Source organism: Bufo bufo, chromosome 9, assembly GCF_905171765.1.
Source record: "Bufo bufo chromosome 9, aBufBuf1.1, whole genome shotgun sequence".
NCBI classification, from domain to species: domain Eukaryota; kingdom Metazoa; phylum Chordata; class Amphibia; order Anura; family Bufonidae; genus Bufo; species Bufo bufo.
In genome coordinates this window covers 218,970,509-219,114,687 of record NC_053397.1, presented here as the reverse complement: position 1 = coordinate 219,114,687, position 144,179 = coordinate 218,970,509, and the positions used below count along the sequence as shown (strand labels likewise).

General features: G+C 43.9%; 2 protein-coding genes across 10 annotated transcripts in view; one reads left to right on the top strand and one right to left on the bottom strand.

Moving 5' to 3' along the window:
• PATJ (PATJ crumbs cell polarity complex component) overlaps positions 1-37,139 on the top strand; it is a 193,764-nt gene extending 156,625 nt beyond the window's left edge. For all 5 annotated transcript variants that reach the window (XM_040408093.1, XM_040408092.1, XM_040408091.1 and 2 more), the window contains 16 exons: positions 1,847-1,919; positions 3,429-3,521; positions 12,042-12,107; positions 12,289-12,406; positions 13,369-13,505; positions 14,174-14,257; positions 15,880-16,073; positions 16,657-16,804; positions 17,839-17,925; positions 27,073-27,190; positions 28,575-28,612; positions 28,708-28,830; positions 29,010-29,114; positions 33,883-33,980; positions 35,166-35,289; positions 36,339-37,139. In XM_040408093.1, the coding sequence (XP_040264027.1) occupies positions 1,847-1,919; positions 3,429-3,521; positions 12,042-12,107; positions 12,289-12,406; positions 13,369-13,505; positions 14,174-14,257; positions 15,880-16,073; positions 16,657-16,804; positions 17,839-17,925; positions 27,073-27,190; positions 28,575-28,612; positions 28,708-28,830; positions 29,010-29,114; positions 33,883-33,980; positions 35,166-35,289; positions 36,339-36,485 (1,753 nt within the window). In that variant the 3' untranslated portion in view covers positions 36,486-37,139. The remainder of the gene's footprint in view (positions 1-1,846; positions 1,920-3,428; positions 3,522-12,041; positions 12,108-12,288; positions 12,407-13,368; positions 13,506-14,173; positions 14,258-15,879; positions 16,074-16,656; positions 16,805-17,838; positions 17,926-27,072; positions 27,191-28,574; positions 28,613-28,707; positions 28,831-29,009; positions 29,115-33,882; positions 33,981-35,165; positions 35,290-36,338) is intronic.
• Positions 37,140-46,040: 8,901 nt separating this feature from the next.
• On the bottom strand, positions 46,041-141,475 carry KANK4 (KN motif and ankyrin repeat domains 4). 5 transcript variants are annotated; one of them, XM_040408098.1, is made up of 13 exons: positions 141,373-141,475; positions 138,833-139,029; positions 138,121-138,252; positions 137,565-137,680; positions 88,092-88,163; positions 79,602-81,233; positions 74,730-74,841; positions 73,775-73,987; positions 66,258-66,345; positions 58,539-58,758; positions 53,922-54,064; positions 50,466-50,666; positions 46,041-46,561 (listed from the first exon to the last, which is right to left on the bottom strand). In XM_040408098.1, exons 5-13 carry the CDS (start codon positions 88,105-88,107, stop codon positions 46,433-46,435), a joined length of 2,754 nt encoding a protein of 917 aa, XP_040264032.1. In that variant the 5' UTR covers positions 88,108-88,163; positions 137,565-137,680; positions 138,121-138,252; positions 138,833-139,029; positions 141,373-141,475; the 3' UTR covers positions 46,041-46,432. The 5 variants fall into 5 exon arrangements, with proteins under 5 accessions (XP_040264032.1, XP_040264030.1, XP_040264031.1 ...); XM_040408096.1 differs by lacking the exon at positions 137,565-137,680; XM_040408097.1 differs by lacking the exon at positions 138,121-138,252.
• Between the last annotated feature and the right edge of the window lie 2,704 nt (positions 141,476-144,179).

The following is a 144,179-nucleotide window of genomic DNA, read 5'->3' as shown; positions in this document are numbered from 1 at the left end:
ATTAGAGACAAAATGCGGAGACGATGCAACGGTTACAGGTCAGGATGAGTTGGGAATGTGACTGTCGGTTTATTTTGATACATTGTATCCTTTTACTGCAATATGCTACAAATCTGATGTTCTTAAAATGCAAGGATTGTGAGCTCTGCGCCATCTGGTTATATCATATACCGTACATTAGTGTTTGCAATTATGTATAGACATTGTAATCGAACTGCAATTATATCAAATGCTCAGTAAGCCTTATCGTCGTGATTCTGTCTATTATTGCACCTACCAGTCTTGTACCCTTAGTCGACCAAGGTTTGGTATAGATCGCAGGAGGTGATTATGCAGCTTATTAATAATGTTATCTTCAGGTACAGCCATTCAGGGGAATTTAACCAATGATCAGGAATACACATTGTTATAAAAGCTTCTCAGGCGTATTCAGCCAAGTAACAAATTAGAACTATCGGTGCTAAATAATAATACGGTCCCCTATAGATAAAAATATGCTATAATACTGCACCTTAAAAACAACAATATAACATAATAATGCCCCCATGTACAAGAATATGGTTTCTATAGTACAGCCCCCTATTTAAAATAATATAACTAATAAACTGCCTCCTATATGCAAGAATATAACTACTATAATACTGCTCCTGTGTACAAGAATATAACTACTATAATACTGCCTTCTATGTACAAGAATATAACTACTATAATACTGCCTCTTATGTACAAGAATATAACTACTATAATACTGCTCCTATGTACAAGAATATAACTACTATAATACTCCTATGTACAAGAATATAACTACTATAATACTGCTCCATATGTACAGGAATATAACTACTATAATACTCCTCCTATGTACAAGAATATAACTACTATAATACTGCTCCTATGTACAAGAATATAACTACTATAATACTGCCTCCTATGTACAAGAATATAACTCCTATAATACTGCCTCCTATGTACAAGAATATAACTACTATAATACTGCCTCCTATGTACAAGAATATAACTACAATAATACTGCTCCTATGTACAAGAATATAACTACTATAATACTGCTCCTATGTACAAGAATAGAACTACTATAATGCTGCTCCTATGTACAAGAATATAACTACTATAATACTGCTCCTATGTACAAGAATATAACTACTATAATACTGTCTCCTATGTACAAGAATATAACTACTATAATACTGCTCCATATGTACAGGAATATAACTACTATAATACTGCTCCATATGTACAGGAATATAACTACTATAATACTGCCTCCTATGTACAAGAATATAACTACTATAATACTGCTCCTATGTACAAGAATATAACTACTATAATACTGCCTCCTATGTACAAGAATATAACTACTATAATACTGCCTCCTATGTACAAGAATATAACTCCTATAATACTGCTCCTATGTACAAGAATATAACTACTATAATACTGCCTCCTATGTACAAGAATATAACTACTATAATACTGTCTCTTATGTACAAGAATATAACTACTATAATACTGCTCCTATGTACAAGAATATAACTACTATAATACTGCCTCCTATGTACAAGAATATAACTACTATAATACTGCCTCCTATGTACAAGAATATAACTCCTATAATACTGCTCCTATGTACAAGAATATAACTACTATAATACTGCCTCCTATGTACAAGAATATAACTACTATAATACTGTCTCTTATGTACAAGAATATAACTACTATAATACCGCCACCTGTTGTTCGCTATGGGGATTTTTCTAAGTTGATCCCTTGTTTGTCCAGTTAGTGTTGTCACCGATGAGTCAGATTTTCTCTGTCCACATTTTACCAGGAGTAAAGATGCTGCAGAACAGATGGCCATCACCCCGCACCCCTCATCTGCCGACACCCACTTCTCTCCTCAGGTAAGTGTTTCTTGTAGATCTTTCTTAATTTGCCCAATGGCTTCCATCTCCGATGGATCGGCCACTAATGTCTTTAGTATTTGTCGTCTTGTTGCTCAGTGATGTCAACTATGAAAACCAGAAAGAAATCCATGTGTCTCTCTGATGCTGCACTGTTTGGACTATTGGATGATAAAACGTCCATATAGAATATGTATTTTACATTATCCAAATTATTTGTTTATTTTCTCCCACAATTCTCTGCTCAGCAGCACTTCATCTATGTGCATTCTGAGCCTCCTGTTTCGTGAACTGAATCCAAATCCAACAGTCAAAGCATTAGCGGCATGCATTTTTTTCTTCGAATAACCATGGCATCAGAATGTTACATTTGTATTGGATTCTGTTGAATACAGTTACTATTGTTCTGTTACCTTGTTACTCTGGACAACATGCTTTTTCTCACACTGTCAGCTACACATGTGACAAACATGTAAGGTATAAAACCTCTTGGAGCACTTAGTCGCTCAGTGCACTTCCCCGGTATTCATGCTGGTACATCTGTAGTTCAGGTTAAGGACAGGTCAGCAGATTCCAGGTATAAGTGCTGAGCCATCCACAAAGCGTTTTATTCTTAAGTAGTTAATCAGAAAGTGTAGATCCATTATTCTGGTAGTGAGGGAAAGTTCGTTTGGAGAAGGGGTGGAGGGGTTAATCAATGGTTTAGTGCTATTGTGCTCCCCCCTCCACCTGCCATGTATTATAGTTGGGTATCTTCTCTAGGGACAGACAACACAATTGCTATAGGGTGTTTGGTGAGAGGGGGCAGCACTGAGCTGTTTCCTCACTTAGTTACAGCCTATGACTGCAGCTGCCACTAGGGGGAGCTCACGGCATAGAGATTCTTCCACCTTTCATTCAGTAGTTCAGTATTGGCTCCCCCTAGTGGTGGCAGAAGACAGACAGCGTTATATAAGTCAACTATGCCTGGTATTTGGGGCTATATGGGTTAAAAAACAGCCCTTTTCCCTATATAGGTATTTGAAAAAATGCATCTTTAGGAGCTTTCACGGGTTTAACCTCCTGGGAGTTTTGCTGTGGAGCCCCTGTTAGAGAAGGGGCTCTGGACACTTGATTAATTTTTGTCCAGTAACGGGGTCTTCCGCTTTTCGTTTAAATTTCAGAAATGCCAAAATCTGCATTTTTTTATTTTTTATTTCCCCCCCGCCGTAGAATATAGTCTAAATGTAAGAGATCAAGGAAGATGTCTTATGTTTAGAAGCAGAGGTGGATCCACCAAAGTTATGTAGAGGCCGGTGCTTCTTCATACCTCTGGCGGATCCATCGCCAGCGCAGGTGCTTATTAAGACCAGCGTCTAAATCGCCAGTGTTAATAAATGTGTCCCATTGTTTCTCTTCTGTATCACTTTCCAGACACGTCCCTTTTTAAATATAAATCAAAATTTCTCTCATTTCTGATCATTTTGGGCGACAAGTCATGGTCTAACGGTTTGTCGCCATCTCTCGTAGGAGCAGCCTGACGTCACCGTTTCCAGCAGGACTGAAGATGGCAGCTTGAATGACTTTATGAAAAGCTTTACAGACCCTGAGATAAAACCGACTGTGAGTTTAATATATTCTAAGTCTGTAAAAATGAGGCCTAAATTTACAGCTAATCCTAATTATTATAGGAGAGGTACAAGATCCTGATACATTGTCTTCCAATTTAAAAGAATTAGGGTCTTCTCTATGTACCCCCCTTATAGTGGTCCCCAAGCACCCCACACCCTCCCCACTCTGCCCCCTCAGCAGGTTGCAGTATTTTCCACCCTACAGAAGATATGGCAGGTGTGGCTCTGCGGTGCCTCCGGTGGTAGGTCAGGGGCTGCCGTCACTGAGATGCCCATCCCTGAATATTAATTACATTTGGTTGGCATGAGTCCGCAGTTTGTGCCACCCCTCCACCCTCTCGGCCTCTATATAGCACCTTCATCTTTCATTTTGTGCAATCCAGAGCCCAATGTAGGAGCTGGGAATGATCATTTAATACCTGGTCTCATTCTCCTCCAAATGCATCCAAAAGCGTCTCGCATGTGATTAAACGACCTTCGTTCTTGAATATCATTTAGCCGTGAAACACACATGGCTGCGGGAACGGAAAGTGCGTCCCCATCAATGGAAATATCTGCAGAGCGCTGCCATAAATCATAAGACGTTACATATTCATCCGCAGAACAAAGCCCAAAAAAAAAAAGGAAAAAACGAAGCGCGTAATTAAGTGTAGAAGTGGATGAAAGGGTTTTCATCATTTTATTAATATGCAAAATTCAATAAATACTCTCATTTACATAAAAAATGCTGCCCCCTCTTAGTGAGAGAGTGTTTACGGCTAGACGGGCCTCATTGACGCATTTAGACATTTTGTCCAGTTGACTTTGAGAGGGGACATGGTTGAGGGTTGATAAATTGCCACCATCTTGGCCTTTCTGACCTACAGAGCTGTTAGATGTTGGGAGTAGTAGTTACATGGGGCAGGGGCGGACTGGCCATATATCCTACAGGAAATTTCCCGGTGGGCTGATGCCCAAGCCTTCCTTATGGCCGCTGTCAGGTTCATAGTGAGCTGATGCTCTCAGCATTTATTAGTACTTATGCCCCTGGCCAGCAGCAAGATGCCCTCCTGAACTCAACTGTATCTCCGTCCTCAGTATGATGGTAGGGCAGTGTTTTATGCTGCAGTCCTGTCAATTTGGGCTTACCTACAACATGGGGCCATTTTAAGGTTTTTTCCAGGGCCACACACGATGAACAGGTTCTGGACAGCCCAGACAGGTCACCAGTAGAGAAGATTGTTTCATCTGCTGACAAGTACGAGCAGCTCCCACGGTTTCGTTGTTCACCATCCAGACACAGGTGGCACCTTCATTATACTCCTTTCTCTGCCCGGACCATTACCAGGTACTTTGCAGAAGGAAATTTGGTGTCGCTGTGCCCATAACGTGTCCTGCCATTGACAGCCAGCCATGTCTCCTTCGTTTGGAGTGGTGACCTGAACAAGAAACCTGGAACTGGTATGGACTGGAACTATATTGTCTTTGGCGATGAATCCAGGTTCTATGGACGCTTTGTGGTGAGCGTTTGCTGTGGAGCGACACACTGCCCCCACTGCTGGTGTGATGATCTGGGAGCCATCGCATATGACAGTCGGTCACCCCTAGTAGTGATATGAGGGGCACTAACAGCTCAGAGATATGTGCAGGACATACTGCCGCCACATGTGTTCCTCTCATGGCAGGTTCAGCAGAATAATGCTCGCCCGCACACTGCAAGGGTTTCCCTGAAATGTCTCCCTAGATTTAAACACTTCCTTGATTTGCCCGGTCACCAGATGTATCATCAATCAAGCATTTATGGGACCAACCGGGTCGTCGGCTTCACCAACCTATGAGCGTGCAGGATCTACAGGCCCATCTGTAACATCTGTGCTGCAGGATACCAGGAACCTGTGTGGCTCCATACCTAGACGTATCTCATCTTGTATCCAGGCTAGAGGCTGTATCTCATCTTGTATCCAGGCTAGAGGCCGTATCTCCTCTTGTATCCAGGCTAGAGGCCGTATCTCATCTTGTATCCAGGCTAGAGGCCGTATCTCCTCTTGTATCCAGGCTAGAGGCCGTATCTCCTCTTGTATCCAGGCTAGAGGCCGTATCTCCTCTTGTATCCAGGCTAGAGGCCGTATCTCCTCTTGTATCCAGGCTAGAAGCCGTATCTCCTCTTGTATCCAGGCTAGAGGCCGTATCTCCTCTTGTATCCAGGCTAGAGGCCGTATCTCCTCTTGTATCCAGGCTAGAGGCCGTATCTCCTCTTGTATCCAGGCTAGAGGCCGTATCTCCTCTTGTGTCCAGTTATTGGCCGTATCTCCTCTTGTATCCAGGCTAGAGGCTGTATCTCCTCTTGTATCCAGGCTAGAGGCTGTATCTCCTCTTGTATCCAGGCTAGAGGCTGTATCTCCTCTTGTATTCAGGCTAGAGGCTGTATCTCCTCTTGTATTCAGGCTAGAGGCCGTATCTCCTCTTGTATCCAGGCTAGAGGCCGTATCTCATCTTGTATCCAGTTAGAGGTCGTATCTCCTCTTGTATCCAGGCTAGAGGCTGTATCTCCTCTTGTATCTAGGCTAGAGGCTGTATCTCCTCTTGTATCTAGGCTAGAGGCTGTTTCTTCTCTTGTATCCAGGCTAGAGGCTGTATCTCCTCTTGTATCCAGGCTAGAGGCTGTATCTCCTCTTGTATCCAGGCTAGAGGCTGTATCTCCTCTTGTATCCAGGCTAGAGGCTGTATCTCCTCTTGTATCCAGGCTAGAGGCTGTATCTCCTCTTGTATCCAGGCTAGAGGCTGTATCTCCTCTTGTATCCAGGCTAGAGGCTGTATCTCCTCTTGTATCCAGGCTAGAGGCTGTATCTCCTCTTGTATCCAGGCTAGAGGCTGTATCTCCTCTTGTATCCAGGCTAGAGGCTGTATCTCCTCTTGTATTCAGGCTAGAGGCTGTATCTCCTCTTGTATCCAGGCTAGAGGCTGTATCTCCTCTTGTATCCAGGCTAGAGGCCGTATCTCCTCTTGTATCCAGGCTAGAGGCCGTATCTCCTCTTGTATCCAGGCTAGAGGCCGTATCTCCTCTTGTATCCAGGCTAGAGGCTGTATCTCCTCTTGTATCCAGGCTAGAGGCTGTATCTCCTCTTGTATCCAGGCTAGAGGCCGTATCTCCTCTTGTATCCAGGCTAGAGGCTGTATCTCCTCTTGTATCCAGGCTAGAGGCTGTATCTCCTCTTGTATCCAGGCTAGAGGCTGTATCTCCTCTTGTATCCAGGCTAGAAGCAGTCTAACAGGGTCCTAGAGCCTCCTCTCCATTGTACACTTTCCCCAATAGTCTTCTCTCTCTAATATTGTATCATCATTACAGTCTCACACACAGAAAGCTTCACCCCAACTTCTCCTTGGTGCAGGATTTTTTGTCAATGAGTCTATAAATTAAGAGAATATACATATAATAAAAGGGCATTTCATCTAGCATCAATTGGGGTTAAAAGATTCCAGATTATCAAATATTATTATATTCAAGGAATGCACGATTCCCTCCTCCCCCTCCCCTCTCCAGTGCTAGTGCAGATGTGGCAACAAGTATCACAAAGGGATCGGAGCTTCCACTTACTAGAGATCAGGTAAGATAAATCCATCCCTTAGCCAATCCTCAGTCAAACAATTCAGATATCCATGTACAGATTTCTGCAAAATTGATTATTCAGGAAGTTTAAAAAACATCCTGTAGATTGAGAAATTTATGCTTTTTTAGTGTTTTTACTCTCCAGATTAAAAGGTTCTGTCCACCACGCCAAACGGCATTTTTCTATTTTTTTCCCACTGTTTCACCTAAACTGAAAATTCTTGCATATGACCTCGATAAAACAATCCCCTGTAACTCCTGACCTGTGTGTCTCCATGGTAACAGACAACAAACAAACCTTGTGTGTAGTCTGACCCTCCAGTAGTTGTTCCCATCTGATCTTTTTCTTGGTTATATTTGATAGGTGAGCAAGAAGAATATGCACAATGAGGAGAACAGGATTGGTTTGTAGTTTGGTACCATGGAGATCTGCATAAGAGCTGCAAAATAAAATTGTAGACTTTTAATCAAGGCTGTGGGCACAGTGGCTTAATGATTTCACTCTAAGGTGAAGATGTGAAACCCCCATTATGTCACATACAGCACTCAATAGGTTTTTGCTGGTTTTTGCTCATTCCAGAAAAGCGGCATATTAAAATAACAACCCCTGAGCCGAGTGTAAAACAAGAAACAATTACAGAATCCATTAAAGTCACTAATGAGCCCTGGAGGAAGCCGGCTCCCTATCTGGCAGTGTGCGAGGTGGCAGCGGCGCACTGCATCACAGGACGGTGACTATGGGCTCTGCTCTCAGACTTGTCACTGCTGCTGGAGACTCCTGATGGCTTCAGAGCTGATAATCATCTGCAGCAGTGATTAGACCACACTGTACAAAGGCATCAGAGAAGCCAAACAAACAGGCGGCAAACAACCGCAGATCCCAAGGTTATCCAGACCTGATCTGTTAAGTAATTACACAATTTTAGGAATGTTTTGTATTTTCCACCAAAAAGGTAGAATAGAAGAATTAAAAAGCAATTTCAGGCTAAAAACTCTCCAACCTGCATAAAATATAGGCAGTATTATAGTAGTTATATTCTTGTACATAGAAGGCAGTATTATAGTAGTTATATTCTTGTACATAGGAGCAGTATTATAGTAGATATATTCTTGTACATAGGAGCAGTATTATAGCAGTTATATTCTTATACTTAGGAGCAGTATTATAGTAGGTATATTCTTGTACATAGGAGCAGTATTATAGTAGTTATATTCTTGTACATAGGAGCAGTATTATAGTAGTTATATTCTTGTACATAGGAAGCAGTATTATAGTAGTTATATCCTTGTACATAGGAGCAGTATTATAGTAGTTATATTCTTGTACATAGGAGCAGTATTATAGTAGTTATATTCTTGTACATAGGAGCAGTATTATAGTAGTTATATTCTTGTACATAGGAGCAGTATTATAGTAGTTATATTCTTGTACATAGGAGCAGTATTATAGTAGTTATATTCTTGTACATAGGAGGCAGTATTATAGTAGTTATATTCTTGTACATAGGAGCAGTATTATAGTAGTTATATTCTTGTACATAGGAGAGGTATTATAGTAGTTATATTCTTGTACATTGGAGCGGTATTATAGTAGTTATATTCTTGTACATAGGGGGCAGTATTATAGTAGTTATTCCTGTACATAGGAGCAGTATTATAGTAGTTATATTCTTGTACATAGGAGGCAGTATTATAGTAGTTATATTCTTGTACATAGGAGCAGTATTATAGTAGTTATATTCTTGTACATAGGAGCAGTATTATAGTAGTTATATTCTTGTACATAGGAGCAGTATTATAGTAGTTATAATCTTGTACATAGGAGCAGTATTATAGTAGTTATATTCTTGTACATAGGAGCAGTATTATAGTAGTTATATTCTTGTACATAGGAGCAGTATTATAGTAGTTATATTCCTGTACATAGGAGCAGTATTATAGTAGATATATCCTTGTACATAGGAGCAGTATTATAGTAGTTATATTCTTGTACATAGGAGCGGTATTATAGTAGTTATATTCTTGTACATAGGGGGCAGTATAATAGTAGTTATATTCTTGTACATAGGGGGCAGTATTATAGTAGTGTTATTCCTGTACATAGGAGCAGTATTATAGTAGTTATATTCTTGTACATAGGAGCAGTATTATAGTAGTTATATTCTTGTACATAGGAGCAGTATTATAGTAGTTATATTCTTGTACATAGGAGGCAGTATTATAGTAGTTATATTCTTGTACATAGGAGGCAGTATTATAGTAGTTATATTCTTGTACATAGGAGCAGTATTATAGTAGTTATATTCCTGTACATGGGAGCAGTATTATAGTTACATAGGAGCAGTATTATAGTAGTTATATTCTTGTGCATAGGAGGCAGTATTATTGTAGTTATATTCCTGTACATAGGAGCAGTATTATAGTAGTTATATTCTTGTACATAGGAGGCAGTATTATAGTAGTTATATTCTAGTACATAGGAGCAGTATTATAGTAGTTATATTCCTGTACATAGGAGCAGTATTATAGTAGTTATATTCTTGTACATAGGAGCAGTATTATAGTAGCTATACTCTTGTACATAGGAGCAGTATTATAGTAGTTATATTCTTGTACATAGGAGGCAGTATTATAGTAGTTATATTCTTGTACATAGGAGCAGTATTATAGTAGTTATATTCCTGTACATGGGAGCAGTATTATAGTTACATAGGAGCAGTATTATAGTAGTTATATTCTTGTGCATAGGAGGCAGTATTATAGTAGTTATATTCTTGTACATAGGAGCGGTATTATAGTAGTTATATTCTTGTACATAGGAGCAGTATTATACTAGTGTTATTCCTGTACATAGGAGCAGTATTATAGTAGTTATATTCTTGTACATAGGAGGCAGTATTATAGTAGTTATATTCTTGTACATAGGAGCGGTATTATAGTAGTTATATTCTTGTACATAGGAGCAGTATTATACTAGTGTTATTCCTGTACATAGGAGCAGTATTATAGTAGTTATATTCTTGTACATAGGAGGCAGTATTATAGTAGTTATATTCCTGTACATAGGAGCAGTATTATAGTAGTTATATTCTTGTACATAGGAGCAGTATTATAGTAGCTATACTCTTGTACATAGGAGCAGTATTATAGTAGTTATATTCTTGTACATAGGAGGCAGTATTATAGTAGTTATATTCTTGTACATAGGAGCGGTATTATAGTAGTTATATTCTTGTACATAGGAGCAGTATTATACTAGTGTTATTCCTGTACATAGGAGCAGTATTATAGTAGTTATATTCTTGTACATAGGAGGCAGTATTATAGTAGTTATATTCCTGTACATAGGAGCAGTATTATAGTAGTTATATTCTTGTACATAGGAGCAGTATTATAGTAGTTATATTCTTGTACATATAGGGCAGTATTATAGTAGTTATATTCTTGTACATAGGAGCAGTATTATAGTAGTTATATTCTTGTACATAGGAGCAGTATTATAGTAGTTATATCCCTGTACATAGGAGCAGTATTATAGTAGTTATATTCCTGTACATAGGAGCAGTATTATAGTAGTTATATTCTTGTACATAGGAGCAGTATTATAGTAGCTATACTCTTGTACATAGGAGCAGTATTATAGTAGTTATATTCTTGTACATAGGAGGCAGTATTATAGTAGTTATATTCTTGTACATAGGAGCGGTATTATAGTAGTTATATTCTTGTACATAGGAGCAGTATTATACTAGTGTTATTCCTGTACATAGGAGCAGTATTATAGTAGTTATATTCTTGTACATAGGAGGCAGTATTATAGTAGTTATATTCTTGTACATAGGAGGCAGTATTATAGTAGTTATATTCTTGTACATAGGAGCAGTATTATAGTAGTTATATTCTTGTACATAGAGGGCAGTATTATAGTAGTTATATTCTTGTACATAGGAGCAGTATTATAGTAGTTATATTCTTGTACATAGGAGCAGTATTATAGTAGTTATATCCCTGTACATAGGAGCAGTATTATAGTAGTTATATTCTTATACTTAGGAGCAGTATTATAGTAGTTATATTCTTGTACATAGGGGCAGTATTATAGTAGTTATATTCTTGTATATAGGAGGCAGTATTATAGTAGTTATATTCTTGTACATAGGAGCAGTATTATAGTAGCTATACTCTTGTACATAGGAGCAGTATTATAGTAGTTATATTCTTATACATAGGAGGCAGTATTATAGTAGTTATATTCTTGTACATAGGAGGCAGCAGTATTATAGTAGTTATATTCTTGTACATAGGAGGCAGCAGTATTATAGTAGTTATATTCCTGTAGATAGGAGCAGTATTATAGTAGTTATATTCCTGTACATAGGAGCAGTATTATAGTAGTTATATTCCTGTACATAGGAGCAGTATTATAGTAGTTATATTCTTGTACATAGAAGCAGTATTATAGTAGCTATACTCTTGTACATAGGAGCAGTATTATAGTAGGTATATTCTTGTACATAGGAGCAGTATTATAGTAGTTATATCCTTGTACATAGGAGCAGTATTATAGTAGTTATATTCTTGTACATAGGAGCGGTATTATAGTAGTTATATTCTTGTATATCGGAGCAGTATTATAGTAGTTATATTCTTGTACATAGGAGCAGTATTATAGTAGTTATATTCTTGTACATAGGAGCAGTATTATAGTAGTTATATTCTTGTACATAGGAGGCAGTATTATAGTAGATATATTCTTGTACATAGGAGGCAGTATTATAGTAGTTATATTCTTGTACATAGGAGCAGTATTATAGTAGTTATATTCTTGTACATAGGAGCAGTATTATAGTAGTTATATTCTTGTACATAGGAGCAGTATTATACTAGTTCAGCGTCTGGTATAATATTGTCCTGTTTGTTTTACAGGAAAGTAAAATGAGATTCAGCGACAAAACACTGGAGTCGGAGGAGGAGCAGAATGTGCTGGACAAGGTAGAGATCATCTGTGTTCTTATGTCATAAGGGTAGCTCCTCTAAATTGCAATTTGTGGTTGGATGATATTACTATAAGATACAATGAAGAAAATGATTGCATAGTTGTGAATCTTTTACAGTTTGTTTTAGATATTGCGTCTCATCACATTATTTCTTTGCCTCTTCCTTCCGCCTGTAGCTGGTTAGCCAGCTGAAACAGTCCAAAAGCAGCACCAAGATCCCGTACAATCCCCAGGATATCTCCCTTGGACCAGCTATACCGTACACTGTACCAGAACCGGAGATTTCCAGCCACAGTAAGACACAAACCCCGATGCAGCAGATGTTTCTCCTCCATATCGACCAGCCGGATCACAGCTCTAGTTTGTCTAAAACTGTCTGGTTGCTATGAATATGCTGCCTAACAACCCTAGTATTTTAGTGAAGTTGTCAGGCAGCTGGTCCACAACAACCAGTATGTCTCAGATCTCTAACTTCCTCAGCTCATCTTTTCCTAATCCTTTAGCAGTTTCCTTCCCTCTTTTTTACTGCTGCATTGACTATAGTTTTGTAGAAATAGATTTAGATGGAGAACCCCTTAAAACTGGAGGTAAGATGGAGGATCATCATGTCTTGCTTGCTTGTGCATGCGCCATATTTTTGGGCAGGGTGCTGATGCACAAAACCTAAGAAATGATATTAAATTGAAATAGAAGGCACTTTTTTACAAAAGGTGTGGGGATTTTTGGGGGGTGGGGGGTGGGGTCTTGTGCTGCCGCCAGTTTCCTTGCAGACAGTTAATTCTTCACCTTATATCCTTCTAGTCCTGTATGCAAGGCCAGAGATACTACATGTGCAACGTCACAGGAGTCCTTTAGGTAAAGAGTCCCACTACTGCCTTAAAGGCAGCTTCCTACTCTCTGTCAAATTGCTCGTAAGCATCTGAGCATTCCCAAGGGGTCCCTCTTTGTCTAGCTCTTAAAGGGGTATTCTGGTTATAAGAAATGATTCCTTATCCACAGAGTAGAGAATAACTATTAAATTGGTGGGGGTCCGATCGGTGTGACCTCCGCCGATCATGAGAATGGGAACCCTATACCCTAAATTGAATGGCTCGGCTAGTTGTGCATTCTCCATGGGATCCATCTACTGCCCTTGTACATGGCCCCTGTGCTGTCTGTATCTGCCCCTGCATGTATATATGGAGGTTATATACTGAGGGTGTCTTATACTGAGACTCTCCAAGGCTTCTGAGACTTCTCTACTTTCTCTCCTGTAGGAAACGTTCCGTCTCCACTATTACATTTTGATCCTGCAACATGTCCGATCATCCCAGGACAAGAAATGACCATTGAAATCTCCAAAGGCCATTCAGGCCTCGGGCTCAGCATCGTGGGTGGAAAAGATACTCCGCTGGTAAATGTTCCGGTTTTGCGACGTTATCCATGAACCTGCTCTACGGTGATGCACAGCTTGCTGATTCTGGCTATTCCCCTTGGTTTTCTGACAGAGGGAATATTCCAGGGACAGTCACTTTCTAATACATGCCTATACATGTGTCTCCAGTCCCATCCAGAGCTGCATTCAGAATGTACCTGGTTTCTACAGGTTGCTTACCCCTTGTTGGTTCGTACGCGTGTAGAGAATGCTTTGTTGTGGCAGATGTAACATTTTACACTCCAGACACATCCAGAGCTGCATTCAGAATGTATCTTGCTTCTTCAGGCTATTTAGTGTCCTGTCTATCCCTTGCAGGTTCAGTGAATACACTTTCTTGAGGTCAATGTAACATCTTACATTTCAAACACATCCAGAGCTGCATTCACTCCAGTTTTCACGTAGTTTTCAGGGTGCATTATCTTCCCACTTCTATGTATTGTATATTATGTGCTTTGCTTTGTTGTGATGTGTTGTGGAAGTAATCATTTTTCCAGGATAGCGCTATGAAGCTTATAGATTTCATGTGGCAGCCACCAGAATTTTGAATGCAGCTCTATGGGTGACTGGAGTAAAAAAACATGCTGCTAATCACGATCAGTCCAAAATGAATAGATACTGATGCCAACTGTTTTTGTATTTTGCAGGAAGCTGTGGTGATACACGAGGTGTATGAAGATGGCGCTGCTGCCAGGGACGGGAGGCTCTGGGCAGGTGATCAGATTCTGGAGGTATGGGAACCATATCGGCGGTCTCCTGGTAAAGTGAGGGCCGTGCTGTATGAGGAATCACCTTCCCAATATACCAGATACATCCACGATGCAGTTCCAGGCCTGCATAATTAATTCCGTCTGTAGCCCATCGGTAGAACATAATAACGCTCCAAACAGCACTTCCCACTCATTAGGAAAAGGACTTGTGCTGCACTGGATGCTGTAGAGCTCTGACCATTTATTATGAGTGGACAGTCTTACTTTCCCTTACCTGTAGGTGGCGCTGTCGGGTAAAGGCTACTTACTAATCCATACAGTGCACAGAAGGTCAATGGCATAACTATAGAGGGTTCAGGGGTTATGGTTGCACCCCGGAGCCTGAAGGGAACCAAACCTTCAGTCTTACTCTATGAGGAACCCTCATTGTACCCTTTACGGCCTAATTGTCCAACCTTCCCAACTAGATCTTGCTGGATAGAGTGTAATACATAAGGTATATGCACCTTACTTATAACAGTCTACCCCCTATGTGACGCGCGTTCATTAGAAATCACAGAAATATCTATTTGCAGCAAAGAATCTAATAATACTAAGAGTCGGCTAACCATTGTATCCAGACAGAATGGATGTTAGTGGATCATTGCTGGAGGATATCATTACTCATGGATGGAAATGCTGTGAGTAGAGGCAGCAGATAGCAGAGGTCCTGGAGGCTGCACGGCCTGCCACGTTCTGCAGATCGAGCCTGGCTGTTCAGGCCAGCTCCGGTCTCTGGTTTCATCAGTCGCCTACATACTGCTCGGACATGAGCTTTGTTGCAGCGTTGCTGTTTGCAGTGTAATGGCGCGCGCTCGCTGCAGGATGAACTGTTAATGTGGCTGCAAAACTTTGTTTCCTACTAATGTCGACTTGTCAGGAGAAATGACACCGGTCCGGGGGCTTAGACCCCACAAGCACCTACCTGCGCGTGGTATCACAATCACTGTGTTCTCACTTTCCTGCCGGGCGATTGTTCATGAGTGAAATACATCTTTAAAAATGCCACCTTTGTCCACCCTCCCTCTACTGGAGTTGCGCCATTTTTTGAGACTTGTTCCGAAGTCACGTTTGACATATCTGGCGTACACCTCTTTGACATAACTAACCACACCCACTTTCCCACCAACTTTTCAAAAGCGACGAGAGTGGCGTCAAATCTCAAAAATTTGCAAATGATTGTCCAGAAATTTGGCTGTGCCAAAATTTTTCTTTTTTCTTTTTTTTAATACAGGGCTTGATACGTTCCTTCTTATTCTTGTATAATGCACTTTTCTAATCTACTTTGTTTCTATTCCTTGTCATTTTGAAGGTCTCTTCTTTCTATAATTGAATGCACATTCTTGTGTCACTGGTTGACCCACTGCTTCCCACACTTTGCTACAGTTGTATCCTCTCTGTACAATGCTCTGTTAGGAAAACAATCTGGGCTTCAAACTGATACTTTTCACCTGCACTGATACATTGTGTCAAAGCCAGAACCTTGGAGACGGTTTTGTTGCTGCTGTTTAATTGTCTAAACTGGTTACAACTGTAACAAACTCTCAGCTATAAGTAGAACTGGATCTTCACAGCATCTGCATGCAATCCGCTTGATGTTGCAGGTCAATGGCCTGGATCTGAGGAATGCCTCTCATGAGGACGCCATTACAGCTCTGCGACAGACCCCTCAGAAAGTGCAGCTGGTTGTGTACAGAGATGAGGCCCAGTACAGGGATGAGGAAAACCTGGATGTCTTCTATGTGGAGCTGCAGAAGAAGAGTGGGCGAGGTCTGGGGCTGAGCATTGTGGGTAAAAGGTAAGATGGAAAGAAGTTAATCAGGGTGTCCTGGACCAGTCTGGCCTGCATGCAAATATGACGTGACTGACCCAGACCTTTGCAATAGCAAATGAGAGATTTTTGACTGCTTGCAGGAACCACTAGGGGGAGCTTGCTGCATACAGATTTATTATTAAGCTCAATAGGAACTGCATAAATCCCTAAGCAGTGAGCTCCCTCTAGTGGTGGCTGGAGGCAGTTAGAAGTTTAAAAATGAACTCATTTGGTAATGGAACTAAAAGCCATAAGTTTATAAATGAATGTGATGCTCCCTTTGTCGCCGATTTACTTACTACATACAGTATGTTCTTGTATTGTCTGCAGCAGGATATCTATATTCCTACTGCATTAACACAGGATGCGATTTGTACAAACCTTTCTCATGCATGGCTGGTTTGTATCACAGACGACCCCCTCCGGTACATGCGAGAGACTGCGCCATAGTTCCTGACAGCTCATTTTGTAACCCAGATGATCATGTTCATTGTCACTGAGATGCTGGATGAGAGGAGCCGATGAGACAAACTGGAATAATATGAATGTCTAATGCTTTGTCTTCCAGGAATGGCAGTGGAGTCTTCATCTCCGACATTGTAAAAGGAGGAGCAGCCGACTATGACATGAGATTAATGCAAGGAGATCAGATATTGTCCGTCAACGGCGAGGATGTCCGCAACGCCTCCCAGGAAGTGGTGGCCACCATACTAAAGGTACAGGCTATGCGGGAACTGCATGGCATCTACATAGGGTTCATTAGGGGTCAGGTCTGCAAGCTTGAACCTCTAAAAGAGGAAGCTAGTCCTTCTCTCAGCTGAGATGTGGATACAGTTGTGTCCAGTCTAGGCAATGGTCTGTGAGCGAAACTCATCTCTGCACAAATCTCTACAATGTATCACTGACAACAAACTGAAAAGCAAAGTATTTTACAAATTTATAGAACTTGACATTTACACACTTATAGAAGGGGTATTCTCAACAGAGACATTTATGGCACCTAGGTCTGATGGGTGTAGATCCCATCTGTAGGACCCGCAGCTTTCTTGAGCATGGAGTTCCCCAAATTCTGTCCAGATGGTGGCTGGTCGTGACTTCCGGGCTGCGATTGAAAGCAGAGATGGCCAAGATTGTGGGGACAGCCGGGCTCGCTCTGCTACGCTGTTTACATAACTCCCATTAAGTTCTGTAGGAGTTACAGAAACAGAAGATCACGGTGAGCTTGGCTTTGTTCACAAAACTCGCCATCTCTGCTTTCACTCAGGTCATATGTAGCGGCCAACGGCCGTCTGGACAGTTTTGTGAGAAATCTATTCACGAGACAGCGGTGGGTCCCTGGGATGGGATCCACACCTATCAGATGTTTATGGCATATCTTGCGGATGTTGGGTTCACAGAGATGGAGAACCTGGTGCTCAGACATCTTTACTCTAGAGCTGCACTCACTGGAACTGTGACGAGGTGTGAATCTAGTGACGGAACGTATCTATATGTTATCTGCTGTAAGAATAATCTGTGGATTCTCTTAGGTAATAAGAACTTTCCTGCTGCACGGTTTCCTTTTTATTATACAGCATATTATTGCACGTTCTCTCACTTGCATCTATCATTGGTTCTGATGCCTATTTTAACTCTTCTCCTCCCGCAGCCATCCCTTGCAGCCTGTTTATTGTGCGCCTCTGTTATGTTCGTTTATGGCGGTTTTCCCTGTTGCTCTGACTTTAAAGACTTTTTTTTATTTTCTCTAAAGTGCGCACAAGGAATCGTTCATCTGGAGATCGGGAGGCTCCGAGTCGCGTCTTGGGTGTCGTCCAGGAAAGCTCATCAAGGCAGTCAGGTGCGGGACGTGTCTTCTCACTGATGTAGAAGGAGGATTTATTTACAGCTTCTGTTCTATTCCACCTTCTGAAGTTGTAACAGTTCTTACGTCTTGTCACATTCACTTTCTTATGCTTAATTTGCTGGATTTATATCTTGATAAAATCCACTTCCAGGACTGAATAGGTCTAAATCCTGTGCTGTGCATTCGCTCATAGCTGGAGCTGCTAATCTTTGTTACAGCTCAATACCCCCTGTATGGTCAGAGAGTTCTCTGGTAATATTCTGCCTCCTACAGCCACCACTAGGGGGAGCCCACTGCCTACAGATTTATACAGGTTTCATTGAACTCAATAAATGCATATTCAGTAAGCTCCTGGGCTCCCCCTAGTGGAGGTTGTAGACTGTATGACTGGGAAAAGGGAAGAGGAGGATTTGGGGTGCTAACCCCTGTAAAAATATGAAGAATGTGGAACTTAGACATGAAATGGTTACAGAATGGTTTTCTACAGAAACTTTCTGCAGCATTCTAATATCCATGTTTCAATCTGCTTGATGTTAAGGTATGAAAACTTTTTTTTAAATAACATTCAGAGGCAAGGAGGGAATAAAGTTCCTCCTTGTGGAGACCTCCAAGTTGTCTTAGACGCCAGGAAATGCAAAGTAGTTGTCCTCCAGGAAGAAGGAAGACTGTCTCTCTAGCACCATCTATTGGGCATAGAGAACCAGTACACAACTCTGCACTGACAAGGGGCAAAAGCCCTGAACCTGCGGTCTGCAGGTATAAGCAGTGGTATCCTTATCATGGAGGCAGAACACTAAAATGCTTTTGGGCCCGCGGTGAGAGTGTTCTCCTGCTTCCCAACATAAATCCATGATACTTTCCTTCAGCCGCCACTAGGAGGAGCTCAGTGCAAAGATTCAGTATTTTACAGCTTTCATTGAGCTGAATGGTACTGTAGTTGTATGAATTGTATGCACAGAGCTCCTCCTAGTGGCTGCAGGCAGCAATCAAGTCCTAAAAGGAAGCAGGAGATATATCGGTGTGTATCATGTCTGGTTTGAATACATTGTGAAATATGGCGTTCAGATGGAGCGTCCTATTTAAGAAGCACCTGTTATTCTTTTCAGGTTGCCTCCTTTGTCAGAAATCTCACCGGGGGGAGCCTTATAAATTTTTTGCTGTGACGCCCTATAATGTCTGTGCAGGCCCTGTGTATAAGGCTGTGTGCCTTGTGTATATGCACCCACGTCATGATTGAGTGCGTCTCATAGCACGTCTTCACTTAGCACGCTGCGCTATTGAATTACTCTGTCGGCTGCAGAAGATCCAGCTGCTTCTCTCATTGATCCTTGCGCAGACGTGCCACGAATGCCTGTAATTCCCAGAAAGAGATATCGACAGACTGTGATAATAATGTTAATTGGATGGTCTCTCAATAACGAGTGTCCTCAGAAATAGCTACTCCCAGCAAAGGTTTAATTGCAATCCGTTACGTAAATTCCTTCCAAGCCTCTCTGCTCATCCTGCTCGCTCTCCTCTCTGCTCATCCTGCTCGCTCTCCTCTCTGCTCATCCTGCTCGCTCTCCTCTCTGCTCATCCTGCTCGCTCTCTGCTCATCCTGCTCGCTCTCCTCTCTGCTCATCCTGCTCGCTCTCCTCTCTGCTCATCCTGCTCGCTCTCCTCTCTGCTCATCCTGCTCGCTCTCCTCTCTGCTCATCCTGCTCGCTCTCCTCTCTGCTCATCCTGCTCGCTCTCCTCTCTGCTCATCCTGCTCGCTCTCCTCTCTGCTCATCCTGCTCGCTCTCCTCTCTGCTCATCCTGCTCGCTCTCCTCTCTGCTCATCCTGCTCGCTCTCCTCTCTGCTCATCCTGCTCGCTCTCCTCTCTGCTCATCCTGCTCGCTCTCCTCTCTGCTCATCCTGCTCGCTCTCCTCTCTGCTCATCCTGCTCGCTCTCCTCTCTGCTCATCCTGCTCGCTCTCCTCTCTGCTCATCCTGCTCGCTCTCCTCTCTGCTCATCCTGCTCGCTCTCCTCTGTGTGCCGGGGCTCTGCTGATTATCTGCAGTGCTCCTATTCTCCATGGCTCTTGCTTCATGGGATGAAAATAGTGCAGAATTTTTCTGCATGGCTGCTGTTCAAAGAGCTATTATAAGTCTGTAGCATATAATAGTACTGTAACGTAATAAGAAAATCTGCTTCTATCACCTTCCCACCTATTGGGTGCGGATTGGGCATAGACCTTGAAGAGAATTTTCCCGGTGGGCCGATGAGCAGGGGGCAGCCTGAGCCCTCCTCACGGCCGGCCAGTTGACGTTCTTGGGGATGTATTTTGTGGTGGACTGTGGTATTTGGTTCTCTTGGGGCGGTATAATATGCCACAATATTGTATTGCTGGCCCTGCCTTCCATCAATTTGGACCCGACTACAAAAAAAGGGCCACTTTTAGTATTTTTTCCAGGACCACTTTAAGTTCCCAGTCCGCCCCTGTGGATATGGATGTATTTGTAATGTAGTGGCAGATAAAAGGGAGCTTATAACAGTCCAGTCCCATTATTCTGACCACTTCCTACTTTTGACGTCAGCAGCATGAAGCTCATGAAGGAAGTCACGTGTGGTGGGTATATAAAGTGTGCGATAGACTGTCTGCACACATATATTGTATCCCTCGGTGGATATACAGTTGTGTTCAAAATAATAGCAGTCAGACATCACTAACCTGATCAATAACTGTTTTTGGTAGAAATGATATTTCTACATGACAAATAATTTACTAGCAGGGGTAGTAGAGTAATAGAAATCCAACAGTCATGACATGCATGCTGCTGATTCTGTGTAATTGAATCACTTATTGAAAGGGGCATGTTCAAAATAATAGCAGTGTGGAGTTCAATGAGTGAGGTCATTCATTCTTTGAAAAACAGGTGGCAATTATTGCCCTTATTTAAGGAAGGAAGGCAGCAAATGTTGTACATGCTGGTTACAGTGCATTTCTCTCTGAAATTCTGAAGAAAATGGGTCATTACAGACATTGTTGAGAAGAACAGCGTACCTTGATTAAAAAGTTGATTGGAGAGGGGAAAACTTATAAAGAAGTGCAGAAAATGATCGGCTGCTCAGCTAAAATGATCGCAAATGCTTTAAAATGGCAACCAAAACCTGAAAGACATGGAAGAAAGCGAAACACTACCATTCAAATGGATAGAAGAATAGCCAAAATGGCGAGGACTCAGCCAACAATCAGCTCCAGGAAGATGAAAGAAGGTCTAAGGTTCCCTGTGAGGACTGTTACAATTAGAAGACGCCGATGTGAAGCCGAGCGATCTGCAAGAAGCCCCCGCAAAGTCCCACTGCTGGAAACAAGACACTGTTTCCCAAAGAGCACATTGACGGCCTAAAGAGACATTCTGTGGACTGATGAAAGTAAGATGGTTCTGTTTGGGTCTAGTGGCCGGAGACAGTTTGTCAGACGACCCCCAAACACTGAATTCAGCCCCAGGACACTATGAAGACAGTGAAGCATGGTGGGCAAGCATCATGATATGGGGATGTGTCTCATACTACGGTGTGGGGCCCATTTATCGCAGACCAGGGATCATGGATCAGTCTGTATCCATCAGAATACTTGAAGAGGTCATGCTGCCTTATGCTGAAGAGGAAATGCCCTGGAAATGGGTGTTCCAACAAGACAACGACCCCAAACACTCCAGTAAACGTGCAACATCTTGGTTCCAGACCAACAAGACTGACGTTATGGAGCGGCCGGCCCAATCCCCGGATCTTAATCCAATAGAAAACCTGTGGGGTGACATAAAAAATGCAGTTTCTGAGGTAAAACGGTGGAATGTGGTCCGATCATCCTGGGCTGGAATACCTGTTCACAGGGGCAGAAGGTGGTGACTCCGAGCAGCACAGACGTCCAGCAGGTCTCCGAAACAGCGGTTATACAACTAGATATTAGTGACGGGATTCAGAGGGAAGAAAATCTACAAACATTTCTCAGTTTATATAGGGAATGTTTGAGTTTGTAAAGAAGAATACAAACACTGCTATTTTTTTGAACAGCTAATATTCCAACAACACAAATTTTATATATTTTTATTCATGTTTTGATTTGGAATATAATGTGTAGTGTTCCAAATGCATCTGTGTGTATGGAAATAAACTATTAGAAGGATTTTGAGCTTTATTCACTTTTTTAAAATGCACTGCTATTATTTTGAACACAACTGTATAAGGGGTATGATAGGCTGTCTGCACACATATCCCTTGGTGGGTATATACGGTGTGATAGGCTGTCTGCACACATATCCCTCGGTGGGTATATACGGTGTAATAGGCTGTCTGCACACATATCCCTCGGTGGGTATATAAGGGGTATGATAGGCTGTCTGCACACATATCCCTCGGTGGGTATATAAGGTGTGTGATAGGCTTTCTGCACACATATCCCTCGGTGGGTATATAAGGGGTATGATAGGCTGTCTGCACACATATCCCTCGGTGGGTATATAAGGTGTGTGATTGGCTGTCTGCACACATATCCCTCGGTGGGTATATAAGGGGTATGATAGGCTGTCTGCACACATATCCCTCGGTGGGTATATAAGGGGTATGATAGGCTGTCTGCACACATATCCCTCGGTGGGTATATAAGGGGTGTGATAGGCTGTCTGCACACATATCCCTCGGTGGGTATATAAGGTGTGTGATAGGCTGTCTGCACACACATCCCTCGGTGGGTATAGAAGGTGTGTGATAGGCTGTCTGCACACACATCCCTTGGTGGGTATAGAAGGTGTGTGATAGGCTGTCTGCACACATATCCCTCGGTGGGTATAGAAGGTGTGTGATAGGCTGTTTGCACACATATCCCTTGGTGGGTATATAAGGGGTGTGATAGGCTGTCTGCACACATATCCCTCGGTGGGTATATACGGTGTAATAGGCTGTCTGCACACATATCCCTCGGTGGGTATATAAGGGGTATGATAGGCTGTCTGCACACATATCCCTCGGTGGGTATATAAGGTGTGTGATAGGCTTTCTGCACACATATCCCTCGGTGGGTATATAAGGGGTATGATAGGCTGTCTGCACACATATCCCTCGGTGGGTATATAAGGTGTGTGATTGGCTGTCTGCACACATATCCCTCGGTGGGTATATAAGGGGTATGATAGGCTGTCTGCACACATATCCATTGTTGGGTATATAAGGGGTATGATAGGCTGTCTGCACACATATCCCTCGGTGGGTATATAAGGGGTATGATAGGCTGTCTGCACACATATCCCTCGGTGGGTATATAAGGGGTATGATAGGCTGTCTGCACACATATCCCTCGGTGGGTATATAAGGGGTGTGATAGGCTGTCTGCACACATATCCCTCGGTGGGTATATAAGTTGTGTGATAGGCTGTCTGCACACACATCCCTCGGTGGGTATAGAAGGTGTGTGATAGGCTGTCTGCACACACATCCCTCGGTGGGTATAGAAGGTGTGTGATAGGCTGTCTGCACACATATCCCTTGGTGGGTATATAAGGTGTGTGATAGGCTGTTTGCACACATATCTCTCGGTGGGTATATAAGGGGTATGATAGGCTGTCTGCACACATATCCCTCGGTGGGTATATAAGGGGTGTGATAGGCTGTCTGCACACACATCCCTCGGTGGGTATATAAGGGGTGTGATAGGCTGTTTGCACACATATCTCTCGGTGGGTATATAAGGGGTATGATAGGCTGTCTGCACACATATCCCTCGGTGGGTATATAAGGGGTGTGATAGGCTGTCTGCACACACATCCCTCGGTGGGTATATAAGGTGTGTGATAGGCTGTCTGCACACATATCCCTCGTTGCTGTTATGGGTGATAGAGACGATTTATCAGGTTGCAGGAAGAGATAATCATTGGCTTTCGGGCCCCGGGTGGCAGTATTTCTGAATCTGCGCAGTGTGAACTCTTCTCGTGCTGCTGTGGTGAAATTGTATGGTGAGTGGACAAATGACACCATGGTGAATAAGCGATGTGAAAACTGCAGAGCACTACGTGCCACTGATGTGAGGGGTAAACGTTGGCTATGAAGGGGCATGAGGACCGATACGCTACAGAGGAGCAGCTCACCACCAAAGTAAACCAGGGGGCTACCAGACATGTGTCTAACACAACAGTTCAGAGAACCCTACTGCATATGGGGCCCCGAAGAAGACTGACGATCACTGCACTTCTGCTAATGAAGTTGTATCAGCAGGAGAAACGTCATTTTTCGAGGCAGTGTTGGAATTGGACTCCGCTGATTGGTAAAGGTTGTCTTCTCCAATGAGTCGCATTTTCAGCTTCTCGGAACGGATGGACGTTAATGTGTCAGAAGAGAAACATCAGAGAACTAACTCCCTATGGCCATTGCTGGAAGAACACAAGCTGGTGGTGGCAGTGTTATGGTCTGGGGAATGTTTTTCGGGCATTCTCTGGGCCACTTATCCAGCCGAATTAGGTATGACTTTGAATCCATCCTTGCAGATCATATACACCCATACATGCTGATGGTCTTCCCTGGGGAGGATGGGATCTTCCAGCAAGACAATGTGATGTGTCACACAGCTACAAATGTCCAACATTGGTTGGTAGAGCATGACCGAGGCTTCCCTGGCCCCTAATTTCACAGAATTGAGCATCTGTGGGACCACCTCAATTGTAATGTTTGTTCTATGGATCCTGCCCTATGTCTCTTTCAGCAGCTGTGGACGCACTGCAGTCAGCATGGCTTTATACCTGTGACATCCAACCAGGACCTTATGGAGTCACTCCGAGCTGCACATGGTGTTTACTCTAGATATTAGCAATGTGACTCGACTGTTTATACGCTGCTGTTAGGGTAAGGGCATATGGCGGGTTCTGGGGCAGTGAGAGATGTTTGATAGTTTTCAAACTGATTTAGTGAGCAAACAATTTTTCTGTAAATCTCCTGCGGCCATAAACAATCTGATGGCAATTCATTTGTCATACTGTGCATTGAACAAAATTGTTCTCCCGGACGAGCCCCCAATGTGCTATTAACAGTCTGATTTCTAATTGCAATGCAGCTTTTCAGATAAAACAGCTGTTTCTTTTGGCCACTTAAGAGTCGCTTTGAAAACCATGCCAAGCATGTCTCAGCGCATTCCTTGGCTGTGTCTCAGGACCCCCAAAGCTGCTCCTTGTGGCCTTACCTTCATCATTTGTTAGTCTGGCTATTTCTGCTGAAAGGAGGAGGGGGGTTCGTATAGTTATCACTTAAGGGGGCTTTCTGGGATTGAAATATTAATGATTTGTCCTCTCAATAGGTCATCAATAATTTATCTGTAGGAGTTGAGTGAGCACCGCAGCCTTTTTCTCAGCCTGTGATGTCACATCCATCAGTCATGGGGTCTTTATGCAGCTCAAGTCCCATTAGAGTCAATGAGCTGAAATACCAAGCATGGCCACTATCCACTGAATGGCGCTGTGCTTGAGTATGAAGAGGCCACAGTGCTTGGAAGAATCCTGTACAAACAACTGTTGGACCCCCATTGTTCCAATATTGGTGACCTATCAATACATTTTTAATTCCCGGGAAACCCCTTTCATTGGTTCCATTATATGTGACAAAAATTGGGGGCTCGTCCGGGATGGCAATTCATCTTTTTGGTCAATATGAGCAATCCATTCTGAAAAATAAAAAAATGTATCATTTATTAATCTGACTAAATTATAAAAATATACTATAAATAATAACAACTATTACCCCATCTAAAACAGTTCTACAGGCTATACCTTGGATGTGTGAGCCCCAGTGGATTTCTGAAGGATTTCTACAATGTTTCGACCGTACGTCAGTCTTTCCCATCGATCGAGATTCTGCTCAGGTTTCCCTTACCAACCTCCGGGTCTCTCCATCACACAGCGCTGCTCTCCTCCCTTTCACTTATCATTGATGCCACTTTCAAAGCACATTGCCAAGGTGACTCAAAAACACTGCACAGTTTCGGGGCCGCATTCTGCTAAGTGCCGACGTTCCACTGAGGTCTTTGCACATCGCTGCATATCAATATGGATCTTCACTCAAAGCTACCATAGATTTCCCTGTGAAGAACATAAAATGCTCGACGTCTGAGGTTTTTCCAGATCATCTCCTAATTCTAATGAACTTTCACAAAACCGACCGAATTTATTTATAAAGGTGTTTTGGACTGAATTATGTTGAAAAATATGAGTCGTGGGGAGCGCTGTGTGGACCCTCTATACAGATAATATCGCAATGTTATGGCCATTTTATCCCCATAGAAATCAATGGAACTTGAGGAATGTGGCTTTCTACAGCATTCCTGATCTCTTTGTGCAGATAGACCAGTGGGGGAGGACTCCTGCTGCAGCCAGTTGCCTTACAGACCTACAAATGGCTGATCCTCTACATGACACGTAGAAGAAAGCTGTTTGGTACATAATGACGCCACAATATCGTTTATCCTTTCCACAATTTAAAAACCATAACCTCTGGGTTTTTTTATGTCCACATAGCTGTATCTGGTCTTGATTGATTGATTTATTTATTTTCAGGACAAGTTGTAATTTTTACTTGCACCATTTTGGGATCCATATTAACCCTGCTGATTGGATAAATTGATTCTGTAGAATCTTTTTGCTCATCTCTTCATATAATATTTATCTAATATCTTATATAACTTCACTTGGGTCCTGGCTGCCATGGTAACCCGATGGTTGCATGCTGATGGGTTAACAGATGGGGCCACTCCACCTAACTACTTACAGCCTAAGGGGTTAAAATGCCAGGAGGAGAGATATATCTGATGCTGGCTGTAAAAGGTTTTTATCTACAAACACCCCCGCAAGCGATGAAACGGGCAAAGCTCCCGCGTCCTCCTCAGGTTCGGTGTTAATTGCATGAATGCTTTGGACATTATTTGTTTCTGTATTTTCTATGTTCCTTTAATGAATTCTGCAGAAATCGCCGCATGTTCACAATGATGAAAGCTCTGCCTCGACGCTCCGCGCGCTGCGCCCTTGAACGGGGGATTTGTACCTAATCATAGCCGTCTTCGTCCTGTAATTAAACTGTAATGGAATTATGAAAGCTTTGCAACGTACAAGAATTTAATTACTCTGCAAATCTTTTGTTCCAGGTCGGTAAGAGCGGCGCTCAGAGTGTGCAGCCTCCCGCTCTCGCCCCCGTCATATCCACCGCACAGAATTACAGCAGCTCCAAAAGATCCTCCGCTCCGTCCTCTCAGAGAAATTCCGGTAATCGTCTCTGTTCTCCGACGCTTATTCCCCGCAGGATATTGCTCCACAGCAGCAGTAGGAGACTTTCTGCCTGCTTGAGGGAACTTCTATCCCTCCTCCACTAAAGTCTTTTTACTGCACTGCCTGTGAATAGAGGTGTAGTTCAGGTTGGGGGTAGGTGGGTCATGTAGTTCAGGTTGGGGGTAGGTGGGTCATGTAGTTCAGGTTGGGGGTAGGTGGGTCATGTAGTTCAGGTTGGGGGTAGGTGGGTCATGTAGTTCAGGTTGGGGGTAGGCGGGTCATGTAGTTCAGGTTGGGGGTAGGCGGGTCATGTAGTTCAGGTTGGGGGTAGGCGGGTCATGTAGTTCAGGTTGGGGGTAGGTGGGTCATGTAGTTCAGGTTGGGGGTAGGCGGGTCATGTAGTTTAGGTTGGGGGTAGGCGGGTCATGTAGTTTAGGTTGGGGGTAGGTGGGTCATGTAGTTCAGGTTGGGGGTAGGCGGGTCATGTAGTTCAGGTTGGGGGTAGGCGGGTCATGTAGTTCAGGTTGGGGGTAGGTGGGTCATGTAGTTCAGGTGCTGGAGCCTTAGGGTCGCTAACAAGCTCCTCTGCCTTTGCTCAGGGTATTTAGTCACAGGGCTAAAGTAGAAAGTTGCAATCTAAATTCTGCTAATTGTTATTGGAAACAGTAAGCAAGCTTGTACACAAACACCTCCCTAACAGGTTGGCTGGGCTCCTACAATGCAGAGAAGAAAGCTAGTGTTTTCAATATCAGATGATGTATAACATCCTGCTATACAGATGACACTTCCCAGAATGCATCTCACCAGAGCAACTTTTGTGCAGACCATGAACAAGCAGGAAAGGCTGGGAGATTTCATCTTTGAAGCCTGCAGATTTGTAAATGCTGCTGTGAAATGTAATACAGACTATAACTGAGAATTATTATAAGCAGGATCTAACTCGGGATCAGTACAGGATAAGTAATGTAATGTATGTACACAGTGACTGCACCAGCAGAATAGTGAGTGCAGCTCTGGGATATAATACAGGATGTAACTCAGGATCAGTAAAGGATAAGTAATGTATGTACACAGTGACTGCACCAGCAGAATAGTGAGTGCAGCTCTGGAGTATAATACAGGATGTAACTCAGGATCAGTACAGGTAATATAATGTATGTACACAGTGACTGCACCAGCAGAATAGTGAGTGCAGCTCTGGAGTATAATACAGGATGTAACTCGGGATCAGTACAGGTAAAATAATGTATGTACACAGGGAAAGCACCAGCAGAATAATGAGTGCAGCTCTGGAGTATAATGCAGGATGTAACTCCGGATCAGTACAGGATAATTAATGTATGTATGCAGAATAGTGACATTTTGTTTTTTCTGATTTTAGGTGTAGAAATGGAGCCCAGGATGGTTGAAATAAGCCGGGTGAGTGCTGAGAATGTAACACAATAAGTGTTTAAGGGTCTCCATTATACCCAGAGAGGTAACATAATATCATGTTCTCATCTTCCAATGCTCAGGGCCCCAATGACGCTTTAGGCATCAGTATAGCGGGTGGAAAAGGGAGTCCGCTGGGAGACATTCCTGTATTTATTGCTATGATTCAAGCCAGCGGTGTAGCTGCACGAACGAACAAGCTGAAGGTAAGTTCCGTATTTATCTTGTGTCTCTGATATAATCGATTAGGGCATTGCTTCTGCCCCGAATCTGATTCTCACACCTTTGCACACAGGCGGCCGCCCTCCTGGCACAGGGCTCCTCAGTACCTCTAGTTAGCGGAGACATGTCCGTAACCTTTCCTTCTCATGTCTTGCTCCCTAAGGTCGGGGATCGGATCGTCAGTATTAATAAGCAGCCACTGGACGGGTTGTCCCACGCAGATGTGGTTCACATTCTGAAGAACGCGTACGGCAGCATCGCCCTGCAGGTATGTGGAGCAGCAGATAACTATTGTTCTGGTACAGTGTGCCATTGTGCACAGCGCTCGCTCTTCCCGGCTGAGCACCACGTGTCCCTTAATAACACACTGGAAGAGCGGAGATGAGTGAACGCTTTCAGCCGCCTGCTCTCATCTGGAAATTGCAGCGTGTGCCCGGGACACGACTGGATTGGCATTGAGTGTAATAAGCCTCTGGCTCACTGGTCCGTGATGAATTCCAGCTTCCGATCTCATCCGCAGCAACCACCGTGCTGCTGCAAAATGTATGAATGTATTCATGAGACCTGTAACTTAAAGGGGTACTCCCCATTTCCCCACCACCACAGCCTATGTCTGGCTTTAGCAGATTTTTCGCTCTACTACATTAGAACCCAGACCAGTGACTCCAACTTAGCTGCATTGTCTAATGGAGTCTATGGTAATCTGAAATCCACCTCCTGGCTCATCGGAGCCTCAAGCTGCTGATGTGTCCCTCCTCTATATGCAGAATACTCTTCATGTGCTGCTCCAGGAAACTGATAGAATCGCCTATAACCATCTGCATACATAGAGGCAGGCCACGAGACTCTTATGTGAGCCGACGTGAGTGGGGACCCAGCACTGAACTCCTCCTGTTTCTGACATAGAGCCACAGAGTGTTCCTTCATCCACCACTAGGGGGAGCTCAGTGTAAGGAGATTCAGTGGTAACTGTGTAAATGGCCATGCACTGAGCTCCCCCTAGTGGTGGCTGCAGGCAGTTTTATCCTGTATGGAGGAGATTTTTCAGATTCAGTTTTCTGCTGTAAGTAAACTGTGAACTATGGTGTTTAGAATGTGCGCCGTATTTATGAAGAACTTGTTTCACTTTTACTAACCTAGCAGAATGCAGTTTTTTTTTTTTTTTTTTTTTATTGAAAAAGATTAATCGTATTTATGGAAAATTTGTAAATTTGTCTTTTCTATCATTGGGATTGTGACCAAAGGTTGTACCTGGTATTGTAGCTCTTCTCCATTCATTTCACTGTAATTCCAGATGTAACCCATGGGCACAGGAGGTGGCGCTGTGTTTGGAAAAAGGCAGCAATGTTTTTCTAATCCTGTACAATCCCTTTAAGCTTTATTTTAAAATAAATAACTAAAATCCCCTTTAACCCTTTCCCGACCAGCGCCGTAATAGTACGGCGCTGGCCGGGTCCTTGAAGATGGCGCCCGCTCCTGAGCGGAGCAGGTGGCAAAACCGCGACCAGCAGTAATGCCGAGGGCAGACATTTAACCCCTCAGATGCCGTGGTCAATTCTGACCACGGCATCTGAGCGCGTGAAACACCGGAAGCGCGCGCTTCCAGTGATGCTCCGGCTCCCCCGTGCCGGAGCTTGTGTGCAGCAGCAGCCCCTGTCTTTGTGAATGACGGGAGGCTGCTGCATTGTATTTCCTATGGAGCCCTTGCCTGTAATAGGGCTCTATAGGAAACAAGCAATTTTCTCATAGACTCCAATGCTAGTGCATTGGAGTCTATGAGAATAGCAATCTAATGATCGCTTGTTATAGTTCCCTATGGGAACTATAAAAAAGTGGGGAAAAAATCTCGGAAAACCCCTTTAACCTCAGGCCTGGATCGGTTAACACTTGGTTCATGTCACATGTTGTTTGGGTGGATCTTCTTCATTCTTAGTCGCTGTAGCAGGTCCGTTGGTGCCAACAGGCGATCTCGGCAGTTACATCCGCTAATTTCACATCACGTCGTGTTCTGCCGCTGCAAGGTCATATCATTGGGTTCACTGGTGTAGAAAACCCTCCCGGTGTTTACCTCTGCAGCGGAGATTTCACTTTGCACAGATGCTGCTGGAAAAACAGAGATTAGCTGGCGTGTAATTTGCCGGAGCAGGTGCTGGAAGGAGATAAGAGGCGCCAGGCTAGTCTGCACCGTGCAGATGGTCCGTACCTGGAAGCTGCCACACTGGCTGCCCCCATAGGGACCCCTCTGATAACCTGGCCCCGCGCTCTGATAGAGTGCGCTGCCGGCGGGATTTAGGATGCAGAGATGCTCCGCTCTTTACAAGATGCAAGTCACAGATACGAAGTATCAGGGGGAGCAATGAACACGTTGTTTGTGATAAGGTGGCAAAATCTGCTGCTCTATCCATCAGGATCTTATAGATGAAGATACGAGGCAGAGCCATTGTTATCTGGTGCCTCAGGTGGACCGCGAGCACATCTCGGGGCTCATTCAGACGGCCGGATGCTGTCCGCAAAAATGCAGATCATTTTTTTTTGCAGACAGTTCAGCATGTCCGAAAAAAACAGATAGCATTCAGTATTTTTGCGGACCCATAGACTTCAATGGGGCCATGTCCTGATTTTCACTGACAAGTTTAGGACAGGTTTCATTTGTTTTGCGGAGCCGTGAAATGGAATAAAAGGGCCCCATAGAAGTGAATGGGTCAGGATCTAATCCGCAAAAAAACTGATCCGCATTTTTGCTGACGGGATACGGCCGTCTGAATGAGCCCTCAGTGTGACGCTTTTCACCTTATACTACTGTTTGTGTTTTATAGTGACTGTGGGACACAAATCCCTTCACTGAGAATGCAGCCTATCCATTCACTAGAGATCAGCGGTGACATCACTGAGAATGCAGCCTATCCATTCACTAGAGATCAGCGGTGACATTACTGAGAATACCGCCTATCCATTCACTAGAGATCAGCGGTGACCACTGAGAATGCAGCCTATCCATTCACTAGAGATCAGCGGTGACATCACTGAGAATGCAGCCTATCCATTCACTAGAGATCAGCGGTGACATCACTGAGAATGCAGCCTATCCACTCACTAGAGATCAGCGGTGACATTACTGAGAATACCGCCTATCCACTCACTAGAGATCAGCGGTGACATTACTGAGAATACCGCCTATCCACTCACTAGAGATCAGCGGTGACATCACTGAGAATGCCGCCTATCCATTCACTAGAGATCAGCGGTGACATCACTGAGAATGCAGCCTATCCATTCACTAGAGATCAGCGGTGACATCACTGAGAATGCAGCCTGTCCATTCACTAGAGATCAGCGGTGACATCACTGAGAATGCAGCCTATCCATTCACTAGAGATCAGTGGTGACATCACTGAGAATGCCGCCTATCCATTCACTAGATATCAGCGGTGACATCACTGAGAATGCAGCCTATCCATTCACTAGAGATCAGCGGTGACATCACTGAGAATGCAGCCTGTCCATTCACTAGAGATCAGCGGTGACATCACTGAGAATGCAGCCTGTCCATTCACTAGAGATCAGCGGTGACATCACTGAGAATGCAGCCTATCCATTCACTAGAGATCAGCGGTGACATCACTGAGAGTGCAGCCTTTCCATTCACTAGAGATCAGCGGTGACATCACTGAGAGTGCAGCCTATCCATTCACTAGAGATCAGCGGTGACATCACTGAGAATGAAGCCTATCCACTCACTAGAGATCAGCGGTGACATCACTGAGAATGAAGCCTATCCACTCACTAGAGATCAGCGGTGACATTACTGAGAATGCAGCCTATTCATTCACTAGAGATCAGCGGTGACATTACTGAGAATGCAGCCTATCCATTCACTAGAGATCAGTGGTGACATCACTGAGAATGCAGCCTATCCATTCACTAGAGATCAGGGGTGACATCACTGAGAATGCAGCCTATCCATTCACTAGAGATCAGCGGTGACATTACTGAGAATGCAGCCTATCCATTCACTAGAGATCAGCAGTGACATCACTGAGAATACCGCCTATCCCTCACTAGAGATCAGCGCTAACATCACTGAGAATGCCGCCTATCCATTCACTAGAGATCAGCGGTGACATTACTGAGAATGCAGCCTATCCATTCACTAGAGATCAGCAGTGACATTACTGAGAATGCAGCCTATCCATTCACTAGAGATCAGTGGTGACATTACTGAGAATGCCGCCTATCCATTCACTAGAGATCAGCGGTGACATCACTGAGAATGCAGCCTATCCATCACTAGAGATCAGCGGTGACATCACTGAGAATACAGCCTATCCATTCACTAGAGATCAGTGGTGACATCACTGAGAATGCAGCCTATCCATTCACTAGAGATCAGCGGTGACATCACTGAGAATGCCGCCTATCCATTCTTCTCATTTCTTTGAAATTGCTGATTTTTCTTTGAAGATATGTGATCTGCTAATCCCCTGTCTGCCGGCGGTCTCGGTACAGAGGGCTATCCTCCTTCCCTGTAGATGAGTGAAGGAATGAATGGTGTGTATAGTGGATGGGCCGCGCTTTGCCCCTAATTTCGTTGACCTCTTTACATTCCTGTTATATGAGAAGGGGTAACTGAGTGCAGCCAGAAGCTGAGATATGTTGTCCTGTCTGCGCCGTGCAATACAATGTAGGAATATCGCTGCATGAACAATGAGCCGATTACTAGAAGGATTTCCGTTGCGGTCTGTATCAGCGCAGGATGGACAGTGACATCATCGTGTTTCTCTGTTGACTTTAGAATAATGAAAAGCAAAATTATTTGAATTGGTGTCTCCAGGCTCGTAATACAGCGCCCCCTGCAGTCAGCCGCCCCATTACAGCTCCTGCTTGCTGAGCATTAAACAGACGACGAGCCCCGCGCCATCTCTCCGCTCGGAATTGCAGCCAGAATGGAGCCATTTATTATATTTATGTAGCTCAGCAGGGACGCTGAAGATGGGACTGCAGTGCTTTACCTTCTAACGCTGTCTTTTATGGCCTAGGTTGTTGCAGATACCAATATTAGTGCAATAGCCAGTCAGCTGGAGAGCATGTCACTGTGCCAGAACATCAGCTCTGAACACCAGCCCGAAGAGGGAGAGTGAGTATATACATCTCTCAGGAGGGACTGACAACTATCCTCTTAAATTCTGTTATGATACTTACTTGTCATCGATCTACAATGTAGCCAATATATTAACTAGAGATCAGCGGTGACATCACTGAGAATGCCGCCTATCCATCACTAGAGATCAGCGGTGACATCACTGAGAATGCAGCTTGTCCATTCACTAGAGATCAGCGGTGACATCACTGAGAATTCAGCCTATCCATTCACTAGAGATCAGCGGTGACATCACTGAGAATGCAGCCTATCCATTCACTAGAGATCAGCGGTGACGTCACCGCTGATCTATAGTGATGGATAGGCTGCATTCTCAGTGATGTCACCGCTGATCTATAGTGATGGATAGGCTGCATTCTCAGTGATGTCACCGCTGATCTATAGTGATGGATAGGCTGCATTCTCAGTGATATCACTGAGAATGCAGCCTATCCATTCACTAGAGAGCAGCGGTGACATCACTGAGAATGCAGCCTATCCATCACTAGAGATCAGCGGTGACATCACTGAGAATGCAGCCTATCCATTCACTAGAGAGCAGCGGTGACATCACTGAGAATGCAGCCTATCCATTCACTAGAGAGCAGCGGTGACATCACTGAGAATGCAGCCTATCCATTCACTAGAGAGCAGCGGTGACATCACTGAGAATGCAGCCTATCCATTCACTAGAGATCAGGGGTGACATCACTGAGAATGCCGCCTATCCATTCACTAGAGATCAGCGGTGACATCACTGAGAATGCAGCCTATCCATTCACTAGAGATCAGCGGTGACATTACTGAGAATGCAGCCTATCCATTCACTAGAGAGCAGCGGTGACATCACTGAGAATGCAGCCTATCCATTCACTAGAGATCAGCGGTGACATTACTGAGAATGCAGCCTATCCATTCAGTAGAGATCAGCGGTGACATCACTGAGAATGCAGCCTATCCATTCACTAGAGATCAGCGGTGACATCACTGAGAATGCAGCCTATCCATCACTAGAGATCAGCGGTGACATCACTGAGAATGCAGCCTATCCATCACTAGAGAGCAGCGGTGACATCACTGAGAATGCAGCCTATCCATTCACTAGAGATGGTGACCTCCTATAGCAGATTTACTTTACATGACTATGCTGTTTTAGTTTTTCACTCTCTTACGTATTTCCAGGTCCCCTGTCCCAATAATCATTCACCTGGAGAAGGGTCCTGATGGGCTGGGGTTCAGTATTGTTGGAGGGTACGGGAGCCCGCATGGAGACCTTCCGATCTATGTAAAGACGATATTCTCCAAGGTAAGTGACGGTCACGTTAGGTTTACTATTGTCCTCATGAGGACGGGTCTGCAGCCTCTGACCATCATAGATGATAACTGCAGATGATATCGCTGACCTCTTGACACGGGACTGCTGTCTCTGAAGCATTATGTAGCATGTAACCCTTTTATATGCTGGATTAAATATCCATCATATTAGTGCAGGTCTAGCAACCTACAAGACATTCTTAATTCTTAGCTTCCTCTTTACTCCGCACGTATATTATTTACTACCCCTAAAGAATATAAATTACCGTAGGTACTATGGGTTGTGCTGTTTCACACAATTTACGACTTCAAGGCAAAATAATTGGTCTGGAGCTTCATCACATTGACAGCGCTGCCACCTGGTGGCTGAGGCAGGGAAGAACACCGTTATCGCTCACCTCTGTAATGAACAGGAGGGGGTCATTTTTCCTCTTGTTTGGCCTCAGAAATAAAACACGAGTGTCGTTATATATGATCTTGCGGAGGCCGACAGCATCTGATTACTTCCTCCCGTTCATTTACAAATCCATTGTCTTGTACATTGTAACAAATACTGCTCTGTATAACATACTGCAAATCATGTGCACTGCAGACATGCAGCTTATTACAGGGTAACAGCTGCCTAAAGCCCAAGCAGTACAGTGTACTGTGGGCCCCATTGGTGTTAGGGCCCATTTAAGATTGATACCCTTATAGCTATGCCGCTGGCTATCTTCTCTACATGTTCATGTCTTTGTTTAAGTTCTGATGACGTAAAGAGAATTTTCATTTAAACTTATATCTGATAAAAATCTGATTACTAAAGCCAGCGGAGTTGAGGATGCCCGCCTGTTCCTCCACTTGTCTGTTGGCAGCCTCTTTGGGATGGGCACGCTGCCTACCACTGACAGCACGGCTCTAGTAACCAGAATTGCTTCTGCCATAGTAATGAGATTTCTGTCACATTAGGTGGCGGACCCTGTCAGGTCAGTGCAGTTTATGATTATATTGTCTATGTCTTTTATCTTGGATCCACTTTGAATTTTCGGTTTGTTACCCAAGGGTGCCGCCGCAGTGGACGGGAGACTAAAACGGGGAGACCAGATACTGGCAGTGAATAACGAGAGCCTGGAGGGCGTCACCCATGAAGAAGCCGTGGCCATCCTGAAACGCCAAAGGGGAAACGTCACGCTGACTGTATTATCATAATCGAGAACAAGCGTCCTGTCCGGTGGTAGTCAGAGGCCAAAGGCCCAGCATGCCCTCATTCAGCATTGGGTATAGGTTCAACCATGGTATGCTGGTATCTGTAGTCCCACCACTGATGGAGAGCTTTGGGCTATCTATGGCTCAGTATATGAATCGGTCATAATAATGACCCCGATCCGTCTTCCAGCCGACTAATAATGTAGAGTATGAGGCCATTGCCCTGTGTCACTGTGACCTCCCTTCCCCCCCCCCCCTGTCTGCACTGTCGGGGTATATATGCTGTGTCCTGTGCCCTATAGAGGTGGAGGCTTGTATCCGGACTAAATGGCTGTGAATGATGATATCGAAACACGCGAGCGCCGCGTGTGTTCAGATTGTCGCCCAGTATCACAATGTAATGATTGTAAGACATGGCGGCTTCCTTACACACAGAAAAACCTGTTTAAAATTCTGCAACTTATATATATATTGCATTTCAGTTCTGTTGCTCGGTGATTTAACAAAATGTTTGCAATTCCTTTAATTTCGGCAGTATCGCAATGAGACCGTGTTGATGTATAAACCCTAAGGCCCCTTGCAGACGAGCGTGTCCGGATGCGTTGCGTCTGCGATCAGGGAAAATGGTGCGAGTAGGCACGCAATTGCAGTCAGTTTTGACTGCGATTGCGTTCCGATGTTCAGTTTTTATCGCGCAGGTGCAATGCGTTTTGCACGCGTGTGATAAAAAACTGTGGTACCCAGACCCGAACCCGGGCTTCTTCACTGAAGTTTCGGTTCGGTGTTCTGTATATTTTATTATTTTCCCGTATAACATGGTTATAAGGGAAAATAATAGCATTCTTTAATACAGAATGCAAAGTAAACGGTCCATTGTGGGGTTAAATTTTTTTATTTATTTAACTCACCTCATCTTGTTGTTCGCGCAGCCGGCATCGTCTTCTTTCTTCTTCTTCTTTCAGGACCTGCAAAAGGACCTTCACGTGGTGAGCGCGATGACGTCACCGAAGGTCCTTTTGCAGCCAGGTCCTGCAAGAAGAAGAAGAAGAAAGAAGACGAGCCCGGCTGTGCGATCAACTGGATGATTTTTTAATTTTTAACCCCACAATGGACCTTTTACTTTGCATTCTGTATTAAAGAATGCTATTATTTTCCATTATAACCATGTTATAATGGAAAATAATAAAGTAAATGGGATCCCGGGTCACTCATCCCTCGTCTCCTTAGTAATCATGCGTGAAAATCGCATTGTAACCGCACTTGCTTGCGGATGCTTCAGATTTTCACGCATCCCCATTCATTTCTATGGGGCCTGCGTTGCGTGAAAAACGCAGAATATAGAACGTGCTGTGATTTTCATGCAACGCACAAGTGATGCGTGAAAAAACATCGCTCATGTGCACAGCCCTATTGATATTAATGGGTCCGGATTCAGTGCGGGGGCAATTGCAGCTCAATTTGGAGTCAATTGGGCAGAGCTCCAATTCCACCCACAGCCTGTGGACAGTGGTGGTGGTGAAGAAGGCGGCCATGCTTTTCTAGTCCTGGAGAACCCCTTTAATATAGTCATTGTGTGTAAGGACAGTCGTGTGTTCTTCATTTATGAGGTGCGATCCCAGCGACCGCAGTCATCGGGCACCTGGCACTTCACAACATACTGCTGAATACCGCCATATTACCCCTCGCGTCTGGCAGTACTGCACAATGTTTGCCCTCTCCCGTCCTATACAGCCTCCCCGTCATACAAGATATATGTATATAAGCTAAAGTTATATTCTATTTAAGACAAAAGAGCTAATTTTCCAGAAGTCTATGAATACATTGTGAGCTTCGCTGCTTTATTTGGGCAGAGAGAGATTATTATTAAGATTTCATTTTTGTATAATTTTGCTTCTGTCCTCTGGAAATGAAAATGAGTCAAAAGATCGTATTTATAATATCCATTAAATGAAGCTCCATCCTCGACGGGCGGCAAGTATAGTTTGACATCTTTATACTATATCCTCATTGTCCTTAGCGTTTTTTTTTTTGTTTGTTTTTTTACTTTAATTCCTGATTAAAAATGCTTGTTGGTATCTGGAAACCATCGACAAGCATGCTTCTTGCTGTTGCCAGATCCTGTTTTAAATATTTGAGTGGCTGCAGGGAGTATTAAGTGTTAACGACACTTTCACACCTAGTTTTACATAAAGGCCCATTATACTAGATCCGTCAACAGCAGCTTGTGGGCGATTTCCATTCAGCTGTTGAAAAGAAAAAAAAAAAAGAGAAAAACACGTTAAAGCAAGAGATTATCAAGGTATAGGACATATGTTGTCGATTACAAAGCCCATGTTGATAACGGTGGAGCTTCATTTTCCCGGGTATGCAGCGACTGTGGAGGAAGACATTTCTCTACGCACAGTGGACTTCCCGTCTGCTAACACCTAGGAAGGACCCCGCGATGTTATTATACTGCCTGTGCCAAACTCTGCACCAAGTAGCATTGGCGCAGTGGAGGATTTCCGGGTTCTTTTATGTTGATGGGTTTTATTTCTAGGATCATTCGTCTTCTCAGGTGATTTTCTGTTTGCTGTTGTTTATAGGGTTATTACATCCGGGCTGATTGTATCTACGCTCCTGTAAACTGATCACGTGAACAGAATATTTTATTAAGCGTATACGATTCTAATAAAATGGTTGCTTCCAGCCCGACCTGTGCGGCGTGGTGTGTCTTCTCCCCTTGTAGGGTCTGCTCACATGGGATCCCCAGTAACAGTGATGACAAAGCAGTGGAGACCCTATAGCAGTGATGGCTAACCTCCGGCACTCCAACTGTGGTGAAACTACAACTCCCAGCGTGCTCCATTCATGGAATTGGGAGAACAGCCAAGCAAGTGTGCATTTTGGGAGTTGTAGTTTTTACCACAGCTGGAGTGCCGGAGGTTAACCATCACAGCCCTATAGCATCAGATCTATAAGGTCGGACACTGCAGTTCCAATCACACTCTTCCCCAGCAGAGGGCGCACTTGTCGAGCCATTCTCACTCATTTGCCATCCTGCTGCTTTATGCAGATGATTTGTTTTCTCAAGGTCATTAAAATGACCCCTGCAATGAGCGCTGCACCCACTTATATAGTGACCGTTATATGTTGGAGGGAAGATGTAAAAATCAGACCTTGTCATGCAGATTTTTCATAGCCAGGCTCTATCCATAAATACTCTGACCTCGCCCCATAATAATCACTGTACCCCCCAAAAAGAAAAACAGTCTACATGCAAGTACAGATATCAGGGGCAGGCCAAGCAGCTGCCCATGAGTAGTGGGGCTCCAAATCCAGAATGCAGGATGCTGCCCTTCCCCCTGCTAGATATGATCAGGAGTGGGCAATTAATGCCAGGCAATCCTATCCTTGGGATGAGCGGCATATTATCCTCCTCATGTGCCCCCCCTTCCCCTACGATGAGTGCAGCAGAGCAAACGCAACCCTCCATCCATATCATGTGGTGGTGCTAACAGTAGAGCTGCGAGTGCTGGTTCACTTTCACCTGGCAAATTTATTGTAGTTACATTCAGAGCTGCTTGCAATATTCTGCCAACCACCTGTAAGCAGAGTATATTGTGGAAGTAATGTATATGTAGACTGTAGTATCTAAGGGATAGAGAGACATTAGATAGGAGATGGATATTAGATGACTACGACTCCAGTCATCCTCCTCCCTGAGAAGCTTCTACTTGTGTATAATGTACAGCAGTTTGTTTCCGGCTCCGGCGCAGTCGCTGCTGTTTGCTGCTCCAGTGCGCGGACGAGGAGCCGACTCTATTACAACATAACATCTTCACGCAGAAAAGCTTTTAGATTTACTATACATTTATTACTGTGCGCCTCACTGCGCCGGACGACTGCTCCAGTCACATTACAATCTACACACCCCAGAAAAAATACTGGGGGGCTTAAAACTTCTGCACCAAACTAGATGGTGTCTTTTACTGAGTCTTGATCTTATTGCATGAATCAGAATTTTTATTAATTATCTTAAAGATGTAGTGAGGCTATTCCCCCCCCCCCCCCCCCCCCCCTCAAAAAAAATAAAATAAAAATCCAGTCCTGACTATCAGTTAAGCAGCTCTATCCCCCCTCTCAAAGCGGGAAATCTCAGCAAAATCTTAATCAGCAGCGGACAATGACATCTACTGTATAGACCCTGAAGCAGAGGACACCGGGTGAGAACAAGTCACCACTAGACATAGTTGGTAACTCTTGTGATCAGAGGGTCTCGTCTTCGGTCGAGTCTTCTCAGTGTCTTTATGCTTCTTGTTGCTGCTGCTCCTCTCAGGTCCCCCCAGAGCTCATGGACCCTCACTGAGTGAGCATGCTCTGTGACAAATGTGCAGGGAGAGGGAGGTGGCGCGGTCACTGTCCTCTACCGTCAATGGTGTGCTCCTGAGCTTTATAATGGAGGCGCCACCTTTTATTGTTACCCTGCCCTGTGATGACCTAGACAATGGCTCGGTCTGCCCTCCCGGGGTACACAGCACAAGCTGAAAAGTCTCAGGAGATGTCGGTCAGCCATGAGGAGTACATAACTATCTTGTCATTTTGATGTATTTGGTGTAATTTGCATTATTTTTACCATCTTGTAAAGCAATGTTTTCAGATGTCCATGTACTCACCGTGCCCTTTAGCCAAGACACACATGAGCGTTCAATGTGAGAAACTCGCAGCGTGCGTCAGTGTGAGGTCCCCTGCACAGCCTTATGTCCGTGTAAGGCTACATTCACACGAACGTATTTTTTTTCTGTGTCCGTTGCGATTGTTTTGTGGATAGAAGGCAAAAAATGCGGACACCACACTTTGTGCTGTCCGTATCTGTATGTCCGTTCCGTAGCCCTGCAAAAAAACATGTCCTATTCTTGTCTGTTTTGCGGACAAGGATAGGCATTGTTACAATGAATCCACAAAAAAAAAAAAAACGGAAGCCATACGTTGTTTTTTTTTTTGCTGATCCACAATTTGTGGACCGCAAAACACATACGGTTGTGTGAATGTAATTCTGTAGATTCCAGGACTCTCAGGATCACGATCCTGTCAGAGGAGCGGAGGTCAGAACAGGAACTCTCATTGACGCACGCTGCAAGTTTCTCGCATTGAACTCGCTCGTGTGCGTCTGGCCTTAAATTTTGGTAAAAATTTGCAGCCAGAGAGAAGACAAAGGGCAAGTTATAGTTTATTGCTTGACTTGACATAAAAATATATAACAATAATTATCGGTAGAATAATATGCGGCAAGACGAAAGACCTTACAGAAAAATACAAGAACGAGGATACAAAAGATAAGTGCATTGATTACCTCGGCATTAAAGAGTTAAACTATGGAAGCTGCTTAATATAATCAGACGTCATCATCCCCCTACTGCAGGTTACAGGTACAGTGTATATACATTGCGGCTGTGCGGAGAGCGCTGAGCTGTTCTAACTCTACTCACTCCTATTGTTCTGTAATCTCTTAAAGAGACGGTAAGGACTATAGGGGCCTATGGGGGGAGCTCTGACCTGTCTGCCCCTGGAATATAATGGTATTTGGCACTTTAGCACATACATCTGGCATTTGTAGGTCCAGGCTGCACCGGGGCCATACTTTGGTCTACAAATATGACATTAAAGGGATTCTCTGCTGTGTACTGTCTCTTTTTATTAATAGGGTCCATAATGATCAGCCGATCACAGGGTGTCCTGCTGCTGAAAACACTCATGATGAGCTGTGTTCTGTAGGGGAACCTGCAGCACCCCTACAGGAGAAGTGAAGTATTACATACTTCCTATTCCATGGGCTGGCAGTGTAACGTCGGGTCCTCCAGAGTGAGAGCGCTGATGAGCATCCTGAATAGAGGAATCCAATCTACTACATTCTCTAAAAGTGGTGTATTAATGGGTTTTCTACACCAAACATCCCCTTTAATATAGATGAGTACATTCACATCTGACAGAACCTGAATTAGAAATATATATAAATATATTTCTATGATTGCTGATTTGCTATGTGCTCTTAAGGCCATGTACTCCTTTGGAGCATTCATTTTTTATTGCATTGTGCTCATTTTGAGCTAAAATCATTTTTTCAATTGGTCTTTATTAAAACATTTTGAACCACTGTTTTTGTGCAGCCTTGAGTTTATCTAGTAGCAGGATCTGAATTTACTCTGTTTGGTCAGGCAGCTCAGCTGAGGGCTCCTCATCTCTGACCTTATGAACACTCATCATAGTTCAGTTCTTGTCTTACTGATAAGAATGTGGCCTAGCTGTTTATGACCTTTTAGTAATAGATAAGGGTTATTAGATGACTGCACCAAGTGAAAAAGTACCATTCACACAGCTAGACAGTTAACCCTTTGTGACAGAAAAGCTCAATTTTTTTTTTAATAAAGGCCAATTGAAAAAAATATTTTCTGTCCAAAATGAATAAAATGCAATAAAAAAAATGCCCTTGAAGGTAGACATAGCCTTTAAAGGGTTTCTGTCACCCCGCAAAACTCATTTTTTTTTTTTGGATAGTTAGATTCCTCCTAGTGCGATATAGCAGAATATAATAGTCTTACTTACTTTCATGCGGCCGATTCTTTATAAAACGAACTTTTATAATATGTAAATGAGGGCTCTACCAGCAAGTAGGGCGTCTACTTGCTGGTAGCTGCTGCAGAAATCCGCCCCCTCGCCGTGTTGATTGACAGGGCCAGCCGGGATCTCCTCCTCCGGCCGGCCCTGTCAGTAATTCAAAAATCGCGCGCCTCGCGTCATTCGGCGCAGGCGCTCTGAGATGAGGAGGCTCGTATCCTCAGCACTCCCTCAGTGCGCCTGCGCCAATGACGTCTTCTCTTTCGGTGATGTCATCGGTGCAGGCGCACTGAGGGAGTGCTGAGGATACGAGCCTCCTCATCTCAGAGCGCCTGCGCCGAATGACGCGAGGCGCGCGATTTTTGAATTCCTGACAGGGCCGGCCGGAGGAGGAGATCCCGGCTGGCCCTGTCAATCAACACGGCGAGGGGGCGGATTTCTGCAGCAGCTACCAGCAAGTAGACGCCCTACTTGCTGGTAGAGCCCTCATTTACATATTATAAAAGTTCGTTTTAAAAAGAATCGGCGCAATGAAAGTAAGTAAGAGCATTATATTCTGCTATATCGCACTAGGAGGAATCTAACTATCCAAAAAAAAAAAAAAGAGTTTTGCAGGGTGACAGAAACCCTTTAAAGTATATCTCTACACAATTACCCTTATCCCATTTATATATAGAATTAATCTACATACCGGTATAATGTTGCTGTGTATATTATATAACGTATCCTGTACTGATCCTGAGTTACATCCTGTATTATACTCCAGAGCTGCACTCACTATTCTGCTGCTGCAGTCACTGTGTACATACTTTACATTACTGATTGGGAGTTACATCCTGTATTATACACAGTGACTGCACCAGCAGAATAGTGAGTGCAGCTCTGGAGTATAATACAGGATGTAACTCAGTACAGGATAAGTAATGTATGTACACAGTGACTTTTCATGTGGACTTATTCTATGTAATCTGTAAATTGATGGACATGCCCTTTAAGGAGGAGAGCTCACTCATCTGTAAATGCCACAATTGCTGAAATCTTAATCTTGCTTTTAACATTAAATTGAGTTCATTATAAGGATGCCGCTGCTCTCCATTTAGGAGTCTATTTCTGTCTTGGCTGAGAGGAGAACGTCTTGTAATCAGCTAAAATAAGACTGGCAGCATTTGTAACCGCGATGATCACCGGATGTGTTTGGCAGGATCAGCGCAATCTGTGCATTCGCCAGGGAATTGGAATAAAACATTGTAATCCCCGCTGCGGTGAATAGCGCTGTGGCCCACATGTAAGTGCCCTTAATTATATCCCTGGTAGATAAATACCTAAAAATTTTAATACTGTGTAAAATTGCTAATGAGCAATAAACTCAGGTGTGAATACACTCTAAAGATACTTAAAGGCGATGTCCATTATAAGATAAACAAGGCTTATATCTTCTAGAAAGAGCCTGTGTCGTGTTTTTAGAAATTTTAAATTGGGTTCCGATGAGTCTATAAGGGGCGTGACTATCCCTGACAGAGTCTATAAGGGGCGTGACTATCCCTGACAGAGTCTATAAGGGGCGTGACTGCACTGACCAGTCACATGTTCATGTGACCGGCCAATCCGCTATCAGGACAAGAGCGGTTCACAGTGTGTGTCCAGATAAGGTTTTGTGCTCTTTTTTTTTTTTAGTCTAGCTCCAGAATAAATCTGATATGGAACTACAAGTCCCAGCAGCAATAACAACCTTCTTGTATGTCTATCCCCTCAAACCTTCTCCATATGGCATTGAAGGGGTTTCCTATTACTTAAATACTGATGCACAGGACAGGTTATCCATGTCAGAACAGTGGGGGGTCTGACCCTTTGTACCCCAGCTGTTGGCAGGGGCCACGGCTGCTGCTTCTTCCTTGGTCTGTCATGTCACGCCTATTGGTCAAATGGCCTTCCTGCAGCTCTGTCCCATGCAATACCAAGCACAGCCACTGTACAATGGACGGCGCTGTTTGGTAGACTATAAAAGAGACCGCAGGGCTCATTAGAGCGCCAAGGCCCCTTCAAGAGGCTGATTGGCGGCGGTGCCGGGAGTCAGACCCCCAGCGATTTTAATTCCCGGAAAACTGCGCAAGTCATGGCATCTTAAGGAATTCTGTGCTTACATTTTTGTGCTTCTTATTCCTAAAGTTGTAAACACATTTTATGCATTTTAATTTTTTTGTGCTTCTGTTTCTTAAAGGGGTACGCACATTTTATGCATTTACTAAATATATCCAGATTCTTATGCCATAAATAAATGCATGATAAGTGCAGGTCTGTGTAGTGGAAGAATGCAGTATGCGACAGCCGGGATTTGGAGATTCTCCCTGTAGGTGAGGGTCCCAGCAGTGGCACTTATGGCATACCCACAGGACTTAAGGTAGGAATACCCCTTTAAAGAGGGGAAAAAAACAAACCCTGATTGACTCTGCTGTTTGGCCCCTGCAGCTCTGCCCGGTCAGGACCCTGTATCCTTCGCTAGTCTGATGTGCTATAATATAAAAATAGTATACAGTATATATTATGTACATGGCAGCCATTCCTGCTCTCAGTGACTGTGTCCCATAATTACAAACAGTGACATCATCCAGTGCTATGACATCATCATGTCTTCTCTTAAAGGTCCCCAAGTGAGAGCACCAACATAAAAAGGGGTCATTTTGCAGACAGTTTCTTATGCACATTACACCATATCCCCCTACTCAAAAAAACATGGCCAAAGGTATATTAAATTTGGCGCAAAAGATTGGTGCAAATACATCTAAAACCATTATGGAGGGGTAAGATGAAGACCCTTGTTATAGCGGTGGCAGATCTATCAGAGGAATCTCTCAGTAAAGCCTCATGCAGACGTCCGTGGAACACGGTCCGTGAGATAACAGGAGCGCACTGCGTCATTGGTCGCTATGACGCCGCGCGCTCCTGCAATGCCAGTCCGGTATCTCATGGATGCTTATTTGGCAAAAAATAACCAAAAAGGGTAACAAAACAATTGTTGCATTTGCTACGTTTTGCCTACAGGCTTTTTTTTTTTGCAAATTGGGCCCCAATGCAAAAGTTCATATGCCAAAAAGACAGCCTGTGAAAAAAAGTAGGCCAGAACTTACAAAAATTTGCCACCCCCCAAAAAGCAAAAAATGTGATTATTTTTTTTTTAAATAATAAATGTGCCCCTGCTATAAGGATACCATTATTCCTGTAGAAGTCAAGCCCGGCGTGCGAGACCCCTGGCAGCGGAAAGCAGGCCATATACACATATTTGGAATAGTTGAGTGTAGAGATGGATGATATCCGCTGTGACCGCTCAGAAGAATGAGTCTTTTGTCCTCCATACTTGTTTACAATGAGCCTCCTTCTCCCGTGTCAGTGGAGGGGCAGGGACGGCGGTGCTCTGTGTGGGCTTGTAGAAGTTCTGCAATCTCACTGTGGGCGGAATCCAGCACAATAGACAAAGCCGAGTTACCAGCCTGTTCCAAAAAGACAACAAAAAAAAAACAAAAAAACACAAGATCAAGGTTAGTTATAAAAGACCTGAAAGGTATGTCATGAAGAGGTTGTAAACGAGGCCTCGCCACAAAGTCTGAACGCCCAGGTGCAAAGATAGGTTGGCATGATCTGCGAGATGCAGCAGAGCTGAGATTGTAATTAAGTTCAGACTTGGTTCTTTGCTGCAGGTACATGATCAATAATGGTCCCACCAATCTGAAGAATGTGATTCCTGAGACTATGGAGTGACGAGTTCTAGTCACACACGTGCGCTGCTGCTCCGTGCAGCTCTATGGTACTGCCGAAGATCGCTGATTAAAGCTCTCACTAACTTATGGTCAAATCCACATAAAACAAATGAAGAAACTTTGCAAAAAGTCTTCATCAAGCAAAAAAAAAAACTGCCGCTTTGTGTCTACAGCTCCTATGCAGAACTATGTGTTGGCAAACTTTCCATGGTAACGGACTACAAACTCTTAGGCCTCATGCACACGACCGTTGTTTGGGTCCGCATCAGAGACGCCGTTTTGGCGGCTTCAATGCGGACCCATTCACTTCAATGGGGCCGCAAAAGATCCGGACAGCAGTCCCTGTGCTGTCCGCTCCGTTCCGCGGCCCCGCGAAAAAAATATATAACATGTCCTATTCTTGTCCGCGCTTTGCGGACAAGAATAGGCATTATATTGACGGCCGCTCATTCCGTTCTGCAAATTGCGGAAGGCACACAGGCAGCTTCTGTTTTTTGCGAATCCGCGGACCGCAAAAAACGGCACGGTCGTGTGCATGAGGCCTAATCCTGCAGTCATATTCCATTCCAATGTCCCCCACTTCTGGTGGGTGAAGCAGAGTAAGGCCTCATGCACACGACCGTGGTTTTGGTCCACATCCGATACACATTTTTTGCAAATCAGATGCGGACCCATTCATTTCAAGATGCAGACAGCGCACCGTGTGCTATCCGGACGTCTGTTCTGTGGTCCCGCGAAAAAAATTGAACGTGTCATATTCTTGTCCATTTTGCAGACAAGAATAGGCAGTTCTTACAGAGGGCAGGGCGTATCGTTCTGCAAAATGCTGAACGCACACGGCCGGTATCCGTATTTTGTGGATATGCAATTTGCGGACTGCAAAAACAGCTATTGCCGTGTGTATGAGGCCTTAGGCTAATGTGCGCTTCAGCTTCTGAGGGAGCTGTAATGGTGGCCATATTGGTTGACACCCAGCTTTTCCTCAAGGGTACTTTCACATTAGCGGCAGGGGAGTCAATGGGGACAGAGCAGCAGTCCGGGGGCGCACGTGAACTAGCGGCAGGACGGATACTACAGGCTGTTCACCCGCCGGAATCCTCTGCCGCTAGTGTGAAACTCGCCTAAGCAGATATAAGTAAAACATGGCTGAACAGAAATCTGTAAGAACGGCAATGTGAAACAAGAGATCAAAAATCGGATGGATAGACTATGGCTTGATCCTAGAAACATTTTGAAATAATTTATTTACCCCGAAAATTTGACGTTACAAATTAGAACAGAAGAAGGTTACATGCACACAAACGTATTTTTGTTTCCGTGTCCGTTCCGTTTATTTTGCGGACCCATTCATTCAAATGGATCTGCATAAAATGCGGACAGCACACCGTGTGCTCCGTTCCGTAGCCCCGCATAAAAAATGTAACCTGTCCTATTCTTGTCCATTTTGCGGACAAGGATAGGCATTGTTACAATGGATCCGCAAAAAAAACGGATGACATACAGACGTCATCTGTTTTTTTTTTTTTTTTTTTTTTGCGGATCCGCAATTTGCGGACCGCAAAACACATACGGTCGTGTGCATGTAGCCGAAGTTGTAGAAAGATGAGAGGATCCGTCCGGATGATGTTTACTTTGGCTGTGGAGTATCTGCAGCTTCTGCCAGGCTGATGCCAGCGGACACATGCCGGCCATACCAGGCTTATCTCAGATTTATATGCCAGGGAGGTGATGGAGGCATGTGTACAGATAGAGATCTGCGGGCGCAGCTCTACATCATGTGATAAGCCGCACAGTATACACATCCCAGAGCGGCCGTGCACGGTGGGAGTTGTGGTATGTGAAATAATCTGGAATTCCATCCTTTGCTCAGTTTTGGCCGACTCTTGTCAAATATGATAAAGTTCAGAGCTAAGGCTGAGACCGTGCGGATGGCGGGGGGGGACTGGCTGGCTGGCCCAGGATGGGTGGTCTTCTGTACATTACAGAGGCCTGAACTGAAGGGGGATCAGACACCTAAGTCATAACTATTAGGCCGCATTCATACAACCGTGTGACGGCCGTGTCCATTTTGCAGATCCATGGCACCAGCCGTATGCAGGCCCACTGACTTCAAGGGGTCCGCAATCCGGCCACACATGTCCTACTTTCAACTGGTGTGGGGGGGCAGACGTGGAAGAAAACAGAGGGCTTCAGGGTCCGTGCTGCAAAAGATAGGACATGTCCTATCTTTGGCTGCATCTTGCAGATCTATTTAAATCTATGGGTCTGCACTGTGATGGGGGGAGCAAACGTCTGGTGTCCGTGGTTTGCAGATCTGCGGTAGTGTAGTGTGAATGCAGCCTTTTCGCCATATAAACAGAAGACACAAGGCTCTGACAGATCTGTTACATGATGGACACCAATGGTCTGTTGGGGTCCATGTAGTTCAAAGCAGGTAAGTATCCCCTAAATAGCTAAGTACAGCAATCTTAGCTTAAGGCCTCATGCATACGGCCGTTCCGTGCATTAGGGACTGCAAATTGTGGTCCCCAATGCACGGGCAACATTCGTGTGGGGGGCAGGACGGATCGAGACCCATTCAACTTGAATGGGTCCGTGATCCGTCCACACCGTAAAAAAATAGAACATGTTCAAGTGAATGGGTCCGCGTTTGTGATGCAGGGAGCACATGGCCGGTGCCACAATACTTTGCATTGTATTTATTTAGAGCTTAAAATCATTTTTTTAAATAGGTCTTTATTAAAGATATGGAGCCGTTTTCTCTGTATATGGAGGAGATGCTCTCATAGCAGGATCTTGGTTTTCTCTCTCTTCCGTCAGGCAGCTCACCTGAAGGGCTCCTCGTTTCTGACATTATAAACACTCATTATAGCTCAGTTCTTATCTTACATTAGAGATAAAGGTTATTAGACGACGCGCAAAGTGAAAGTACCATTCACAGAGCTCGACAAACAGTTAACCCTTTGTGACGAAACGACTAAATATTTTTAATAAAGACCAATAGAAATAAAGATTTTTAGCCAAAAATGAGTAAAATGCAATTATAAAAAAACACCTCAGAAGGTGCACATAGCCTCTAAATCTCTGTGAATAATCTGCAGCAGTACAAACCAGCTGCAGACAGTACAGGTCACTCAATTACTACTGATAAGACTACTCCTACAACTAATATTACACAGACTACTACCACTACTACAAATAGTACAACTATTACTACAAATACTACTTATAAGGCCTCCTACACACGTGTGCGCCCCGTGGCCGCAATGCAGGAACACCGACGGTGGGGCAGCCGCAGCGGAACGCAGACCCATTCACTTTAATGGACATGTTCTATCTTTTTGTGGAACGGAAATACAGGACGAAACCCCACAGAAGCACTCCGTAGGGTTCCGTTCCGCACCATTCCGCATCTCTGGACCCATTGAAGTAAATGGGTCCGCATCCGTGATGCCGAATGCACACGGAACAGTGCCCGTGTAATGTGGTCCGCAATACGGCAAAGGGACACCTAGAGCCCCCCAATTTGACTGACCCTGGTGATGCTTGCCTCTACCTCTATGATTTCCACTGTGTGTGTAATTTGGGGCAGTGCCGTGCGCCTCCGCGGACAGGAGACCATGCGGCTCATTGTTACCTTATCCGTCAGCTCCACGTCACAGTCTGGATGAGATATGAGGAGCTTCACAATATCCAGGTTTCCCACTTGGCAGGCGATTATCAGAGCGGTTTCTCCATCCTCGGCAGCCAGGTTAACATCTGCCCCGCAGTCCAGCAGGACCTTTACCATGTCCGAGCGCCCGTGGCTGACCCCGAGCATCAGTGCCGTCTGTCCTCCCTGTAACATCCCCCCCAAAAAAAGGAAAAAAGAATTAAAAAACCCTCATATTTCCAAAAGCCTCTTCCGGTTTCATGCACACGTCGAGGACTATCAGGCTGTATAAGGAAACGTTCTGCTGCTTTGTTACTTTGTGTTTTCATTTCTCCCTGTTCTGTAGTGGACACATTGTTTACACCTAAAGGTGTCCTGTCATGGGTGCAGACCTCGTGTCAGTGTGTCAGAGCGCTCTCTTGTCACCAGCTCTGCACTTAGCTGGAAATGCTCAGGACGAGCCTCTTAATATCAACAAGAATGCTTCCATTTCTGGCAGCAAGCAGAGATCTTGAAATTGTATCTTTTGCAACCCCAATTGAAATGAATGGGTCCATCTTGAAATGCAATTTTAATACAAAGTATATTAGAACGTCACTATAGTAGAGACATTTAGTGGGGGGAGGGGAGAACTCTTCCATGGGTAAGACTTTTTCGGTGACATCATCGTGAATACATTGACATGAAGCGGTGGTGGACACAATGCTCCAGTGTCTGAACTTTCCATCCGATCTGTGTAGTTACTGTCACTATTCATATCACAGCTGGACGGACAGAAGGAAAGTTCTGGTCCAGATTCACACTTGTCTGATGATGTCACAGTCTTAGGCCGTGAACGCCAGCGCTCTGTATCCTGTATATATGATGGCTTTTGGTCGGACAAAAACACTACATGCAGGATTTTTTGCCTAGCCGAAAGCTGACCTCTGTGTCGGAAAGTGTCCGGATCCCACTATAGTGAATGCTGATCCTGCGGTGCACGGTGGTATCCGGCTACGCCAGATACAGTGACCTCCGGCAGCGCAGATGTGAACGCGGCCTTACTGACACGGTCTTGCAGCCTCTTTATGCGCAAATAAGGCTACTTTCACACTAGCGTTTTTCTTTTCCGGCGCTGAGTTCCGTCCTAGGGGCTCAATACCGGAAAAGAACTGATCAGTTTTATCCTAATGCATTCTGAATGGAGAGCAATCCGTTCAGGATGCATCAGGATGTCTTCAGTTCAGTCACTGAACGGCGTTTTGGACGTAGGAAATACCGCAGCATGCTGCGGTATTCTCTCCGTCCAAAATTCCGGATCAGTTGCCGGAATGCCGGATCCGGCATTCATTTACATTGAAATGTATTAGTGCCGGATCCGTCCTTCCGGTCTGCGCATGCGCAGACCGGTAAAAATGTAAAAAAAAAAATAGAAACGGATTTGTCCTTGCAATGCATTTGTGAGACGGATCCGCATCCGAGTCCGTCTACAAATGGTATCCGTTTGCATGCAGATTGCCCGATCCGGCAGGCAGTTCCGGCGACTCGGCCGCAAGTGTGAAAGTAACCTAAGGCTGCAACACACAGGAGAGCTGCTGGATGAGCTCGTCCCATCAGCTCCACCGCACGGGTTTTACAGGTGAAACACATTTATTGGAGATGTTTCACCTGTAATAACGTACAGCACGAGAGCGCAGCAATTCACAGTAAAAGTCAATGCATTTTTTTTTTTTACCGTAATTATGTTAATTTCAATAGGGAGGGAAATCCTCTGGCAGCTACAAAGGATGCGGCATATTAAAACTGCCACCGGGAAGGAGTCGGCAAACTATACATTGAGGATTGTGTTACCTCCTTTCAATAGGAGTCAAGTTTTCTGCACCGGAATACCCCTTTAATTAAGATGTCTGTGAAGGTTCTCATTTATCCAGGTCATGGTAAATCTGTAAGGAATAAATCAAGGCAACTGGACTTACTGTAGATTTCAATAAATCTACAGTAAGTCCAGTTGCCTTGATTTATTCCTTTAATTAGGAGTTGTCAGCGCTGGCAGAGGTACAGAGAGGTACAGAGGCAGCATGCTTGGGGGACACAGAGGAATCTCCTCTGCCATCGCCAGACGCCATTCCTGCTGCCTTTGTCACCTACAAGCCGGTGCCGCATGTAAAGTGTGGTGCCAATCACACGCATTCATGTGCCAAAGGATAGTACAGAGGCTGTCCTGCCAATAAATCAGCTAGGGGCGCCCAAGTCACCCTTTTATGCATGCCCGCTGCCACTCCATTCATTCTCTATGAGACTGATGGGGATAGACGAGTGCGGCTCTCGGCCTCCTTAAGGCTGCACAGATCTGAGCCGCCTGCGCTCCAGGTTCAGTCTGTTAGGAAATATTCACACACAGTAGATTTGTTGTCGACATTTCTGCCACTGTCCCATAAATTCCTCTAAAACTCTTGGCGAACAGAAGTCAGGCAGATGTTTACTGAGACTTACATGGAATCCGGCGTGGTTTTCGTAATCTGTTTCCATTTAAAGGGGTTGTCCAGGATTAGAAAAACATGGCGGCTTTCTACCGGAACCATCTGTCGCTGTGTGTGTGTGTGTGGTATTGCAGCCTAACCTCATTCACTTTACTGGAGCTGAGCTCCAATACCAGACTCGACCTGAGGGCAGGAATGGCGCTGTTTCTGGAAGCAGCCGTATTTATTCCAAACCCTGGACAATCCTTTGTTTTTTTAAATCCGATCATTTTTATTAAGATTTTTAAAAGACAGAAATAGAAAAGAAACCTGACTCCCGGTGGACTATCCCTTTAAAAGGATGTTCCTTTGGACTATATTGGGGCTGATTTGCCAAAAGAAAGGAACTCTTCATAGTACCCCTCAACGTACCTTTATGGGCCACTGGTAGGACCCCCAACCAGGGAAGACATCTGTTTACTGTATTTATGGGTCTTCTGCCCCAGTCGCTCGCTTTGGACAATGTTTTAAGGTGGTTATAGGATATATAGCAAAGAAGTCCCAGCGGGCGCTTGATCTTTAATTCATGTATCCTTTATTTCATCTATGTAACAATGTAACAATGGACGCGTTTCGGCCCGTCCAGCCTTCGTCAGCTCAGCCGGAACGCGTCCAATGTTACAGAGATGAAATAAAGGATACATGAATTAAAGATCAAGCGCCCGCTGGGACTTCTTTGCTACATTGTGGATTTCTTCCTTCCCGTATGGGCGTCCCACAAGGTTGAAAGTGCTGACCGCTCTTGACTACGAGTTATAGGACATATGGCTGGTGGGACCCCCAGCCATCAGCTGTAATCTAGTCAGGAGACACAGCAGCAAGTGCTCATTTTCTCTACAGCGCCACCACATGGTGATAATATGGTGACATATACACCAAATACACTAATAAGATACATAAAAATACGTTTTCTAAGCTGGACATCAATGTGACGACTGATTACCTGAGAGGCAGAGAGATTCACATTTCCCAGCGTGAGGAGATCCTTCACCACCTCCATGTCTTCATCCGTCTCGGCTGATGCCAGGGGGGTGAGCATCACTGGGGTGTACCCCGCTTTATTCTGATGGTCCACATCACAGACGCCTAATGTAAAGAGACGGAAAGTGCCTTTTATGCTGACGGCAGCTATCAGTGTTGAGACAAGCGAGCTTTGGTTGCTTGCGCTGAATACGTTTTCCGAAGTTTTGAACGAAGTGACTTCGGATGAAGCATCTGAAGCAACGCGCCGCTCAACGCTAGCAGCTATATATTCTGTCAATGTAGCATCTTCATAACAAAACTTTACCAGTTACATTTTTACGGTTGTTACTTTGAAACCATCAACAAGCAGGTTCGCTGCTGTTGACAGATCTTAGTATCAATATATAAACGAGGGGGGGCAGATCATTAACTCGAATATTCAGAGATCCCGTCTATGAGTTAATAAGTATCATTTTTTCTGTTCCTTTATTTATAAGGATGGCGTCCCTTTAATGAGTAGGGGGATAGTCTGGTGTTAATGAGCCAACAGAGACACAACCTGTATACAGCAGGACATATGTAAGGATAACACAACCTGTATACGGCAGGACATATGTAAGGATAACACAACCTGTATACGGCAGGACATATGTAAGGATAACACAACCTGTATACGGCAGGACATATGTAAGGATAACACAACCTGTATACGGCAGGACATATGTAAGGATAACACAACCTGTATACGGCAGGACATATGTAAGGATAACACAACCTGTATACGGCAGGACATATGTAAGGATAACACAACCTGTATACGGCAGGACATATGTAAGGATAACACAACCTGTATACGGCAGGACATATGTAAGGATAACACAACCTGTAAACAGCAGCTTGCTGATGGTTTCCACTTGGCAAAAGAAGATCTTCATGCCACGCACAGATCAAATGGCTTCATCTTATTTAACCAATTAATGTGCAGCCTCATGCGAGAAGAAAACTATCCAGACGATAAAGGGTCTCTGGACGGACAGAATCACATGGGTAATTGATTGGCTGCCGAGTGGAGACCGCAGTCACTTGGATGCACAATGAATGCTTAATTTACAGACACTTTTCGAGCCAAATGTGATAAGATCCAGCTGTACAGACATCATGAGGTCTGACGGGGCTGAATCCTGAGGCTGGAGCAGGTTCTGTGTAATACAAAGGCAGAAACACCGCCTGCGCCGCTTGTAATCAGAGATGGGCGAGTTTCAGATTTTGAAATTCGTTCACGCTTTGTTTGGTGGTAAAAGCAGAATTGCCTTTAGAGGCAGTCCGTTATAATAGAAGTCTATGGGCTGCAAAACGGATCCGTCCTGTTTCCGTTATGCAGGGGAGTCCTATACCGATACTAACCCCTTCACTGTCCTAGACCACCAGGAATCTACACATTAGCAAACTCATTGTCCTAGACCACCAGGTATACAGACATTAACCCTCTGATTGTCCTAGACCACCAGGCATACTGACATTAACCCTCTGATTGTCCTAGACCACCAGGAATCTACACATTAGCAAACTCATTGTCCTAGACCACCAGGTATACAGACATTAACCCTCTGATTGTCCTAGACCACCAGGTATACTGACATTAACCCTCTGATTGTCCTAGACCACCAGGTATACTGACATTAACCCTCTGATTGTCCTAGACCACCAGGAATCTACACATTAGCAAACTCATTGTCCTAGACCACCAGGTATACTGACATTAACCCTCTGATTGTCCTAGACCACCAGGTATACAGACATTAACCCTCTGATTGTCCTAGACCACCAGGTATACTGACATTAACCCTCTGATTGTCCTAGACCACCAGGAATCTACACATTAGCAAACTCATTGTCCTAGACCACCAGGTATACAGACATTAACCCTCTGATTGTCCTAGACCACCAGGTATACAGACATTAACCCTATGATTGTCCTAGACCACCAGGTATACTGACATTAACCCTCTGATTGTCCTAGACCACCAGGTATACAGACATTAACCCTCTGATTGTCCTAGACCACCAGGTATACAGACATTAACCCTCTGATTGTCCTAGACCACCAGGTATACAGACATTAACCCTCTGATTGTCCTAGACCACCAGGTATACAGACATTAACCCTCTGGGGATTATAGAATAAACCCCCTCAGTGCTTTGGTACCACCAGGGATCCATACATTAACCCCCTTCGCTGCTCCACACCAACATGTACACTGACATTAACCCCTTCCCTGCCCTAGACTACCAGGTAACATTAATCCTTCCACTGATCCAGACCTCTAGATTTTCTATTAGCCCCTTCATTGCTCAAGACCACAGTGGATACTAGAATTAACCCTTTCATTGCTCAAGACCACAGTGGATACTAGAATTAACCCTTTCATTGCTCAAGACCACAGTGGATACTAGAATTAACCCTTTCATTGCTCAAGACCACAGTGGATACTAGAATTAACCCTTTCATTGCTCAAGACCACAGTGGATACTAGAATTAACCCTTTCATAGAACAACAGCTATACTTTACACCGACCTCTTCCCTGCCCTAAACCACCAAGCACCCTGACAGTGACACCTTCACGGCCCTAGAGTTAGACCACCAGGGATTCTGCCCTAAACTACCAGGGATACAGAGGCTGAGAGGGAACATTACTAACAATGCTGCTAAACGTATGGGCTGACTTGGGCGATTTGGGTAAATGCTTGATCTCCAGTACCTGTAAGACGCTGTAAAGGGCCATCTATATCTGGGGATTGAAGCCTTCACTTAAATGCCAGAACATTGTATAGCGCCAGGTGGGCAATGTTCTCCAGCGTCTGAAGAATGAGTCTCAGCCGCTGCTGGAGATATATAGCGGTGTGGAGCAGAGCTGTCAATCACAGGAGCAGAGCCTGATATCAGGCAGCAGTATCACAGGAGAAGGCCTCAGCAGATGACAGATCTTCTCCCTCCGCTCCAACCTCCAGCTCTCCCAAGTGACCAGGCTAATAGGTTTTCCAGGTCGCTCCTCAGATACAGCGCTCGTGTCACGATTACTAATGAGATGATTTAAGGGCAGTAAGAGAATCATTATCCCCAAGGTAAGAAGTTTCCAGCCTGCTCCCTTTTCGATCAATAACACAGGGGGGAGAGCTAAAGTCCTGGCTGCAAAGTTGGTCCTTGATACCTGATCTCCGGCAGACGCCAGTCTGGAGGGTCCTGCAACCAGCAGACGTTCCGTCACTTGTAAAATTGCAGCAAAATCAAGCACCGGAGCTAAATACCTTAATGGATGCGGTTTGATTACAGATGCCCTTTGAACTGCTCAAGAGTAAAAGTGGAAACGACTTTTTGTAAATGACTTGAAGCCGCATTTCTCAGCCCTCTTGCACACGAACGTTGCGGATCCGTTCTGTGCATTGGGGACTGCGATTTGCGGTCCCCAATGCATGGGCAATGTCCATGCGGCAGCCGGGACGGATCGAGACCCATTCAACTTGAATAGGTCCGTGATCCGTCCGCACTGCAAAAAATTGAACAAGTTCAATTTTTATGCGCTGCGGAGGCACCCAATACGTGCTTCCGTTACGCATCTCCGTGATTGCGGAGTGCACATGGGCCGGTGCCCGTGTATGGCGGACCCGCCGTATACGGGCTACAATACGGCCACGGGCACACAACGTTCATGTGCAAGAGGCCTAAATGAAACATCAGGAAGCTTAGAAGCCTATATCTACACTGACGGGCCCTAGTGCAAGGCTGCGTCTTTACATCTGCATCGGGGGCTCCTATGGGAGTCGCAGTCACAGATTTTGTAGGAATAGTGATGCAAGCATCAACACAGCCCAAGATGTACAGTAGTGCCCCATCTCCAGATAGTGCCCACTAATCACTACCACCCCATGTAGCAGGTTCTCCTCCTACCGCTCCTTTATATAGTCTACTCACTTCACATATTAATCTCAAGCAAAGAGCAGTTTTGTTCCCCTTTCCCCCAGTAGTCACAGCAGCGCTTTCCCTCCACTTCTCCAGTAGCCACAAGAATGCCTTCCCATTCCTGCAGTAGTCACAGCAGTACCTCCTCCTTTCCCACAATAGTAACTACAGGCCCCCATAAGCTAGAGCAGTGTTTCCCAACCAGTGTGCCTCCAGCTGTTGCAAAACTACAACTCCCAGCATGCCCGGAGAGCCTTTGGCTGTGCAGGCATGCTGGGAGTTGTAGTTTTGCAACAGCTGGAGGCACACTGGTTGGGAAACACTGACAGAGCACGGTCTCCTTTCCACAGTAGTCATAGCAGAATTATAAGGCTTATGTAAACCCTGCCCAGAAGTGGTCAATCAGTGGAAAGGTTGGGGAGGGTCCTAAATGTCCCAAACCTATCAATATCAAATATTAGTAGGTATGACAGTGCATGACACAAAGAGTCTCCCTTTGAGAATATGCCACATGTTTGTGCATCGTTGGATTAGAAAGCTTTCTGGGGATTGTAGTTCTTTGGAGTCACAATTTTCCAAAGTTGTTATCCAGGAGAATCAAATAATGATACAATGTAACGAAGTGAAACGTTCCTCACCCGTGTTAAGCAGGAGCTTAACGATTCTGAAGTTGGAGTGGGAGACGCTGTAATGCAGGGCCGTATTCCCATTCTCGTCAGCGATATTCACGACTGCCTGCAATAGCTGTGGGCTAATCGATCGGAATTCCTCCAGATAGACTGCAACCAGATCCGGGGACGACGTCTTCTGGCTGGAGACTCGGAACCACTCTTGGCAGACGGTGTATAATGTTTGTCTCTACAACAGCAGAAAAGTCATGATTAGTTACCGGCTCTGGCCAAAGCGTGATGACTATCTCCAAACAATCCAGAGAAGTAACCACGAGATGATTCCAGATAAATCAGACATTTATTGGAAACCTCTCTCTCCGGAGCCAATTCAGTTGTGTACACTGAAACAAATCCCTGCGAGGCTCAGATATAAGAGCGACGTGATGAGCTCACAACAGAAACTTGGATTTGATTTTAGGCCGGATTTCCAAGAGATAGTTAAAGGGAAACGCTGACGAATCATTTCTGGAACTTAATCGCTTACTAATCAGTGTTCTGCATATTCAAGGATCAGCCGTAACATAAAAACCACTTTGTGCCAGGAAAGCAGCTTGGACACCACAAGACCTCTGAAGGTATCCAGTATTTTTCAGCAATTCGTTGACTACCCAAAGCTCTTCCATGGGACTGGATGATACCGTCTCTTGCGTATACTCCCAGGCACATCAATGAGCCTAGGGCAGTCATGACGATGTCACCACATTGGGTAGGCATTAACCACTGCATACCAGGACCACCCCACAGGACTGTCCACTTTGGAGATGCTCTGACCCAGCTGTCTAGTCATCAGAATTCGGCCCTTACTCATCGCTTCAAGAGCTGTTCACCTGCTGCCTAATATATCCCCCCCCCCTCCCCGACAGGCGCCACTGCCACAAGATAGTCAATGTTATTCACGTCGCCTGGTTTAATGCTATGGCTGATTGGTGTATTTGGTCAAACATGTCCAGTAGGTGACCACATTTAGTTGGCACAAATCCAAGATCTTCATGTCTGTTCCTTTAAAGAAATGACAGTTTTGGGAAAACAGATCTAAAGTGGAGTGGACTCAGTGGCTTAAAGGGGAAATGCACCCTACATGGAATTTTGGCATTGATTGAAGTCAAAAGATCACATTGGTGGTGTCCAAAGTTCTTCAGGAGAGGTTTCAATCAAAGAGGTCCACTCTAATCAATATCTGAGACTTCTCTCGTGCTTCGTCTCTCTTAGAATCCCCTCTCTCATTCCTTCCCACATTGAAACCATAAAATGCATCACTGAAAATTAACCTCTTCCAGAAAGAAAAAACCTGGTCTAAAGAGCCCCCCCCCTCCCCCCCCTCTGAGATTTTAACACTGTGAATACCTGACATGTCTACAGATCCGTTCTCCTTTCCCTGTTCTCTTCCATCTACTCCCTATTCCTTACAGATCACACATTGGTATGGGCGGGGTTCCTACCTATCTTTTGAAGTACCAAACATTTGGGCCTAGTGGATTCCATTAAGAAGATCTCATATATATCACATCTCTAACGATAATTTTTGATCAAATTTCCCCTTTAAGGAGCGGTTCCATTAGGGCAGTGGTCCTGATCACGAGATCTTCACAGGCGTTCTGCTGCCGTGTCAGCAGATTTGCAACCAGACAAACAGACAAAGCCTGGACAAGAAGTAAATATTCGAGACTGAGGGACTCTCCGCTCAGGCCGGTTTAATGATACTGTACTGTGATCACACAGGAGCGACTGAGAAAACTGACCTGACGACAAGAAAAAAACTACCGCAATTCAGTATTTTCTATGATTTGCACAGAAAAGTTATTACACTGCGCTATCCCCCTCTGTGTTAATTAAATAGTCTCTTAGGAGATGATTGCACTTCTGTCTCGGTAAAGTGTAATGAGGACCTCAGCACAAAAGATTATTTATAGACAGCGTCTCTGGTAATCATATGAAGTCAGAAGAAGTGCTGGATAATTAGATCTTAATTCTCCAAAATTCCCCCAAATCCATATTCATCCTTAGCCGACTGTATTATAGTAGTTATATTCTTGTACATAGGATGCTGTATTATAGTAGTTATATTCTTGTATATAGGAGCAGTATTATAGTAGTTATATTCTTGTACATAGGAGCAGTATTATAGTAGTTATATCCTTGTACATAGGAGGCAGTATTATAGTAGTTATATTCTTGTACATAGGAGCAGTATTATAGCAGTTATATTCTTGTACATAGGAGCAGTATTATAGCAGTTATATTCTTGTACATAGGAGCAGTATTATAGTAGTTATATTCTTGTACATAGGAGCAGTATTATAGTAGTTATATTCTTGTACATAGGGGTAGTATTATAGTAGTTATATTCTTGTACATAGGAGGCAGTATTATAGTAGTTATATTCTTGTATATAGGAGCAGTATTATAGTAGTTATATTCTTGTACATAGGAGCAGTATTATAGTAGTTATATTCTTGTACACAGGAGCAGTATTATAGTAGTTATATTCTTGTATATAGGAGCAGTATTATAGTAGTTATATTCTTGTACATAGGAGGCAGTATTATAGTAGTTATATTCTTGTACATAGGAGCAGTATTATAGTAGTTATATTCTTGTACATAGGAGCAGTATTATAGTATTTATATTCTTGAACATAGGAGCAGTATTATAGTAGTTATATTCTTGTACATAGGAGCAGTATTATAGTAGTTATATTCTTGTACATAGGAGCAGTATTATAGTAGTTATATTCTTGTACATAGGGGTAGTATTATAGTAGTTATATTCTTGTACATTGGAGCAGTATTATAGTAGTTATATTCTTGTACATAGGAGCAGTATTATAGTAGTTATATTCTTGTACATAGGAGCAGTATTATAGTAGTTATATTCTTGTACATAGGGGTAGTATTATAGTAGTTATATTCTTGTACATAGGAGGCAGTATTATAGTAGTTATATTCTTGTACATAGGAGCAGTATTATAGTAGTTATATTCTTGTACATAGGAGCAGTATTATAGTAGTTATATTCTTGTACATAGGAGCAGTATTATAGTAGTTATATTCTTGTACATAGGAGCAGTATTATAGTAGTTATATTCTTGTACATAGGGGTAGTATTATAGTAGTTATATTCTTGTACATTGGAGCAGTATTATAGTAGTTATATTCTTGTACATAGGAGTAGTATTATAGTAGTTATATTCTTGTACATAGGAGCAGTATTATAGTAGTTATATTCTTGTACATAGGGGCAGTATTATAGTAGTTATATTCTTGTACATAGGAGCAGTATTATAGTAGTTATATTCTTGTACATAGGAGCAGTATTATAGTAGTTATATTCTTGTACATAGGAGGCAGTATTATAGTAGTTATATTCTTGTACCTAGGAGGCAGTATTATAGTAGTTATATTCTTGTACATAGGAGGCAGTATTATAGTAGTTATATTCCTGTACATAGGAGGCAGTATTATAGTAGTTATATTCTTGTACCTAGGAGGCAGTATTATAGTAGTTATATTCTTGTACATAGGAGGCAGTATTATAGTAGTTATATTCTTGTACATACAGCAGTATTATAGTAGTTATATTCTTGTACATTGGAGCAGTATTATAGTAGTTATATTCTTGTACATAGGAGCAGTATTATAGTAGTTATATTCTTGTACATAGGAGGCAGTATTATAGTAGTTATATTCTTGTACATAGGAGGCAGTATTATAGTAGTTATATTCTTGTACATAGGGGCAGTATTATAGTAGTTATATTCTTGTACATAGGAGGCAGTATTATAGTAGTTATATTCTTGTACATAGGAGGCAGTATTATAGTAGTTATATTCTTGTACATAGAAGGCAGTATTATAGTAGTTATATTCTTGTACATAGGAGGCAGTATTATAGTAGTTATATTCTTGTACATAGGAGGCAGTATTATAGTAGTTATATTCTTGTACATAGGAGGCAGTATTATAGTAGTTATATTCTTGTACATAGGAGGCAGTATTATAGTAGTTATATTCTTGTACATAGGAGCAGTATTATAGTAGTTATATTCTTGTATATAAGAGCAGTATTATAGTAGTTATATTCTTGTACATAGGAGGCAGTATTATAGTAGTTATATTCTTGTACATAGGAGCAGTATTATAGTAGTTATATTCTTGTACATAGGAGCAGTATTATAGTAGTTATATTCTTGTACATAGGAGCAGTATTATAGTAGTTATATTCCTGTACATAGGAGCAGTATTATAGTAGTTATATTCTTGTACATAGGAGCAGTATTATAGTAGTTATATTCTTGTACATAGGAGCAGTATTATAGTAGTTATATTCTTGTACATAGGAGCAGTATTATAGTAGTTATATTCTTGTACATAGGAGGCAGTATTATAGTAGTTTTATTCTTGTACATAGGAGCGGTATTATAGTAGTTATATTCTTGTACATAGAAGCAGTGTTATAGTAGTTATATTCTTGTACATAGGAGTCAGTATTATAGTAGTTATATTCTTGTATATAAGAGCAGTATTATAGTAGTTTTATTCTTGTACATAGGAGCGGTATTATAGTAGTTATATTCTTGTACATAGGAGCAGAATTATAGTAGTTATATTTTTGTACATAGGAGGCAGTATTATAGTAGTTATATTCTTGTATATAGGAGGCAGTATTATAGTAGTTATATTCTTGTACATAGGAGGCAGTATTTTAGCAGTTATATTCTTGTACATAGGAGGCAGTATTATAGTAGTTATATTCTTGTACATAGGAGCAGTATTATAGTAGTTATATTCTTGTATATAAGAGCAGTATTATAGTAGTTTTATTCTTGTACATAGGAGCAGTATTATAGTAGTTATATTCTTGTACACAGGAGCAGTATTATAGTAGTTATATTCTTATACATAAGAGCAGTATTTTAGCAGTTATATTCTTGCACATAGGAGCAGTATTATATTAGTTATATTCTTGTACATAGGAGGCAGTATTATAGTAGTTATATTCTTGTACACAGGAGCAGTATTATAGTAGTTATATTCTTATACATAAGAGCAGTATTTTAGCAGTTATATTCTTGTACATAGGAGCAGTATTATAGTAGTTATATTCCTGTACATAGGAGGCAGTATTATAGTAGTTATATTCTTGTACATAGGAGCAGTATTATAGTAGTTATATTCTTGTACATAGGAGGCAGTATTATAGTAGTTATATTCCTGTACATAGGGGCAGTATTATAGTAGTTATATCCTTGTACATAGGAGCAGTATTATAGTAGTTATATTCTTGTACATAGGAGCAGTATTATAGTAGTTATATTCTTGTACATAGGAGCAGTATTATAGTAGTTATATTCTTGTACATAGGAGCAGTATTATAGTAGTTATATTCTTGTACATAGGAGCAGTATTATAGTAGTTATATTCTTGTACATAGGGGTAGTATTATAGTAGTTATATTCTTGTACATTGGAGCAGTATTATAGTAGTTATATTCTTGTACATAGGAGTAGTATTATAGTAGTTATATTCTTGTACATAGGAGCAGTATTATAGTAGTTATATTCTTGTACATAGGAGCAGTATTATAGTAGTTATATTCTTGTACATAGGGGCAGTATTATAGTAGTTATATTCTTGTACATAGGAGCAGTATTATAGTAGTTATATTCTTGTACATAGGAGCAGTATTATAGTAGTTATATTCTTGTACATAGGAGGCAGTATTATAGTAGTTATATTCTTGTACCTAGGAGGCAGTATTATAGTAGTTATATTCTTGTACATAGGAGGCAGTATTATAGTAGTTATATTCCTGTACATAGGAGGCAGTATTATAGTAGTTATATTCTTGTACCTAGGAGGCAGTATTATAGTAGTTATATTCTTGTACATAGGAGGCAGTATTATAGTAGTTATATTCTTGTACATACAGCAGTATTATAGTAGTTATATTCTTGTACATTGGAGCAGTATTATAGTAGTTATATTCTTGTACATAGGAGCAGTATTATAGTAGTTATATTCTTGTACATAGGAGGCAGTATTATAGTAGTTATATTCTTGTACATAGGGGCAGTATTATAGTAGTTATATTCTTGTACATAGGAGGCAGTATTATAGTAGTTATATTCTTGTACATAGGAGGCAGTATTATAGTAGTTATATTCTTGTACATAGAAGGCAGTATTATAGTAGTTATATTCTTGTACATAGGAGGCAGTATTATAGTAGTTATATTCTTGTACATAGGAGGCAGTATTATAGTAGTTATATTCTTGTACATAGGAGGCAGTATTATAGTAGTTATATTCTTGTACATAGGAGGCAGTATTATAGTAGTTATATTCTTGTACATAGGAGCAGTATTATAGTAGTTATATTCTTGTATATAAGAGCAGTATTATAGTAGTTATATTCTTGTACATAGGAGGCAGTATTATAGTAGTTATATTCTTGTACATAGGAGCAGTATTATAGTAGTTATATTCTTGTACATAGGAGCAGTATTATAGTAGTTATATTCTTGTACATAGGAGCAGTATTATAGTAGTTATATTCCTGTACATAGGAGCAGTATTATAGTAGTTATATTCTTGTACATAGGAGCAGTATTATAGTAGTTATATTCTTGTACATAGGAGCAGTATTATAGTAGTTATATTCTTGTACATAGGAGCAGTATTATAGTAGTTATATTCTTGTACATAGGAGGCAGTATTATAGTAGTTTTATTCTTGTACATAGGAGCGGTATTATAGTAGTTATATTCTTGTACATAGAAGCAGTGTTATAGTAGTTATATTCTTGTACATAGGAGTCAGTATTATAGTAGTTATATTCTTGTATATAAGAGCAGTATTATAGTAGTTTTATTCTTGTACATAGGAGCGGTATTATAGTAGTTATATTCTTGTACATAGGAGCAGAATTATAGTAGTTATATTTTTGTACATAGGAGGCAGTATTATAGTAGTTATATTCTTGTATATAGGAGGCAGTATTATAGTAGTTATATTCTTGTACATAGGAGGCAGTATTTTAGCAGTTATATTCTTGTACATAGGAGGCAGTATTATAGTAGTTATATTCTTGTACATAGGAGCAGTATTATAGTAGTTATATTCTTGTATATAAGAGCAGTATTATAGTAGTTTTATTCTTGTACATAGGAGCAGTATTATAGTAGTTATATTCTTGTACACAGGAGCAGTATTATAGTAGTTATATTCTTATACATAAGAGCAGTATTTTAGCAGTTATATTCTTGCACATAGGAGCAGTATTATAGTAGTTATATTCTTGTACATAGGAGCAGTATTATAGTAGTTATATCCTTTTGCCGCTCTTAACTTGACTTATGGGAAATTACTGTACTAGAAGGCTCATGAAGGGGGCTAGCATTTTCAATTTGGCATGAGAAAATCCTCAGAATTTGCCCTGACACTTGTTAAAGGTTACATGATCCTTAATCGTTACTGACCTTTCTTCACGCTCAGATGAAAAGCCCCATTTAGAGGAAATGTACCATCTTATTAGATTAATTGTACTATAAATTCCATTTCCAGGCTCTGGTCTTTAAACGACAACATATGCAGCTAAGCCAGCGCTTTTTAATTAAAAGTCCAATCATTACACACGGCTGGGGGCAATGAGAACAAAGTGGAGAGACAGAGCGGGAGGGTGATCGGTACCAGTTTATTATCTGTGGTGGTCCTCAGTTCTGCTAGATGGCTGCTCAATATGTGGCACTCGCTGCGGAAGGCTTCCCCCACTGTACACCTGTGTGGAGAGAGAAGGAAATCTTTCATCATTTCAGTTTTTACAGACACATTTCACATCATGCAAATCTATTCATTATACATTTGAATTAGGTTTTAATTACTACTTTTGGGATAAGTTGTTCTCCATCTGTACCCATTGTAGACAATCCTCTGTAATCTAAGCAGCCTGGTCTTCAGATGGACTCCCGTTACCTGTACTGATACATTGTGACAAGCTATCAGGACAATGAAGATTTGCTGATGTTTATGACTCACATAGGATTGTCTAGGCTGGACTCAAGTGTAACAGAAATCACATCAATGAGTGGGACGGGGTCAGGATGGTTTTTCAGCCTCTGGATATCAGCAATCACTGGCAGCAAACAGAGATACACTCCCAAAGTATACCTCTGATATACACCACTACAGAGGTATGTAGAGGCATAGGTCACTTATAAGGTCGCTGTGCGGTAGACATGGCCCTCTGGATAGGAAAGCATTGTATGCCGGGTTTTCCTGTACGGCTGAATAAAATTTATGCTGATGGCGCAGAAAGGCGATCTTTTAACATTTTAACATATATGGTGTAAACTTTTCTTGGTATATACTCTAAGCATCAGGGCTCATGCACATGACCGTATGTATTTTGATGTCTCCGCAAAAAAAATGAATGACGTCCGTGTGCATTCCGTATTTTGCGGAACGGAACAGCAGGCACCTAATAGAACAGTGCTATGCGGACAATAATAGGACATGTTCTATTTTTTTGCGGAACAGACAGATGGAAACGTAATGCACACAGAAACTTCAGTTGTTTTTTTTTGCGGAGCTATTAAAATGAATGGTTCCGTATAAAACGGAAAGTACACGGAAAGAAAATACGTTTGTGTGCATGAGCCCTACGAGATGAAAAACAAGGCTGCCGTCTTCAAGAAACAGCGCCAATTCTCTCCACTGGCTGTGCCTGGTATTGCAGCATTTACTGGGATGGGTCTGAGCTGCAATACCACGCACAGCCCCATAGATAAGAGTGGCGCTGTTCATAGACAACCTGTCCTTGTGCCATACATCTGCTCCTCTATACACCGTGAAGTACATCTCATTTACACATGCAAGCAGCTCTAAATTAACATTAATTAAATGATACGGGAAAAGCCATTTTCATCCCATTTGAGGGTATTTTCAACCTGAGAATACATGATTTGGCCCCATTGCCCTGAACATACCACCTGCTGTGCACCGATCAATGGGGGAGTTCTGCCGAAGGCGCGAACAAAGCAGCGAGGCACCTGGCGCGCCATAGAAGTGGTTCTCATCTCATTTGTCTTGCTTCTTGGTAAGAACAAATGTAGATTTACAACAGTCATCACTCCGGCTAATTACTGGAAGGAACCCAGGAAATTTTGGACATACAGAAGAGCTAATCAATTCATGTAAGAATATGCTTTATAATCACCGGGTTCTAATTGCTTTTAAATGGCTCTTATTATAATCATCCGCCATTTATAAAGAGCCAACGGCAGATTCCTGAACGCCTTCTAGATTAAAGGCAGCTGTACCTGGGCTATGCAAATAGTAATTGTGTATACAGCTCCTGTGAAGACCTATGCATCTCCATGTGTAGTCTGACCCTGGGATTGTTCCGCATGGAATATTGTAGTCCCCTCCTGCCATGGTGTCCACATAAGGGTAGACGTCACTGGAGCTTCAATGGTCAGGGGATAAGAAACAGTCGAGTCTGGCCGAAAGGTGTTTCCTTCTGTGACCCGTAGTTCCTGCCTGGGTCTTGAGTGGTCCAGTCAAAGCCTGACTTCAACCCAATGGAACATCTCTGGAGAGACCTCAAAAAATGGCTGTCCACCGACAGTCCCCGATCCTTGAGAGGAACAGCAGAAAATTTCCAAATCCACGTGTGAAAACCTTGTGGCATCATCTCCAAGAATACTGGAGGCTGACAAACATGGAGACGGCTGCAGGAGTCGACGTGATTTTTTATTTATTTTTTTACACATGAGGATCAGACTACACAGGGTTTGTTTGTAGTCTGTAACCATGGAGACTCATAGGTCTTCCTAGAAACTCTATACACAAGACTATTTGCAATGTAGCTTCATATTTTTTTTACGTGCACTGAGATGGTTACAAGAGTCTACCTGCCGATTAGTTTTTTTTATTAATTATTATTTTTGAGACACAGTGGAGTAATTTATAAAAGGTTGCAAAAGTCTACATGCCCTTGTAATTGCGCTAATGTGGCAAGTTTTTAACATTCAATTCTTGAACGTCCCTCAAAAATGACCCACCCTCCCCAGTGAATAAGACCCTAGGAATTTCAGACCCATCACTGACAGTCTCCAAATCACAGTTCATTGAACCATAACTGGCGGTTTCCAGAGACTGCAGCAAGATGAATCGATATCCTGCTATAACATGTGCTTTATGCAGCAGGCCGCCGCCTTGCAGTCATTATTCTTGTAACTCGTGATAATTGTACACAATTACACTAAGGTACGCCGCACGGTGATGTCACGCCTAATCCCTCACATCAGCGCATGTCTCAGACGGGTAATGACTCCTCTCTCATCATGAATCGGTCCTGGAATTTCAATAGGTCGGTGTGTGTCTTTTCTTCCGTGGGGCCGGGCGGTGTGACCCTGCATATTTTTGTGACATTACTGTAGTTCTTGATGACTGTTTGTGCAGGTGGTGGATACTATGTAATGCAGCCGAGACATCTGCTTTCTATGAAAGTAACCTACAGATTCAACACTGACATCACTTTCTCTTTCAGCATTGCAGCTATATCCTGATTTAATAGTCATCTAACCTGTGGCAGAACTACAACTCCTAGCATGCTCATGCACTCAAATAGTGTTCGCCCAGACACAGAGACATGCAGTTAACTAAGCAACCTGAACTAAAATAAGATTCTGCTAAACTAAGTAATGAAACCATTAGTATGGAATGACTGTGCTAAATATTGGAGTCTTATTGTCTTTCTTATGTTTTTTTTCCCCAAGGGTCCATGATTTCTTGAGCAATCTGTGTCCTTCTGAGTGGGAGGGAGTCAAGAGTTTAAAAAATAAATAAAAAAACATTTTCCTGGTGCCACCCCCTGCAAAGTGCCGCCCTAGGCACAGGACCTCCAGTGCCTAGCGGCTAATAAGGGACATAAAACAGGCAGGTGTGGCACGATGAGGCAATCTTCACTGGGGCTACTTCAGTACCAAACATATATCAAAATGTGGTTACTAGGCAACCTGAACCCAAAAACTGACAAGAAGGTGGAGCTGCAGGAATAGAAATATACTTAGATTCTGCTGTGGGATGTATTGATTTTCTTGGAGGCAATTTTAACGCCTTCCCAAATGTTTCTGTACAGCTACTGGGCTGGCGGGTGATACTTAAAGATCACCTGCCAGAAGGATCAACCCTATCATACTAGTCATAATGCCTGATAGGATTAAATCAACAGGATTAAGCCTATGAAAGTCGGTTTTCAAGAAAACAGAGTTGCATTATTTATTATTTTCATGGGAACAGGGGACTTGAAAAAGCCCCTCATGTCTGCCATTTTTTTTTCTCATTTTGGAGGAAGTCCTACCAGTCGCAGTCCATCGCCGTAATCCACAAGACCTTGTAATAATTTGGCTGGCAAACAATGGCCTGCTGCTATCTAGCTGATATGATTTCATATTCATTTCCTGTTAAAACAAGATAACCCGCTGATTAACGACGTAAATAAATAAATGCCGTGCCGACAAAAGTATGCGAAATAACAAAGATTACAGCAACTTCTCTCCCGCCATCTGATAAGAGGCACACAAGCCCACTTCTGCGTGTATCATAAATCTTCTGTGGTCTTCTAATAAAGCCTCGCTCACAACCCCACAGCGGAGAGACCAAAAATATATAAAAGCAGCAAACAGACAGGAGCACAGAATTATTGTACAGTTTACGCCTGTTCTTAGGCCTCCTGCACACGGACGTTTTTTTTTTCCGTTTACGGACAGTTTTTTGCGTTCCGTATACGGAACTATTCATTTTAATGGTTCCGCAAAAAAAACGGAATGTACTCTGTATGCATTCCGTTTCCGTATTTCCGTTTTTCCGTTCTAACATAGAACATGTCCTATTATTGCCCGCAAATCACGTTCCGTGGCTCCATTCAAGTCAATGGGTCCGCAAAAAAATGGAACACATACGGAAATGCATCCGTATGTCTTCTGTTTCCGTTCCGTTTTTTGCTGAACCATCTATTGAAAATGTTATGCCCAGCCCAATTTTATCTATGTAATTACCGTATACTGTATATGCCATACGGAAAAACGGAACGGAAAAACGGAACAGAAACGGAAACACAAAGGAAACAAAAAGACGGAACAACGGATCCGTGAAAAACGGACCTCAAAACACTGAAAAAGCCATACGGTCGTGTGCAATAGGCCTAGTCTGCATCCATTTCACTTATTAGAGATGAAGTTTGTGCTCCAGAGCAGGTCTTCCTAACTAGAGACAGGGGCGGACAGGGAACCTAAAGGGGTTATTCAAGACTATAAAATGCTCCCCCATATGCCGGGCTCCCAGCGCCGCTCCTGGTCCCCGCTGCTGCTGCTTCTCCCTGTGCGCGGAGGAAAACATCCGATGTCGGGGGGAGCAGTCAATGGCAGGCGTCGCGGCTGACGCTAGGGAGGCTCGACCTCGTCTGCCATTGTCTGCTCTCGATCACAAACCCCCACCGACACCAGATGTTTTCATCCACGCACGGGGAGAAGCAGCAGCGGCGGAGCGGGGAACCAGGTTAGTATATTCATTGTAAGGGGCCCGGCATATGGGGGGGGGGGCATTTTATAGTCTTTGGATAACCCCTTTAACGTGGCACTTAAAAAAAATAAAAAAAAGTGGCCCCATTTTGTAGTCAAGTCTAAATTGACAGAAGGCAGGGCCAATATAAGTAGAAGGGCCAGCAATACCATATTGTAGCACATCATATACACATACATTAAATACATTAAACAATGTAATTGCCATTTCTTGTAAATATTATTGTGAATTGCTAACCAAAACACAACTTTTTGACCACCCTCATTTTTTGAAAAACAAAGTAAAAAATTTTTGGGTTACGCCCTAATACCACGCCAGCACAGCCAAACAGGGCATCACAAATTACTGCCCCAGCAGCACAACATATCTCCCCAAAAACCCCTCTGTCTCTTGGGCAGAGGTAAGTGTCACCAGGGGTGGTCTGCTCAATGTTTTGCTATGTGGTCATGTGACTGATAGTTATGTTACATGATGTAGATACAATGTAACAAACAGTAACCATAAATTCAGCAGACCATCACACTGCAGGGACTGGGAGTCCCGGAAGCCAAAATGTTCAGCTTGGCTACAGAAGTCTGCACAAATAATTCTCTCGGGGGTCTGCTACCCAGATTTACAGAGCCGGACACGGAAAGGGTTATTGTATGTAAAAGCTGTAAGAGGATTGGGCAAAGTATTTAATAATGTAGTCTGAAGGTCGCCCGTCCCTGCCTGGGTGTGTGCGGAATATCACATCTGGAAATTATAATGGAAAACACAATGACTGAAAAGAAAGGCAGCTCCGGAGCACAGCAGTCGGCTGTTAATGGAATTAAAGTACAATGTTCAGATTCCACGGATCTGCGCGACGTTCGCCGGTATGAAGGCGGCATTCACCCCGTAGCATCATCAACAAATGTTACTATGTTAACATAATGAAGTTAAATAACAATCCCCCTCCAAAAAAAAGTCCCCCATTAAAAGAAGTCCGTGTGCACATGGCAGGGCCATCTGGACAGTGCTTTCGTGACGGCACATGGAGTCCTGCAGCTCTGTACTGTGGAGGAGTAGGTACTGCTCGTCCGGATGTATGGAGCCCCAATACGGGGTACACTGCAGACATGTTCTCCCCGAGAAGCAACGCATCTAAGGAACGGGGAATGGTGTCTGTCATGTAAGGATCCAGCCCTGCTTTCATTTTGTATTTCTTCTCCCATAATGGAACTGACCAATCCAAATGTGAACAGAGACTTTGCACCGTAACTTAGGGTACAAAAACAGCTTAGCTGAGCTTAACCATCAGAACAGTGAGTGCAGCTCTGGAGTATAATACAAGATGTAACTCAGGATCAGTACAGGATAAGTAATGTAATGTATGTACACAGTAACTCCACCATCAGAATAGTGAGTGCAGCTCTGGAGTATAATACAGGATGTAACTCAGGATCAGTACAGGATAAGTAATGTATGTACACAGTGACTGCACCAGCAGAATAGTAAGTGCAGCTCTGGAGTATAATACAGGATGTAACTCAGGATCAGTACAGGATAAGTAATGTATGTACACAGTGACTGCACCAGCAGAATAGTGAGTGCAGCTCTGGAGTATAATACAGGATGTAACTCAGGATCAGTACAGGATAAGTAATGTATGTACACAGTGACTGCACCAGCAGAATAGTGAGTGCAGCTCTGGAGTATAATACAGGATCAGTACAGGATAAGTAATGTAATGTATGTACACAGTGACTGCACCAGCAGAATAGTGAGTGCAGCTCTGGAGTATAATACAGGATGTAACTCAGGACCAGTACAGGATAAGTAATGTATGTACACAGTGACTGCACCAGCAGAATAGTGAGTGCAGCTCTGGAGTATAATACAGGATGTAACTCAGGATCAGTACAGGATAAGTAATGTATGTACACAGTGACTGAACCAGCAGAATAGGGAGTGCAGCTCTGGAGTATAATACAGGATGTAACTCAGGATCAGTACAGGATAAGTAATGTATGTACACAGTGACTGCACCAGCAGAATAGTGAGTGCAGCTCTGGAGTATAATACAGGATGTATCTCAGGATCATAACAGGATAAGTAATGTATGTACACAGTGACTGCACCAGCAGAATAGTGAGTGCAGCTCTGGAGTATAATACAGGATGTAACTCAGGATCAGTACAGGATAAGTAATGTAATGTATGTACACAGTGACTGCACCAGCAGAATAGTGAGTGCAGCTCTGGAGTATAATACAGGATGTAACTCAGGACCAGTACAGGATAAGTAATGTATGTACACAGTGACTGCACCAGCAGAATAGTGAGTGCAGCTCTGGAGTATAATACAGGATGTATCTCAGGATCATAACAGGATAAGTAATGTATGTACACAGTGACTGCACCAGCAGAATAGTGAGTGCAGCTCTGGAGTATAATACAGGATGTAACTCAGGATCAGTACAGGATAAGTAATGTAATGTATGTACACAGTGACTGAACCAGCAGAATAGGGAGTGCAGCTCTGGAGTATACGGACAGGATAAGTAATGTAATGTATTTGCAAAGTGACTCAACATTACATTAAGTCCATACTGTAAAGGGTGATAAATTAGGAACATTAGCTTTAATGGTAAGCGTTCTTACCTCTGCAAATACTGTTGAGCCTCTGATATTGTTGGGCCTGGAGTTTCCGATAACTCTTCTTCTGCATATCCAGTTTCTAGCGGGACCGTGTTGTCCGTGTGACCATCACCACCATCATCTCCATCCTGTGAACATGCGGCTATCTCTGTCTTCTCACCATAGCTGTCTTCATCGTCCTCAGAGCTGGAATCCTCACTGGATGTTGTTTCATAACTATGGACACAAGATGAGATTAAATGTCCGTAGGTTGTTCAGCTTCAGTGCACATTTTGCTTCTATAAATCTACAGTAATGATCCCCAAGACTGTGATATTATGTTACTTCCGCTAAATCTTGGCTGTACTGCCCTGTAATGTCCACAATACGTACAGAAGAATCAGGGATGTGCCCACAAGGCAGTTCTCCACCGAGGATCACTCTGCAATGAACCTGCTACAAGAACTCGCCTGTGCTTCATGTGGATTGTGGCGAGGATTCACCCAGGATTTCACCCACGACATAACTGACGAGCTGCGGGTCAAAATCCGTGCAGAAGTTTTACGTGGCATGTGAATGAAATTTCCTAATATCTCGCTCTCAAGCATGGATCTGTATTCTGCTGCCTATTTTACTAGAGGAACTCCACAGCTAACCACGGCCTGCGGGCAACTTCAGTCATGATGCATTTGCTGTGGACTTTTTGTGCAGATTCTTTTGAAAATGAAAAATACAGAAATGCTCGTTATATTCACCCCGGTGGAATCTGCATGCAACACAGGCAAAGATCTGCTATGTACAAATTCCACCACGTGTGTTACCCTGACCTTCCTATAAAATCATACCCTATAATAACTAAGGATCCTAGCTCTATCTCCTCCTGCCTCGGGTCTTTTCAGTGCACTAACTAGCTGAACCCTAGCAATGAAATGACATTTGCTGACACATTGGCATTGGGTGCTTCCTCTGTGATGCTTACCCACCATTGACCCCAACAAACTGCAGGTTCTTCTTAGCCCGGGCGTCTCCAGCCGAGCGGCAGCTGCTGTTTTTCTTCTTCATTATAGACTTCAGGCTTCTGGGAGACGGTTCTGTATGGGGAAACCCAGAGATGGATCGGTATCGGGAAGCTGAAGGACACTTGTAATAGACTTGACTGATGATTGGGACCATGGTTTGTCCTACAGTCAAATGTTTAGAATAGCCTTGTTAATCAAGGGGTTTAAAGGGCATCTGTCAGCAGTTTTGTACCTATGACACCGGCTGACCTGTTCCATGTGCGCTTGGCAGCTGAAGGCATCTGTGTCGGTCCCATGTTCATATGTGCCCGCATTGCTGAGAAAGGTGAAGTTTTAATATATGCAAATGAGCCTCTAGGAGCAATGGGGGCGTTACCATTACTCCTAGAGGCTCTGCTCTCTCTACCACGCCCTCTGCAATTTGATTGACAGGACCAGGCAGGGGTGATGACGTTTCTGCTGCCTAGCCCTGTCAATCAAAGTGCAGAGGGATGTCCCAAGATGTCCACAGGATAGGGGAAAAGTGTCTGATCGGTGGGTATCCTACTGCTGGGACCAAACTAGAACAGGGTTCCTGTGCCCTTGGTATGAATGGAGCGGTGGTCAAGATGAACAGAAGGGCCACTCACATCATTGACCGCCATTCCATGTTGGGTAACTACGGTAGACACTTTGCCTTGAATGGATATACACCGGGGTGCAGAGCCTTATATGACCTTAGCTAAACTGTGGGAAGGTGTCTGTCAGCATTGTGTTGGCAGACTTGGACAGCAAGGCAGCAGAATTTTAAATACAGCTCTTGACGTGACTGAAGTATGGGACTCTACATAAAATTTGAGCCAGACCCCTATACTATTTATTTTTGCAATATATAGGGCGATTCTTACTGGCTGATTTATTGTGGTCTCCAGTGTACATGACCACTAGGATCCACAGGTCAGACATGCTCAGTCCACAGCTCCCTTGGGAGTAGTAGTATTTTCAGGGCACATGAGGTCATTGTGGGGGGGTTTCTGTAATATATTCTTATTACTGCCTTCAATGGAGCCTCTGGGGACCCGAGCCTCCTGGATTAGATGAAATATTCATGGTCCAGGGTGGACAGAGGTTAGTTTATCCTTCACTTGGACTGATTGTTTTTCTATTTCAATATAAGATAAATAGACCAAAGTGTTTGAAAAATAACTATTAGGACATTTAGCTTTCATAGAGAGCGCCCCCTGCTGGGGACCCCCACTATTAGCTAGAGGACTTATTGCAATAAGGTATTACATGTTTTCTCTTATAGCAGTACCTTTCCTGTTCAGCAATAGCTGTCAGTCATTTGTGGGTTACATTCAGACTTTGCAGTTTGCAAACGTTGGACCTGATGGTCCGTTTTAAATTAAAGCATAAATTAGAGAGCAGAACTCTCGCCCGGGGGACGTGCATCTGATACCCTAAGGCTTTTCACGCTGCTGTCCACAGCCTCCGTCGGTGGTCTTGGCAGGTTTTACAGAAAGAATTGCCATGCACGCAGTTATATTTTTCCAGTCAAAACGATGGGACTCTGAACAGAACCCGTTATACGATGGGATCCATTGGCTGTCGCGGTGTGATCAGAAAGTATGTTCTGGTTCTGTGGAGTCACGTGACGTATCATATGATCTCTCTCAGCCAGTCAGCCGCTCTGAAGAAAATCATGTGACATGCACGCCTCTAAAGGAACAGGATATCACATGATCCTTTTCAGAGCCACTGACTGGCTAAGAGAGATCATATGACACATCATGTGACGCTACCTGACCAGGAAGTGCTATCTTTTTTTTTTTTAAAGAAAAGTTCCAGAAAAACCTGCAGCAGTGTGTTATGTGTACTATAAGCGCTGAGGAGGTGGATCGCGACACAGGGATTCAAAGACCACCTAGGATAGAAGTCATGCACCATCATTCTCTAGGCGGTGTGCCAGTTCTTGCTGGAGTGTTCCTTTAATAAATCTGTCCGGGTGACGGTTCCCTTTAAACAGGATATGTTGCTGCCTTAAAAGGCAAGCGCTGTCTATAAAATGTTCATATTAGATTTGCACAGCAGGGAGCTGGCAGAATGCACTGAAGAGAAAAGTGCACTGCGGTACATGCAGTTACAGAGCGATCTGGCAGCATCCACCATATTCCACCAAGAAGTCTACACAACGCAGACGATTTACCATACAAACAGAAGGGAGGAGGCGAGTCAGCGAGATCGGGTGATAGAGGTGGGGCTCGACAAATGATTAACCGCGTCCTCTGGACAAAATTCAGAAAAAGTGAATCTTGTAAACAGAGATAAAGATCCAAGGATAAAACCTACAGAAATCATAATTACGAGTTTCTAGATAAAACAATGGCACGATGAGAGTTACTGCGCCGATACAGAGTAACAGAGCAGCAGAATAAGGGGGACAAGGACCAAGAGCAGAACGGTCACAAAGCAATTTATAACAAGACATGAAATATCCTGCAAACAACAACGTGAATATGAGATCATCACAAATATTTCACTTCTGCTGCTTTGGGCGATGGGTTCCAAAACAACCAGGCAACATCTGCCCAGAAATGTCATGTTCCCCCTTGTCCTCCTTTCTCCCCTCCTCATTTTTTTTCCTTCCAACCCTTTCCCTTCTATCCTTCCTTTCGATGTTTATTGTAACCTTTTCTCTCTTCTCCTTCCTTCCCCCTCATTCCTTCCTATCTTTTTTCCTCTCTTCTTTCCTGCCTTCCTTCTTCCCTCATCCATCCATCCGTCCTTCTGTCCTGATTCTTCCAGCTTTCCTTCTTCCCTCATCCATCCATCCTTCCTTCATCCATCAGCCTTCCTTCCTACTTCCCTTATCTACTTCTCCTTCTTCCCTTATCCTTCCTTCCTTTCCTCAAAGAAAGAAAGGGGGGTTAGTTTGGCACCAGGAGAGGTAAAATACAGAGTGGGCTCAGCATTCATGTGGAACCTGCATTCCCTGAATTTAATGGAGGCCAGTATGGCACCGGTGAAGATAGTATTTAGTGTTAGGTTCCTGTCCTCAACAGATCACCTTGTCGTTGGCGGACAGGCACAAATGATTTTGTACAAAATGTATTTGCCAAGAGTCTCACATTTACAACGTAGCATTAGCATTTGACATTTTCTATAGTGCGTATGGCACGATTGTATTTACTTGATTATTTGTGTTTGCAGAGCGCTGTTGCATTGTTTGTTTCTGCTTTCACACATTTCTGTAGTCACCTAAACATGTGTCAAGTGTTAAACAGTAAGGCAGACGTGGGAAAGGGGAGAGGGGGGCCATGTAGCTGCAGTTTGTCTAACTTTCTGTTTCTATAACACTGCATGCTGTAAAAAGGAGGCAAAGTGACATAAATGGTAAAATAGCAAAGATTAAATTTAAGGAATAAATTACCATCCTGACCAGGAAACTTGGGACACTTACCCCTAATGCCTGGTGCTAGTGATGCCACTACCTCCCACACTCCAAATATAACCTTAAATTAACTGTTTTCCTATTAAAACTAATCCAAACTAGTGTGCATAATGAGACTGAGATTCCAATATTGGACAAGGACTGATATATGTGGTCAACTTTTAAAGGAGTTTTCAGAGACTTTACCTTTCAGAGACTTTTACCCTCAGGATAGGTCATCAGTATCTGATCGGAGGGTCAGTTTCCTATGCGCTTGCATACTTAGCAGGCTCTTCCACCTGGGTCCCAACTGGATGTGGCTGCTTCTTGTTGACTATAATGCAGCTGAACAGGAAAAGAAGCGGCCATATCGGGTCGGGACATCGGGTGGAAGAGACCGCATTGGGACAACAATATTGGGGTGCTTGGGATGGGAAAGTAAGAGCTTCCTTCCTCAGGTTATTATGATCTACTTAAGTGAAATGGCCGGAGAACCTCTATAAAATGGAGTCTGTCAGCAGTTTGAGCCTCAAAACTGCTAACGGCACTATATAGGTGACAGGGAGAGCAGTGTAAACATACTCAGGGCGATGGTGATGCAGGTTGCATCACGATCACGTATGACCAGGAGACGGTCCCTTCGTGTGCAGTGAAGGGTTCTTTGCACTGAATACTCTCTACTGGGGTCTGACCCATTCAGCCTCATTTAAGTGAACCCCTCTTTAGGAGAATCGAAACATGACCATGGACGACACAAGGGTGTAAACAGAGCAGAAATAATGAATGGGTTCACATGCTTTTTGCTGCTTCAGGCCCATCAAAAACGTCTCAGTTCTCACTGCCCCAGTCCACCCCCAATCTATCTACTGTAATAGAGAAGGGCAAATGACCCTTGGGCCGCTTCCTAATACTTGTTTGCTAAAGATGCTCTGAGTACGCAATAGGGTTAATGTGGGCTGAGCCCCCTCTTCTCCTGGGCCTCTACGGTATATAAACTTTCAATTCCTGACGTCCTTCTAATGATATATATAATCTCCAAAGGAAACTCCAATGTGCATTGCTTCTCTGAGCTCTGCATTAGTGCTTGGCACATACTTGGCTTATCTTTGCACGTCCATAGTGAGACTCCCCAAGACGTAGGACTGTGAGGCAGGAAATCCTAAATAAACAAGCGCCCCTCACCACGGTCACGTCACTGGCCTGTCAGGTAAAAATTATTACTGGGGAGATAAGATGTACTGGATCTATACAATTTGGGAGAAAAATGAAAAAACGTTTTATAGGATTTTTTTTTTTTTACATTCCTAGAAACAGCCAAGAAAGTCATCACTGGCTCTCCACGTGATTTATGACCACAAATCAGCAAGATCTTTTCTTTAATGTTGCCAAAACATTAAAAAATAATTTAGCCGCCTCTACTGACCTGCTTGCTGGCTCTCAGGCTTGAAATTCTCCCGCTCTGATGTTGTCTGTGTGGAGTAAACTGAGGACAATAAGTTGAGGGAATTGACTAGTTGGTTCTGGATGGAGCTGAGTTTGTTAGCTGGTTGTTTGAGGGCACTGGCCAGATCTGGATATCCATGTTCTAGACAAGTCCACTGTTCCTGTAGAAGATCCTGGATTCGTTTTACGTACTGTCCTATGGAAGCATCTGCGGGAGGTTGATGGACAGTGGGTAAATGCCTAATATTGGTGGGGTCTTCATAATCGCAGGCTCTATTATTGTTACATCCTTGGGGTGAACCTTCTTTGCCATCAACCTTAGTAACTTCCTCTATTTCCACTTGAACATTATCATCAGCTAACATATTATCTTGGACTGTGGTGTTGTCCTCCTGGTTGGACGCCATCAGACTATGATCAGTGTCTGGCAGTTGATCCAGATCTCCTGGTAGGACGCCACAGCCTACTGAATGAGTCTCAACACCTATATTGGCATAGGTGTTTTTATCAATACTTTCCCTCTTCTCCTCAACTTCTTCTTCGTCAGTGTTGACCGCCATGTCTCTATAGTGTTTACTACTTACTTCTCTTCTGCTTTCTTCCGCGCTTTCCAGCGTTTTTGTCAAATCTGTAATATATACATCCTTGGCCTTCAATTCGTTGCTTTGCTTCTCAACCAACACCCTCAAATTGTGGACCTCCCTGGCCCGGTCGTCCAAGCGTTTGGTCAAATCTGAAACCTGCAGTTTAATGGTTGAGAATGGCGAGTCACTTAAATTGTCATAACTGACCTGTCCATTGACCTCTCCATTTCCGATGTCCAAATTCTCAGATTTTGTGTTGCTTTCCAAAAAGTCTGCACCTTCCTGATCTTTTATGTTCCCCAAAAATTGAGAAAGGGACTTAAGTTGGGTATTTAACTTATTGTTTTTTCCTTCGAGCACATATATGGTTTTTTGCAGTTCTGGAATAGTTTTTATCTGTTCTTCCAGTTCCTTGATCTTTTTAAAGGCAGCTGCCAACTGTTTGTCGGACTGGATATGAGATGGACTTACAGGCTCTTCCGAGGAGCCCAGACGGCTGTCACTGAAACGACCGAGGTTTCGTGTCACCTTGAAATAGCTGCTTTGATCTGAAGACATTGTGCTTTGTGGAAGGCTAGCTGGAAGACTAGAAGCTCGAGCAAACTGCGGGCGATCTTTGAAGCCGCTAAAATCTTCAGGTGCCAGTTCTTGCAAAGTGGCATCACTCATAATGTCTTTTCTCCGATAGTTTAACTCCTGAACATACCTCAAGCGTAAGGAGGAGTCGTTTCCTGAAAACACCTGAGAGTCTTTTGCATCAATTCTGTAGCTACTGGGGCTCCAGGTTCTGCTCGAGGCTGCTGTGTAGGACTGTGACCCATTTTCAGGCACACTAAAATTACGAGGCAGCGTGCTAAACTTGGATTGTTTTGCTCTTCTGTGGATGTGGATCCTCTTGATGGTATTCCCTTTTTCAATATCATGCACGTATTTCAAAAAGTCAAGATCCAGGTGAAACCCGTAAGGTGTCTCTACAGAATAGGAAACCTGTTTTTTCTTTAGATCTTCCTTTGATGCAACATTTTCTCCTTGGTGGGAAAAAAAGAAATGAGAAAAACTTAATATTCTCAGAGAATCTTCTATGGCAAATGCTAAAACACTCATTAAAATGGTCCTAACCAACCTCCAGCCTGTTCAGCGTTTACTGTCTCATGCATTAGTGATGCCACATGTCCCCAGTGAATTCATGGGTTGAATATTGGGCACATAAAGCACAGGCTCAGTGCAGGAGTGACATGAAACTACATGTTCTTGGACTGGAAAAATCAATGTTTCTTAGTATTGTCTGCTCATAAGGTGGAATGAGAGAAAAACAGCAGCAAAGGTTCAAACACTATATAAGTGGCTGCGAGCTCCACACCTAAAATACATCTCTATCGCCCCAAATTTTTTCCATTATGTGCAAAAAATATTTAGGCATGAGAAGAAATAAAATGAAATCCCTGCAGCTGCTTTTCTCTATATTTGGAAACAATTTTGCTTCAAAGTTAAGATATCCTAGCATCCCTGCTTGTTCAGTGTCTACGTAGATCTTGCTGTGTCGAATTACATTCTGGAAAGTGTTGTTTAACACCATGCACTGTACATCACATATAGGAAGAATTAACTGCCCCCCCCCCCCCCCTTCATTAACAGAAGTCAGCTAAACTGTTAGGGGTATGTCTGTCCACAACCTCCCATAATAACCAACAGAATAGTGAGTGCAGCTCTGGAGTATAATACAGGATGTAACTCAGGATCAGTACAGGATAAGTAATGTATGTACACAGTGACTTCACCAGCAGAATAGTGAGTGCAGCTCTGGAGTATAATACAGGACGTAACTCAGGATTAGTACAGGATAAGTAATGTATGTACACAATGACTGCACCAGCAGAATAGTGAGTGCAGCTCTGGAGTATAATACAGGATGTAACTCAGGATCAGTACAGGATAAGTAATGTAATGTATGTACACAGTGACTGCACCAGCAGAATAGTGAGTGCAGCTCTGGAGTATAATACAGGACGTAACTCAGGATTAGTACAGGATAGGTAATGTATGTACACAATGACTGCACCAGCAGAATAGTGAGAGCAGCTCTGGAGTATAATGCAGGATGTAACTCAGGATCAGTACAGGATAAGTAATAAATGTACACAGTGACTGCACCAGCAGAATAGTGAGTGCAGCTCTGGGGTATAATACAGGATGTAACTCAGGGTCAGTACAGGATAAGTAATGTATGTTCACAGGGACTGCACCAGCAGAATAGTGAGTGCAGCTCTGGAGTATAATACAGGATGTAACTCAGGATCAGTACAGGATAAGTAATGTATGTACACAGTGACTGCACCAGCAGAATAGTGAGTGCAGCTCTGGAGTATAATACAGGATGTAACTCAGGATCAGTACAAGGTAAGTAATATAACGTATTTACACAGTGACTGCACCAGCAGAATAGTGAGTGCAGCTCTGGGGTATAATACAGGATGTAACTCAGGGTCAGTACAGGATAAGTAATGTATGTTCACAGTGACTGCACCAGCAGAATAGTGAGTGCAGCTCTGGAGTATAATACAGGATGTAACTCAGGATCAGTACAGGATAAGTAATGTATGTACACAGTGACTGCACCAGCAGAATAGTGAGTGCAGCTCTGGAGTATAATACAGGATGTAACTCCGTATCAATACAAGGTAAGTAATATAACGTATTTACACAGTGACTCAGCTTATTACGTAGCACAGTGATCTACTAAAGACCTACTATAAAAAGTTATATCTAATGATTGTGCATGATATTATGGTAATAGTTCTATTAAGGCCTTGTCTTAGCCCCTTAAAGAAAAAGTCTTTGCTCATTCACCATAATTGGTCGATTATCCAGTGCTGAGTACTTGCCACCATCTTCTCAGGAATGGATGTTCTGGTGGCACGCATGACTACGACACCCAGCACTAATGCTAAGATGTTGGCTGGACATGAATGTAATTCTTAAGTTCGGGACTTTATATTAAAGTTTTACCTATTAGGGAACCCCTGGAAATATATGCCATATAATGGTATATGGACATCACAGAGAGGAAGGTCTGCTGCTGGGGACAGCCTTCTATAAGCCAGAGAGGATAGCTGCAAAGAGTGGCCCCTGCTCTGGAGGACTCAACACAACCATGCAATACATGACCGCCACCATGAGCACCATGTAATACCACATGTCTCCTGTAGCGGCCACTGTAGGGGAAAGGTGTGGTCACCCACATAGCTGATCACTGGCGGTTCCCTATTTAGTGGGAAAACCCCTTGAACTACAATGGGAGATGCTAAAGTTTTAATGGGCTAACAATAAATCCCTGTTTGCAGGGTATACAGTATTATCAGTCTGGACCAGCGATGGCGAACCTTTTAGAGACCCAAAACCCACTTATTTATCGCCAAGTGCCAACACTGCAATTTAACCTGAATACCAGTATAGTCTATCTTCCATGTACTTTATCACTTATCTATAATAGCTGCCTACATTCAGTGCTCTGCCTGTGCTGTCCATAGTGCGCCCAGACATTTTCCAGGGTGCGGGTGCCCACGGAGAGGGTTCCGAGTGCCGCCTCTGGAAGCCGTGCCAAAGGTTCGCCATCACTGGTCTAGACATTATTCTACAGAAATGCTACCAATTACTGCATTTTATATTAAAAGTCACATCCATTCGATAATTCTTGTTGTGCTTTGTCCCCATTAATACAGAAAACATTTGCTTTGTACGCGATGACCCATTTTACGGAGGCCGAAAAAACGGTTAAGTGAAAATGCAAATTTGCTTTAAGAAAGGTAATTAATCAAGCAGCGCGGCTGGTATATGCACCCGAGCAGCAGAATTAGATTAATAGATTTAATAAGCAGCGGAGGTACAAGATACATCATTTGGCTCTTTTAGATTATTTCAGGACACACTGTCTGTCCTTAAAGGGACCTATCAATTATAAAATACCAGCCAATCACAGGCAACAGCATCAGTTTTTAAATGAGAACTTCATGACTGCTAGCGATTGGCTTTTCTTCGGCGATTTATCCACCTATTAGTTGGCTTACTTTGTGGCAAACATTTGGCGCACGTTTTTGGTATTTTAAGACACTCCCCTTACTATTACGACAAACCCATTTCACCCAAGCCCCGCCTGGGTGAAATGGGCTTGAGGCTATAATGGCATCTGAGAATATAGATGTAGTAGCTGTTACTGAGACGTGGTTCAAGGGGAGTAATGACTGGGATATATCAATACCAGGGTTCTCTCTATACAGGAAAGACAGAGAAGGCAAGAAGGGGGAGGGGTGGCCCTGTATGTGAAAGATAGCATAAAATCTAATTTGATACAAGTTAGCGAGAACAATTTAGAGTCAGTTTGGGTTACCTTGCAGCTTGATAATCATAAGGTAACTCGTGTAGGTGTGATATATAGACCACCTAGCCAAGTTAAAGAATTAGATGATCTACTAGTTGAGGAAATAGCTAAAATGACATTGAAGGGGGAAGTTATCATTATGGGAGACTTCAATCTTCCAGATGTAAACTGGAAAACCAAAATAGCTAGTTCTGCCAAGAGTACAGATATTCTAAATTCCCTACTGGAATTATCTCTACAGCAAGTAGTGGAGGAGCCAAGCCGGAAGGAGGCCATTTTATATTTAGTATTCACAAATGGGAATTTGGTATATGATATTACTTTAGGGGAAAGCTTGGGATCTAGTGATCACCAGTCAGTGTGGTTTACTAAAAGTACAGTGACTGAGTCCCACCACACAAAAACAAAAGTTTTAGATTTTAGAAAAACTGACTTTTCTAAAATTAGATTAGTGGTATACGAGTCCCTATCAGATTGGAACAGTTTCAATGGAGTCCAGGAGAAATGGGACTACTTAAAAGTGGCACTATTGAAGGCAACAGAAGATTGCATTAGGCTTGTCAGTAAAAGCAAAAAAAGGAAGAGACCACTGTGGTACTCAGCAGAAGTGGCCAAAATCATTAAAAACAAAAAGATAGCATTTAGGAATTATAAAAAAAAAAAAAACGAGGATGACAGACAAATTTATAAGATTAGGCAGAGAGAGGCCAAACAAGTTATAAGAGCTTCTAAAGCACAGGCAGAAGAGAAATTAGCTCAGTCAGGGAAAAAAGGCGATAAGGCATTCTTCAGATACATAAATGAAAAAAGGAAACTAAAACAAGGAATTACCAAATTAAAAACTAAAGAAGGAATGTATATGGAAGAAGATAAAGAACTAGCTGACTGCCTCAATGAATACTTCTGTTCAGTTTTTACAAAGGAAAATGAAGGAGAAGGACCTCAGTTGGGAAAGAAGACTAATGAATCTTTTGACGCATGTGTCTTTACAGAGGAAGAGGTTCTAAGTCAACTGTCTAAAATTAATACAAATAAGTCACAGGGGCCTGATGGGATACACCCAAAGCTATTAAAAGAGCTCAGCGGTGAACTAGCAAAACCATTAACAGATTTATTTAACCAATCACTGGCAACAGGAGTCGTCCCAGAAGATTGGAAATGAGCAAATGTTGTGCCCATTCACAAGAAAGGTAGTAGGGAGGAATCGGGCAACTATAGGCCAGTAAGCCTGACATCAATAGTGGGGAAATTAATGGAAACTATACTTAAGGAGAGGATTGTGGACCATCTAAAATCCCATGGATTGAAAGATGAAAAACAGCATGGGTTTATTTCAGGGAGATCATGTCAAACTAATCTTATTGATTTTTTTGATTGGGTGACTAAAACAATAGATGGCGGAGGTGCAGTAGACATCGCTTATCTAGACTTTAGTAAGGCTTTTGATACTGTCCCACATAGAAGGCTTATCAATAAAGTGCAGTCATTGGGCTTGGACTCCCATATTGTTGAATGGATTAGGCAGTGGCTCAGGGACAGGCAACAGAGGGTTGTAGTCAATGGAGTATATTCAGACCAAGGTCTTGTTACCAGTGGGGTACCTCAGGGATCTGTTCTGGGACCCATATTGTTTAATATCTTTATCAGCGAAATTGCAGAAGGCCTCAATGGTAAGGTGTGTCTTTTTGCTAATGACACAAAGATTTGTAACAGGGTTGATGTTCCTGGAGGAATACACCAAATGAAAAAACACTTAGGAAAACTAGAGGAATGGTCAAAAATCTGGCAACTAAAATTTAATGTTGATAAGGGCAAGATAATGCACCTGGGGCGTAAAAACCCAAGAGCAGAATATACAATCAGTGATACAGTCCTAACCTCAGTATCTGAGGAAAGGGATTTAGGGGTCATTATTTCAGAAGACTTAAAGGTAGGCAGACAATGTCACAGAGCAGCAGGAAATGCTAGCAGAATGCTTGGGTGTATAGCAAGAGGAATTACCAGTAGAAAGAGGGGGGCGCTCATGCCGCTCTACAGAGCACTAGTGAGACCTCATCTGGAGTATTGTGCTCAGTACTGGAGACCATATCTCCAGAAGGATACTGATACTTTGGAGAGAGTTCAGAGAAGAGCTACTAAACTGGTCCATGGATTGCAGGATAAAACTTACCAGGAAAGATTAAAGGACCTTAACATGTAAAGCTTGGAAGAAAGACGAGACAGAGGGGAGATAAGAGAAACTGCTAAATACATAAAGGGAATCAACAAGGTAAAAGAGGAAAGAATATTTAAAAGAAGAAAAACTGCTACAAGAGGACATAGTTTTAAATTAGAGGGGCAAAGGTTTAAAAGTGATATCAGGAAGTATTACTTTACTGAGAGAGTAGTGGATGCATGGAATAGCCTTCCTGCAGAAGTGGCAGCTGCAAATACAGTGGAGGAGTTTAAGCATGCATGGGATAGGCATAAGGCCATCCTTCATATAAGATAGGGCCGGGGGCTATCCATAGCATTGAGTATATTGGGCAGACTAGATGGGCCGAATGGTTCTTATCTGCCGACACATTCTAGGTTTCTATGTTTCTACTCGTCTAAGAAGGTGCAAAAGGTGACTAAAACTATAAAAATAAATGTGCTGCATAGCATGCCAGATTTCTGGTGCAAATTGAGCCAAAATCCTGGTGCATTTAGCTTACTAAATGTCTCCTAGTGTGTCCATTTTCTTTTAAAAGAGCACCTGTCAGCAAGACCAACATTATTAAACCAAACATACTGTCTGGTAGGGTTGATTCTGCTGATTAAAATGATAGCTATCTTGTGGAAATCGGCTGTTGCGTTCCCGAGAAAAAACGCTTTTATTAGTTATGCACATAAAGGCTTCAGTGCACTGAGGGGCGTGGCCAGTTACAGAGGGGTCAGGCCCCGCCCCTCCGTGCACTGAAGCCCTAACTTACATAAAAAATAAAAGTATTTTTTTCCCAGGAATGCTGCAGCTGATTTTTACAAGACAAGTATCATTTTAATCAGCAGAGTCAACTTTACTAGGCAGTATGCCTGGTTTAATAGGGTCGATCCTGATGACAGATACTCTTTAAAGGTGTATTCCAGTAATAAGTTATCCCCTACCACAATGGAGGTCTGGCCACTGAGACCACCGACGATCATGAGAATGAGGGTCCCGAGGTCTCTAATTGTTTGAGCATGCATGATGCCATTAAATTCACCTCTATGGGATTGTCAGAGACAGCCAAGTACAGCGACTTACTGTTTCCCGCAGTTGGACGAATTGGCATTGCACATGATCAACCAAAGGGGGGTCCACGGGACCCTCATGATCAGTGGTCGTCCCAATGGTCAGGCCCCATCAATCTAACAGTTATCTTCTAGCCAGTGGACAGAGGATAACTATTTCTTATTAGAATTCCACTTTAATTTCAAGACATACAATTGGATAACACATATATATATGATCTCCTATAAGCATGATACGGATGTGAACAGTCATACATACCATTTGTTTTCTCCATAATTGATCCTGGACTTAACTAGCAAACTTCATTCACATAGAAAAATAGGTTAGAACCTAGAAAAAAAAAATATATATATAGGAGGTTAAATACGGCATTTTGACTTCACCACCTGGTGCCACACAAATGCACTCGGAGACTTAGCACACGAGACAAACTAGCGAACTCAATACACAAAATCAATGCAATCTCTTCCATTCAGCTTTCATGCTCCCCCCCCCCCCCCCCCCCCCCCCCGCTAACCTACAAACAACACGTCTCCCGCTTTCTCACCAGGTGCTTATTTATTAGGAAATACACGATGTAGATCAAAAATAAGACCGCGCTGACGGAACAGATTGTTCTAGCTGCAGTACATATGTTCGCGGTGTTATTTTGGTTTGACATTAAGTCCCCCTTTTCCTTCCAAACTGATTAAAATACATCAACACACACAGAATAATTTCACAGTCCGACGCCGGTTGTTCTTTTTAACACAGATCCAAGTGCAAGTAAGAAAGCTGCAGCCTGTTCATTAGTAGTTGGTGAAGTTCCCCCCTCCATGCAGCAGAGCCTACAGTATAGATATAGTACAGCACCTGAAAAACTGCAACCTGTTTATGAGGTAGGTGGTCGGGGCGCCCAGTGCAGGTGTATTTATATTATAACTATAATACCTGTAAGCAAAGCAAGCAGCAATGCTACGGCCTGTTTATTGGCCCTCACACAGCCTGTAGTATAACTATAACACTTGCAAGCAAAAACCCTGCAGTCTGTTTACTGGGTAGGTAGTCAGGGCTTCATATAGTAAAATGCAGGGGTTCATATAGTTCATACAGTATAACTATAATACCTGCAAGCACCAAAGCTGCAGCCTGTATATTGGGTATGTAGTCAGGTGCCCGCCAACTAGGGGTGCCCATAATATAACTATAATACCTGCAAGCAAAGCAAGCACCAAAGCTGCAGCCTGTATATTGGGTATGTAGTCAGGTGCCCGCCAACTAGGGGTGCCCATAATATAACTATAATACCTGCAAGCAAAGCAAGCACCAAAGCTGCAGCCTGTATATTGGGTATGTAGTCAGGTGCCCGCCAACTAGGGGTGCCTATAGTATAACTATAATACCTGCAACCAAAGCAAGCACCAGACCCTCAGTTTACTGGATAGGAGATGAGGTGCCCCCCATGCAGGGGTGCCTATAGTATAACTATAATACCTGCAAGCAAAGCAAGCACCAAAGCTGCAGCCTGTATATTGGGTATGTAGTCAGGTGCCCGCCAACTAGGGGTGCCTATAGTATAACTATAATACCTGCAACCAAAGCAAGCACCAGACCCTCAGTTTACTGGATAGGAGATGAGGTGCCCCCCATGCAGGGGTGCCTATAGTATAACTATAATACCTGCAAGCAAAGCAAGCACCAAAGCTGCAGCCTGTATATTGGGTTGGTAGTCAGGTGCCCGCCAACTAGGGGTGCCTATAGTATAACTATAATACCTGCAAGCAAAGCAAGCACCAAAGCTACAGCCTGTATATTGGGTTTGTAGTCAGGTGCCCCCCATGAAGGGGTGCCTATAGTATAACTATAATACCTGCAACCAAAGCAAGCACCAGACCCTCAGTTTACTGGATAGGAGATCAGGTGCCCCCCATGCAGGGGTGCCTATAGTATAACTATAATACCTGCAACCAAAGCAAGCACCAGACCCTCAGTTTACTGGATTGGAGATCAGGTGCCCCCCATGCAGGGGTGTCTATAGTACAACTATAATACCTGCAAGCAAAGCAAGCACCAGACCCTCAGTTTACTGGGTAGGAGATGAGGTGCCCACCAACCAGGGGTGTCTATAGTACAACTATAATACCTGCAAGCAAAGCAAGCACCAAAGCTGCAGTCTGTTTACCTGGTATGTAGTCAGGTGCCCCCCTATATTACAACTACTGTATATACCAATGTGATGTTAGGCGCACAGTGGATGATGCAGCCCCCCCCCCCCCCCCCCTCCCTATAGGTTTCAGCTTTACCCTCCTGATTTACGGCCTAATAGGTTGCAAAATCAAAAGGTAAGGTAGAGAAATCTCCGGGCCGAGCATCACCTGCTTTATCTCCGCTACATAACTAGATCATTAAAAAATTTGCATATCTTACATAACGTTCACACATAAAAGAGACTGAACAAGCGACGGCAGAAATGAGATGCAATTACTTGCCCCGTGCATTAACTAATACATAATCTGGTCTAAAAATGAGACGAGAGGAGGGGGGAAAAACCACATTAACAACTGCTCATTAACACCATCGCCACCTCCGAGAGCCAGAGGCTGTCATTTTCTTCTGCATTGCAGTTGGCTGAGAATAGAAGGGGAGAAAAAAAAAAAAAAGAACTAAATCCCCAATGGGGACGGGAGCAATCACATTTTCAGGAAAATTACATTGCCATGTTGTGACATTGAGGATCTCCTACCTGCATGCCTGGGGAAGGGCCCAGAAGTTTGATGCTACCTTCTCAGACAGATCTGCTCCCATTGCAGGTCAGTGGGGGGAATGTTTACAGCAGACAGCGAGGTGTGTGTTCTCCCTATTAACGGGCTCTGTCAGGTGACCAATGACCTTCAGAGCAAAGCAAATAAAAAAAAATGTTTTGGGAGGAAGCGGAGTATGAGATAGGGTTGTTGCAGCTGCTGTTTTCTTTAGGTTGGTATACGGTTGTAAGAGAATGTAAGTTAACCCTGGATTCCGGCAGTGATTGCTAACAAAATGTGGCCCAATTGTTCTCAATTATAGACAAACACAATGTAACTAAACTAATAGCACAAACACCTTTATGTTTATGTCTTTTAAGTGAACTCCTGAATGTAATAACCTGTAGATCAATCTTTAGCAGAAATAGCCTCCGCCAAACATCCTGTGGTTGCAAATAAGAATCGCACAACGTTGAGGAGGAATTCTGGACGATTCCTCACTACAGATGTGTTTCAGTTCATGAATATTTCTGGGATGTCCTGTGTGCATAGGCCTCTTCAGGCCACAACAGCATCTCTAAAGGGTTAAAGGTAAGGACTTGGAGTTGCCAAGTCCAGAACACAAATTATCTTTTCCACCATCTTTTAGTTGATTTACTTCTGTGTTTTGGGTCATTGTCATCCGTCATCACCCAATGTCTTGAGGTCATGGATGCTGTCCTTACACTCTCCTGTAGAATGTTTCCATAGACCTTGAATTCATTGTTCCCCGAATGATTATAAGGTACCCAGGTCTTGAGGCAGAAAAGCCCCAAACCCATGATGCCCCCTCCACTAGCCCCAAACCATCATGTTCCTTCTTCCAGTCCGAGAACATGATGCTGCCTCCTCCAGCCCCAAACCATCATGCGCCCTGCACCAGCCTTTAATAATGATGCTCCATCCCCTCTACCAGTCCCAGAACGATGATGCTCCCTCCTTCAACTCCAAACCATGATATTCCTTCCACTAGCGCCAAACCATGATGTCCCCTCTACTGGCCGAAAACCATGATGTTTCTTCCTCCAGCCCCAAACCATGATGGTTTTTCCACCAGCCCCAAACTATGATACTGCCTCCTCCAGCCCCAAGCCACAAAGTTCTTTACCGCTAGCCCCAAACCATGATACTTCCTACACCATGCTTCACAGATAGGATGAAGCCTTGGTGCCCAATGTTATTCTTTCTCCAACATAGTGTTGTGAATTTGTGCTAAAAAGTTCAGCTTTTGTCGTAAAAAGTATTAGAACATCTAGGTAGTCTCAGATTGCTTGCAATGTTGTTGTTTTTTTGTTTTTTGGACTGTTCTTGCTCAGTGTTTGAGCAAAGGTTTTGAAGTTTGCAGGCTCTTCTCTAGGACTTTTGTTGTCACTCTTGGGTTCTTTTAGCTCTTTCAGCATTGGCCACCGAGCTCTTGGAGTGATGTTATCAGGACACCGGCTCCAAGGGAGAGTGCTGAATTTATCCATTTGTAGATCTTAAGCAGTGCTTTTGTAGCCCTTGTCAGTGTCATGTATCTCTAGAACACATCTTCTGGGTCTTCTAGAACTTCTGGAAGTTGTTTGGTTAGTGTGAACAGTGATTTGATGAAATCGTTCTTAAGGAAAACAGATTTGTAAGTAACCAGGCTTTGTGTGCCTTTATTTAATGATCAAAACACTTGTGAACCCCACGCTTCCAACCTCACCTCCCTAACTAAAACACCTTTTGCCGATTAGCTCTTAGAAAAGTCACTAACATAGGGGTGCACTTACTTTTTCGCCCTAAAATTTTTGCGTACAAGGGTTGGTATGGCGAATTGCAAGAGAAGTGGTAAGTTTTGAAGCTATAGCATAGTGTCACAACAGACTTGTAATACTGTAATTAACAGCAGACACAATGTATTTATAATAGAACATTGCACAGACATAAGAGAATCACAGGAGACGGCATGGCTGGCTGAGGAACCTCCAGAAACATCAGTATGCCGAGTATATTATTCATGTTCTTAGTTAATGCCTTCAAAGTAACAGACTGCAGACCCGGCATCCGCTGAATGGCTGCGAGCTGTTTTTTTATCTTCAAAAACTGGATGCAATGTGGAATGGAATTCTAAACCGCGGATACAATGTTATTTTTTTATATTTTTTTTTTAGAAAAGACTTTAATAATAAAGAGTAGGTCAGAGATGATGCCTTTAGTGATGAGAGGGGGAGGAGGGGAGTGCGGCTGCATGTCTGGGAGCGCCGGTAAGAAGATAAGGAGTAAAATTGATCCATTTATTAAGATACAGCTTTGCAATAAGTGGATTCTGCCCTAAACTGGAAGGATGACGAAGTGGCGACGTTTGTGTTGTATAGGAATATTTCTGAACTGTGATCTACATTCAGGACCATTAATTATTTGTGGTTTTCCCATAGGATTGTAGGTAGAACTTGAGTTATCATCAGCATACCAATTATTCTCTTTTTTCATGAATCAGTAGTGCATGTAGGTATATAAAGCTTTGTAATAGTGTATGTGTCATTGGGGGAATTGTCATCCTCATTTCCAGCTGCCTGTACTTCTCCTTCCCTGCCTGGACAATCTCAGTAAATTTTCAGAAATCTCATAAACCACCAAAATAATAAAAAGACGAAAGGAAAAGGAGTATGTAGCTGCCGTCAGTGGGTACCTCCAATAGAGGCAGTCCACGCAGCTGCTATTTGACCCATGGGGGCTCATCCCCTAATTACAATAAAAAGGCTTACAATAAAAAAATGCGGGCCCCCCATTACCGAGCTCACTGCCGCCCCCCTTACCTACAGGTGCTAGCAGATCCTGCTGCTGACTGGCTAGCCTAGCACCCTGTAGAGAAGCTTTACTGAGCCGTACCACCACTGCCGCCAGCGAAACTTCATTCTGGCCCTGACTGTGACCTGACCGGGGACCAGCATCACCAAAGTGACTCCAGGCTGCAGAGCTGTGAAGATCTGCCCCGGCCGCTTTGTCACAGAGACAGGAAAGCTTTACACAGGAACAGCACACTGTAAACTTCCAGAAAAAAGTTCATAGGCTGAGACTGGGAGCCTGGAGCCAGGGAGGCTGCAGATGGGACATGACACAATGAAAAAACACAGCAGCTGCAGCAGGCCCCCCACTCCCTATGAACTGTGCCTGCTGCTGTTTATTGCTTAGTGTACCACTGCCATACCCCCCATAAACCTGTGCCTGCTGCCAATTAGTATATAGTGTACCACTGCCATACCCCCCATAAACCTGTGCCTGCTGCCAATTAGTATATAGTGTACCACCGCCATACCCCCCATAAACCTGTGCCTGCTGCCAATTAGTATATAGTGTACCACCGCCATACCCCCCATAAACCTGTGCCTGCTACCAATTAGTATAGAGTGTACCACCGCCATACCCCCCATAAACCTGTTCCTGCTGCCAATTAGTATATAGTGTACCACCGCCATACCCCCCATAAACCTGTTCCTGCTGACAATTAGTATATAGTGTACCACTGCCATACCCCCCATAAACCTGTTCCTGCTGACACTTAGTATATAGTGTATCACTGCCATACCCCCCATAAACCTGTGCCTGCTGACAATTAGTATATAGTGTACCACCGCCATACCCCCCATAAACCTGTGCCTGCTGCCAATTAGTATATAGTGTACCACCGCCATACCCCCCATAAACCTGTGCCTGCTACCAATTAGTATAGAGTGTACCACCGCCATACCCCCCATAAACCTGTTCCTGCTGCCAATTAGTATATAGTGTACCACCGCCATACCCCCCATAAACCTGTTCCTGCTGACAATTAGTATATAGTGTACCACTGCCATACCCCCCATAAACCTGTTCCTGCTGACACTTAGTATATAGTGTATCACTGCCATACCCCCCATAAACCTGTGCCTGCTGACAATTAGTATATAGTGTACCACCGCCATACCCCCCATAAACCTGTGCCTGCTGCCAATTAGTATATAGTGTACCACCGCCATACCCCCCATAAACCTGTGCCTGCTACCAATTAGTATAGAGTGTACCACCGCCATACCCCCCATAAACCTGTTCCTGCTGCCAATTAGTATATAGTGTACCACCGCCATACCCCCCATAAACCTGTTCCTGCTGACAATTAGTATATAGTGTACCACCGCCATACCCCCCATAAACCTGTTCCTGCTGACACTTAGTATATAGTGTATCACTGCCATACCCCCCATAAACCTGTGCCTGCTGACAATTAGTATATAGTGTACCACTGCCATACCCCCCATAAACCTGTGCCTGCTGCCAATTAGTATATAGTGTACCACTGCCATACCCCCCATAAACCTGTGCCTGCTGCCAATTAGTATATAGTGTACCACTGCCATATCCCCCATAAACCCGTGCCTGCTAACAATTAGTATATAGTGTACCACTGCCATACCCCCCATAAACCTGTGCCTGCTGCCAATTAGTATATAGTGTACCACTGCCATACCCCCCATAAACCTGTGTCTGCTGCCAATTAGTATATAGTGTACCACTGCCATACCCCCCATAAACCTGTGCCTGCTGCCAATTAGTATATAGTGTACCACTGCCATACCCCCCATAAACCTGTGCCTGCTGCCAATTAGTATATAGTGTACCACTGCCATACCCCCCATAAACCTGTGCCTGCTAACAATTAGTATATAGTGTACCACTGCCATACCCCCCATAAACCTGTGCCTGCTAACAATTAGTATATAGTGTACCACTGCCATATCCCCCATAAACCCGTGCCTGCTAACAATTAGTATATAGTGTACCACTGCCATACCCCCCATAAACCTGTGCCTGCTGCCAATTAGTATATAGTGTACCACTGCCATATCCCCCATAAACCTGTGCCTGCTGCCAATTAGTATATAGTGTACCACTGCCATACCCCCCATAAACCTGTGCCTGCTGCCAATTAGTATATAGTGTACCTCTGCCATACCCCCCATAAACCTGTGCCTGCTGCCAATTAGTATATAGTGTACCACTGCCATACCCCCCATAAACCTGTGCCTGCTGACAATTAGTATATAGTGTACCTCTGCCATACCCCCCATGATCTGTGCCTGCTCCCACTTATTATACAGTGTGCCACCACCATACCACCCATTAACTGTGCCAGCTGCCACTTATTATACTGTATGGTGTACCACTGCCATACCCTACCATGAAATGTGCCTGCTGCTGCTACATTGCCATATAATGAGGATAGCAATGGTACTCTATACAAATAAGCAGCAGCAGGCACAGTTCATGGGGGTTTATAATACATATATATATATATATATATATATATATATATATATATCCTTTCTGCTCCAGCTCTCTCACTATCACAGCTCAGGAGGCAGTTAAAGGATGAAACTGAGCGTGTGCGGCCTTCTCAGTGAGACGGACAATAAAATAAGTAAAAAACAAACAGCAGTTGGCACTATACAGATATATTTTATTGATAATTCAGTGGCTATATTAAATTTTTAATTACATGTAATTACAATAGTATTTAGATCCAGGTGCTGGTCTGAAAATTGCCAACTTTGCATCGCCTCCCGGCATAGTGACCTCTACCCAGGTCACAGAGCATGCCCACAAAGCTCTCCTATGGAAGTTAATGAGTCATCTCCAGCCTATTGTGTGCTAACATCCATGTGGCTGCTGTAAAGCATCTCTAAATCAGGCCCGGACTGGCCCACAAGGGAACAGGTGGATTCCTCGTTGAGCCCCTAAGGCTACTTTCACACTAGCGTTAACATTTTCCGGTATCGAGATCCGTCATAGGGTCTCAGTACCGGAAAAAAACGCTCCTGTTTTGTCCCCTTTCATTGTCAATGGGGACAAAACGTAACTGAACAAAACGGAGTGCGCCAAAATGCATTCCGTTCCGTTCTCATATCGGAGAGAAAACCGCAGCATGCTGCGGTTTGCTTTCCGTTCTGGGATGCGGAGCAAGACGGATCCGTCGTGACCCACAATGCAAGTCAATGGGGACGATCCGTTTTCTCTGACACAATCTGACACAACAGAAAACGGATTCGTCCCCCATTGACTTTCAATGGAGTTCATGACGGATCCGTCTTGGCAATGTTAAAGATAATACAACCGGATCCGTTCATAACGGATGCAGATGGTTGCATTATCCGTAACAGAAGAGTTTTTGCTGAACCCTGCCGGATCCGGCAAAAACGCTAGTGTGAAAGTAGCCTAAGCGAGGTGGGCCCCCAGTCCCTCACCCCCTGCACAAGTGGCACATGACACAGTAGAGTGTCTGCACGACATACAAATAGGCAACTTACAGAATCTAAACCAGCCATATAAAAAAAACTGAGTAGATTATTTTAAGTGGTTCTACAGTTTGTTTTAACGGATGATCTATCCTCTGGATAGATCATCAGCATCTGATTGGCGGGGGTCTGACACCCGGACCCCCACCGATCAGCTGTTTGAGAAGGCAGTAGCGCTGCGGCCTTCTCACTGTTTACCGCCGGCCCAGTGACATCACGACTAGTATCACTGGCCTGGGCGCAGCTAAGCTCTGTTCACTTGAGTGGATTTTTTGCCTATATACAGTCGTGGCCAAAAGTTTTGAGAATGACAAAAATATTAGTTTTCACAAAGTTTGCTGCTAAACTGCTTTTAGATCTCTGTTTCAGTTGTTTCTGTGATGTAGTGAAATATAATTACACGCACTTCATACGTTTCAAAGGCTTTTATCGACAATTACATGACATTTCTGCAAAGAGTCAGTATTTGCAGTGTTGGCCTTTCTTTTTCAGGACCTCTGCAATCCGACTGGGCATGCTCTCAATCAACTTCTGGGCCAATTCCTGACTGATAGCAACCCATTCTTTCATCATCACTTCTTGGAGTTTGTCAGAATTAGTGGGTTTTTGTTTGTCCACCCACCTCTTGAGGATTGACCACAAGTTCTCAATGGGATTAAGATCTGGGGAGTTTCCAGGCCATGGACCCAAAATGTCAACGTTTTGGTCCCCGAGCCACTTAGTTATCACTTTTGCCTTATGGCACGGTGCTCCATCGTGCTGGAAAATGCATTGTTCTTCACCAAACTGTTGTTGGAATGTTGGAAGAAGTTGCTGTTGGAGGGTGTTTTGGTGCCATTCTTTATTCATGGCTGTGTTTTTGGGCAAAATTGTGAGTGAGCCCACTCCCTTGGATGAGAAGAACCCCACACATGAATGGTCTCAGGATGCTTTACTGTTGGCATGACACAGGACTGATGGTAGCGCTCACCTTTTCTTCTCCGGACAAGCCTTTTTCCAGATGCCCCAAACAATCGGAAAGAGGCTTCATCGGAGAATATGACTTTGCCCCAGTCCTCAGCAGTCCATTCACCAGACTTTCTGCAGAAGATCAATCTGTCCCTGATGGGTTTTTTTGGAGAGAAGTGGCTTCTTTGCTGCCCTTCTTGACACCAGGCCATCTTCCAAAAGTCTTTGCCTCACTGTGCGTGCAGATGCGCTCACACCTGCCTGCTGCCCTTCCTGAGCAAGCGCTGCACTGGTGGCACTCCGATCCCGTAGCTGAATCCTCTTTAGGAGACGATCCTGGCGCTTGCTGGACTTTCTTGGACGCCCTGAAGCCTTCTTAACAAGAATTGAACCTCTTTCCTTGAAGTTCTTGATGATCCTATAAATTGTTGATTGAGGTGCAATCTTAGTAGCCACAATATCCTTGCCTGTGAAGCCATTTTTATGCAACGCAATGATGGCTGCACGCGTTTCTTTGCAGGTCACCATGGTTAACAATGGAAGAACAATGATTTCAAGCATCACCCTCCTTTTAACATGTCAAGTCTGCCATTTTAACCCAATCAGCCTGACATAATGATCTCCAGCCTTGTGCTCGTCTACATTCTCACCTGAGTTAACAAGACGATTACTGAAATGATCTCAGCAGGTCCTTTAATGACAGCAATGAAATGCAGTGGAAAGTTTTTTGGGGGATTAAGTTAATTTTCATGGCAAAGAAGGACTATGCAATTCATCTGATCACTCTTCATAACATTCTGGAGTATATGCAAATTGCTATTATAAAAACTTAAGCAGCAACTTTTCCAATTTCCAATATTTATTTAATTCTCGAAACTTTTGGCCACGACTGTACTATATGGAGGATATGTCACAATAAAAGACTTTTTTATTTGCATGAAAACCTTGAGTGTGCAGTGGTACTTCTCTTACTATCTTATTTTAATTAGTAAAAAATAAATAAAGATGAGACCTTCCTTTTAAGGGGCTAAAGTCTGTACAGCCGAGCTGCACAAAGCTTCACAAATATGGAAAGGTCTGATGTATAAAATGAACAAAAAGGGGAAAAAATGCCCAGATCTGCAAATATACAGAAAACTCTCCCATGGGCGCCTTTGCAAACACAGCTACAGAATCCTTCCTCTATTTTTTTTTTTTTTAAAGGAAAGTTATAAATGGGGTCTTTATTCTTCCTTCATAAATAAATGGAGACGTCTGTGGGTTATTATAAACCTGCACTGAATTGTCCCCATATGAAACGCCTTGAGGTTGCTCTGAGCCTTCCAGACCATGCAGTACGTGTCCATATGGTGCAGGACACAATTGGTGGTTTCCAGTGATAATTTCTTTATGTCTGTATATAAATGGGCGCAGGTCCTGGTGCACCCCCGTCCTGTCCTGGAAGGTCACTGCGCGCCGGAAGCAACATGATCTCACAATCGCACTTAACATGTCCAAGGCTCTGGCTTCCATTTATAACCACACTGCAGTCATACGACAGACACACGGAGAGATCGGTCAGGTTGTGGCGCTTTGACTGGAGAAGCACCGCTCTATTCAGGGCCATTCATTCCATGGAATACATTTTTTTATAAATGCACTGGAGTCTCCGGATGCATGTGAACAGATCCGAAGGGTGAGTTCTGACATGGCGGAGATCTGGTGCAGAGTACGCACTGCCAATCAGCAGAAAATTATAGTGCAATACATGTGGTGTGGTTGGGGCTTTGAAAACTTCTTCCATATTCTGGTTGGAAAAACAAGCATGCTGCAGAAGTGAAGGGGTCAGGTCCCCAGTGACTCTGCAGCATATATTCCGGAAGAATATAAACTAGAACAAGGAATGCTATAATTCAATGGTGACGTCAGCGAGGGAGGAAGTAGCTAGCTTCTCCTCCTACCTACATCAATATTGTTGCTAACCTGGGATATAACTGAGGCTACATGCACACGAACGTTGTTTGTTTCCGTGTCCGTTCCGTTTTTTTTTGCGGAAATGATGCAGACCCATTCAGTATGTTCGTTCCGTAGCCCCGCAAAAAAAAAAAAATATAGAACATGTCCTATTCTTGTCCGTTTTAGGCATTGTTACAATGGATTCGCAGAAAAACAGGTGGCAGACGGATGTCATGTTTTTTTTTTTCCGGACCGCAAAACACATTCGGTCGTGTGCATGTAGCCTGAAGGAAAGCTAAGTGTAACCTATTCTCACTTCCGCACTGGGACCCATGGCTCCAGCGGTTGTCGGCCTCAGGGTGCCAGCCAACTGAACGCCCTCTCCTGTTTCCAGCTACCAAGGCATCCGATGCGTCCCTATTATACCACTGGCGGCCTTGTCTCCATTGCCTACTGATTAAGGTGTTAACCTTTGCTTCGCCAATGTTCCTACAAGTTGTGTCTCTGATTAGAACTCCAGATTGACGCTCACCTTAACCTAGGCCATGTTCCTCCTGCTTCACCCTTGGACCTATTCTTCTGCTCCTGGTCCTGACACTTAGCCCTGCTCTTGACTATGCTCCCGCCTCTGGCCTGCTGCATTCTGACCGACCGCCTTGCGACAATCCCTGGCTCCGATCCTGACTATGCCACTGTTTCCACACTGCTATTCTGTGGACTCCGACCTGGGAATCCAACCTCCTTCCAGGGGTAAAGAGCAAAAAATGGAAACATTTCTTAGAACCGCGACCCATTCTAGCCATTGCCAAGCTGATTGTGGCCTAGAGAATCCACGTCTCCGGTAACTGGGAGGAAGTAGCTAGCTTCTCCTCCTATCTCAACTGTTTGCCCCACAAATAATCAATACGCATAGGCGGCAGGAGAAGGGAAGCTTGGAAGAAATGGAAAGAATGATACCCTGAAGCCTGACACATATCTCCCAAAATATCCAAATCTCTGCTAAGGTGCCAGAGATAGATCATAGGGAGGCTAAATGGGGCAACCTCCCAGTTTCCTATAGCATTTCCAACACATGGACCGCCAACAAAGGGTGATCATGAAGCAACTGGAGAGGCCTCCACCAACGTATACCTAGTAATGCCAACAACCAGGACTCCACACTATTTCTATCCAAATGCACCGTCCTCAGCAGCTCATGTCCCTTCTTAGTTCTTCTTACCTCCCTAATGAATAATTACAATGAAAATCCATTACCAGGAGTTTCCTTTTAGAAGGGACAGCTGCAGAACCTCATCAAATCAGGATTTATGGTAGGAATCTGAACTCTCCAGAACCCGGCCCTTAATCCGACCATGTATACACACAAAGGAGGTGAGAACAAGTTCTGCGCACAAGAGTTTTTGTTGCAATTCCAGAAATATTTGCGGCCTCACTGGGAATATTTGTTCATTCTGAACTTTTTCTTCCACACAGGAAATTGATGTAATGAGTTTCCAGTATGGTGAATGCGCGGCCTGGACAATCGCCTCTGTTCTACAGCTTCTCACCCTTATCAAGCAGATGATGGGCTTGGCGCTGATCAGTTCAGCAAAAAGCCTAAAAAAATTTAACTTTAAAAAAAAAAAAAGGTGTGTATACCAGCGGCTTGCAACGCATGCTCATGTAGCTGCTGACTGTCATGGCATGCTGTGAGTTGTAGTTTAATACCATCTGGGTAGCCACAGATTGAAGACCACTGAAAAAATCTATTCTCAGTCTGTCAAAAGGCTTGGGTTCCAGACTGATACATCTATAGCTGTGAAGGCTAACCTCCGGCACTCCAGCTGTGGTAGAACTACGACTCCCAAGATGTACACTTGTTGGGCTGTTCTCAGAAAACTCCATAGATATGAATGGAGAATTCTGGGAGTTGTAGTGCCGGAGGTTAGCCATCACTGTCTTAGGCGCTGTTCACATCTGGTTTTGGTTGTACGCCAATCTGATACGTTTAGACATACAGTAGAAAAAACATATACAAACATATGTAATTTTGTGGTTATCTACCCTTTTCTTATGTATATGTTTGATTGATGTGCATACGTATCAATATATGTTTGTGTCTGTATGTTTTTACCAAAAACATATACAGTTGCAAGAAAAAGTATGTGAACCCTTTGGAATGATATGGATTTCTGCACAAAAAAAAAAGAAAGTATAGTTTTCTATTGTATTTTTGTGTTGCACGACAGAAAAGCGTGGTAGGCTAAATTATTCTGTCCTGCAAAAAATCTAATGGAAACAATGATAAACAGAGCTTAAAGTATACATTTTTGAACTATGCTTGCCCAATTATAGTCTATGGGTAGGTCACATGTTTTTATATTCTTTTTCTGTTTTGAAACGTATCCGACTGACATACAATACGAGATGTGAACGGCCCCTTACCTGAACTGTTACATTGTAACTAGCGCTCATTTCTGAGCAGTATTTGGTTTTTACAGGTTTTCAGCCTCTGGTCATGAACGTTATCCAATCACTGTCAACAAGCAGAGGTTTTGAAAACAATCAGAAACTGAACACATTTGTTATACTACAAATAAACCAGAAAACTAGAATGTTAAGCGGTCTTGTGCCACATACCGCTGAGGCCAGTGATTGGCTGCGGCGGTCACGCATGGCTATGTTACCGCTGCAGCCTGGAAACACACACCAGAGCGGCAGCGCTGGAAATGGTGGGGAACTAAGTGGTCAGTATACGACCTTTTTTTTTTTTTTTTTTTTTTAAATTTAGGGGCACACTGGAGATTTTCAAAATAAATTGAACCATCCCATTAAGGGTAAAAACAAATATTTGGCTGCCACATGCGCATAAGTGATTTAGCTATATCGATATAAAATTGGGGGGGGGGGGAGGAGGTGGAAGGACCCCTTTAATTGTCCTCGATTGCTTCTTCTCCAACCCAGAAAAGCAAGATTTCACTCTGCTGACAACCTATACTTTACAGTCAGCCTCTAAACAGCCGCTGATAAGGGTCAAAAAGCTTCAAAAGAATGTCAGCTAATTAGTGCCAAATCCATGGCAGCACAATTCATTACCCGTGACCCTGTGAATGCTGCAATTTGTACAGACGAACGCATTTGTCTTATTGCAGGAGGGCAGCAGGAAGGTTTATCCCAGGGCAGAGAGAAAATGCACAAATCCCTATTACATGTGCTGCTTACATCTTGATCTGATCCACACTCCACTGACGAGCACCCTCTCAGGCATACAGACCAATGACGGGTCCTGTCAACATCCCTGAATTATTTACTCTGCTTACATAGCGCGGAGGAAGCACTCCCATCATCCACTGTCACTAGTGAGGCTCACAATCTAATCTCCCTACGCCAAGGAACACAGAGGTATGAAATTATGCAATATACTGTATCTGCCGCGTGTCTGACGATCCTCTAAAGGATAATTTTTTAAATACCCTATTGGGGAATTCTGACTTAGTAGAAGGCCTCCTCATCTATTACACAAGTGGAGATCAGCTACAAAGAGTATCTCCTATTCTGGAGGACCCAGACGTGTAATGCCTCATTTCACCTGCGGGAGTGCTGCAGGAGAATTGAACACTTGTAGATAGGTTCCCCTACAACATACAAATAGAACACTGGGGGTCTCAGAGATCCATTGATCAAAGGATTGATCAAAGCAGGCAACCCTTTTAAAAGAGGAACCTAAAGAGGGGTGCGCTACCCACCCATGAGGCTTCATTTAGAGGTCACTCTTCTATGCTGAAGCTATGGTTAGGCTATGGCAGGATGACCTACCAGTGTTGCCACGAGTCAGCCTAAGAAATCCCTGCAGTGCTTTCCCTCTGCACTAGCCCTTGCAGCAGTCAAGAATGCTGGGAGTTGTAGTTTTGCAACAGATAAAAAGCTATGGGTTGGGAATTAGTGTCCTATGTATGACACAGTTGGTAGTTCTTAAAATGACGGCATCTATGAGCTACGCTAATGACCCGGAATATGCTAAATGCACACTTCCCATATATAAGTAATTAAAAATGGGGGATTTAAGCCGTGCCCCCAGAAATGCCCCCCCCCCCAAAAAAAAATAATTAGAAACTTCATCAATTGCCCATTTTCAGGTGGAGTTTGCATAAGTTTGCCCCTTTAGCATCAAGTTCACGAGATTGTCCTGGAAAAATTAGGACTGTTGGAATGCCTGTAAATGGCTACATGGGAAGGGAAAAAAGCAATGAAAAGCAGATGCTGCTCCCCATCTGCATCCTTACAGCCCCCCTCCCCCAATCAGGATTTTGTGGGGTCCATACAGTGGTTGCTATTGAACCCACTAGGTTCTGGGTTCAGCAAATAAAACATATTCCTTGCAGAATGAAAAATCGCACCATTTTCCAATATACAGTTGCAAGAAAAAGTATGTGAACCCTTTGGAATGATATGGATTTCTGCACAAATTGGTCATAAAATGTGATCTGATCTTGATCTAAGTCACAACAATAGACAATCACAGTCGGCTTAAACTAATAACACACAAAGAATGAAATGTTACCATGTTTTTATTGAACACACCATGTAAACATTCACAGTGCAGGTGGAAGAAGTATGTGAACCCTTGGATTTAATAACTGGTTGAACCTCTTTTGGCAGCAATAACTTCCACCAAACGTTTCCTGTAGTTGCAGATCAGACGTGCACAACGGTCAGGAGTAATTCTTGACCATTCCTCTTTACAGAACTGTTTCAGTTCAGCAATATTCTTGGGATGTCTGGTGGGAATCGCTTTCTTGAGGTCATGCCACAGCATCTCAATCGGGTTGAGGTCAGGACTCTGACTGGGCCACTCCAGAAGGCGTATTTTCTTCTGTTTAGGCCATTCTGTTGTTGATTTACTTCTATGCTTTGGGTCGTTGTCCTGTTGCAACACCCATCTTCTGTTGAGCTTCAGCTGGTGGACAGATGGCCTTAAGTTCTCCTGCAAAATGTCTTGATAAACTTGGGAATTCATTTTTCCTTCAATAATAGCAATCCGTCCAAGCCCTGACGCAGCAAAGCAGCCCCAGACCATGATGCCCCCACCACCATACTTCACAGTTGGGATGAGGTTTTGATGTTGGTGTGATGTGCCTCTTTTTATCCACACATAGTGTTGTGTGTTTCTTCCAAACAACTCAACTTTGGTTTCATCTGTCCACAGAATATTTTGCCAGTACTGCTGTGGAACATCCAGGTGCTCTTGTGCAAACTGTAAACGTGCAGCAATGTTTTTTTTGGACAGCAGTGGCTTCCTCTGTGGTATCCTCCCATGAAATCCATTCTTGTTTAGTGTTTTACGTATCGTAGATTCGCTAACAGGGATGTTAGCATATGCCAGAGACTTCTGTAAGTCTTTAGCTGACACTCTAGGATTCTTCTTCACCTCATTGAGCAGTCTGCGCTGTGCTCTTGCAGTCATCTTTACAGGACGGCCACTCCTAGGGAGAGTAGCAGCAGTGCTGAACTTTCTCCATTTATAGACAATTTGTCTTACCGTGGACTGATGAACAGCAAGGCTTTTGGAGATACTTTTATAACCCTTTCCAGCTTTATGCAAGTCAACAATTCTTAATCGTAGGTCTTCTGAGAGCTCTTTTGTGCGAGGCATCATTCACATCAGGCAATGCTTCTTGTGAAAAGCAAACCCAGAACTGGTGTGTGTTTTTTATAGGGCCGGGCAGCTGTAACCAACACCTCCAATCTCATCTCATTGATTGGACTCCAGTTGGCTGACACCTCACTCCAATTAGCTCTTGGAGATGTCATTAGTCTAGGGGTTCACATACTTTTGCCACCTGCACTGTGAATGTTTACATGGTGTGTTCAATAAAAACATGGTAACATTTAATTCTTTGTGTGTTATTAGTTAAGCAGACTGTGATTGTCTATTGTTGTGACTTAGATGAAGATCAGATCACATTTTATGACCAATTTGTGCAGAAATCCATATCATTCCAAAGGGTTAACATACTTTTTCTTTCAACTGTATTTTGTATACCAAATCCTTACAGTTTTCAAGATCTCTGCTTGTAGTCAGTGAATGGATGTAAATGTGTTTTTAGTCAGGGCATACAGTCACTGGGGGTCATTTATTAAGGGACTTGCGAATATTTTAGTTAAAAAAATTACTGCAAGTCCCCTTTTTAACCGGCTGTATGACAATATTTAGTAGCACGGCTGATTTCCCCCCGTGTTCGGCGCCTAGGCCTGTCAAGGCATTTATGCCTCTATCACAGCTTTGCCTTTGTACAATGCGATCATCAGACTTTCCTCTGGAAGTAATTAAGGTTCTTATTCACTGACAACAAGTAGAGATCTTGGAGATGTCACAGGAATGAGATTGCATGCAGCAAATAGGCTTTACTTCCTAAAACTGGAATACCCCTAAAGAGTACGTCCACGTATGGTGGATTTCCTGCAGAGGGATTTCCACGAAAGAATTTGCTTCCATTGCAAAATCTGTGACTCTGAGGCTTTGTCTAAGGGTCCATTCACACATCCGTGTGTGTTTAGCAGATCCACGGATCCGCAAAACACGGACAGCGGCAATGTGCATTCCGCATTTTGTGGGCACTAAGAGAATATGCTATTGCAGACAAGAATAGGACATGTTCTATTTTTTTCAGGATCGGAATTGCGGACCCGGAAGTGCGGGTCCGCAGTTCCGGATCGGGGCTGCACGTCGTGCGGCCCCATAGAAATTTATGGGTCCGCAATTCCGTTCCACAAAATGCGGAATGGAATTGCGGATGTGTGAATGGAGACTAATCATGTGGATTTGTCACAGATTTTGCGGCTGGTTTCACACTATGCATTGCAAAGGGTTAAATCCGCAGCAGAAATCTGTAGCATAAACTGACATGCTGGCGACCTAAAATCAGCAGTGGGTCAGATTTTTTTCCCCCCGCAGCGTGTGGATGAAATTTGCTAAGAACTCGTTCACTTTGCTAGGACTATAAGGCTACGTCTACACGATGACATTTGTCGCGCGACATTTTGTTGCACTAATGTCACGCGACAATTTTTATAATGGCAGTCTATGGTGTCGCACTGCAACATGCAACATGCTGCGACTTGAGATGGATTTTTCTGCGACTGTTGCATCGCAGCATGTTGCATGTTGCAGTGCGACACCATAGACTGCCATTATAAAAATTGTCGCGCGACATTAGTGCAACAAAATGTTGCGCTACAAATGTTGCAGTGTAGTTGTGCCCTATCTGTCGCTCGACTTATTGTCGTCGTGTAGACGTGGCCTAATGGAAATCTGCAGCAGAAACTCCCCAGTGTATAAACCCCATGTGAACAGAGGTCTATCTCTGCCAGCATTTTTCTCTCAGGGGGAGATCACCCCGAATAAAACCTCTCGGAAGACGGTCGGCCTGAGCTAGTGCAGATCTATGTGAGAACACTTGATTCTGACAGCTGAACAACCGGACCTTGGTTAATCAGGTGTCATGGCCGTCAACATCAAAGAGATCGCGCGAATGTCGAGAGATGAAGAGACAGCAATCTGCGCCAGGATACGTGCATCTAATAACAGCGGATGATTTTCTTAACGCTCTCAGATCCTGTTTATCTGGACCTTTTACTTATTCTTAACGTCCAGACACAGAAATAACCCATGACAGTATTAATAGCGTCTTATTTCCTTCTTATCATTGTGACTTGTGTTTTTCCAGAATGCCAGAAATAAATATAGGCTGCAAGCTGCGGAAAATAACGGAATCACAGCCGGCACAGATTGAACTCAATTTCTGGGAACGGATTGCAGGATGTCACACAGAATATTTTCTGATTTTGATGGGCACAGAACTGCCTGGAGCCTAGATTGTCAGAAAAAAAAAAAAAAATTCTACTACATTTTATTTTATTTTTTTAATTTATTTCCAACCATAATTCAACAGAAATATGGCTGCAGACTAATAAGGGCTTGTGCACACGTACAACCTCCGAGCTGCGCGGCGAGCATAGCAGTCTCTTAGGAAGTTTCGGCGTGTTCCATCAGAGGCCGTATTTCGGAGATATTCGTAGCACGTCTTCTGTTCATAATACGGTGCTGTCACGGATGGTGTACAGGAAACAAGACAATGCAATATATTCAATGACTCACTGGATCCACAACTAAGGAACAAAAGGGAGACCCCTGCATGAGACCTGCCACTCTCCCTGACTGCTTAGCCTATGCGAACACCCCAAAGGTGGATGGGCGCATATACACGTACCTCGGATATCTAATACCTGAAGACCCTACAATAGTGAGGGGACACGACCACCGACTCCCTACACTGACACGGAGGGAGTCAGGGTCTCCTGAAATCCAGCAGACAGAAAATCACAAATAAAGGAACAGCACTTATCTTGCAGAGGACTGGGAAATAGGAACAGCATGCACACACACTCCAGGAAGTTGTATAAGCCGCACACTACTGCATTATGGGGAGGAACTTAAAGGGAAGCAATCAGTCCAACTGCATGACAGCTGAGATAGACTAACGAGATGAGGAACTGAAACCAAAACAAAGAAACTCAAGGAGGAGGATCTGGAAGGCTCCTGTCAGAGCTTCTCAGCTGTCTGGTTGTGACAGGTGCATTGGCGGCACATTGAATATTCTATCAGCGAAAGTTTAGGATGACTTGATTGTATTTTTTTAATTTTGTAATTTTTTTTTTTTTAAGTAAAGTATTAGTATTAGGAACTGCAGAAGTATCCGATTGCAAACGCTGAACGAAGTAAGGAAGTCTGAGTTTGGCCATGTAGTCCTAGCCTTAAGGCCTCATGCATACGACCGTTTTTCGGGTCCGCATCCGAGCCGCAGTTTTTGCGGCTCGGGTGCGGACCCATTCACTTCAATGGGGCCGCAAAAGATGCGGACAGCACTCTGTGTGCTGTCCGCATCTGTTGCTCTGTTCCGAGGCCCCGCAAAAAAAATATAGCATGTCCTATTCTTGTCCGTTTTGCGGACAAGAATAGGCATGTCTACAATGGGCCGCCCGTTCCGCAAATTGCGGAAGGCACACAGGCGGCTTCCGTTTTTTTGGCGGACCGCAAAAAACGGCACAGTTGTGTGCATGTAGCCGAAAGTGCATGTCCAGCCTTGTGTTTTCAATCTAAACAGGTTCAGTATTGTACGCTGATTCATTTTTAATATGTCTTTATACCAGCTAAAGCTTTATTTTTCTGATACACAGCTTCGAACCTCCTGCAAAGTCATAGATCCTGGATTCCTGAAGCCTTCACTAGGGGGAGCTCACGAGCTCACAGCATGCTGTGTTGTCACTGAGCTCAATGTGCAATAGCATGCAATGGAGCCCCCTAGTGGAGGCTGCAGGAAGTCAGTAAGGTATCACTTATATCCGTTTTCTATACGGGGAATTTGAAAAAAAAATAAAAAAAAAATAATGTTATACAAGGATAGACAAAAATCCAAAAGAAATTATATGAAAAGATAATGAAATGTATACATTATGTGTCTGTCTACACTGAACAGATCTGGGACTCTATTTTCTGCAGCATTTCTACTGACGTGCAGGATGTGCGAACCTTGAATCACTGCAGTAAAATGCAAGGATGAATGCCGTCTTCCTGTCTCCTATTTAACAGAGATGTGAATGAGGTGCTGATTACATTTAAACACAAGCCTGGTGCAGGAAAATATCTACCACATATAGACTCTTGTGTGATATAGTAGGATTAATTAAACCTAATGAAATCTTGGATATCCCTACGTTGCAGTATGCAATCTGCAGAGCTTGGGTCCCCCCTATCCCGCATCTTTTCTATATTCTCTTTCTGTAATGGACGGGGTGCTGCTGTGCTGTGTAAGCAGATATTTCCTCCACTGCTTCTTTCTTCACTCTCATACACACTGAGACAGATCAACCTCAAATGGTTGATAACAGAAAGAAATAACACGTCCTTTTAGATTAGTATCAGCAATATCTACCGTAGAAGCCGACCATGCACTGCTTGAGAATAGGCGCCGCTCTGAACAGCTCCTGTTGCTTAACTTTACGATAAAATTCTGTTTACCTGGAGCAGCCACTAGGGGGAGCTCTCTGCATGAAGATGGAGACAGCTCCCAATGAGCTTAAAGGGGTTGCTCAGTGGATTATATCGTTTAGCAAAACGACTCAAATTTATTCAAAATAATAAAATAAGTCATACTCCCCTTAATGGTTGCAGTGCTTCCCAGTTCCCGCTGGTCTCTGCTCAGCCAATCAGTGACCTGCCTCAGCTAGTGATTGGCTGAGCAGTCTCATCCTTATTCTGTGTGAGGAAGTAAAGACGGGCTGGGGACAGAACGGGATCATGGGGGAATCGCTAAGGAGGGTATTTGGAGACCTGTGTTAGGCTCCATTCACACGTCCGTAACGTGTTTTGCGGATACACGGAGCCGCAAAACACGGAAAGCGGGAATGTGCGTTCCGCACATTGCCGGCACTAATAAAATATGCCTGTTCTTGTCCGCAATTGCGGACAAGAATAGGACATGTTCTATTTTTTTGCGGAACGGAAGTGCGGACCCGGAAGTGCGGATCCGCAATTCCGTGTCCGGGCAGCACATCGTGCTGCCCCATAGGAATGAATGGGTCCGCAATTCCATTCCGCAGAAAGAAATTGCGGACGTGTGAATGGAGCCTTAGTCTAATGGAGCTATAACTCCTGTAAAGATCTATTATAACATGAATCCCAATGCTATGGGGCCCTATTTCTGTGCACCCCCGTATTTACTGGACATACAGGAAAGTGATCTACTCTCTAGGAACACGTACGAGTCCCAGCTCTTCTGGAAACAATCACTCTGTGCTGCCACGATGCCAAGATCAACGGTTGCTGTTTGGGGAGAGCTACAATGCAAAATGATGGCACAATCCCATCACTTGTCAGGTAGCAAATGACTCATGTGAACGGAAGGATCCAAAATGACTCCTGAGCCTCGAAACAATACGACTGTCATTCAGCGCCGAGGCAATGTAAACAATGGAGAGGAACGACAGCTTTTAGACATAGTGAATTCTGCATTGTAGATATTACAATCTTACAGCTTCCAGAAAGCATTAAATGGGTTGGATCAGAAACAGCTCCACACCTACCCACAGGTTGTGTGTGGTATTGCAGCCAAGCCTCATTCATCTCAATGGAGCTGAGCTGCGGTACCAGACACGACCCACAGACAGGTAAACAGCCAGGTTTTCTAAACCTGTATAACCCCTAAAGGAAAACTCTACCAATAGTCCGTATTTAAAACCTCCATACAGGGTTGATAACTTTGTAAATACAGTGCTGCTTGAAAGTTTGTGAATCCTTCAAAATGTTCTATATTTCTGCATAAATCTGACCTAAAACCACATCAGATTTTTACAAAAGTCCTTAAAGTAGATACAGATAATCAAATCAAATAAATCAGTCAAAAATATTAGACTTGAAGGAAAATGATCCAATGTCACATGTCTGTAAGTGGAAAAAGTGTTTGAACCTTTGCTTTCAGTATCTGGTATGACCCCTCTGAAGTCCTGCACATTGACTTGGAGGAATATTAGGTCATTCCTCTGTACAGAACAGCTTCAGCTCTGCTATGTTGGTGGTTTCCTCCCATGGACTGCTCGCTTCAGCTCCTTCCACAACATTTCTACTGGATTAAGATCAGGACTGTGACTCTAGAACTTTGCCTTTCTTCTCCTTTAACCCTTCTTTGGTAGAAGGACTTGTGCGCTACGGGTCGTTGTCTCGCTGCATGACCCACGTTCTCCCGACAGGCCCAAACCATGATCCTACCGCCACCGTGTGTCACACATGGGATGAAGTCTGACTGTGGATTGTTGGCATCCAAACTCTTTAGAGATGCTTTTGTAACATTTTCCAGCCTGATGAGCATTAACAACTCTTCTTCTGAGGTCCTCTGAAATCAATTTTGTTCATGCCATGATGCAATTCCACAAACGTGTTGTAAAGATCAGACTAGATGGATCAGGATAGATCCCTGTACTCTAGTCACCCATCACACTTGAGAAAGCACCTGACTCTAACTTCACCTTCAAATTATCTGCTAATCCTAAAGATTTGCATAATTTTACCAATCACAGACATTTCATCATTTTCCATAATAATAAATAAATGACCAAGTCTAATATTTGTTTGTTTTATATTTGTTTGATTTGGTTATCTTTATCTACTTTTAGGACTTGTGTGAAAATCTGATGTAGTTTTAGGTCAAACTTATACAGAAATATTGAAAATTCTGAAGGGTTCACAAACCTTAAAGCACCACTCTACTTACCTTTACATATCTAGGACTGTTACATAATGTTTTGCTCTCCAGTCAGACACAGAGCTATTCTAGCTATATCAGACCCCCACCGATCATAAAGTGATGGTATCACTTTCTAAGATGTGAATACCCCTATAAACTGTCAGGTCGCATGCTTCCAAGGCCAACTAACACATATTTGAAAGCAGCTTTGGGTGTGAATAGAGAAAACATGAAATAATTGAAAAGGAGAAGAAAGTTCTACTGTATAGATGTTCTCCGAGCCCGGGACTGAGGCATGAGAGGATCTGGGAGAGCGGAGCAGTCACATTCCAGTCCCACCCAACTGCTCATGTTGTATAGAGACTGACCAGCACAGCAGTGGTCAATACAGAATAAGGCCCTTATGCACACGACCGCATGTATTTTGTGGTCCACAAAATGCGGAACTGCAAAATAACGGTACCATCCGTGTGCCATCTGCATTTTTTTTGCAGACCCATAGACTTTATTGGGTTCATGGATTGCATTTTGAGAACCACAACAGGACATATTGTATAATTTGAGGGACCTTCATACGGATGCGGACAGCACACAGATGTCATCCATGTGCTGTCTGCAAGTCCTTTCTCCAATTTCAAAACATCAGACAGCACTGGACTGCTCTGGTGGACATCAGACAGCACTGGACTGCTCTGGTGGACATCAGACAGCACTGGACTGCTCTGGTGGACATCAGACAGCACTGGACTGCTCTGGTGGACATCAGACAGCACTGGACTGCTCTGGTGGACATCAGACAGCACTGGACTGCTCTGGTGGACATCAGACAGCACTGATCTGCTCTGGTGGACATCAGACAGCACTGGACTGCTCTCATGGACATCAGACAGTGCAAATCTGCTCTCCTGGACTTCAGACAGCACTGATCTGCTCTCCTGACATCAGACAGCGCTGATCTGCTCTCCTGACATCAGACGGCACTGATCTGCTCTCCTGGACATCAGACAGCACTGATCTGCTCCCCTGGACATCAGACAGCACTGATCTGCTCCCGTGGACATCAGACAGCACTGATCTGCTCCCCTGGACATCAGACAGCGCTGATCTGCTCTCCTGGACATCAGACAGCGCTGATCTGCTCTCCTGGACATCAGACAGCGCTGATCTGCTCTCCTGGACATCAGACAGCACTGGACTGCTCCCCTGGAAATCAGACAGCACTGATCTGCTCTCCTGGACATCAGACAGCACTGATCTGCTCTCCTGACATCAGACATCGCTGATCTGCTCTCCTGGACATCAGACAGCACTGATCTGCTCTCCTGACATCAGACAGCACTGATCTGCTCCCCTGGACATCAGACAGCACTGATCTGCTCTCCTGACATCAGACAGCACTGATCTGCTCCCCTGGACATCAGACAGCACTGATCTGCTCTCCTGGACATCAGACAGGACTGATCTGCTCTCCTGACATCAGACAGGACTGATCTGCTCTCCTGACATCAGACAGCACTGATCTGCTCCCCTGGACATCAGACAGCACTGATCTGCTCTCCTGGACATCAGACAGCACTGATCTGCTCTCCTGACATCAGACTGCGCTGATCTGCTCTCCTGGACATCAGACAGCACTGGACTGCTCTCCTGGACATCAGACAGCACTGATCTGCTCTCCTGGACTTCAGACAGCACTGATCTGCTCTCCTGACATCAGACAGCACTGATCTGCTCTCCTGGACTTCAGACAGCAGCTGAGTAAATATTATCAATTAAGTAGAAGGTTTTATAAACAACCCAAAAAAAAAGCGTGATCAAAGCAGAGACGCTTCCTGTAAAATCCCCCCAGGAATACAAATACATCCAAAACATGGCATTACCATCATTTATATCAGATGATAGGGGGCTCAGGCGGAGACCGGCTTCTCAGGGGAAGGAAGTCAAGATTTATCAACTAAAGAACACCTGAAGGGGTTCTCCGCTTTGGACAATCCCTACTTGTTTGTTAGAAGGCTGCTTTACGGTAAGCTGATAACTAAGGCCCCTTTCACACGGACGAGATTTCCACGCGGGTGCAATGCGTGAGGTGAACTCATTGCACCCGCACTGAATCCGATTTGCTAGGAGACTATTGGGAGACTATTGGGATGGAGACCCGATCATTATTATTTTGCCTTATAACATGGTTATAAGGGAAAATAATAGCATTCTTAATACAGACTGCATAGTACAATAGGGCTGGAGGGGTTAAAAAAATAATAATAATTTAACTCACCTTAATCCACTTGTTCGCGCAGCCGACATCTCTTCTGTCTTCATCTGTGAGGAAAAGGACCTGTGGTGACGTCACTGCGCTCATCACATGGTCCGTCACATGATCCATCACCACGGTAAAAGACGTAGTGACGTCATCAAAGGTCCTATTCCTGTGCACAGCAAAGATGGAGACAGAAGAGATGCCGGCTGCGCGAACAAGTGGATTAAGGTGAGTTAAATTATTATTATTTTTTTAACCCCTCCAGCCCTATTGTACTATGATAGAGAGATAGAGAGAGAGAGAGATAGATAGATAGATAGATAGATAGAGAGATTCAAATGTAATCCATTTTCGCACGTTTTTCCGGATCCGGCGGGCAGTTCCGGTGTCGGAATTGAACGCCGGATTTAAACAACGCTAGTGTGAAAGTAGCCTAAAAGGGGTTTTCCAGATGTTCTGTATTTATGGCTTGTCCTGAAGATAGGTCATCAATATTTGATCGGTAGCAGTCTGACACCTGGCACCCCTGTCATCAGCTGTTTGAAGAGGCCGCAGAGCGGTAGTGTTGTAAAAAAAAAAAAGAAAGGCAAGAGAAAATCAAACCGTCATGGTCTGATGAAGACAAAATTGAGCTCTAGGGCCATATATGTAAAAGTCATCCCGTCCATAAAGTATGGTGGTGGCAGCATCATCCTATGTGGAGGCTTCCCTGCAGCAAACCTTGTATAAGTACAATGTCAAATGAATGCAGCAAAATACAGAGAAATCCTACAGGAAAACCTGCTGCAGGCCCCAAGAGAACCGCAAAAGAAAAATGGATTTTGCAAAAATGTAGCAATCCCAAACATAAAGGTATTGTCCTACCCCTTACGAGTGCTGGCCTATCCTCAGGATAGTTCCTCATTATCTGATCAGTGTGGTCTGACCCCCCCCACACACACCAAGAAGCTGTTCTGTAGTAGCTCTGGCACCAGAATTCAGTGGCCAAACTATAAAGCTCCGTCCATCGTTACTGCTGCATGGCTCCCACTGAAGTGACCTTCACAATCGTCGGAGCCGTGTAGTCCCAGCCCCAGTACTACAGCATAACATCTGATCAACGTGGGTGCAGGGTGTCTGACCCCTGCTGATCAGATATTGGTGGCTTAGGCTACTTTCACACTTGCTTTTTTCTTTTCCGGCGCTGAGTTCCGTCAAAAGGGCTCAATGTCGGAAAAGAACTGATCAGTTTTATCCCCATGTATTCTGAATGGATAGTAATCCGTGTTCAGGATGCATCAGGATGTCTTCAGTTCAGTCGTTTTGACTGATCAGGCAAAAGATAAAACCACAGCATGCTACGGTTTTATCTCCGGCGAAAAAAACTGAAGACTTGCCTGAATGCCGGATCCGGCATTTTTTTCAATAGGAATGTACCGGAATGCCGGATCCGTCCTTCTGGTCTGCGCATGAAAAAAATAAATGCCGGATCCCTTTTTTCCGGATGACACCGGAAAGACGGATCCGGCATTTCAATAAAAATTTTTTGACTGATCAGGCATTTTTAAGACTGATCAGGATCCTGATCAGTCTTACAAATGCCATCAGTTGGCATACGTTTTGCTACAGAACTGATTGCTGGATCACTCTGCTGCAAGTGTGAAAGGAGCCTTATCCCAGCGATCAGCAATCTCCGGCAATCCAGCTGTCCTGAAACTACAACTCCCAGAATCCTCCTTTCACTTCTATGGGAGTTACTAAAACTGCCAAGCAAATGTGCATGTGGCGAGTTGTAGTTCTATAGCAGCTGACTCCTGACCTATGCCGAGGATAGGCAATCATTAATTGTTCAGGGTTGGACAACCCCCCCTGTAATATCTGCAGACTTTGTGAAAGTACAGTGCAAATAGAATGCAGCAAAAAAAAAACAGATAAGGCTACTTTCACACTTGCGATAGAATCATTCGGCAAGCAGTTCCGTCGCCAGATCCGGCAAAACGTATGCCAACTGATGGCATTTGTAAGACTGATCAGTCTGAAAAATGCATTGAAATACCAGATCTGTCTTTCCGGTGTCATCCGGAAAAATGGATCCGGCATTTATTTTTTTCTCCTTTTTTCGGTCTGCGCAAGGACGGATCCGACATTCCGGTATTTTGAATGCTGGACCAGGCACTAATACATTCCTATGGAAAAAAAAAAGGCCGGATCCGGCATTCAGGCAAGTCTTCAGTTTTTTGGGCCGGAGATAAAACCGTGTCATGCTGCGGTTTTATCTTTTTCCTGATCAGTCAAAAAGACTGAACTGAAGACATCCTGATGCATCCTGAACGGATTTCTCTAAATTCAGAATGCATGGGGATAAAACTGATCAGTTCTTTTCCGGTATTGAGCCTCTAGGACGGAACTCAGTGCCGGAAAAGAAAAACGCAAGTGTGAAAGTACCCTAAATCTTGCAGAAAACCTGCTGCAGGCCCCAAGAGAACTGCGAGAGAAAATGTATTTTTCCACAATTTAATATTCCCAGACTTAATATCAAAGTTACCCTGAAGTGCAGCAATACTAATAATGCTGGAATGGTTCTCTACGTTAATAATCCAACAGAGAATTTGTGGCTGGACTTACAATTCGCTGACAGTCCGGCTCCTACGACTTCACAATTGTTTTTTAACTAAGAAGAGTGAAAAATGACAGTGTCTACATCTAGAAAGTTGTTAAGGGACCTATAAGCACAAATGCAAGGCTTCAAAAGCTGCCAAAATGTCTTTACTAAATGCAGACTTGAAAGGGGATGAATACTTATGCAATTCCTTTAGTTCACATTCCTTATCTGCTGGTCTGCTGGGGGGGGGGGGGGGGGGGGGGGGCGCGTGAATACATTTACAGCCACTGGAGCTGCTGCCTTTAAGAATTTGTGAAACCAGCCAAAACTAGTTGCTAATATGTTGTCATTATTTCCTTTTATGCCCCTGCACTACACAATTTCTAGAATTTTCCTGTCTGCATGTCAGTATGTGGAGATGACAATGGTTTGCACTGCCTGTCAGGAAGTTGAGCCTCAAGTGTTTGCTTCGCTCCTGCCAGTCCTATGCTATGGGCTCTGTAATCAGGCCTCCCTCTGACAGCTGCACCTCGGAGGATCACCAGGGACATCTTTTCCCCTCTGATTGCCGCCCTTGTTGAGTGCTCTCCCCGGGTCCAGGGATTGTTTCACTGGATGACTGTATCGTGACCTCCGTTTGTGTACATTACTGACTTCCCCTGACCACGTCCTGTCCTTTCATTATTTTGTCTTTAACCATTGTGATTTGCGTGCGACGCTTAACCTCAATATTCCTAGATATAAGCGAGGTAAAGGGTCAAAAATGCTAAAGATGTATGATAATTAAAACTTATCTTATAATGGTCCTGAGTTATATCTAGTATTATACTCCAGAGCTGCACTCACTATTCTGCTGGTGCAGTCACTGTGTACATACATTACATTACTTATCCTGTACTGATCCTGAGTTACATCCTGTATTATACTCCAGAGCTGCACTCACTATTCTGCTGGTGCAGTCACTGTGTACATACATTACTTATCCTGTACTGATCCTGAGTTACATCCTGTATTATACTCCAGAGCTGCACTCACTATTCTGCTGGTGGAGTCACTGTGTACATACATTACTTATCCTGTACTGATCCTGAGTTACATCCTGTATTATACTCCAGAGCTGCACTCACTATTCTGCTGGTGGAGTCACTGTGTACATACATTACTTATCCTGTACTGACCCTGAGTTACATCCTGTATTATACTCCAGAGCTGCACTCACTATTCTGCTGGTGGAGTCACTGTGTACATACATTACTTATCCGGTACTGATCCTGAGTTACTTCCTGTATTATACTCCAGAGCTGCACTCACTATTCTGCTGGCGCAGTCACTGTGTACATACATTACTTATCCTGTACTGATCCTGAGTTACATCCTGTATTATACTCCAAAGCTGCACTCACTATTCTGCTGGTGCAGTCACTGTGTACATACATTACTTATCCTGTACTGATCCTGAGTTACATCATGTATTATACTCCAGAGCTGCACTCACTATTCTGCTGGTGCAGTCACTGTGTACATACATTACTTATCCTGTACTAATCCAGAGTTACATCCTGTATTATACTCCAGAGCTGCACTCACTATTCTGCTGGTGCAGTCACTGTGTACATACATTACTTATCCTGTACTGATCCTGAGTTACATCCTGTATTATACTCCAGAGCTGCACTCACTATTCTGCTGGTGCAGTCACTGTGTACATACATTACTTATCCTGTACTGATCCTGAGTTACATCCTGTATTATACTCCAGAGCTGCACTCACTATTCTGCTGGTGGAGTCACTGTGTACATACATTAGGCTACTTTCACACAAGTGTTTTTTGCGGATCCGTCATGGATCTGCAAAAACGCTTCCGTTACAATAATACAACCACATGTGTCCGTCATGAACGGCTCTGGTTGTATTAGGTCTTCTATAGACATGACGGATCAGTTTTCTATTGTGTCAGAGAAAACGGTTCCGACCCCATTGACTTACATTGCGTGAAAGGACGGATCAGTTTGGCTCCGCTTCGTCAGGTGGACAGCAAAATGAGGCAGGCAACGTTTTGGTGTCCGCCTGCAGAGCGGAATGGTGAGTGAACGGAGGCAAACTGATGCATTCTGAGCGGATCCTTTTCCATTCAGAATGCATTAGGGCAAAACTGATCCGTTTTGGAGTGCTTGTGAGAGCCCTGAACGGATCTCACAAACGGAAAGCCAAACGCTAGTGTGAAAGTAGCCTTGCATTACTTAGGGTCCATTCACACGTCGGCAAAATGAGTCCGCATCCGTTCTGCAATTTTGTAGAACGGGTGCAGACCCATTAATTTTCAATGGGGCCGGAATGTGCTGTCCGCATTCGCGGATCCGTGCTTCCGTTTCCGCCCAAAAATAGAACATGTCCTATTCTTGTCCGCAATTGCGGAAAAGATTAGGCATTTTCTATTATAGTGCCGGCGCTGTGCGGTCCGCAAATTGCGGGATGCTCATTGCCAGTGTCCGTGTTTTGCGGATCCGTAAAACACTTACGGACATGTGAATGAACCCTTATCCTGTACTAATCCAGAGTTACATCCTGTATTATACTCTAGAGCTGCACTCACTGTTCTGCATGCTGAAACTCCATGGCTCCTGGAATCAGCAGATAGGCAGAGTTGCACATTGATTACCTATCCCAGGGGTTGGCCATCAATTCGGCAGTTCTTTCTAGGTGAGATAATAAAAATAGAGATATTGCATTATCCACAGACATGTTTACATCATTATTCTGCTCCTCTCACGCCCCCTTATACATCATTATTCTGCTCCCTCTCACGCTCCCTTATACATCATTATTCTGCTCCCTCTCACACCTCCTAATTATTCTGCTCCCTCTGCCCCTCTCACGCCTCCTTATTATTCTGCTCCCTCTGCCCCTCTCACGCCTCCTTATTATTCTGCTCCCTCTCACGCCTCCTTATTATTCTGCTCCCTCTGCCCCTCTCACGCCTCCTTATTATTCTGCTCCCTCTGCCCCTCTCAAGCCTCCTTATTATTCTGCTCCCTCTGGCCCTCTCACGCCTCCTTATTATTCTGCTCCCTCTGCCCCTCTCACGCCTCCTTATTATTCTGCTCCCTCTGCCCCTCTCACGCCTCCTTATTATTCTGCTCCCTCTCACACCTCCTCATTATTCTGCTCCCTCTGCCCCTCTCACGCCTCCTTATTATTCTGCTCCCTCTGCCCCTCTCAAGCCTCCTTATTATTCTGCTCCCTCTGGCCCTCTCACGCCTCATTATTCTGCTCCCTCTCACGCCTCCTCATTATTCTGCTCCCTCTGCCCCTCTCACGCCTCATTATTCTGCTCCCTCTGCCCCTCTCACACCTCCTCATTATTCTGCTCCCTCTGCCCCTCTCACGCCTCATTATTCTGCTCCCTCTGCCCCTCTCACGCCTCATTATTCTGCTCCCTCTGCCCCTCTCACACCTCCTCATTATTCTGCTCCCTCTGCCCCTCTCACACCTCCTTATTATTATGCTCCCTCTGCCCCTCTCACGCCTCCTTATTATTCTGCTCCCTCTGCCCCTCTCACGCCTCCTTATTATTCTGCTCCCTTTGCCCCTCTCACGCCTCCTTATTATTCTGCTCCCTCTGCCCCTCTCACGCCTCATTATTCTGCTCCCTCTGCCCCTCTCACACCTCCTTATTATTCTGCTCCCTCTGCCCCTCTCACACCTCCTTATTATTCTGCTCCCTCTGCCCCTCTCACGCCTCATTATTCTGCTCCCTCTGCCCCTCTCACGCCTCCTTATTATTCTGCTCCCTCTGCCCCTCTCACACCTCATTATTATTCTGCTCCCTCTGCCCCTCTCACGCCTCATTATTCTGCTCCCTCTGCCCCTCTCACGCCTCCTCATTATTCTGCTCCCTCTGCCCCTCTCACACCTCATTATTCTGCTCCCTCTGCCCCTCTCACACCTCCTTATTATTCTGCTCCCTCTGCCCCTCTCACACCTCCTTATTATTCTGCTCCCTCTGCCCCTCTCACACCTCCTTATTATTCTGCTCCCTCTGCCCCTCTCACGCCTCATTATTCTGCTCCCTCTGCCCCTCTCACGCCTCCTCATTATTCTGCTCCCTCTGCCCCTCTCACGCCTCCTTATTATTCTGCTCCCTCTGCCCCTCTCACACCTCCTCATTATTATGCTCCCTCTGCCCCTCTCACGCCTCCTTATTATTCTGCTCCCTCTGCCCCTCTCACGCCTCCTTATTATTCTGCTCCCTTTGCCCCTCTCACGCCTCCTTATTATTCTGCTCCCTCTGCCCCTCTCACGCCTCATTATTCTGCTCCCTCTGCCCCTCTCACACCTCCTTATTATTCTGCTCCCTCTCACACCTCCTTATTATTCTGCTCCCTCTGCCCCTCTCACGCCTCATTATTCTGCTCCCTCTGCCCCTCTCACACCTCCTTATTATTCTGCTCTCTCTGCCCCTCTCACGCCTCCTTATTATTCTGCTCCCTCTGCCCCTCTCACGGTTTAGTCCGCCTCAATATTATTACGAGGAATTTGCTGACAGTTCTGTTGCTCGCTTAATAGATGTTCATTATGATGTTTATGAATCAGCAAATCGCAGACATCAGCTTATAAACCCGCGGCGACTAAACCATATATCTGCTACGTGGAGGATCAGCCGCATTCATCTCGACGTGCTGAGCATCTGGGAGAAGCCTCGTTTTTAATCCTTCAAGGGATTTGCTTCACAAAATGAACAGGAAAAAGCTAAAATCAACCTCAGTAAATAGCTATTGTCTTTCCCGGGATTTTCGGCACTGATTATACGGACGCTCATTCTGCATCTTTATAAATTCTGTGTATTTTTAGAGTATATCCTCACTTAAAAAGCAACGTTACTTCCCATACATAGGAAGCCGCCCAGATGACCCGCTGATAACGGTATAGGAGTCCTGCTTCACCAGTAATGTGATGACTCTTTTATAGCATGATTATTCTTAATGGGGAACTTCAATTACAACCAGGAATTTTTAGGTAGCTTGAAACTGTGGAGCTCCAGTGCAAAATCTTTACAGGGCTCCCATCTACCATGTGCCATTTGGGTCTGCTCAGATGCTACCTCTGTACCCCCATATGGCTACGCTACTGGGGTACCTGAAGAAGATGTTGTGACCTTGAAGGGAATGTGTCACCTTTATCTAAATAGGTCTAAAGTTATTTTCTGAATAATTTCCTAATTTTTCTATACAGCGGTTAAATCCTTATTTTTCCAGAGCTCCAATTCTCCTAGAGTTACATGAGAAAATTATTTCTGGCTTCAACCACCACAAGAGGGAGCTGGTGAGCTCGTTATGCATTGAACTCACTAATGAAAAAGTACTCCGTTAGCTCCTAAAGGGGTGGTTGTCTCACTTGAGTAAGTTGCATTTATCATGTAGAGAACGTTAATAAAAGCCACTTCCTAATGTATTATTGTTATCCCTATTGCTTCCTTTGCTGGCTGGATTCATTTTTCCATCACATTATACACTGATGGTTTCCATGGTTACAGACCACCCTGCAATCCATCAGTGGTGGTCGTGCTTGGATACTATAAGAAAAAGCATCAGACTCTCTGGTGGCAGGGACTATGGGAGTGCACATAGGCTACTGCTTTTTCCTATATTGTGCAAGCGCGACCACCACTGATGGATTGCAGGGTGGTCTGTAACCATGGAAACGAGCAGTGTATAATGTGATAGAAAAAGGAATCCATACAGCAACGGAAGCAATATGGATAATAATAATAATAATATATTAGTAAGTGAGACAATCCCTTTAAGCTCCGCTTATTGGTGGTGGCAGGCAATTGGAATTTTATCATGTAAAGGGGACGTCCACTTCTTTAACCATTTATTGTTCCGATGCATCTAAAGTAAAAATAAAGTAACTCTGCAACAGGTCTTGATGTTCCATGATTTCCATGGTAACAGACCACATACAAACCCTCTGTAGTCTGATCCTGCAGTCAGACTCCTTCAATCTCTCTTTTAAAGGGGTTGTACAAGCTTTAATAAATCTCTGTCTGCAACAGTGAATATGTTAAAATAGCAACCAAATCACTGGCCTCCGCAGTTCACGTGCCTTATATTGCTGAAGGCAGTGAGCGGCTGCGCAGTGACGTATACGGGATGTCACTGCTGCATCCAGAAAGATGACGTCACTGTTGCTGGAACGGAGAGTGATGCTGGATGTTGCAGGGGAGAAAACTTGTAGAAAGGAAGTTTTTGTCATTTTAACACATTTACCGTTGCTGGAATAGTTGTATTAAAGTTCAGGCAACCCCTTTAAATTTCCCCTTAATGCATTTGTCAGGTTAGGAAAAAGCAGGGTATATAAAATGGAGTATGACTGCAGCATCAGACTACACAGAGTCTATTTGCTGTCTGTTTCCATGTCTATTTTTCACCTTATAAGATGCCGTTTTTTCCCCCCCAAAATGTGCGTCTTATAGAAGTACTCATCAGTGCAGTAGAACCAGGGAGGGGTGAATGCGGCGCTGCCTGTGTGGTCTCTGCACTCACCGCTTCCTGGTCTTGTGCTGTGACCACCTTGTGTGTTGGGTCACAGCACAGCGCGGCAGGAAGAGCGACGCATCTCAGGAGCGGCCGCAGTGGCCAGAACAGGAGAGGTGAGTTGAGTTGATTTATCCATTTTTTGTCTAATCTTAGATATGATTAACATGTGGGGGTCTGATCTGAGGTCTGAATGGCGGTCTTATTAACACTGGCGGTCTGATGATAAACATTTTTCTTATTTTCCTCCTCTAAAACCTAGTTGCGTCTTATAGGGCGAAAAATACGGCAGTTACTGAAACAATGATAGCATCGCAAGGCTTTTGACTGTGTGAAGAGCTTTGGCACAACACGGCAAAACCATGACTTCTAGGATGTGCTATGCTCACTTGGTCTAGTATTTAAAGGGGCTGTCTCATCTTAGACACTGATGGCATATCCCTAGGACATGCCATCAATGTGAGATAGATGTAGGTCTCAGAGGAGGGACCTGCACCTATCTCCAGAACAGCCCCCACACATGCGCGGCCGTCCTCCATTCACAGCTATGGGAGTTGTGAAAATGGTCGAGTACTAGCTTGGCTTTATCCTGCAGTCCCATAAAGGTGAATGGAGAATGGCGCGCGCGGTGCACTCTCCATTCATCGCTACAGGACTTCCGAAATTAGTTGAGCACTCTCGCTTAGCTATTTTCGGTATTCCCATATCAGTGAATGGAGAGCACCCACCAATGCGTGGTGCGCTCTCCTTTAATTTGAGGGACCCTCACCAATCAGACTTTCATGGCATATCCTAGTGAGTTGCGCCAACCCCTTTGACTACAATGTCCACCATGTGTGTAAATGGATGCCCCTAGGACTTTTGATGCAGCATCCCTAGCGGCACAGAGTGTTTCAGGAGAATAGTATGGGGGGGGGGGGATATAGATAAGTTTGAGAGTCACAGACTGAGAGTTACATAGTGCAAGCAGCAGCATCTCAGCAGAACAGAGTATTTCAGGAGAGGAGTGTGCTGACTGCTGTCACACAATGGGGTCAGAGGCAAGGAGACAAGTGGGTGATTGGATAATGGTTCATTTGATGCACTTTTCACACGTTTCTCTTCCATCGTCGCGAGGAATGTTAAAGGATTTCTTATTACGGAGCGCGCTGTACTGGATTACAAGGATCTTTCTTCATGATGAATATTCAGTGTGCAGAAAATATCTGCAGATCATAAGTGCACACTTAAAGGGACAGATCAGCATTTTTTCTTAGTTATTATATGGGATGATATCATCGAGGACGTGGCTGTAACGAATCGCACGGGACTCCAAATACAATGTAATGGGCAGCCATTGGGACCATCCTGTCACCATCCTCTTCTCGCACCATGACCCTGGACTTGTCATATGCAGCCCTGTCCTATCATCATCATATGAGCAGAGAGGTCACTGCTCCCCACAAGATCTGTGCACTCCTGAAATACTCTGTGCTGCTGGGTCTCGACTCCTTCCACTATAACTCTGTGGTCCCCTGGTCTCCATTCCTTTCCTCACTGCTCCTGTCTATTGCAGCTTTGCCTTCGCTAACATTATCTCATGATTGGAGGGGTCACCGCCTCCAACACAGTCAGTACATTACACTCCTAAAATACTCTGTGCTGCTGGAGAATCCTGATTTTTCCACTATATACCTATCATGATATGGTCGCCAATATACATCTCCATTACCCTCCTCATTGTGACGCTGCCCCGATCACATGCAGAGTAGCCCACCCCACTTCTGCCTCTTCTGAAATGCTCTGTGCTGCAGTGAGACCCCGCTCCTTTCTACTGTGTAGCATTCAGGGATGTGCCACTTGACTTCATTACCCTCTGCACATCAGGACACAGCCACATGCTGCCCTGTCCTTGCTAATCTCATCACATGAGTGCACAGTTCAATGGCTTCCATTATAACAGCGCACTCCTCCACTGAAATACTCTGTGCTGCTGAGAGGTCCTGCTCCTTTCACTATGTAAGACTCAGTCTGTGACCTTCTCACTTGTCCTCATCCCCTGCTCATTATGTCACTGCCTTTGTCCTAGTCACTGCCTCCGGCAAGATCAACACTCAACTGAAATACTCTGTGCTGCTGGGGGAAACTATTAATGAAGGAATCAGCTAATGTAGCATGCCAGTACATTTAGCCTACATGTGCACTGGTGACCTGGCTTCAAGCTGACTTCTCTGTGTGTCATGAGCCACTTGTGTGACAATAATGAGGCAGAGACCCTGGAGGAAGTGACATGCAGAAAGACACTAAGGCTGGTGTCACACTAGTGCCATGGATCCGGCAGGGAACAGTCTGCCGGATCTCTCTGCATGAAAGTCTCTGTCCAGCCCCATTAACTATAATGGGGATCGGTGGGGATCCGGCTGCAAAGTGGAAAATATACCAAGAGTCAGCAGTTTCCTTCCAGTCGATTCTCGGCATTTGCCGGGTTGTGGGCGGATCAGCGACGGTCCCCATTATAGTTAATGGGACTGGACGGAGACTTTCAAGCTTCTGACGACGCCAAAATGCAGAAAGATACGGCAGACTGTTCGCTGCCGGATACTAAGCGCTAGTGTGAAACCAGCCTAAGAGGGCCGTGCAATGAGACGGACCACACTGATATCACACTAAGGCCTCCTGCACACGAACGTTGTTTGGGTCTGCTCTCCGCAAAAAAAAATATATATCTTGTCCTATTTTTGTCCGTTTTGCGGACAAGAATAGGCATTTCTACAATGGGCCGCCCGTTCCGTTCCGCAAATTGTGGAAGGCACACGGGCGGCACGGTCGTGTGCACCCCGTGGTCGTGCTGCGGCCCGCAAAATGCAGCCCGCAATGCACGAACACTGACCGTGGGGCAGCCGCAGCGGACCCATTCACTTTTATAGGTCCGCGATACGGCCGTTCCACAAAAAGATAGGACATGTTGGAAGTACGGGACAAAACTCCACGGAAGCACTCCGTAGTTCCGCACCATTCCGCATCTCCGGATTTGCGGACTCATTGAAGTGAATGGGTCCGCATCCCTGATGCGGAATGCCCACGGAACGGCGCCCGTGTATTGCGGATCCGCACAACGGGCAGTTCGTGTGCAAGAGGCCTAAGCGTGTAAGACTCAGACACCTGATTATACATACGTATATTATAGTGTTATACAAAGCTTGACTTCAAAATGTATGGTGGCCCATGGCCAGGGGCTTAACAGATAGCCATGGGGCCCCAAAGCAAAACTTGGGATGGGGCCCTACTCCACCATCATCACCCTTAGCAAGAAGTTCAGGGTACTGAAAGTTTAATTTGATTATTTTGGTCTAATGCACTGAGATAATGCACACAGTGATGTCACAATAGGGATATATAATGCACACAGTGATGTCACAGTACAGGGACAGTGCTCAAAGTGATGTCACAGCATGGGAGTAATGTTTACAATGATGTCACAATAGAGGAATAATGTGTAAAGTGAAGACACAAAAGTGGGATAATGCTCACAAAGATGTCACAGTACAGGTACAGTTCACTCAATGATGTCATAATAGTGGATGAACACAGTGATGTCACAGCAGAGCAATAATACACACAGTGATGTCACAGCACATGAATTCTACAACCATACAAGAATAATGCACAACATGATGGAGCACAGAGATAATGCAAACAAAAAAGTCACCGTGTACCTATCATCTCACCGCAAATAAAAAGAAAACTTTGAAGAAATGGGCCCCTTGGGTGCTAATCCCTATAGCAACTGCTGTGCCTGCTACCCTGGTAGCTGCAATACTACACACAACCTGCGGACACGTGTGGTGCTGTTATCCTGCACAGACCTACAAAGCACGGTGCCGCGGGCGCATACCGGTAAGACGCAGCTCTGTACATACAATCCAATAAATGCAACATATCTGCAAACATAAATAATACGTCTCATTTTGTGGACAGCCCCTTTAAATAAACTTATTGATGAAAGCAACAAGGACGCTGCAGGGCTGTGTGCCGACAAGTTATATTTTGCAAGGTTTGGCAATAGGAATTATTTCACTGCTGCAGTATCCGGACAATAAACATTAACACCCATAAGGACTGAGAGATCGACAACTCATTACATTTTAGCAAGTGGGTGTCATTAAAAACTGCTGACACCTAAAATATGTGCCCAGAACAAGCAATCAGTCAGTGAGGCATCCACTCCATATTCCCAATACATCGCTCCTGTCCACAGAAGACAAGCGGGGTCATTTATCAGATGCCGGCTTTTTCTGCTGTTCCGGAGGAAGAGCCTAATATAGGACAAGGCCAGGCCTCATCATAAATTAGGTGCACCTCCGGCAGCCCGTGCACCCGGAGTGAAAACTGCGCGGATCCCGGACTGGAGTAGTTTTCGTTCCTCTTTTACGCCCCAAGAGTCGAGGACGGCATAAAAAACGCCTGTGCAAGAAAATACTGTCACGTGGGTGTTTAAAAAGTTACAAAAAGGGACTTTTTCACGTTAAAACCTGGCTTAGCGATGTTAATAAATAAGTCCAACGGTTCTATATTGTGTCAGTTTAACATCTATACATGTAAAAATCATAGATGGTAAAATATTTGGAAACACAGAACATTTAGTAACAAGTACAAAAAAAAAGTCAAATTTAAAATATAAAAATAGAGCAGAGGGTAAAGTGTTCATCCAATTGTTTTAGACCCAAAATTCACCACTGATTAGTTTCCTAATTTATTATTATTATAGGTAGCAGAGGTGAATTTTCCTGGTACAGAGCTCCAAATCCCCTGCACAGAGGTAAATGATAACCTTCAGCCACCACTAGGGGGAGATCACTGCAAAAAGTCCCTAAGCTCCCCATAGTGTTCCCCATCCTGATGCTCTCCAGCTGTTGGAAACTACAACCCTCATCATGCCCTGACTGCCTGCCAGGCCCTGACAACCAGGAATAAGAAGGGAAACCTTTTAATGGCAAGACTTCATGAAAGGAAGTTCTTGTTGTGGTCTTTACGATATGTAAGCTCTGTGTAATCAATGTAAACTGAAAGAAAGGCTTCAATTCCTCTGCATTTTGAGATCCCCGTTTCATGTCAGAGAATGAAAACACAGTCAAAGGCTGACTATTGGTACACAGGACACACAGACAGAGGCTGACCAGTTTGGACATCCCCTTTAGGGCTCATGCACATGGCCATAAATGTTTTGCGGTCCGCAAAATGTGGATCCACAAAAGATGTGCAAGCCACCGTTTCTTTAAACTACTGTAAAAAGTCCTACTGCTGTCTGCAAAATGGACGTGCAGATGCGGACAGCACATGGGTGTCCTGTCTGCGTCTTTTGCGGCCCCATTGAGAGGAATGGGTCTGCATCCGATCCACAAAAAACGTGGATCAGATGTAGATCAAAACTACCGCCATGGGCATGAGCCCTTAAATAACTTTTTTCCACTTCTGCAACCATTTTTTTTATTGCTACAATGTATCTAAAATAATAAGAGAAATTGAAACAACTTTGCAAATAGTCTTGATTAATAATATTCCTACTTTTGGTCCATGGAGCGCATGCGCAGACTGAGAAGTGTCTCCATGGTTACAGAATACAAACAAACCCGGTGTAATCCGGTCATACTTATTTCCATTCATCCCCCACTTCTTGTTAATGTGTTCATGGGATCAGCATGAAAAGCAGATCCGGTGGGAAGGTGTATGACTTCACCATCAGACTACACATGGCTTGTTTGTAGTCTGTTACCATGGAGCTGTATTCACAAAACGGTAAGGGACTTTAAGCCAAAACTATTTGGAAAGTGGCTTCAGTTTTAATTTTCCAATATAATAGACAACTGATCCCTCCTCTGGTGACAAGTTTCTTCTTAGGTCACCTCACTTTTGGTTAGGAAAACAACAGTCTGGGATTTAATGATCCCTATCATTCCCGGCGGCACTAGGACTCCTGTGTGATCCATGTGTCCCAATAATGGCTTCCCTGACTCCACCTAAGCATCAGCGACGTGCGCAGCCTGATTATTATAAACTCCCAGCTTCTTGGGTAACATAACGAGAAGCAATCAACATGAAATCAATTGTTCTTCAATATCACATGTTGCCATTAGATCATGCGAGGCAGACACACCCGAGCCTCTGGGGCTCCAAGTACATCTGCCCTTAACTTTTTACCCCATGTTTACCTTCTGGACCAAGAATCATGCAGAATTCAATCAGATAAGAGACTCCTTAAAAATACAGAAATGCTATTTTTATTCATGCGGAAATAGGATGAGCGAGAAGCCAAGAACAACATTATCTTCTTTCCTTATCCTAAAAAAAGGATCTCGGCGTCCGCCTTTTATACAAACATGGAGGGTTTAGTATCATCTGGTATTAAAGGAAGCGTCCAGTCTGATGCACACAGAGCTGGCCGACTGTATAATAAATGATCTTATCCGGGGCGGACTGGTCATAGACCCTACAGTGGAATTTCCCGGTGGGCCAATGCCCGGGGGGCCGCCTGAGCCCTCCTCATGGCTGTTGGCTGGATACATAACGATCTGAAGCTCTCACTATTAATTAATGCTATGTACATCAGGTAATTCTGTATCTGTCCGCCGGCCGCAGGTGGCCTCCTGAATTCTCTGTATCGCCATCCTCAGTATGGTGATATGGGGATACGGGGGAAGTCAGTATTTTATACTGCACTACGGTATTGCTGGCCTTGGCTACTTGTGTTCTACCTGCCTACCAGTTTTTATATGTGTAATTTATTTCTTTGTATAAATGGAAATCATACAATTTTCTAATATACATGTATTTGAAGGTAATCTGTCAGCAGATCTGTACCTATGACACTGGCTGACCAGTTACATGTGCTCTTGGCAGTTGAAGACATCTGTGTTGGTCCCATCTTCATATGTCCTGCATTACTGAGAAAAATGATGGTTTATTATATGCAAATAAGTCTCTAGGAGCAACAGGGGCGTTGTCATTACACCTAGCGGCTCTGGTCTGTCTGCACTTTGACAGGGAAAGGTGTAATATATAATATATATATATATATATATATATACACACACATACACATACACACACACAGTCCTGATCAAAAATTTAAGACCACTTGAAAAATGGCAAACAATCCTATGTAGCATGGCTGGATCTTAACGAGGTTCCAAGTGGAGCTTCAACATGCAACAGGAAGAAATGGGAGTGAGACAAAACATTTTTTGAGCATTCAATTTAATGAAAACAACTAATAAACTGAAACAGGCTGTTTTTCAGCTGATCAAAAGTTTAGGACCACACCTCCAAAAAAATACTAAACCCCCCCAAAACAGAAATCCAACTTCCAAACATGAACTCAGTAATGAGTAACTCCGCCGTTATTGTTTCGGCATGCTTGATGCAAGCGTTTCCATGAGGTGAGTGGGAACATTTCTCCAAGTGGTGAAGACGGCCGCACGAAGGCCATCTACTGTCTGGAACTGTTGTCCATTTTTGTAAACTTCCCTTGCCATCCATCCCCAAAGGTTCTCAATTGGATTTAGATCAGGGTAACGCGCAGGATGGGCCAAAAGAGTGATGTTATTCTCCTGGAAGAAGTCCCTTGTCCTGCGGGCATTGTGTACTGTAGCGTTGTCCTGTTGAAAAACCCAGTCGTTACCACACAGACGAGGGCCCTCGGTCATGAGGAATGCTCTCTGCAACATCTGGACATAGCCAGCGGCCGTTTGACGCCCCTGCACTTCCTGAAGCTCCATTGTTCCACTAAAGGAAAAAGCCCCCCAGACCATTATGGCGCCCCCTCCACTGTGGCGCGTAGAAAACATCTCAGGTGGGATCTGCTTGTCATGCCAGTAACGTTGGAAACCATCAGGACCATCAAGGTTACATTTTTTTCTCATCAGAGAATAAGACTTTCTTCCACCTTTGAATGTCCCATGTTTGGTGCTCTCTTGCAAAGTCCAAACGAGCAGTTCTGTGGCGTTCAAGGAGACGAGGTCTTTGAAGACGTTTTCTGTTTTTGAAGCCCCTCAGTCTCAGATGCCGTCTGATGGTTATGGGGCTGCAGTCAGCACCAGTAAGGGCCTTAATTTGGGTTGAGGATCGTCCAGTGTCTTGACGGACAGCCAATTGGATCCTCCGGCTCAGTGCTGGTGAAATTGTTTTTGGGTCTTCCACTTTTTTGTTCCATAACCCTCAGGATCATTTAAGAAATTCCAAATGACTGTCTTACTGCGTCCCACCTCAGCAGCGATGGCGCGCTGTGAGAGACCCCGCTTATGCAGCTCAACAACCCGACCACGTTCAAAAAGGGAGAGTTTTTTTGACTTTGCCATCACAACGTGTGACTACCTGACAGAGAAGGACAATGAATCCACATCTTTGCACAGATTTGACCTTTTAAAGGCATGTGGTCCTAAACTTTGGATCAGCTGAAAAACAGCCTGTTTCAGTTTATTCGTTGTTTTCAATTAATTGAATGCTCAAAAAATGTTTTGTCTCACTCCCATTTCTTCCTGTTGCATGTTGAAGCTCTACTTGGAACCTCGTTAAGATCCAGCCATGCTAAATAGGATTTTTTGCCATTTTTCAAGTGGTCTTAAACTTTTGATCAGGACTGTATTTATATATATATATATATATATATGTAATAAAACTGATATTAAATAAAATGTATATAGGCACACCACCTTCTGGAAAGATATGGCTATACACCTTAGATAATTTACACATTTATTAACATCAAATACAATAAAAGTAAAAAATAAAAATGAAAACAAAAATACTGAGCACAATAAATAAATGGATTAGAAGTAGATAATAATCATGTACTTAGCAGGTCTGCAATTCATTTATTTTGATCATAATCGATAAAAATGTACTTAAAAAAAAATAAATAAATATATATATATATATATATATATATATATATATATATATATACACACACACATACAGTACAGACCAAAAGTTTGGACACACCTTCTCATTCAAAGAGTTTTCTTTATTTTCATGACTATGAAGGCATCAAAACTATGAATTAACACATGTGGAATTATATACATAACAAACAAGTGTGAAACAACTTAAAATATGTCATATTCTAGGTTCTTCCAAGTAGCCACCTTTTGCTTTGATTACTGCTTTGCACACTCTTGGCATTCTCTTGATGAGCTTCAAGAGGTAGTCCCCTGAAATGGTCTTCCAACAGTCTTGAAGGAGTTCCCAGAGATGCTTAGCACTTGTTGGCCCTTTTGCCTTCACTCTGCGGTCCAGCTCACCCCAAACCATCTCGATTGGGTTCAGGTCCGGTGACTGTGGAGGCCAGGTCATCTGGCGCAGCACCCCATCACTCTCCTTCATGGTCAAATAGCCCTTACTTTCAAAGTTTTCCCAATTTTTCGGCTGACTGACTGACCTTCATTTCTTAAAGTAATGATGGCCACTCGTTTTTCTTTACTTAGCTGCTTTTTTCTTGCCATAATACAAATTCTAACAGTCTATTCAGTAGGACTATCAGCTGTGTATCCACCTGACTTCTCCTCAACGCCACTGATGGTCCCAACCCCATTTATAAGGCAAGAAATCCCACTTATTAAACCTGACAGGGCACACCTGTGAAGTGAAAACCATTTCAGGGGACTACCTCTTGAAGCTCATCAAGAGAATGCCAAGAGTGTGCAAAGCAGTAATCAAAGCAAAAGGTGGCTACTTTGAAGAACCTAGAATATGACATGTTCAGTTGTTTTACACTTGTTTGTTATGTATATAATTCCACATGTTCATATTTCATAGTTTTGATGCCTTCATAGTCATGAAAATAAAGAAAACTCTTTGAATGAGAAGGTGTGTCCAAACTTTTGGTCTGTAGTGTATATATATATATATATATATATATATATATATATATATATAAAAAAAGGATTTTATTTTTTCCCTCATTCTTATTCTGGATTCTAAGTGAGACAAATATTCATTATTTTTTATATATATATATATATATATATATATATATATATATATATATATATTTTAATTTTTTTTTTAAGTACTTCATTTTTATCGATTATGAGCTGTGATCAAAACTAAACAAATGAATTACGGACATACTTGTATTGGATGTTAAAAAACTTGTGAAATTATGTAAGGTGTATAGCCATATCTATCCAGAAGGTGGTGTGCCTATATACATTTAAAGAGGTTGTCCGGGTTCAGAGCTGAACCCGGACATACCCTTGTTTTCACCCAGGCAGCCCCCCTGAGGCTAGCATCAGAGCATCTCATGCTAAATCGCGCAGGGCACGGGTTATTTTGCCTTCAATAAACACACTGCCGGGCGGAAACTTTCCGGCCGGCAGTGTGTTCGGTGACGTCACCGGCTCTGATGGGCGAGCTTTAGCCGTTCTACTGACTAGAGCAGCGCTAAATCCCGCCCATCAGTGCCGGTGACGTCACCAGGGTTCCTGGCAGCCCCATGGAGAGCCCCGGTACGTCACCGAATCTCCAAAAAATACCTTTGCACGGCACGATTTAGCGCAGGGCAAAGGAGAGCATTGGAGCATGAACTGCTCCAATGCTCAAGTCAGGGGGGCTACCGGGGGGAAAATGGAGGGATGTCCGGGTTCAGCTCTGAACCAGAACAACCCCTTTAATTTAATAACAGGTGCAATTATGTTTTCACTGCCTGGTCCTGTCAATCAAAGAGCAAAGGGCACAGCAGTTGCAGAGAGAGAAGCCTCTAGGTGTAATGGTAACGCCCCCGTTGCTCATAGAGGCTCATTTGCATATATTAAAACATCATTTTCTTCCCAGCAATGCGGGCACATATGAACATGGGACCAACACAGATGTTTTCAGCTTCCAAGGTACAAAACTGCTGACAGATGCCTTTTAAAATCCTGCATACACACCTTTCTTATAACAGGCGGTTGACCACTATATGCAGGAGAATGGTATAGCCCATGTATCAATCCTGTGTAATGTATCTATGGCCTAACGGAAACATGGCAGCAGTCATGTGACACTCTTCACATCATATAACCCTTGACATTCAGTTAGCAGCAGTGTTGCATGACATATACAGTATTCGCTGGGTCAGCACACAGGAAACATCCATGTGATAAGTACCTAAGACTAGTGATGGAATCATGATTTGTATTGTGGTTATTACATTAACTAAATTACTCTGTGTACTCATATGGCAGCCCATCTGTAGGTGAATTGAAAAATGGCTGTTTGTCTGTAGGTGATGTTGCAAAAATGACTGCCTGTCTCTAGGTGATGTCGTCATGTAGTAAATAAAGTTTACACAGATCTGTTTGTACACAGACACTGACCGATATGATGCTACAGGTAGTCATACTGTATATACTGTACATGTCCTGCTCCTCAATACACTACTATTCATCTGTTAGGTACCTGGGGAGTAACCTGAAAGCCAGGTCTCATGATACTTGTGAGGGTCACATGACGGCTCAACTGACTGCATTGATACATTGTTGCGAACCCATGAGGGGAGCTTTACAGCCTCGGGCTATAAAAAAGGAATGTTTCCATTCACTGACAACAAGCAGAGAATAACTTATTTACAAGAGACTACACAAGACAACTTAGCAAAATCCCTTGAACATTGGGTTGTGTATATCGTTCAAACGTGAAACTCTAGTTTTGCGACGGCAGAAAGATTTGTCATTGATGCGTTATTTATACGGAAAATGACTCAGTACTGACAACTGCTGCTCAGCCTGAGAGGTGGTGGCCCCAGGATACACACCAAAATGATGGTTAGGAGGGCGCATACAGGAGTGTGGGGTTCACTAATGAGCACACTTTCTAAGATGCACCCAGTCTTGGCTGCTTGACTTTCTGGGGGCAGTGGTGTCGATGCAGAAGGGTATGTCCTCTGCTATGTGCCCTTCTGCATGTGGGACCGGTGCCCAAGGACACGACATCTGACCACAGGTCAACATATAGTGTAGGTTACCTCTATGTATCATCATTACACACAAGTCCTCGGTGGACTGTCTCAAAAGTATCATTCCTAGTGCGGGCTCTGAAGTTCTGTGGTGCCCCTTCATCAGAGAGCGCCCTCTACAGCTGGGAGTATGTACCTCTCCTTATGTACCACGGATTTCTGCTGAACCATATTTCCATGGATCCATTAAAGGAGTTTTTGAGATTTTTGTACTGATGACCTATCCGCTGATCGGCTGTTTGAGAAGGCAGCGGCGCTCGCGGCAGCACCGTGGCCGTCTCGCAGCTTGTCCTAGGACAGCGACGACACGTTCTTGTGTCAAGTGAATGGGGCTGAGCGCGATACCAAGCACAGCCGCTTTACAATGTATGGCGCTGTGCTTGGTGAGATGCGAGAAGCCAGCGACACTCACAGGAGCGCTGGTGCCTTCTCAAACAGATGATCAGCGGGGGTCCTGGGTGTCGGACCCCCACAGATCAGATACTGATGACCTATCCAGAGGCAGTAAAATCCTGAAAAACCCTTTTAAAAATCTAATGTGTACAAGAGAGATCTGACTGCCCCTAAAGGATCAGGAAGTTAGGGCCTTGTTCACATGTTTGACGTCCGTGGAAAAATCCATCCATGTTTCATCTGGAAGAACCTGTGTGTCCGTTTTTTGCCTTCCGTGTATCATCTTATCATAGGTATCTGTCAAAAGACCCCCGGATGCCACGGACACTGCTCAGCTAAAAAATTCATTTCCAGAGCATCTCCTACTAATGGTCCTTGAAATACCACTGACGGAATACGGACGCCGTCCGTGTTGTGTCAGTGGTTTTTCACGGACCCATGGACTTCAATGGGCGCGTTTGTTGCACATCATGGTCTAAAGTAGAGCATGTCTCACGCTCAGTGGAAAACCACTGATTGGAGGCAATAGGTGCGTGTGTTGTCCGTGAAGAACATGGACTGAAGTGTGAAGGAGGACATAGATTTTATTCCTGAAAGATGAGCCGTGCCATAGGGGTAGAGTATCCCTTCAGCAATACATGCTGAGTGGGGGCTTCCGGGGGTCTTTTGACAGATATCTGAAGTGTATGATAAGATTTAGTATGTTGTGTCAGGTTTTCAGGACCAGAAAATCTACGGGGATTCAGGGTCCCATAGAATTCTGTCACTAGGGCAGTTGCACCAATAGAAATTATTTCCCCTAATAGCTGGGGCGTCCCACCTACAAAAAGAGTGCCAGTTCCCAAATCCGTGCCAATGCAAAGTGGCTGCTTGTTACATAGGCTATAGTGGAGCAATGGCTCTTCCATCATATTCTAAATGGAGAAAGCCGAGCCCACGGAAATCAAGGCGGCTGGCGGCATGTGTGTCACGCTCTGTGTATACAGCTCCCATGCAGTCCAATGTGTCTCCATAGATACAGACTACAAACAAACTCTATGCAGACTGATTCTGCTGCCATGTGATGAGCAGTCCATATACATTGGAAAGACTAGGCGACCATCTAATGTGTATGGTGGCATTAGAGCTCATACATTGGGGGAGTTCAGTTGGATTTCTAAATGCCCGATCCTTTTGTTCTCGGGGATATATACAAGCACGCTTGGCCAAGCTGAGGGGGCACGTGTATGTGGTAGCTCAGCCAGCTCTACTCTCCTTCTTCTGTATCCCCTTACAGAGGAAAAAAAGAGGAAACAGAGAACATCATCAGACTACACAGGGTTTGTTTGTAGTCTGTAACCATGGAGACACAGAGACCTGCATACGATTACTTAATCAAGGCTATTTTCATAACTGCATTGTTGCAAATAACGTTTATAAAATTGCCCACAGCCTTGGGCCTCATCCACACGACCGTTCTGAAAATTGCGGATCTGAAAAACACGGATGGTGTCCGTGTGCGTTCCCCAATTTGCGGAACGGTGCGGACAGCCATTGATATAACTGCCTATTCTTGTCCGCAAAACGAACAAGAATAGGACAGGTTATATTTTTTTGGTGGACCACGAAACGGAGCAACGGATGCGGACAGCACACGGAGTGCTGTCCGCATCTTTTGCGGCCCCGTTGAAGTGAATGGGTCCGCATCCGAGCCGCAAATACTGCGGCTCGGATGCGGACCAAAAACAACGGCCGTGTGCATGAGGCCTTAAGTGAACAAACGGTGCATTCTTTTGTTACCTTGCTTTGTGCACATATCAGTACAGGAATAGTGGCGTCATCTCCCTTTAAATGCATGCAGCTCTATCGTTTGACTATTTCCTGCTTGCGGTGTCACAAAAGCTTAATATAATATTCTGCAAGACATGAAACCACGACAGTGGAAAATATTAAACTTATCGTTCTTTCGAATTTACCACCAGATTACAATCCACATCCTGCAAACTGTCTGCTGCCCCTGGCGAATATCAACCGCTTCTGACACCAGAGAAGAATCAGAGATTACAGCTCTTGTGATACATCCATGTGACAAATGCTAACAATGTAACTGTCGCTATTTCCTATTAACCCCCTGAAAGTCGGGACCGTCCCTCACTCGTCTCCTGCTACACGTTAAAGCCTTTTCCTCTGTGCTTAGAGCAAGCGGGGGGTCGTAAAAAGACATGAAGAAAAGACACAAAAACATACAGCGTCAGTACACTAACACACTGTCACGAAAAAAAAAAACCCAGCTGAATGAATAGGAAGTCGAACATTCCCCCCCTCCCTCCAAAAAAATAAAAATAAAAAATCTTACGTCTTGCAACGTTGGCTGAGATTTGGATCTGGAAACAATGAAGCCACTCAATGCGCTGTATCCCGAAGTTCTCTCTTTGTCAGGAACACAAGGGCTCACACCCACCGCTCCTGCAGAAGGGTCGCCCCATTCCTAGAGGTTGAGGAATCAGGATGGGGGCCATTACCTCTGTTCTCTTCTGAAGGAATCTGGCCGCAATTCCACAGAGGATCAATTAAATATTAGGCTAGCCCCTCTCATTGCAAACGTGGAGGGGGGCAGGGGGTTAACTATTGGTTGCATTTCTTTCTTCTCTCCATCCGCACTCAGGTTTTCTACAATCAGATGTTTCCCATTAGGGGCCCACATGGGGGTCTTTATATGGATTCATGTTCATCAAGTCACTGAGCTGAATAACCTCACTTTCTCCTAAAGCAGAACAAATGGAGGAAGTCATGGGGGGGGCGTGGGGGGGTCTATATTTTTGGAAAAGAGGTGAAGTTATTCTGCCAGTATAAAGATTCCCAAATTCCTCCCTTTTTCCAGAGCTGATCCCATTGTGGGAAAGCGATATAGGAATGGGGCTCGATAGCACGGCGCGTTTTATCTGCAAGGAAACAGCTGCAGATATTCCATAGGATGCAAGCAGCAGCCCCAGCACGCTCTCACGCCCCTCGGTCAGTCGTCAGGTTAATAAAATGAAGGGAAATGTGGAGGGCAGGAACGGTCTTACCTTGGAGATGTCTGGCTGCCCGGCTCCCGCAGGTTTGCAGACTGTACATGGAGCTGCGTGTGTGGAAGTGCCTGCCAGTGGGATGGTCCTACATTCTTACTTCATCAGCCAGATGCTGACACTGTCTTTCTTAAGGAGTATGAAAAATCCGCCTTGTAGAAAACTTTCTTCGGTGTCTTCTCACTGCCCTTTCCTTCCTTAAGAAGAGAAGAAGAAGAAGAAAGATTTATACAGCTTCCATCTCAAACGTGTCTTGGACAATACACAACGCATTTCTTGAAATGGATTCTTAAAGGGGATTTACCCCTCCCCCCTTTCTAATTGCAAAATATTAATTTTCATTTTGCTTTCTTTGATGTGGATGGATCTTCAATGCCTCCCAGCAGAGACGAGCGGCTCGAAGGGGTATATTAGGAAATTGCAGAAATAACAATCCCCCAGTGTAACGAAGTGATCGGAGATACATTTTCACGTAGCATCTCTTCATCTACTCTCTGCAGCAGAATATAGATGCTGTTTATGGTGGTCTGCGTTATGTTATAATATACTGTCAGAATCAACCTCCTTACAACTGGGAGCAAACAACATTTTCCACGTCTTCCTTTTCTTTGCTGTCAGCAGAATACATAAGACATTTAAAGGGATTGTCCGGTTTCCATTATTGATGACCTACCCCAAGTGAAAAGGGCGGAGTAGCTGTGGTTGCGCCGCACCAACCCTGCAATGCTGACAATCAAGAGAATGCAGCGGTCACACAAACGCAGGGGGTCTCTTCAAACAGATCAGGGATGTCAATCTGATATTGATGACCTCCCCTGAGGATAGATGTCACGGACGTTCCGGCGACAGGTGACAGGAGATCGGTGAGACTGGCAACACGTGGTTTGATCAGACATGTTTTCCGTTTGGATCAAATGACGTCTGTGTTGTTTCTGGTGATCGCCGCACCTTCTTTCCCCAGGTGTGGCTATTATGGTCATTTAACCTTCTCTATTTATAGTTGCTTCTCCCACAATGCTGTGCGGTTTATAGCTTCTGTTTGGACCTTTGGATAGATTGTGGTTGGATCTCGGGTGAGTTCCTGGTGCCTCCATAGCCTCTTTGGAGTTAAGTCTTTCCTTTCCCTTTTGTATGGGTTCTGCGTGTTGCATTTCCCTATTGTTTGTATCAGGCCCGTAGGAGACTCCTGTTCGTCCTTCCTTTTAGAGGAACATGTAGTCTCTTCCCTGCCATTTGTACCAGGGTCCTATAGGGCTTGATAGGACTCTAGGTATTCCTGCGTATGAACTCACCTACCTTTGGGATCTGTTCATACTGGTAGTCAGTCAGGGTTTTGGTTAGGGTTTTCTCTAGGAGGTGTCCATCTTCCTCCCCCTAGTTCTCAGGTCTGATTCCCTGTTCCCCCTTCCCTCCTATGCTCGGTGTGGTGCTTCCCTCCCACACCGAAGCGTGACAATAGATCATCAATATGGGGGAAGTCGGACAACCCCTTTAAGGTTGTCTGTGTTCAGACTCCATAGTTCTGTTTGGTGCCTGTCAGCAGAATAAAGAGGTTTATGGTGGCCTGTCGACAGACACTGTAGTTCTATTCACAGCATGTCAGCAGAGTATAGAAGATGTTTAAGGTGGTCTAGCAAAATAATTCTGTTTGGAGCCTGTCAGCAGAATACAGAAGATGTCTATGGCAGCCTGTGGTCCTGTTTGAAACCTGCCAGTAGAATACAGAACTGGTTTAGGATGGTCTGTTGTTGGACAATGTGGTTGTTTGGAGCCTGTCAGCAGAATACTAAAGATGTTCAAGGTGGTCTGCAGTTGAACAATGTGGTTCTTTTTGGAGCCTGTCAGCAGAATACCGATGACCTTTACGGTGGCTCTGTTTGGAGCAGAATACAGAAGATGTCTACGGCTGCCTAGGGTTAAACAATGTGGTTCTGTTTGAAGCCTGTCAGCAGAATACAGAAGATGCTTAAGGTGGTCAAATATGGTAAGGCTGGGCCCCCCTCTTGCCCTGGGCCCCATAGCAGTTGCATGGTCTGCCGCTATGGTGCTTACGCCCCTGTCTACAGCCTACACACAGCTGCAAATAGATCGCCCCCTTGTGGCAGCGACAGGCAACTGAGATTTTAAAGTAAGTGTGTGTGTGTGTGGGGGGGGGGGGGGGGGGGGGAGACAGTGCTCTTTACTAAACACAAGGGTAACAAATATATTAGGAAAATCATCCAAATCATTTCTGCTCATGAAATTTTGTCACCACCCCAGGAATGCAACCCAGAAATCCATGCACTTCAGTCCAGCGACCACGTTCCCCTCCTTTTTGGACGGTCGCTTTAAATTCATGTTATTAAACACTGGGATGAGCACAGAATATCTGAAATGGCCGATTCCACAGAGAACAAGCTTGCATTTAGCGTCTCTCACATTTTGTCTAGACATGCCATTTTCCCTCCCCCTCCCCCATAAATATGTTGGTGCTTTCCTATAGGACCATTTATATTTTAGGGTTTAATGGTCCTTTAAGCCATTACAGCGGCATCTCTGACCTTTCCAGACGTCCGTACGGCGACAAGCCTCTAACGAGCCGCTCTCCGAATAGCTGCACTTGATGTCGAGAGCTGCTGAAGGGGATGCGAGACTAACACGTCTGATCTAGCCGAAGACACATGACCTCAGATCATACACAGAACTGCAGATGAAACAACAAAAGGGGAAACACGTCTCGAAAAATGAATCCTACATCGCGTCGGAAACTAAAATAGATTCTGGGCGTGCAAATATCACGGGTTAGCATGGCTAGCACGTCTGCAATACTGCAAAAGAAGTCTAAAAGTACAAATCTACAGATACATTCAGTGCATCGATCGCGCAACACAGTTTCGAACGCTCTCCTATGCGGGTTTGTGCAATAGCCCTGTTCATCCTGATCTGCCTGGTGCATGAGCAGCTTACAGAACTAAAAACTGATGGCTTGGACACATGGCCTATTATAGCTATGGTTATTATTACAGACGTGCCCCACATACCGTGTATTGTCACTGGAGGGAAGCAGAATTCGGAGTCATGGTTAAAAACGATTTACTGATTAACGTCCTAATTTATCTGTATAGGGATACTTTGTTTTACTCACTTAAAGGGAACCTGTCACCGGGATTTTGGGTATAGAGCTGAGGACATAGGTTGCTAGATGGCCGCTAGCACATCCACAATATCCAGTCCCCATAGCTCTGTGTGCTTTTATTGTGTAAAAAAAACGATTTGATTCATATGCAAATTAACATAAAAGAGTCATATCTTACTTGTGTCACCAGAGAAGTCATATTTTCAAGCTCTGACTCATCTCAGGTTATTTTGCATATGTATCAAATCATTTTTTTTACACAATAAAAGCACACAGAGCTATGGGGACTGGATATTGCGGATGTGCTAGCGGCCATCTAGCAACCCATGTTCTCAGCTCTATACCCAAAATCCTGGTGACAGGTTCCCTTTAAAAGGGTCTTCTGAGATGTAAATACTGATGACTTACCATCTGGATCTGTGGGGGTCTGACACACAGGACCCCCGCCGATCAGCTGTTTGAGAAGGCACTGGCGCTCCTGAGCATTGCAAAGTATACCATATAGCGGCTATGCTTGGTATCACCCTCATCTCCATTCATTTCAATGGGGCTGAGCTGCACCTAGGCCACGAGACCTATGAACGTGTCGTCACTGGCCTAGGGAAAGCAGTGAGAAGGCCACGGTGTTACTGCAAGCACGGGCGCCTTCTCAAATTGATTGTGGGGGTCCTGGGTGTTGGACCCCCACCGATTAGGTGCTGATGACCTATCCAGAGGACAGGTCATCAGTATTAAAGGGGTTATCCAAGACTAAAAAATGTCCCCCATACGGCCGTGCCCCTCACACTGAATATACTTATGAGTCCCCCTCCGCCTGCCATTGGGTGCTCCCCCGACACCTGATGTTTTTATCCGTGCACGGGGAGAAGCAGCGGCGGCGGTGCGGGGAGCCAGGTAAGTATATTCAGTGTCAGGGGCCCAGGCGCATGGGGGACATTTCTTAGTCTTTAATGAATGGATGATAATTTGGTTGCAAGCAGCCACCACTAGAGGGAGCTAAGTGGCTATCAAGCTAGTACTGAACTCAATTAAAGCAGCTGAGCGCCATCTAGTGGCGGCAAGGAAAGACTATGCACGTAACTCACCTGTTACCATGACGACCACGGAGATCTCAAAAGTGTCTAACTTCCGCATACAATCAGCGCCCTGTAATGAGGAACGATACAATTACTGGAGATAGCGGCTCCACGGACTCATTTACAATTCTATAATATATGCAAGCTCCACGTCTTTCAGCTCATTACAATATCCCATATGGCAAATTAAATCGTTCTGCATTCATACACGAAACCGAGCGCATCAATCTGGAGATCACATATTTGTTATGGATGATATCTGTAGCTGCCCAAACCCAAAAACCGGCAGCATCCGAAAAACTGCGATATTGTGGTTTATTATTATTCGAAATACAATTCTGTAACAGCACAACCGGCAGCGAGGACGCAGACGACAACGAATAAAAGAGGCACCTATGTAAGTTACTGTAACTGGAGTCCATCACAAAGGAACATTTATTACAACGTATCGTTGTAAACGTCATCACGTCTGGTCCTGTCAATCAAAGTGCAGAGGGCGCGGCAGTTGCAGAGAGAGCAGAGTCTTTAGGTGTAATGGTAACGCCCCCATTGCTCCTAGAGGCTCATTTGCATATATTAAAATATCACTTTTCTCAGCAATGCGGGCACATATGAACATGGGACCAACACGGATGTCTTCAGCTACCAAGCACACATGTAACTGGTCAGCCGGTGTCATAGGTACAAAACTGCTGACAGATGCCCTTTAATAAATAAATGATCAGGTCTTTTAATTTTTTTTACCCATTTGTTTGATTTGGTTCTTTATCTACTTTTGGGACTTGTGTGAAAATCTGATGTCATTTTAGGTCAAATTTATGCAGAATATGGAAAATTCTGAAGGATCTATCTATCATCTCTCTCATATCTATGTATCTATCTATCTGTCCATCATCCAGTGGTATATACTATAGGTAATTGCTATAGAGCCCCCAGCTTGAGTGACACTGTTCTACCTGCAACCTGCCGTCACTAGAGGGCGCTCACTGCATACCAATTTGCACAGCACCCATTGAATACTGGCCCTATCAACCAAAATGCAATTAGTGCCCTCTAGTGGTGGCTGCATGTGAATTATCATGAATTAAATAAAAAAGTTTCCCAGTATAGAAATACTACAGCAGTAAGGCTACATTCACACTAGCGTTTTGGCTTC

Excerpts from the sequence above, each read along its gene's own strand:
- KANK4 (XM_040408098.1), bottom strand. Across the intron at positions 54,065-58,538 it reads TAAGCTCCTGCTTAACACGG|GCGTCTGTGATGTGGACCAT; the intron begins GTGAGGAACGTT and ends TCTTTACATTAG. Across the intron at positions 50,667-53,921 it reads TGAATCTCTCTGCCTCTCAG|GGAGGACAGACGGCACTGAT; the intron begins GTAATCAGTCGT and ends GGGATGTTACAG.